This window comes from Glandiceps talaboti, chromosome 14, assembly GCF_964340395.1.
Source record: "Glandiceps talaboti chromosome 14, keGlaTala1.1, whole genome shotgun sequence".
Lineage (NCBI taxonomy): Eukaryota > Metazoa > Hemichordata > Enteropneusta > Spengelidae > Glandiceps > Glandiceps talaboti.
Window position 1 is genome coordinate 4,282,187 of NC_135562.1, and position 144,179 is coordinate 4,426,365.

The following is a 144,179-nucleotide window of genomic DNA, read 5'->3' on the forward strand; positions in this document are numbered from 1 at the left end:
AATGACGGATGGGTTGGAAAGTGCGTAAATTTTTTTTTTAATTTATACAAATATGTTGATCAAGACCTCACCAATGGCAACAGTCAAATGATGATGTATGTTACAAAGATAACAACAGGGATGAGTAAGCAAGTTGATAAAAATTCAAAAAATGTCGGCAAATATGCCTAGCAACAAGACCATGCCAATAGCAACAGTAAACTGATGGTTTACATTTCAAAGATAACAGGAATTAATATATAGGCAAGTGAATAAAGACTCAAAAATGTATCCATATATGCTTAGTAATAAAGCCATGCCCATGGCAACAGCCAAATGATGATGTATATTACAAAGAGAACAACAGGTATAAGTAGGCTAGTGAATAAACATTCAAAATTGTATGCAAGTATGTCTATCAACAAGACCACACCTATGGCAACACATGATTAATGTTGTGTATTGCACAGGTAACAACATTTATAAATAGACAAATGGACAAAGTTTAACATACAGAAAATGTATACAAATTTGTCCACCAACAAGACCATGCTCATAGTAACAGCAAAATGATGACGTATATTACAAAGAGAACAACAGGGATTAATTGACAAGTGGGTAGACGTGCCAAAAATGGACATACATATACCAAGGAGCAACACCACACCCATAACAACAGCCAAATGTCGATGTATTGCACAGATAAAAATAGGGCTAGGAAACTGGATGAACATAAAAAGTGAATGCACACACATATGCCTACCAACAAGACCATACCCATAGCAACAATAAAATGGTGATGTACATTGCAAAAACAACAATATGTATGGTTAGGCAAGTGATAAACTTTCAAAACTTGACATAATTGACCCAGCAATGGAAATACTGCCCATACCAACAGTGACATTATGGTGAATATAATCATTTCTTTAAATAACATAAAACTATGCAGTTGTGCTACAACGTCTTTGGCTTTAATTATGAATTTACTGCTCTAAAGATAACATTTCTCCTGTGCAATAATAAAATCAACAAATTTGAAGGATATTTCTACTGTAAATTTGGCTATATCTGATGATGGCTAAAATAATGCATCCAAATTAGTCGCTGGTTCACTTTCCACATCAAGTGTACGGATAGGATTATGTCCAGCATCTTCAACAGTTGATCTTCACAAACTTTATTAAAATCAATTATCTGTTGCTATGGTATAACAAAAAAATGTGTGGTACCGATTACGCTCAATTTTAGAACAGGTGGCACAGGTAGATTTTTTATTATATTTTTTTATATTTATATTTTTTTCATATGTGAGTGTCTAGTTCATCAGGTAGTTATGTTTTCCATTGTTTCCATACAGTCTCTGTGTTATTGGTTTCTTCTTATCAGGTGTGCAGCATTTCAGATTGGAAACACAGTTTTATATTGTCTTTAAAGTTAATGCCAGTTTCCATATCCACTACTTCTTGTGAGACTTCACACAATGTTCGTGACTTAACTGGGTTTTTTTCTCAAATACGTAAAACAAAATTAGGGTTGGCGTGAAAACTAGGTGGCATCATGTTCAGAAACTTCAACAGTTGATCTTTTACAAACTTTCACCATCCGACTATGTAAATCCATTAGCATTGTCTTGGTAATCTGACGAAACCTTTTGGATGTTGCAAAGTAAATAATGAAATTCCAGAAACTATTGGACATGGCTAACCACATACATGAGAAATGAAGGTAGGGGTTCATAGGAATATTGGTGCAAAAGGTGTATATATGGGCAATGGGAAGTGGCATCCATGCCGCATGAAACCCAAATGCTACAATCATGAATGTCTTGGCCGCTTTGCTTTCTTGTTCTATATGGAGTGAGCGCGATGTCGAGTTGTTCCTTCTTGATGCCGAATGTTCCGATTGACCTGTAGCAACTGATGGGTATATAGCTCGCTTATGTCTTTTAACAACCTTGATGATTTTACAATTTACACATATTACTGTGAGTGAAGTTGGCATTAAATCTATAATGACCAACACAATCATGTACGGTATCATTTCTTTTTGTATGAATATCTTATCGGGATTGTACATAAAAGTAATAGAACCATAATCAAGATGCTGTCTGCCGTGTATGATGACTACAGATGCGTACACTGTCCATACTACCCATTTCACTGCAATTATAACACAGCACCTTCTCTTCGACAGAAGTGTGTAGTACTTTAGTGGATATTGTATTGCTATATAACGTTCAATTTGCATTAGCAGGATCCCGCTCACTGAAATGGCTGTGAATGCGATTGAAAGTATCGCCTGGATTTCACCTATCACTCTTCCATAAGGCCATCTTTCAATAAAGCTTGGCAGAATTGATAAAGAACAAATAAATATTCCGATTCCAAGATCTGCAAAGGCCATGGACAACATGAAATATGTAGAATACTCTGGCAAATGTTTTAGCTTCGGAATTACACAGATATTGATAACATTGCTTACTATTATAAAAGTTGTTGTTGTTATTACTATGACGCTCAAAACTGGTGCTGTATGGTCTGACCAAAGGGTCTCATTGGCTAACCAGTTAAGATCACGTGGTGTGGTGTTCATCATTTCGATGGATTCTTCCATTGTGTAAAGATCACCTTGGTAATGGCACTATAATGAAATAAAATACGGGAGATGACGGGATTATAAAATTCATTAAGTTTAAACATATTGTCATGACCGCTGGGTGTCACGGATAAACCAGATGCTGATAGCTATTCATATTTTAGCCTTGATTGGTTTGAGTTCCATGCCGTAAGATGAACGACATTCGATGGCCAAGTTGTATAATACCAACTTTAAGTTATCAAACTTCATCAAATATAAATAAGGATAATAGTGGACAATTTATCTTCTTTGAACTGGGCTTATATTTCAATTGCAACTTTATTCAATCCAACTAATCTCATTAACTAATCTGATAAACTTTCTCTTGGAAACTTTCTTGTTAATGTAAAAATATAGCAGTTGGCTAAATGATTGTATTTTATTTAATTATATTTGTATGCTTTACCATGCTCGCTAAAGCATGATGTTACGCAATAAAGATTGTTACTGTTATTAACAATCGAACTAAATAAAATAGAAATATGGCGAAAATATTGATAAGCATTTAGGGAGTGTAATTTCGAAATGTTAAGAATTGTCTGTATTTCCAATTCATTTATTGATATTTAAATTAGAAAAGATATTGGCCATCAAATGTCACGGATTCAGTACTAACTAAGCGCATGAAATCATTGTATAGAATGTGTTAGCCTACTTTAAAGCTTAAACAATTAATGTATGACTTAGAGGTGCTTCCCTCTGGGCACATGAATGTAGTATTAGGGGCAATGTCACAATTGAAAATGAGGCTAGTTATATCTTATCGAGAGACTCGGAAAATCATTTTAACGAACCCTACATGCGCGACCCCCTGAAATAGAGTTCCAAAAAAATGGGGCAAATATAGCTTAGGGACCTTTAATTATCATGAGCATGGGGATGGGTGAGAAATTGTTAAACTTGTTTTTACCACAGGTCGTTAAAAACGAGAATGCAGTTGAAGAATTCTCGAGAAAATGAATGTCATACAAACGGAACTAAATATATGAACTAAAGATAAACAATCGAACATAACAGCGTTCTTTACATCTTGCAAACAGGACTTGAAATGAGAAAAGTAGTCATTTTTTAAAACCCAAAATAAAACATCGGTGCGACTTTTCTGATCATGAGCCAAATATACAATTCTACACATACAACCGTTTGTTCACAGTCCCTCTAAATAACCTTTCTGTGTTTCATAAACGTGAGAAATGCTGCAAAGATGAAATCGGCATCCCTAGGCCACGCGTTCGCGTCCATAGCTATCATTATGCCTTTGAGGAATTAATTGTTTGATAGGCTGGTCATATACGTAAATCAATAAATGGTGTGAAGTAGGTCCCTTACTGCAATTAAACTAATACACAGAACTATCATTATAATCAAAGGTGTGAGATTAGCGTAGATGTTAAAAGATAACTGTATTCATTAACACTATATTCTATAACTTGTAATTGCTAGGCGTGCCTTGTTCTTCAGAGTTGAATAACACCTTTGTGTTGAGCATGTTGATTGTGAACATATCAGCTCACATTGTATGTTACCGACGATCTTACATTTCAAATGGTTCAATTGTCCACCCACGTAATCAAGTGTATATAAAGGTTACAAATGAATACTAAATCAAAAATAAAAATAAAAAAGTTAAGAAAAACTAATTCTTCAAGATTATGATTGTATAAAATTTTGCAGTTATTTTGGTTTGGGCTATTTGAACTTACCTTATTATGTAGTCTGTCTTTTTCACCAACGACGAAGCAAAGCTGGTCTCTTCCTATGATTACACCCTTGACAGAAAGTACTTTTGTAGTGCAAGTGGCACGGATGAATCGAATATGTCCGACGTCAAAGAATACATGCGACTTGTGTATACCTCAATAATGTCACATTAATGATGTTAGTTTTTATGCTCTTTCCCACACTGCGCTCAAAACGCTTTACAATTATTACACCTGGCAAGGATCTAGGAAATGATCACAGTGAAATGAGAAGAGTGAATTTACTATTGTTTGCCAGGTAGAATCTGCACCATACCGTTGGAATAGCTCAAGCGAAGCAGGCACAATATCTTAATGTGTTGTCTAAACACAAAACCAGTCAATCGTATCGTAAGATGTGATCGGTGACCGCCAGGAGTCATGGAGTAGCTCAGCTCTTTTTTCAGTTTTATAACTAACGCTGTATTGCTACGGTACGTATTTTATATAGTGAAAAAACATACCCCCTGCATACGATGCCGGTTATGGACGAACAGACTACCCTAGCTGTATGTGATGTAATAATATGAAATGAATATGACACACACCCCCTGTACTATTGTTACGTTCTGTTATGCTAGAAATGATTAGTGTATAAACTTGATTGCTCACCACCTAATAAGTAAAGGGTTATATAATGAATAGTAACTCACACTGTGTTTACAATGAAAATGTGTTATACACAGAATAGAGGTGGACCACCGGTATATGATGACCGTCAATACTAATATGAGGAAGGAAGGATGAAAGGATTGCTTGTAATAAGGTTATATATATGTTTAAACATACCTTTTGAAGTTATGATTCGTAAACAATGTACGTTGTAACATTATTTGTTAAAATATAGTCCATTTTCCTAGACCAAGTAAAATTTAAGCTATTAAACCCGCACTGGCGCTAGTGTGCGCACACTAGTGGTGTAATGACATACGTACTGGTGATTACCTGAACTGGCGCTAGTGTGCGCACACTAGTGGTGTTATGACATACGTACTGGTGATTACCTGAACTGGCGCTAGTGTGCGCACACTAGTAGTGTTATGACATACGTACTGGTGATTACCTGCACTGGCGCTAGTGTGCGCACACTAGTAGTGTTATGACATACGTACTGGTGATTACCTGCACTGGCGCTAGTGTGCGCACACTAGTAGTGTTATGACATACGTACTGGTGATTACCTGCACTGGCGCTAGTGTGCGCACACTAGTAGTGTTATGACATACGTACTGGTGATTACCTGCACTGGCGCTGGTGTGCGCACACTAGTAGTGTTATGACATACGTACTGGTGATTACCTGCACTGGCGCTAGTGTGCGCACACTAGTGGTGTTAATGACATACGTACTGGTGATTATCTGCACTGGCGCTAGTTTGCGCACACTGGTGGTGTTATGACATACGTACCATAATTTCCACTTTTAGCGCATAAAAGTATTTCCGACAATGCGTCTATTTCGAGTGTAGAGATTGACGTGTACTGTAGTTAGACACGTTGTGTATTGTAGTGAGGTAGAATAGGGAAAATGTGTTGAATCACCTTGTATAGACCGAAAAACGTCTGAAGCACCCTGTATAGACCCAAAAACGTCTGAACAAACTATTCAAACTACTAGCTCAGTCAGGCTGTGTTTAACGTTTTTACACTATGACCTGTTAAGTAAAGTGTATCGGGCCCCATCTCTGTTTAGCGACAGTTGGTTACCTAACCGACGTCCTACTTGTGCATCATGTGAGTCAATTTTCTCTATATTTCAAATATTACCATCATTACTATAGTTTCTTCTTGCCATATAGATGTTGGCCACGGAAGGGTCCCCTCCAAGATCTATGGTCTGACTGTCTTAAAATTTCAATTTCCTGTCGTTATTACTGTCTTGTCAGATTTTATTTACTTTGAATTGATTAGTGCACAGCCAATTCTAAAGCAAACTTACAGGCTATTGCCATTATAACTATGGTAACACATAGCCCTGACCAGTGTAAACATCTACATCACTGTGAACACGCAAATAAAAAGTTCCGTCTTGGATACTTTCTTGTCTCATCCGACAGTGATGTTGATTTGTCTTCACAGTAAGATAAAATGCATTCCTTTTTGCACCCCATGTGCATGTATGTATATATGTATGTATATATGTATGTATGTATGTATGTATGTATGTATGTATGTATGTATGCATGCATGCCTACCTGCCTGCCTGCCTGCCTGGATGTATGTATGTATGTATGTATGTATGTATGTATGTATGTATGTATGTATGTTATATTAACACTTTGTAATCAATACCCGTCATCTTCAGTTCTAATAGGAATCGAACCTGAAGCCATGATATAGGATTAGTCTTTGAAGTCCATCATTTTAACGACTACCAGACATGGATCTTGTGATTACATGTGTTACATTAAGACTTTTTGGTTTTATAATCAATGCCCATCAAGGAAAAACATTTCTCGAATTCTAAAGGGACTCAACCTGAAACCACGACACAGGCTTAGGCTTTAAAGTCCAGAACTATAACTACTATTCCACGTGGATCTTGTGATAACATATGTTACATTATTTAACCCTTTATCTCTCTTGCCAAACTGAACTGCGGTCCAGTAGTGCTATAGGTATGTGGTGAAATGTGTGTGTGTGTGTGTGTGTGTGTGTGTGTGTGTATGTGTGTGTGTGTGTGTGTGTGTGTGTGTGTGTGTGTGTGAATGACTTAAAGTCAAAAACCACCTGGCCGAAAATGATCGCATCAAATCTGTGCATTTTGGGAAAAATTATGCGATTTTTGGTCAACAAAATTAAACTCCAAAACCACTGGACAGATTGGCCGGAAATTCTAAGAGTATGTAGAATAAGAATTGTACATGTATGCTTGCATATGTATGGCATCATTGGGGTTTTTTTTTTTGCAAAACTCAGTCGTTATTATGTACCACCTTCCTGTAATTACTCGAAGTCATCACGATTCAATAAGGGTGGGGCGCTCCGAAGGCCGCTATTACGGTTACCATGGTAGTAGTCAGTCAAAAGTCGTCTTTATGTAAACAGAAGAGAAAAACTATTTGAACATCTGCAACTGACAAAGGTGATAAATAAAATACAACCTCTTCTTTCTCATTGTTATACCCTCTATTTAACAAAATAATTCTTTTAAATTTTAGCAAAATGATGCAGTACACTAATTGGTCATCTTAGTGTCAGTAAATAAAGCTCTGGAACGTACTTCATATATTTATCAAATTTTAGATAGTTTTGACATTTGTATATTTAATTTGTTTAATATGTACACAAAGTTATCTAAAGGAAAAAGGGACAAATGGACATCTGCCGTTCTAGATAAGATCTGGTCATTTGTATAAGATACTCGTAGTCATCACTTTGTCATTGAAGGTAGTATAGCCTAGTAGGTAAGTACAACACTCGTAGTGAACACTTGACCATATTGTAGTTAGCATAGCCTAGGTAAGTACAATACTGGTAGTCATCACCTGGCCATATTGTAGTTAGCATAGCCTAGGTAAGTACAATACTCGTAGTCATCACCTGGCCATATTGTAGTTAACATAGACTAGGTAAGTACAATACTGGTAGTCATCACCTGGCCATATTGTAGTTAACATAGCCTAGGTAAGTACAATACTGGTAGTGAACACTTGACCATATTGTAGTTAACATAGCCTAGGTAAGTACAATACTGGTAGTCATCACCTGGCCATATTGTAGTTAACATAGCCTAGGTAAGTACAATACTGGTAGTCATCACCTGGCCATATTGTAGTTAACATAGCCTAGGTAAGTACAATACTGGTAGTGAACACTTGGCCATATTGTAGTTAACATAGCCTAAGTAAGTACAATACTGGTAGTCATCACCTGACCATATTGTAGTTAACATAGCCTTGGTAAGTATAATACTGGTAGTCATCACCTGGCCATATTATATTTAACATAGCCTAGGTAAGTATAATACTGGTAGTCATCACCTGGCCATATTGTAGTTAACATAGCCTAGGTAAGTATAATACTGGTAGTCATCACCTGGCCATATTGTAGTTAACATAGCCTAGGTAAGTACAATACTGGTAGTCATCACCTGGCCATATTGTATTTAACATAGCCTAGGTAAGTACAATACTGGTAGTGAACACTTGGCCATATTGTAGTTAACATAGCCTAGGTAAGTACAATACTGGTAGTCATCACCTGGCCATATTGTATTTAACATAGCCTTGGTAAGTACAATACTGGTAGTGAACACTTGGCCATATTGTAGTTAACATAGCCTAGGTAAGTACAATACTGGTAGTCATCACCTGGCCATATTGTATTTAACATAGCCTAGGTAAGTACAATACTGGTAGTGAACACTTGGCCATATTGTAGTTAACATAGCCTTGGTAAGTATAATACTGGTAGTCATCACCTGGCCATATTATATTTAACATAGCCTAGGTAAGTATAATACTGGTAGTCATCACCTGGCCATATTGTAGTTAACATAGCCTAGGTAAGTACAATACTGGTAGTCATCACCTGGCCATATTGTATTTAACATAGCCTTGGTAAGTACAATACTGGTAGTGAACACTTGGCCATATTGTAGTTAACATAGACTAGGTAAGTACAATACTCGTAGTCATCACCTGGCCATATTGTAGTTAACATAGCATAGGTAAGTACAATACTGGTAGTCATCACTTGGCCATATTGTAGTTAACATAGCATAGGTAAGTACAATACTCGTAGTCATCACCTGGCCATATTGTAGTTAACATAGACTAGGTAAGTACAATACTCGTAGTCATCACCTGGCCATATTGTAGTTAACATAGCCTAGTAGGTAAGTACAATACTGGTAGTCATGAGTCATCACTTGGCCATATTGTAGTTAACATAGCCTAGGCAAGTACAATACTGGTTGTCATCACTTGGCCATATTGTACTTAACATAGCCCACGCGTGCCAGTTGTAAAGTAATGGGCTTTCACTGTCACAAGTATTGAACAAAAATGGTAAAATAACAACCCATCAAGAAGATTGCGTGCATTTGTATTACATAACCTTATTTCAGGTAAATCATGGCTCATCAGACTCAAATCATATTGGGTCGTCTGAACCATTACCAGTGTCTCTTCTAAAGTCGCCAAAATAGTTTCCAAATGTCTTTTTCTTGTCATATTTACAGTGTAAAACGATGTTTTCTTCTTTTATTTTTCAGTTATCGAAAATGAATAAGTTGTTAGTACTAACACTGATCGTCCACTTGGTGACGTCATCACCCCTCTACAGAGGAAACCCGGATGCACGTGTACCCAACCAATACATCGTTGTCTTCAAGGTACTATATATTATTTAGTGTACGATATTTGAAATTTATTTGTCATTTTGGAAACTGCACTACAAAAAACACAAATATGTAATGTTTTTTTCTGTATAAATATATGTTGTCGTTAAACCATTTATTAAAATTTTTCCCGGTTACAAGTAATCTCTCATCTGATCTTACCCGTTCACAAGAAACAGTTTCATAATCATTCACCGAGGGTATCATTTCACACAAAGGAACAAAGTCACAGTGTGGGGCTTTTAAATATTCAAAAACAATTATAAAGAAAGGCCGGAGATATCATTCTTGCAAAACAGAGCTGGTATTTGTTCCGCGACACTGCGAAATGACGCCTTTTGGCGGTGCGTAGTGGACGGTGCCGTAAAAGAGGTTGTGGTTTACGACGATGGGAGATTTGATCAAATCTGTCTTTATGAATTTTTTTCAGGATGAAGTTGACGTTTCCAAACGCGACACAGTGATCTCTGACTTACAGAACAGTTATGACATTGAAGTCGTTGGTAAATATTCACATGTTTTCCGTGGATTTACTGCAACGATGACCGAAAAAGTCTTGAAAAAGGTATGTTCTGCCATAGTTAATACTTATTCCCTTTTTGACTTGCAAATGTTTCAATGTGTAATAGACAGACAGGCAGACGGACAGAGAGACAGAGAAGACAGACAGACAGACAGACAGATATGCATAGAGATTAGACAAGCAGACAGCACCCGTGCGGGGGTTTTTGGTTGTCGTTTTTGAAACGGACTTGACTGTGTTTTCGTCCTACCAAGGTATTGGAACTAGAAGATGTGAAGTATGTTACTGAGAATGGTATGGGTGGTGTCTTAGACGTTGCTAGTTGGGGAATCGACAGAGTTGACGCCAGACTAGGACTCGATAACAGCTACAACCCAAAATGTAAGTGACAACATTTAATACAATACTGTACTATGAAAATAAGGAAAGTCAAATTAACCATGCAATGTTGGGGGGGGGGGGGGTCTCCACCTCTATGATACAGAAAAGTGCATATGCTACATTTTAAAAGGTAGCAGGATTGAATGTATAAAGTTACTTGCATCATTGTGTCTAAGTGAAATGAACCAACGTGCCACCAGTGCAAAGATTCATCAGTGTTTGATATCGAAAATAATATGTTTGCAATTACTTCTGTCATTAACACTAAATGTAGCAAGAAATTGCGATCTTGCTATGTTTAAGTGTAGCATGTACAGTTTCCTTATTGGTGTTGTCTTGTTGTATCGAAAAGAGCCAGTGAAAGGTAACGTGTAACGTGCTATACACCGTATCCAAAATCAGATTACACAAGGATATATATTTGTTACAGTGTATCATTTTGAATTGTGTAATTAATTGTGAATTATGTAATAAAAATGTGTACAGATTTAAAATGTCATCGGTCGAAACAAGTTGTAATGTTGATTTTCATCAAATAGCTATTCTAGTGACCATGACATGTATTGTGGGTTTGTTTACCGAGTATCATCATCATTACATATCAGTTCTTGACCAAAATAGTTCTATCAAGCTGATACACAACTTTGTTAACAGTGAAGGATGAACGTGACTTATTTCATGTCAGAGTTTTGTAAAGATGTATGCTATGAGAACGTCGTCGTTTTCGCACTTTCGAAGGTTAAAAGTTACACAACCAAAAATTGTATTGTAAATTAAATTTGCACACGGGCAAACATGACGCCCGGCACGACACTCACTCACTCACTCGCTCACTCGCTCACCCACCCACCAACCCATTCACCCACCCGCAATTAACCATTCACCCACCAATAGTTCACCATTTGTATCTCATCTTTCTTTAGACAGTGGTGAAGGAGTGCATATCTATGTTCTTGATACTGGCATACGTATGACACATTATGATTTCGAAGATCGAGCTGACTATGGCTGGGATGCAGTGGACAAGGATTGGGATGTAAATTGCTATTTTACTCAAATACCCACACACTAGATAAAAGACAAACAGACTAAACATAAGAAAATAAAGGCTCACTACTTTCAAGTCAATATTATACCTTGTTATAAGGATTGGCTGATTTATCATGTTCCCCATACGTTACTTATCCCATTCCAATCCGAGATGCGTATGCATGTATTAGTAAAGGTAGTCTTTACCTCAGAAATAACAACATTAATCCTTTTGCTGTTGCTTTGTTCATGGAAACCCAAATCCATTTGGAATTATTTTCTTTAAATCAGGAGTCAAAAACTGCTTAAATATAGATCAAAAGTAATCTATTTTAGTATCCAAAATGACCGCCGAATACTGGGTTTACTCTATAATGGGCAAATAAACCATGAGGGTGAATTCCCCCCCCCCCCCTCCATTCCTTTTATTATTTCAAAAAGGACCGGAAACAAGTTTCCATACAGCTGAGATTTTGAAAATGTTGATTTTCAGAAATTGATTCTAGAGGCACATTTTACCTTTAGCATGTGATTATTCTCTAAATGTTCACATCATCCCCCTTTTCACAGTCTGATGATTGCCATGGCCATGGTACTCATTGTTCCGGTACAACGTCTGGCATTTTACATGGTGTGGCTAAGAAAGCAAACGTCTATGGATCCCGTGCCGTCAATTGCCTTGGATTTGGACCAGTGGACTGGGTAATTGAGGGTAAGAAGATCTTGTATTTGCGTTCATTTTTTTTTTTTGGGGGGGGGGTGTCATCATTTATTGTACTTCAGATTTCCTGACTGACATAATATGCATGATGCACATATAGTACCTGGGAAAGGAGATTCAAATCTCCATCTAGTGGGAAGCCTTTTGTACGAGTGTTTGCTTTGTGCTGTGAGAAGTAACATCCTACACTGTGTAACTAATTATTATATGAAGTCATTTCCTATTTGTGTGTCTTTTGTTATCTTAGCTATGGACGTGACCCTTGACACTGCTCTCAGACCAGCAGTTGTGTCAATGTCTTTGGGTTATCCAAGAAACGAAGCTATCGATGATGCTGTTGCTAGGTTACACAGTGGTGGCATTACAGTCGTAGCTGCTGCTGGAAATGATAATGATGACTCGTGCCTGCTTTCACCAGCAGGTGCTGCTGATGTGAGTATATAGACAGTGGTGACAAGCTAGGCGTGACGTTTTGCGCGCCAAATGATGACGAAAAATGACGAACAAATTACGAATAATATCACATCTATTTAGTCCTACAAGAAATGGTCGTTTTCATACCAAACGATTAAATTTGCGATGAATTTCTTGTGCGCGCGTACACGTAGAAAATGGCGCTCTCGTAAGAAATTGTCAGTCGTGATTTAGGAAATAAATAGGTGATTACAAACTAAAATTTAAATATGGCGTTTTTTTTCTCTCATTTAGTGTAGTACGCATATTAAAGTCTTCTCGTACTCCATTTTCACTCAAGGAAGCAGCTGTATTTCTAATTTTCGTTGTGTGGGGGCGCTTTTCACTGACGCCATATTGTTTTTTGCTTATTTCCTCCTTAGTTACCATTGCTAAACACAGGTGTGCACCCACTGGCAAAATAAATACCTTGGATGTTTATTCATTCTCGTCTACTGTACATGTGTCAATTTTAGACAACCTGTACCCATGACACTGACACTCATGGCATTTTTAATTTTAGACATATAACTGTACAAGAGCTATTCATGACACCGACACTCGTGGTTTGTTTGGGTTTTTTTTTTTTTTTTTTTTTTTTTTTTGGGGGGGGGGGGTTATTTGTTTCATTTAGACATATAATATGAGCTACTCATGAGACCGACACTCATGGTGTTTTATATTTTAAACATTGCATATGCGCAATTCATGATCGTAGTGTTTTCATTTTTTTTCTTTTTTAGACTTACACTGTAGGGGCCACTGATAGCGGCGACAATAGAGCTGGATTCTCTAGTTATGGTACCTGTGTTAATATTTTTGCACCCGGTGTCAGTATTGTCAGCGCTCACCATACTGCCGATGACGCTACTGCAACTATGAGTGGAACTTCCATGGCATGTCCTCATACAGCAGGTATATATATAATACTGTCATTAGCCCCGTCTACACGGCACTAAAAATCCTACCTGAGGTAGGATTCAGGATAGTTTGAAGTCCGTGTAGACGCAAACGCGTCCTGAACCTGTCCTGAAAGCGTCCTGACTTAGGACACCTTTGAGAGGTTTCCTGAAACCCTCCTGACTTCGTCCTATGACTGTCAGGAAGGAAGGTGCGACATCCGCGCTGTAACCTTCCTACGTGTAGACACAAATCTATCCTACCTCAGGTAGGACTTGGGACTGCCTCAGGTAGGACGACCTACGTGTAGATGGGGCTATTGTCTCAATTGTACACGTTTTAAATTTACCTCCATCTTATCAAAGTCTGAACTTACAAATTAAACACATTTTTTCTTTACTGGATGATGAGATCTTAATTTCAGATAAGATCTTATTAATTTCAGCTAACATCTTCGAAATAGTTTGCGTCAAGACAGCATTTATATCTTGTTTCATACAACATGGGTAGATAAAGGATGGTATTTTAAACATGTCAACTCATTACAAATGAAACAAATTGAAAATACAGGTAATTGTGGAGCTAGCACTCTTATCACTAAAGTCAGACTTCAATAACTACAGTGGTAAAAATTATGTGTTCCAATTACTTGTAATTGTTTTGGTGTGTGTGTGTGTGTGTGTGTGTGTGTGTGTGTGTGTGTGAACAAATTAATGAATGAACGAACGAACGAATGAATGAATGAGTGTGTGTGTATGTATGTATGTATGTATGTATGTATGTATGTATGTATGTATGTATGTATGTGATGTATGTATGTATGTATGTATGTATGTATGTACCAATATTTGATGGACAAGCAAGATAGAAGTGCTACGTGTTTGGTGCACACTGTTTCCACTGTTTCGATGAGATTAGCTGAAATAGGTTGTATGTAATGGGAGACATTATATCTCATTGTTGATATTGTGTTGATTTTAGGTGCTGCAGCTCTTGTTCTTGAAGACGGCCCAAGTAGGACCCCTGATGAAGTCAAAGCTAGGCTTGATGAGACTGCAACCCTGGGTGTTGTCAACGACCCACGACCAGGCTCACCCAACGCCTTCCTTTATGTTGAACCAGCCGCCGTATGAAAATTCATTAATTCTACATTCACAACCACATGTAAAATTTAAATAAAGAATTCTCTGAATATAAACCATAGTACAAGTACAAAAAAGTATGAAATTTTTTATGTCGGATAGAAATTCAACTGTGTCTGATGTTAAAGAATATATACAACTCATTGCAGGTTAGTGTTGGTTGATACAACCACACAGAAACCAATAAGAAACTTTACATGCTACACTTTAAGATAGTAAGATGGAATGAACTGAGAATCCTTCAAAAGTGAACGTATATAGTTTATACTAGAGAGAATGCATCAGTACATGTTAATCGTAAGCTAGTGGTGTGATCACGAGTCCTTTTTTCTGTAATGGGTTGAAATGTTTCATATCTGGATAATCCTGACACGTATCTATTATTGAATCATCAAGTACTCCAATAAAAGAAGTGTGAAGTATTCCTTGTACTCTTGTCGTTGTCTTCCATTTCCCAAGTGCACATGATGATTTGCAAAGATCCCCTTACCCCATCCCCATCAACGGCGATGTGCCTAATTACATGCAAACAAATTAGGATGAATGAATCCATGACTAAGCCGTGAGTGAGTGAGTGACTGAACGAGCGAGTGAGTGAGTGAGTGAGTGAGTGAGTGAGTGAGTGGGTGGGTGGGTGGGTGGGTGAGTGAGTGAGTGAGTGAGTGAGTGAGTGAGTGAGTGAGTGAGTGAGTGAGTGTGAGTGAGCGAGTGAGTGAGTGAGTGAGTAATAATTGATTAATGATTTAATGAATGAAAACAATGAACGAATGAATAAAAAAAATTAGTGAGGGAGTGACCGACCGACGGACCGAATGAATGAATGAATGAACGAATGAATGAATGAATAAATAAATAAATAAATGAATGAATGAATGAATGAATGAATGAATGAATGAATGAATGAATGAATGAATGAATGAATGAACAAATGAATGGATTAATCAATCAATTATTTAATTAATTGAAAAACCTGTACAAATAGGTTTTTTTTTTTATTATAAAGTAGTCATGTTGAACATGAATATGTCTGACATCGAGCCTGAAGAGGGTAGGTAATTAATAAGCGAATGTATAAATAAATGAATAAAGATACGTTCGGACTCGACAATTTTGCGTTGTATGAATAATTGGTGTAAAAATCAACCTTTCGCAAACCTTTATAATTCGTTTGATAAAGCTTGTAGAAACTAGCATATGGTGTAATGATAAGAACTATTTGACATCTGGCAGATAAATATCAATTTAAGTGCTTCACATCATTGTTTGTAGTATTTCATGACATTATCTTGTCTATACACCCATTTTGCCAATAGAGCCCTCTAAATTGTATGATGAGACCAATATGTCTGTTAAACGAGTCTTCTAAATATAGTCATCATTTGTCTCTCACGTGTCATCACGCTGACCTAGAATATATCGTCTTTTGCAAGGCCAGCGTTTCAATCCCACGTTCTGACATTAGACATCTTATCTGTGGAGCCATGAGTTTTATATCTGATGATACTTTTGATCTAAACCATTTATATTCTGTATCTCAGGAAGACAACTGTGTGTCACATCTAAATTTAAATCCTTAAAACAAATTGGTGTGTTTGAAAATATGAATGAAAAAAGGAATGTATGTATGTATGTATGTATGTATGTATGTATGTATGTAGGTAGGTAGGTAGGTAGGTAGGTAGGTAGGTGTGTGTGTGTGTGTGTATGTATGTATGTATGTATGTATGTATGTATGTATGTATGTATGTATGTAGGTAGGTAGGTAGGTGTGTGTGTGTGTTTGTATGTATGTATGTATGTATGTATGTAGGTAGGTAGGTAGGTAGGTAGGTAGGTAGGTATGTATGTATGTATGTATGTATGTATGTATGTATGTATGTATGTATGTATGTATGTATGTATGTGTGTGTATGTATATGCATGCAGCATGCATGTATGTATGTATGTATGTATGTATGTATGTATGTATGTATGTATGTATGTATGTATGTATGTATGTGTGTGTCAGTGTCTGTGTCTGTATTTACCTACATATGTGTTTGAAATGTATAATTTTATATGCAAGTACGTTTTGTGTGAGTGTAGGTTGAAATGTGTATGGTGTTTGTACATAATATAATATAATATAATATATATGTATGTATGTATGTATGTATGTATGTATGTATGTATGTATGTATGTATGTATGTATGTATGTATAAGTGTGTGCGAGTGTGTTTGATTAAACTATGCAAGACTCTCTGCCTATTGTCCATCTTTATCAATTGTAAAATTTAACACCTGTTTTTTTTCACAAATAATGATAGCCAATTCAAATAAATCATCAATAAATCATTTAATAAATATTAACACTGTAAGATATTGGTCTGTATGTACTGATATATATTATTTGCAAGTCATTTCACGACCAGTAAGGGGACAACGTACAACTTCAAGGTAAGTCATGGGTACGTGTGAACGTACTTATATGAGTGATTGTACATGTACCACAAATGTTAGTGTCTGTCTGTCTGTCTGTCTGTCCAGACAGACAGACAGACAGACAGACAGACAGACAGACAGACAGACAGACAGACAGACAGACAGACAGACAGACAGACAGACAGACAGACAGACAGACAGACAGACAGGCAGGCAGGCAGGCAGGCAGGCAGGCAGGCAGGCAGGCAGACAGACAGACAGACAGATAGACTCACATTTGTAGAAAAATCCACAAATGATATTTTATCTTAATTTATCCCTTAGATGATGAGACTTATTATATTCATGGCCGTGACTATCTTGTCGAGTGTGAATTTGGCATATTCGACAGCCCCCTTGCACTTGACACATCCAGATAAACGAATTCCAAACCAATACATAGTAGTGCTAAAGGTAAGCATAACATCCAGATAAACGAATTCCAAACAATACATAGTAGTGCTAAAGGTAAGCATAACATCCAGATAAACGAATTCCAAACCAATACATAGTAGTGCTAAAGGTAAGCATAACATCCAGATAAACGAATTCCAAACCAATACATAGTAGTGCTAAAGGTAAGCATAACATCCAGATAAACGAATTCCACACCAATACATAGTAGTGCTAAAGGTAAGCATAACATCCAGATAAACGAATTCCACACCAATACATAGTAGTTGCTTATCATAATATACATAACATGTCAGCTATCCTTCAATACATGGTCACAGAATGCCCCTTGTGCACCTAATTCTCTGAAAATCTAAGGTCTTACAATCTCTACGGCTTTCCTTGTCCTATTGAAAGAATTAGAGTAATTTGGGGTTCACCGTCTCCTTTACAAGGATGGACAATCATTTTAGGACTATAAATATAGTATTCGGCGGCCATATTGGATTTTAAAATGGCTTAATTTTAATCCTGTTCACATTTATTTCAGTAATGTGTACGGTGACCCCAGAGTTGTTTTATGATATTAACTGAGTTTCCTTGAAGAAAGTTACAGAAAAAATTTAACGTCTTGAGTCCCCCAAATTTACTCTGCAAGTCATAGAGATTTTCGATTTAGTTTGGCCTGCGGGAAATTGAGTTTGTCAGGCGAGATCGTCTGTGCTGGGAAGTATCGTCTGTGCTGGGATTTTTGGACAGAATATTCACTTGCATGTGTTTGAAAAATTGCAGATATTGATAAAATACAAATCGATATAAAATGCTCTCATAATATAATAATAATAAACATTCATATAGCGCCATATATCCACGACAGTGCTCATAGGCGCTTCACATTTGAAATAAATCAAAAGCTACTGCAATTACAAGTATGGCTGTAAAAAAAAAAAAAAAAAAAAAAAAAAAAACCGTCTTGAAAGTCATCAAAAATGCCACCCTATTGAGTACAATGAAACCGACGTCAATTCAATAACATATCAACATGTCACAAAAATAATCTTAGTGTGTACCAGTCTTAGTACATCGAGAAATGATAGCCAGAGTAGTATCACTACAGTGTAAAACCAACGTCCATTCAATACGTAAACTTATCTCAACATGTCACAATAGTTATAGTTTGTGTCTTAGCAAACTGAAACCTTGCTTGCCAGAGTAGCATCATTACACTGCAATGTCCAATAATTTATGTCAACATGTCACAACAATAGTCTGCTATTGTATAGTCTTGCTGCTAGACGTTCGGGCTTTCTTTCGATGCTATAACTATAAGCGAACGAAGTTCGCATGTGAGGGCATGCCCGAACTCGGATGTTCCATCCTCGATAGCGTTGTTCGGCTGTGTGTCGTATTTTATCGGAAGAACATCCGAGGGCTAGCTGATAGACTAGCTATTGTAGTGATATACGCATAAATTACATCATTGGATTGTTTATAAGTTATATCTTAGTGTGTGTCTATCTCAATAAACCGAGACCTGGACTGCCAGTCTAGTATACCGTGTCGTATAGCCACAAGTAAATTGTAGTTAATGATATGCAAGAGACACATGAATATATTTAGGCTCATATCAATAACACGTGCGCCACCACTTTTTGCAGTGACACATATTACCTGTCAACCAGCAAGTATATAGAAAGTTTCTTACATGTATTCATTTTCTATGTACAGGAGCAATATGGTGATTCACGAGACAAAATGATACAAGACCTTAATTCAGACTACGATGTGGAGTTAATTTCAACATTTTCTAACATCTTTTCTGGATTCACCATTTCAATGACAAACGTTCCATTAAAGAAGGTAATGAGAGTAGCTTGCATTAATATTGGCTTGTTTACATACATACATACATACATACATACATACATACATACATACATACATACATACATCTACAGTACAGTGTAGCACATTGCAGTTTACAGTACAGTATAGTACAATGCAGTGCAGTACAGTACAGTACAGTACAGTACAGTACAGTACAGTACAGTACAGTACAGTACAGTACAGTACAGTACTCTGCAGTACAGTATAATTAATTTACTGTATTTATAGGTACTGGAAATGAAAGAAGTAAAGTATGTAGAGGAAAATCAAATTGGCCAGATCACTGCAGTGAAAAGTTGGGGAATAGATCGAATTGACGCAAGGCTTGGTTTGGATGATATTTATAATCCTAAATGTAAGTCAATCAATTACTAACTTTAAAGTATTTCATCCACAACCCTTTTCTTATTCCCCGAGTATAATGTGACTTTTTTGTTGTATACGTAATATTTGATATATAATATATCGATTGGTTACTTCTTGACTGTTATCAATCCTGTTTTGTAGTCGTAAATATGATCAATCGATGAACAATCTGTAATCCGCATTATATTGTTCAATGGAGGCAAGTTAAACTGGAAAAAAATCGTTGTCTGACTCGACAAACATACTAGTATTACAAACTTAAAAAAATTTGCTACATTTCATCGTCTGGCCCAACAAATGTGCACAACGTTGTTACATATCTATTTCACATGTACACAGTAACACGTCGTTATAATAGGGATAAATGGTGATGATCTGTTGAGATGATGGTAGCCCATGTAGAGAAAATGTTATATTACAATGTTTTGTAAGATATTGATCATGCCAGATAATGAAAAACAAGCAGTGATACTGAGTCCGTGCAAGCGCTCCACCACGCCAGACGGTGAAACCAAGTGCTCATCAGTGTTCGGGGTTTTTTTTGGTTTTTTTTGAGTCTCGAGTCAACTGGTAAATATGTGCCAAATTTGTTCACGCGGTCACTGATTGTCACTCTGTACTGTATTTAATGGCTTTAGACAGTGGCGCTGGTGTGGATATATACGTTATTGACACTGGTATTCGCATTACTCACAACGACTTTGGTGGACGTGCTGCCTATGGTTGGGATGCTGTTGATAAGGACATGGAGGTAAGTAAAAGGTCGAGTCTAGCCTTTCTACGGCACTGATCTGTGTGGTGCGGATAGCTTTCATACTGAGGCTCTCTGTAGCTATCTGAGTCACAGATCAGCACCGTAGACAGAGGGCTCGGGCATCACCAAAATTTCCTATTTGGTAAAGAGTGCCAGCCTGAGGGCAGGCATTAAATTATGATATTGCCTGAGCGCATTTGTTATTAATTTGATTACACTGTCCACTCATCATTCGTCCAATCATTCACATAGCTACTCTTCATTCATCATTCGTCATCGAGAGAAAAGTTTCCCTTTGATGATGCATTCGAATTTCGAAATCCAATACGGAAATGGCATTATTTGTAGGAGCTCGAGTGTCCACACATGCGCCCAGATCTAATCTCAAATTCCAGCAAGCAACAAGCTTGTGTGTCTCACTGTAGATACTTTATCATCTGGAACACGCAACATGAAAACATGGATGCTCATAATAAATGCGCAGTGGTCGAAATAGTGCCGGGCATTAGTCTCTGCACGCGCGGGCAATAGAAGATCGTGTGATTCTATTCTGACCAATGACATCTTGTGTAAGAACATCGAGATGTTATAAATATTCATACAGTGTATACGGGTACTGAGCTTATCGGTCGTTATTATATGATGATCGGCTATCAGTGAACAGCTGTTGAATACTTAGTACATAAAGATGCCAATGCTAATATATGTTAATTTATAACTTAGTTGAATGCCGCCAAAATTTAGTGCATGACATTTTAAAACCTGTAACCAGAAGAGTGCTATTGTCTCTTGTACCGTTTGATTCCACGAGGTCAATAAAACTGTCAAAAGCATTGCAGATACATGTATATTGGTATTGTCGATGCCAACACGATACCATCAACAAAAACTAAGGATAGGGTGTTATCTTTGTCACGTTTGAAAAAAGAACAGCACAGGCATTGAGAAACAGCCGCGACAGACAGACAGACAGACAGACAGACAGACAGACAGACAGACAGACAGGCAGGCAGGCAGGCAGACAGGCAGACAGACAGACAGACAGACAGACAGACAGACAGACCCCATTTCATTTGCCCCATCCGGGTTGAGTTACGACTGGTGGGTACGTCCGTCCTGGAAAATAACGGTTCACGTATATTTGGGTTTCTTATGCTAGCATGTACGGCAGTAGTTAAATACGTAAACTTGGTCATTGTAGAAACAGTGACAACTTTTATAACATGTAACATCTTCATCGACTGAAAATGACTTAGTATAACATGTGTCAACTGCTTTGCATTGCATATGTTGTGTATATTGTTTTAGCTATTTAGATCATATTGATAGACTTTACCAAACTACTATTGTATCACTTGGAAATATCACTTGGACTATCTGTCTTTCTTTTCATGAGTTTCTTGGCAGGGTCATATTCAAGTTTTCAACAAATTCTTTGTTTCTGTTCACACATAGTCTGATGACTGCCATGGCCATGGAACCCACTGTTCGGGTTCAGCTGGGGGCACTGAATATGGAGTAGCAAAACAGGCTAACTTGATTGGTCCACGTGCTGTCAATTGTTTGGGTTTCGGACCTGTAGACTGGGTTCTAGAATGTAGGTTGAATTCCATCATTTAATCCACTCTTTCCATTTAGTATAAACCCTTGCTTTCAGCATACCCCCTTCCTTTACCCCTTTCCCCGTTTACTCTCCTCCCAATAGTGTCTTGATCGATTAACATTATAAACATCTACATTCAAATTAATTTCAATTTTATGAATGTTTTGGCAAATACATATACAATTTTCAGTAAGATTTCATAATAACACATGGTAAACATCGTTGCAAAATAGTGAGTTTGGTGTTAGATGCTGTAACAGAAGACTTTGTGCTGATCATCACTGACCCTAGCTACAAAAGTGTAACGTGGGGGTGGGGTGGGGGTGAGGGTTGGGGGCAGAACAACAACTTCAAAGGATACCAAACAGCAACTTCATAAATTCCCACTCCAAATATTGTAATTATCTTATTACTGTAAACTGTGTTTGATTGAAGTCTTCTTACGCGCATGTGGCCTGTATACGGTGCTGGTCTGTACATCCGATAGCTAGACTGGTCTATTGGAGGCACAGATCAGCACCGTCGGCAGGCTAATGCGCATGCTGCTCTAAAGTTAACCACAGCATGATATTTGTATTGATAACTAAAGGTATGGAATGGGTCTACAACGAGACCAGGACCGGACCACGAGCCGTGACATCAATGTCATTAGCATATAACAGAGATCAGGCAATTGATGATGCAGTAGATGTGCTCCACAATGGTGGTGTCCCCGTCATAGCTGGGGCCGCCAACGACGACGAAGATGCATGTGTAAAGTCACCAGCAGGGTCCCCACAGGTAAGTTCATAATATCCCAACATGCATCGCTTATACAGCAAATACGTTATCTGTTTTCTATGACGTCATGTGTTGCGCCAATATGTCTGTCCAAGTTAAAACTGTCTTGCTCGGCCTATTATAGGAAGATTACAATTTAATGAGTGTAAGTCTCTAAATTTGTGTAATTATTACACACAAAAAATGTTTCTAGTATGGAAAATCATTGAATATCACACAACAGAATCTGAACTAACTCTGTCTGTCTGTCTGTCTGTCTGTCTGTCTGTCTGTCTGTCTGTCTGTCTGTCTGTCTCTCTCTCTCTGTCTCTGTCTCTCTCTCTCTCTCTCTCTCTCTCTCTCTCTCTCTCTCTCTCTCTCTCTCTCTCTCTCTCTCTCTCTCTCTCTCTCTCTCTCTCTCTCTCTCTCTCTCTCTCTCTCTCTCTCTCTCAGACCTATACAATCGGTGGTACAGATAACACAGATACCAGGGCGTGGTTTTCTAACTGGGGTGTATGCGTTGATATATTTGCACCCGCTGTCGACATTGTCAGTGCTCACCATCTGTCCGATGATGCTGAAGCGACGATGAGTGGTACTTCTATGGCAACGCCTCATACAGCTGGTATGTATGTCTTATTACGAGGGATAACGACGGTTTACAGATCTCATGTCGTGCAATTTTCATGTTCGGTGTATAGATAAATTAACAAAATCCTTCTGAAACTACACGTAATTGAAATAAAGGGAATGATATATCAAAGTCGTGGTTCTGGAAATAGAAAATACAATTCACTTCATTTAAAAAACGAAAACCATGCCATGAATCAGTCAAACGACTAAAACGATAAATAATCAATCTTTCGGTATGTGGAGATAAGTTATAAATGAATGAATGAATGAATGAATGAATGAATGAATGAATGAATGAATGAATGAGTGAGTGAGTGAGTGAGTGAGTGAGTGAGTGAGTGAGTGAGTGAGTGAGTGAGTGAGTGAGTGAGTGAGTGAGTGAGTGAGTGAGTGAGTGAGTGAGTGAGTGAGTGAGTGAGTGAGTGAGTGAGTGAGTGAGTGAGTGAATGAATGAATGAATGTATGAATGTATGAATGAATGAATGAATGTATGAATGAATGATTGAGTGAGTGAGTGAGTGAGTGAATGAATGAATGAATGAATTAATGAATGAAAGATTGAGTGAGTGAATGAATGAATGAATGAATGAATGAGTGTGAATGCATGCATGCATGCATGCATGAATGAATGAATGAATGAATGAATTTATCTATATGTCAATCAATCAATCAATCAATCAATCAATTATTCATTCTTCAATCATTGTATTATTTTCATATTAATCTTCAACTTTGAGTTGATTTTTTTGACATTTTTGTTTTGACATTGATGACAGGGGCTGCTGCCTTACTGTTGGAAGAGAACCCACTCCTTACCCCAGATGAAGTACACGCCAAACTGACCGATGACTCCACAAAGGACGTAATTTCTGACATACCTTCAGACACTGTCAATTATTTCCTATATGTGGAACCCATAGTGTAGGATTAAGAGAGTTGTTGGCAAAAAGAAATGTACGCAGAAATTAACATTGATTTCTCTGTCATGTCTATTTCATCATAAATTGACATTCAGAAAAATGTTCACTTCATTGGATTATTAGAATAAACTGTGTTAATTAGCAGAGTCGATATAAAACGTAATAAAATCTGTGCAAACACATGTTGTCTTATACGTCATAATTTCGTTCTATCACGTGCTGCAGAAGAAACCTTTGAGGACTAGTGTAATAGGAAAGGGTAACCCCCCCTCTCCCCCCAATTTAGTTAGATTAACCGACAGCGATTAGTAGATTACAAGTCATCCGAATTAAAAAAAAGAATTTAGAGATGTAAATTCACTTTTTAAATCAGCAATAAGAACGGTTTCTTGTGAATCATAAATTTTCGAATCCGTATTTCGCTCTGTATGAATAAGTTGTTTATTTTTTTCTTAAACACTAAACCTGGAGTCACATTATTGTGTTACATCCACATATGAAAATTCCACGAACTGTTTCGGCACTATAAATTATCTATTCAACACTGGTTTCGCCACAAAACCTTTTTAAAAAAAAAATAAAACTGGCTCGCTAGTGTAAGATTAGATAATTTGTTCGTCATTTTACTGATGAAAGTAGCCTTAGGAATCTAGGATGTGGAACAGTGATGCAGAAATGTTTACCAAAAACTGGAAAATACGCAACAAGCTTTAAAGGTCGCAATTAGTCCAACTTGGAGTTGATATTTCCGAAGTCGAATCAGAGCCTGTGGCAAAGGTATTGTGGTGATGACGACAGTTTTGAGTATTTTTTGAACTCTTTTTTATTTGTAACGTATTACCCCCCAGCCGGCCACACATGTGTTATTCAGAGCAAACGCGTGTATTGAAAATTGCCCTTTACAACCTATGTCCTACCCCTGGCTATTTTGTAGGTCTTTGAGAGTAGAACGCATACATACCTCTTTCCACTTGCGCCATGTCTTAGGTACGTGCGCCAGAGTAATCAAAGGTTATTTATTCATATATTTACCAAAGTCAAGATAGCGTTTATCTCGATCGGGATAATTATAGGGATATATACCTGACTGGTGAATGTGAAACAATGCAAGTTGTCTTAAAGTTTTTTGCTAATAATAGAGAACTGGCGATACAGTATATTTTCAAATATGAAATTTATCTCAGCTTAACTGAAGTGTTCAATTGTGACTCAACAATCTTCCTGTTCGTTATATGTTATCCTAGTTGTGTGTGTGTGTGTGTTTGTTTGTTTGTTTGTTTGTTTGTTTGTTTGTTTGTTATAGTGGTCTGAGTATTTACCTCATTATATTAGATAAGAGGTATCACGATATGGATATGTGTCCGCGGATAAACTTCGACACGTGTCAGAGCATAGATCTCCCCTCCAAGATCCATGGTCGGAGTTGTAGAAGCGCATATATATATCCATAGCTAAGGCGTAAAAGTGAAGCTACCACTTCTGGAAGTAAAGTAATCGTTGAAGAAGTTGAACGACACATGGTCTGAGCACAGGGTACAGACAAATAATCAATTCTGTTCTCCCGGATTTCTGATATTACTTTCTCTATATTTCAATAACATATATCCACCTTTACTATTGTTTCCTCTCACTGTTTTTCCATATTTCCTACTTTATATCGCTGTCTTTTCAGAGTTTACCAGCTTTGCATGAATTAGTATATTGCTAACCCTACAACAAACTCACTGGCTATTTGCACAATTAACACATTACGCAGTGAGTGTAAACATCTACTAATCCGAGTAATGGAAGGATTTCGTAAACTCTGATAAGACCATGATAAAGTAGGAAATGTGGCAAACAGTGAGAGGAAACAATAACTATGGTGGAATTAAATAAAACTTTATTTGAAATATAGCGAAAGTAATATTAAAAATCCGGAAAATCTGGAGAACATAATTGTTTATTAGTCCTGTAACTTGTGGTCAGAGGTGTAATGTGCTCACAAACTTTGGTCCCTGGATACGCAAAAGATTAATCATTAACCCGGCTTAAGAATAAGACAAGAATTAAATCCTCTGCAAAATTTTAAGAGGATTACGTCACCTCTATTATCTTGTCTGGGATTACATATTGTCCAGTTTCTGACGCGGTGTCGATGTGGCAGCGTTCTGTGTAGTGGTCTGAGAAATAAGTGACAAAAATTCATCTCCAAAAATTGGCACAATGGAGTGCAGAATTTACGTTGCGGTTGCCAGTGTGCTTTTGTTGCAGATTTCTTCATCAGTGGGCCAACGGAGACGACCAAGTGTGGCAGAAGTGAAAGGTTGTGTCGAGTTGCAGGATTACTGTTACCGTACCGATGTGTGTGCGTATGTGTTTAATATCCCAGCCAATGCTGACGGCAGTTGTACCAGCCTCCAAGATACGGTAGCAAGTGTGTCTTACATTGAGGGGAATATAGAGTTACTACGGTTTCATATTGGTGATATTAACACACAAATCGCTATACAGAACGCTGATATGGACGAATGGCAACGTTTGATGCTGGACCAGGTGTACGAGAGAAAGCAACAAGACGAACGCATTTCTGGTGTTGAGGGCAAAATTGAACAAGATTTTACCGAAATACGCACTCATATGGAAATGTACAAGGAAGATCTACAAGCGTTGAACTCCTCTCTATATATCGACCAACAGTCTAAGGACACGTCTGTGAAAGGAGATGACCTTTTACAGTTGGTTTCTGAGGTAAATGCAATTAGAAACGAAATGGAAGAACAAAGAAAAGTCATCGAGGAACAGACAGAAAAAATAAAAGTACTGCAATCAGAAGTCGAAATCTTGAAAGTCAGCCAGGGTAAGATTTATGGAGAGAGAGAGAGAGAGAGAGAGAGAGAGAGAGAGAGAGAGAGAGAGAGAGAGAGAGAGAGAGAGAGAGAGAGAGAGAGAGAGAGAGAGAGAGAGAGAGAGAGAGAGAGAGAGAGAGAGAGAGAGAGAGAGAGAGACAGACAGACAGACAGACAGACAGACAGACAGACAGACAGACAGACAGACAGACAGACAGACAGACAGAGCGAGTGAGAGGGAGAGAGTGAGAGAGTGCGAGAAGGAGAGAAGGAGAGGGAGAGAGAGAGAGAGAGAGAGAGAGAGAGAGAGAGAGAGAGAGAGAGAGAGAGAGAGAGAGAGAGAGAGAGAGAGAGAGAGAGAGAGAGAGAGAGAGAGAATAAAGCATAAACAATCATCTGAAATTCACGATGGATATCATAGCAGCTGCTGATTCCGTATTTCCCGTTTCATACTATGTAATGCGATGTATGTCAAAATATTAACATTTCATTTTTATTCATTAATCAGGGTGTAACCTGGAGTACAACATTGATCGACCTGGTGGGGATATGCCGGACGTACCACCACAGATGACCTCTAACCCCGTTGAGTGTTGCATCAAATGTAAAGATACACCAAAATGTAGAGGATTTGCCTATCAGACTGACACTGGATTATGCTACCTTAAAAATATGAAACCTAAGAAGGAGAGAGGCAAACCGAACGCAGTTTCTGGAGTTGTGATCTAAGGTACATATATGGTTCTAATCGTTCATAAATTCCACAGGGGGGGGGGGGGCTCTAGACTGTAAGGTACACCGCGTTGTTCAGACTGTACAAATGTACCCAATTTCCCACATCAGCAACCAGATTTGGTTGCAGCCAATCAAAAATCACTATGTTGTAATAGGTATCAAACTGACCATGACGTTAGCCTTGCAATGCTGGTTTATAAGACCAGTCACCTAATCTACGTCAATAGTAAACACAAGTTTCCTTGCCGAAGTCTAGTATTTTATCAAGTACAAACAAGTATCACCATAACAACAATCGTTCTTAACATCAGAAGCTGAAACTATTCTGTCTATTTTATTTTTAATCTACACACTAGTAATGACCTCTGTTTGAACTTCTAATCACAAGTTCAAGGCGTGGCCTAAATCCCTTGGTCTAGCAGGCGTAATAGTCCCATAGAATAATGCAGACGATGAGTGCTAGCTGATAGCGTGGCACGAACGTCTGTATCTTACAAACTAAGGGGGCAGGGACTGGACTGAAAGATCAGCCGTTGTTGGTACTCTTCTCAAGCCTTTTAAATTTGACAAAAGGGTATGAGTGATAAGGAAGGTCCTGGCGACGTGTTTTATAGTGGTTCAGACTTTATTTGTCACGTTTATGAAATACCGAAAGAAACAAAGGAACACACGTACAACTCTATCCACATTGACACAAATTGTGGATGTGATTCAATACTAATACTCGTGGTCTATTGTATCCGTAAGTAGTAACGAAACATATTGATATCATAGTGCCATTTAGGATCAGATTTATGGGTGCGGACCCCCAAAAAGCAGTATGATGGATTTAATGTACCATATTATGTGTACTGCTGCACAAACACCGTTACCCACAGGTGATTCAAGGAATATGATATAGCGAGTAAGCTGTACGTTGTATCTGACAAAAGTTTCAAAAAAGTTCCACTTACAGCTTTATCCAACGAAAAGTACAATGCCTTTTCTCTGTTCCATAAATATGTCTCCTTGTATTGATCCTCATCGATATTCAATATAAATTTATAAAGTAAATATTTTGTAATTTAATTTTAAACTTAATTGCATAGATACGTGAAACTTGGTAGTAATGTTATCATTCATATCTGTCATGTTTGCCAATACGTGTATTGCTATTTTTTGATTGATTGATTGTTTGTTTGTTTGTTTGTATTTTCGTTTGGAACTATTTCTTCAAAAATCGTCGTATTGATTAACCATAGACAGTGGAGGGGAGTCTCCCCTCCACTGTCTATGGATTAACAAAGGCCAAGCTCTGCCTAATTATTATCGAGTTAGTCTTTTTATCTTCTTGTTATCTATCTATCTGACCCTGTGTTATCAGATTCAAAATATTGGCATTTGATCTTTTTAGTAAATCGCTCGGTATTTATCAATTAGCTTGACTTAGATTACATGTATTAACATGTTCGTTGCATCACAGGTCATACGGTCATTGAAAATATGAGGCCACAAAGCCTTTACGTCACGGTAACTTCAAGAGTGTTGGACCCAGTGTCCCGCTCAAGAAGTATTCTACAGCGTGTAGCAGGTTACTGTTCACAACCAGACAGAAACCAATAAGATATTTAAACTGTGCTCGCTGAACCACTTTAACATAGCTAAATCACCATGATCACGATTTATTTCTACACTTAGTCTCGGTTACCCAATTCCCCTTTGAGGACATAACTCCCCATGGGTTATGCCCTCAACGGCAAGAGGCTGGGTAACTGAGACTGCTCAATTTCTACACGGCATAAACCATACTGGAACTAGATGAAGACATGCAGGCTCCAATGTTTTGATGTCTGCATTCAATATCGCTATCTTAAAATACAGCATATTGTGCATTTTCTTATTGGTTTATGCATGGTTGTATTAACCAGTGAGTGAACAAGAACTTGCAACCCAGTGTGCCTGTATTTACTTTACTATGACTCTATGAGTGTGATTACAGTCTGAAACTAAAAATTGTATTTTCTACTTTTACTAACACCTGGTGCTATCACCTAACATGTAAATTATGCAAATATTCAGTTGCTCCAATCATAATCTTCTCTCTATTATCTTTCAGCCAATGACGAAGTATGGTTCAGTGTTACGTTGATGTTATTCCTCAGATATTACTTGGTTACCAACCCATAACATACTTAATGGTGGACGTTCTAGTCGTCAGCTCTCAGCGATAAAATAGTGCTTACTGCACACCAGTGACTCTTTATATTGTATTCCTGCATAGGACGTACCCTAGTACTATAATTGGTGCACGTTCTACACACATAGCGGATCCGGAGAGCACCACCATCGTCTGTATAGTATGGATGACGCTTCGCATCTCCTCTCCATATGGAATTTCCCATTGCAGTTGAATTTTTCTTATATTTTTAGTACAAATTCTTTGAACATAACACATACGTTTTCCTGTGAACTTTAGTAAAAAATATGGCTCATTCTGATGCACGCTAGAATGTGGTGTGGAGATTTTGGCCCACTCCTTTCCACACCATGCAGTAGGAATGGCGTGTACCCAAAATTCCAACATGACTACCTTCCATGCTAAATGCACCTTGGGGGCTATTTTCTCTGAAAATTAAAGTTATGTTCATCAGACTTTGCCATATGAAAGTGTGTTTCTGGTCCTTTTAAAATAATAAAAGAAATTCGGGGTCCACCATGGTTGCCTTTCAAATAAGCTCACACAAATCTATAATCGTTTAAGTTGACACAATATTTGGGAGCCATCTTATCGTCATAATCTAAATTAGTTGATTTTGTTATCATTTTCAAAGTTAACTTCCTATTCAATTGATATTAATTGGGAATGGGTCGGAGGTTCTTGAACGAAGTAACAGCGAAAAGTTATTTTTTTTTTATTTCTTGAGGCGCATACTTTCACAGTAGTTTTGGTGATGATTTATATAAACAAACACGTGTATCATGTGTTATATACATAACCCTTATTATATTCAAAAGAAATGTGCAAATATAAATACAATTTGTATGTTATCATAAACAGGTGTAGAATGTAAGCTACGTCGTTTCGTTCCACCCTCGTCGGCCTCCCCTCTCCCTTGAGAGAATTGACCGATGTGTGAGGGCGCCCTGTCTCAGTGTCACCTACTTTCCAGACTAAAGTAGGTCATTTTGATAATTGTTCAAACTCCCATGATTGTTCTATAATTTTGTAGGAAGAGCTCAGTTGTTGACACGTTCACTTGCAAAGATTTATTTCTTGCCTTGTTCAAATATAGTGTACAATAAAAAGATAATGAAAATTGACGATGATAGTTTATTTGTTTTGTCATATTCTTAATTTAGATAACTTACATCAGTGACAAACACTTAGAAATAAATTCACACATAATAGTTGAATTGGTTATACATACATACATACACACAAACGCACACACACACATACACACACACACACATACATGCACACACACATACACACATACATACATACATACATACATACATACATATGTTTAGTCATTATGGGCGGATGGTTAGAGTGGCTGGCTTGGAATCTGCAGGTTGCAGGTTCGAGCCCCATTGATGCTGTTTGTTTCTGAGTGGCTAAAGTCCTTGGGCAAGATTTGAACCATGACTGTGCCTCAGTCAACCCAGCTGTACAATTGGGGACCTGGTAGGATAGAGGTTGCAATGTGAATGCTTTAATCCTATGTGCTTATAAAGGCAGCAATGGATTGTATGCTCCCCAGGGAGTTGAGGAAGTATAAAGGGCCATTGTGCCAATATAGATCCAAGCCAGGGGTAATAATTGTAAAGTGCTTTGGGCAATTTACAGTATCAAAGATTCGGTGTTGAATGGGGCCAAAATCAATGAAAATTGGCAAACAGTTACTGCATCATCGCAAACCACAGCCTGTTTTACAGCAACGTTCTTAACGAGCCTCCCACAGGAAATGTAGTGGTAGAAATAATAACTCTGGTTTGCAAGAATGAGTTACTATTACTGGGGCTTTAAAACACACACCAAACTTAAATGATAAACAAAGAACACTGCAAATTCCAGAAATATTTCCATTTATTATGTGATGGCACACACTCTTTTCCCTGCCACAAATCGCAATGTTGAAGGTACCTTGACAATAGCACCTCCAGCATTAGCTAACTAAAAATGTATATCTTTTGTTCTTATGGCAGCACATTACATCAATAGACATTCGTATAGCATTGGGGAAAATTTTAGTCCACAGATGAGTTGATAAAATGACACTGACTTTATTTGAAATGCATGTCAATAGCGATTGTGATTCATGTAAGAAGAGGCAGAAAAGAATGCACAAAATGTAAGTATACTATTTCCGTGTTGCCATTGCGGCACAACTTCAGGTGACAATATTTCATTCCTTGTGTTTTGTTTTCAATTTTTTCTTGTCTTTCTGTTTGTCTTTGTGCTTTTTCTTCTTCTTAACTATAAAAAAAAGAAAAATAAACACACGATATTATTGCATGCGATATACCAGTGATAATTTGCACTGGTGTACACATACCATTGCATTTGCACTGCAGTACAATACTACAAAATATTTGTTGAATACAGTTAACATATGGCGTAACAAAATATTGCTCTTTCACTAGGGTGACCCTATTTTTTTCTTCTCTTTCTCATTACCCGACCGACGTAAATTTTCAGCTCCGACAGCAAAATAATATTTGTTTCCCCTGCCCTTAATATTTTGCAGAACAGCACCCTCTCTGGCAAGAATAAGCAAGTGTCAAGGTGGCAGTGATGACACTTGTTCATGAACAGTGCATCTCTTTCATGATGAAAGTTCTTCAAGTAGGGGGGCTGGGCTGAGGAAATGCCAATTGTGTAGAGAAGCTGGGAAACAGCCTGTTACCAGGAATCCAATAAGAAGGCACTTACCCATGTGATATATGCAAATATATGTAAATGAAAGCAAATACATGCACAATTCATTCAACTTACTCTGATGATCTTCCTGTGTTATCTTGTCTTCTGTATCTTCTGCTTTTCTTTTTTTGCTTCTCTTTTTATCTCTTTTGTCTGCTTTTTGCTTCTCTTTCGAACTTTTGTCAGATTTTTCTGATGATTCCACCTGCCTCTCTTTGTTGTCTGTGTTAACGCTTTCCTTCTTGGCTACCTGAGGTTCCTTTTTCTTGTGTTTTCTAGGCGCTATGGCTACACATGTAAGCCGAGCTGATGTGTTGACTTCTGTTAGTAGTACTGGGTCATTCCTTGCCTATAACATATCAATATTTACATTTAGTTAGTTACACTTCTCTTTGTTTCATCCCCATTTTAACACCATGTCTCTTACTTTCATCAACAGTACCCATTACATCAATATGTGTTCCACTACCCACAGAATGCACCTCAGCAATACTTTTTTAAAAAATTATTGATTCTAGGAAAAGTCCAACCTATTATCACATCAGATAAAACAAACAAATCTAGTCATCATACACATTTTTATAAACATTAAAATAATATAAAAATTTAGTTATTTTAGAATCCAATATGGCCACTGAATCCAATATGGCCACTGAATCCAATATGGCCACTGAATCTAATATGGCCACTGAATCCAATATGGCAACTGAATCCAATATGGCAACTGAATCCAATATGGCCACTGAACACCATTGTTAACTTTACAAGGAAACAAAAGACTGAAAATTTTTGGAAAACAACATGGTAAACTCCAATTTTTGTTTCCATTATTTCAAAAGGACCAAAAGGACAAGCTTTATTATGGACAGAATTGAAGAAGTTTGAATTTTAGGAACATAAGGCAATACCCGTGATTTCAAAACTGTGTGAAGCTCACTGCACTTTAGTGTCATATGCATCTCTCTCATATTTCTTCTAAGACTCTAGATAAGTTAGAGTTTTGTCTTATTTTGTTAATATTACTGACTTACCTTGTCTGTATTAACAGCCCATACTTTGATATAGCCATCACTTGATGCAGACACTAACAATTTGCTATTTGTGGCAGTACTTCTTGGATCAGAGACAGTCTTCAAAGATTTCACTCTGTTTAGTGATTATAAAATATGGTCATAGAGTTAGAACAAAGTTTAATTTTGTACCTGCATCCATTTGTAGTCTGAAATAACGGAATTGTATATTTTTATTATGCAGAGTCACGAAGGTTGAATGGATGAATGGGAATATTGCAGGTTCAAGCCTTGCCACTGCCATTTGTTTCAAGCAGGTCAACCTGTTAGCATTGATTTGTCTTGTCAACAATCCTTTAACAAAATGACAAATTCCATAGTTACAGCTGATACTACGATGTGACAGAAAGGTCAGCTGATTGTAGATGTTAGGTATTGAGAGGACATTGCTATTCTGATGAGGATTGTCGACCAAGACATGTCAAACAATGCTTAAAACTAGAACTACTTGTGAATTATAATTTGTGTGAGCCATTTGATCTACCAAGCTGATCAACATCTTTGGTCAAAAGCTACAGTTGATAAACATCTTACCTTTTACTGTGTGCTTCAAATTCACTGAGGCAGCTTTCTTTTTGAATACTAAATAACTTAATGCTTTCGCTGTCACCTGCAACAGCTACGATATCTTCCTACAGGTACAAACAGTTTCAAAGGGTAAATACAAACTGTATGTTAAGAAGCCCTCACGGCATATAAACAAGTATATAAACTTGATTTATGGTAAGACTCCCATCACAAATAGTTAAATATTAAACGGTACTAGTATCTTTGCTATGGGCTATTGCATCATGGGAGTCAGCAGAAATAATGTGTTCAAGTTGCACACTTTCATGATGTTCACTGTAAAACAACTCACATAAATATTCAATACTTTATGAATGTACATAAGATCACCTTGATGTTTCTCTGCAATCATGGGTTATTGTGGGTGATGTAAAATCATGAACTGACTCTCCAGAACCAATAGTTTATGAAAATGTCTCTATTTCCTGGAGTGGTGTTCCCCTTTAAGTGCCATAGTAAAACTGATAAGCTGGTTTCTGGGTTGCCTTCAGATTGGATATGTTAAATACACTCCCCATCAGGGGGACACAACTTAAATGAATGACCAATCACTGAGAATCATGTCACCAACTGACAGTGGCACTACAGTTCGTCCACATACATTCACACTCACAAATTTATACTTCTAGTCCCGACTTAAACGTTTTCTTGCATCAGGACTAACCTAGCCAGATTCTGGATGAATTTAAACTGTTTACACTCGTTTTTCTAGGTTGGGATAAGACCAAAGTTGACTCAAAGGTGGCAGTGTTTGCAGTGTGGATCCCCAATATATAAAATTATAGTTTGTTTTCTAATTGTAATGCTCGGCAGTACAGAACATTACAGTACAGTACAGTACAGTACAGTACAGTACAGTACAGTACAGTACAGTACAACACAGCACAGCACAGTACAGTACAGTACAGTACAGTACTATGCAGTACAGTACAGTACAGTACAGTACAGTACAGCACAGCACAATACAGCACAGCACAGTACAGTACAGTACAGCACAGTACAACACAGCACAGAACAGTACAGTACAGTCTCTTGCAGTATGTACAATGTAATGACATTGGAATTCTATCACACATGGTATTATCAAGCTAACAAAACCTCATCAAGAACAACACAACTTACCGTAATAAACACAAGTGCAAAGATTCTTATGCCTGTGTCAAAGGAATGTACAACTTTAGCACTCTCCAGGTCATAGACATCTACCTGTTTATCTGCTGCTACTATGTAACAATTCCCACTTGGTGAAAATTGGATTATTTCTCCAACTGTAAAAACAAGAAGAATCCGAATCTATGTCAACTGACACATTCACATTGTCACCATCAATGATAAGCTCCACATTACTGTTACAACCAAGTTGACATGCAACTTTCATTGAATGTATTGTCGATAACATCTGTTATTATTATTATTATTACAATTATTATTATTATTATTATACATGTAGTTATTTGTAATTCTCGGTACCAGTGATCCCTCTAAGTTTCTGAGACTGAGCAACTTAAGTTGAAGAAAAAAAAATGGAAAGGGTGACATGGCACAGGTTTCACCATCATTTCCACTAACCTTTCTTTATATTTGTAATATAAGCTGTTCTTCCAATTATAAGATTCCATGTTTTCAGTGTTTTATCTTTTCCGATTGACATCGCCAACTTTCCGGATGGGTGGATAGATAGAGATACCAAACCATCCCTGGAATAAGACGTGTAAACCATAGGAAATGAATGAAAGAACAAACAAATGAATGAATGAATAAGTATGTGTGTGTGTGTGTGTGTGCGTGTGTGTGTGTGTATGTATGTATACATGTATGTATGTATGTATGTATGTATGTGTGTGTGTGTGTGTGTGCGTGCGTGCGTGCGTGCGTGCGTGCGTGCGTATGTATGTATGTATGTATGTATGTATGTATGTATGGATGAATGGATCAACAAGCATGTGTGTGTGTGCATGCGTGCGTCTGTGTGTGTGCATGTGTGTGTGTGTGTGTGTGTGTGTGTGTGTGTGTGTGTGTGTGTTGGAAATGACAAGGAAGTCCGATTATGTGATAATGTCTATACTGAATATTTCAAAAACCCTCTTTGATTCTTACCTATGACCTTTCAAAGTCTTGAGACATTCCCATGAACCCGTCTTCCATAAACACAATGTTCCATCCTCACTACCACTGAGTAAATGTGTGTTGCTATAGAAACCAATACTACTCACTGATCCTGTTTATATAGAAAGGAGAAAATTTCATGTTGGTGATATCAATAAACTTACATGTACAATATACATGACTGTTGATATAACTACCATGGTGTCAAATACATTTTGTCAGTCATCTTGGTAGTTTACCCTGTAAATACATGCCATCAATGCCTAATAATTTTAAACCTGTAAATTTGCTAGTGACAATCACATGAATCAAAATTGTGGTACAAACTGTGGAAAGCTGAAGACCCATTACCCCCAAACCCCCACCCTATGTACCCCTCCCATACATGCACTTGTACAAGTACCCTGTGTGTCCTATACACATCATGGGGTTCTCGCATATCATTACATGTATTTCAATACATCAATGCATGGTGATGTGGGCATAGTATTGATTTTTGAACTGTACATATTATTGCATGATCCACAGTTGTATATTTTAAAAATAAAATTTTCTGTTTTGGATAAGTAATAATAACAGAACCACATGAAGACTAAGTTCCAGTGTGGGTTGTTGAGGTACATGTATTTGTTCTCATGCTTACAGTGTTTTCTGCTTCATTTTCCCTTGTTACAGTATCAAAAGTATGACTGCAGAGAAGACCACTAGCACTCGTGCACATACTCTGGTGATTATTACATATGTACCAGAGATTACTTACACTGGTGCGAACACATATTACACTGTAGTAGTATTTTTACTGCAGTGCAATACCGAAAATATTGTTGCATACCTGCATGCAAATGACATACAAATGAGGACGCGGTTGATCACTACACACAAAATCACATGATTGCTGTATGATTTTTATGGAAATTTGCCATTTCAGATAAACATATGTAATAATAACAGAACCCCATGCAACATGAGTTCCAGTGTGGGTACTTACGGGTATTTGCACACATGCTTGCAGTGCTTTCTGCTGCACTTTCATGAATGTAGCAAGTGAAAGTAACAGGCACAGAGAACACTGCAAGCACTCATGCCAATATCTTGAGTATGCCACACTTGCACTCACGTGTCATGGGGTTTAGCTATAATATCATCTTACCTTCATGTTGCATCAAGGCACCTATCTCTCTCTTCATCTTCAAATTATATAGCTGTATAGTTTCATCTGTACTGCCTGAAGCTAAATGTGTATCACTCACTGCTAAACACCTGATGCATCCTGTGTGGGAATGCTCTGTAAATCGAAGCTTAAATTCAAGTTTCTGAAACGAGAAAGAAAGACAAAATATATATCAGGGATTTGAGCCTTTCAGTTGCAAATAATATTGCTAACATTTGTTATTTCCTTTGATGGAACCAACTACATATACAGGATGACAAGGCCTGAGGAGAACCTCACATATGTGAGACGGAAATAGTAAGAAGAGGAAAATACAAATATATGTCTTATGAAGTTTAGATAAGGCTCAGATTGAGCACCTCTTTCAAATTTTACATAAATTTACAATTTTGACATTACTACTACTTCTAAACATGTGTTTTTTAAAACTTTGTGTAAAATCAGAATAAAATTAACAGTCATTCTGAAACTTGGCATCACATCCGTGTAACTTTGGGTTTTAAGACAACAGCACCATTTCTTGTAGTCTTGACAATGACAGTAATAAAACCCTTGTTTGACTGGTTATCATTGGAGGTTATTGGAATTTTCAGACTGAAAAACAATGCCAATGTCAGATACTATTTCAAAGGTCATTTTTTTAGCTGATTTTAGTTGTAATGCCACCTTTTCAAATGTTCTGAGGGGCTGAAAATTTAACTCTATACTATGGTTCTCCAATCCTAATATTGCCTACTACTGATTTAAACAGTCTCTTGTGAACAAACATTACGTTTACTTTGTGAGCTAAGAGAAGAAGTTTTTATTTCACATTTCTTGTTCAATTTCCAAAATAAACCTACTTTCAAACCAGCTCCCGGTGTTGTAACCATAGATGTGATATGATGAGCAAACAGACTAGCAGTTTGGTAACAGATTCAATATCTGCTTGTTTCCTGACATATGTTTGAGAATACAATATAACATTGACATATTTGGCTGATAATATATGAAAGGGGTAAAATGAAATGGGTTACTAGGATCATGCCAGTTTAAACACTGGATTTATATATATATATATATATATATATATATATATATATATATATATATATATATATATATATATATATATATATATATATATATATATATATATATATATATATATATATATATATATATATATATATATATATTACGCTCTGCCACTGCGGTATAGAGCACTGTCTTAGCAGATTGATACTCACCGAGTTATATATATATATATATATATATATATATATATAATATATATAATATATATACGGTATGTGTATATATATCCATATATCCATGTTGTGTGGGCTTACACGATTCTAGAAACCTGTGTTGTTTTACCTGATAATATATGAAAGGGGTAAAATGACACGGCTTTCTAAGATCACGCAAGTCCACACACTGCGGATTTATATATGTATGTGTGTGTGTGTACATTGAATATATGATATGTGTATATATCTGCCATGTGTGGACCTACACGATCCTAGAAACCTGTTATTTTACCCCTTTCATATATTATTGGCCAAATATGTCAATATTATCGATATTTTATTGTATTCTGAAACGTACCTCGCTCGAGGAAAGTGCATGTGGTCAACACATGGTGGCTATTCATTAAACAGCTAACTTTAACTTAAACCATGATGCTTAAACCTTTCATCTGTTGTAAAACTATTACTTTTCACACTGTTACTCGTACACTACAGAACCTGCTTTTAACTGGTGTATCTTTCCAAACTCGGAACCCGTTTATCATTTATTTATAACAAGAAATAGATGGACCATGGATGGAACGACGTCCATCAGCTGGGGCATTCACGAAGATCACATGAATATATTGGATTCTGGAAATCGTGAATAAGCTACATCTGAGGAACAACCACAATACAAGTCTCGATATCAAAGAATGGCCAATACTAAAGAAATGTGTTCATATGAACTTCAATATCTAAAACACACCTTGTTGTCTGATAGACGCAATTCATAACCAAGTAAAACCTGTTCATAACAGCCGGCCACAACATCGTACACCACATTGCCCTCCATGTTGTTTTAACTACACATAAAGTTCTGACGTCACAAGAGGTACACATATAACACCTTCATATAATTTTTTAAATGATCTTCAAAGTAACGTCATACAGCTTTCCTTATAATTTTGAAAAAAAGTGTTAACATGCATTTTACAAACTGCTTCCCTGTCGCAATAAGTTGCAATTTGCAAAATGTGTCTGTTAAAAACGAAATAATTTGGTAAAAAAGTGGCATTTACAGCCCCATATATTCTACCCACAACACATACACAAACATAGAACAGACTGTTTATCTAAACTATTACGAATAAAAAATGTTAATAAATTAAAAAGTATACAGTAGGTTTGAAAGAGTACATTTTTATAAATAATTTCTCTCATTTATGATATTTCCAATACACGTCTAAAAATAACGTGACACGTGACGTCAGGAGTTTTGTGGAGTCTCAACAGCGCGTATATCGCAGGGTACCAAAGACAGCGTCCACAATCACTGATTTTTCTGTCTATAATTTTCGTCAAAAAAACATACAACAATGACATCAACGACGCTTTGGATGGGCGATGTAAGTATGATATATCTTTATGGTGTACTGTCGGCTGTAACAGTGGAATATTATAAGTTGTGAGGCAAGGTATTTTCAGGAGTATTTTTGCTAAAATGGTTTACAAGCGTGTGACTGAACAAAAGGATAGATGGACGTGTTTCGACGCAAGCACGTTTTCGCGTCGCATGTCGCGTCATGTCTTTGCAGTCAACGTGGAAAACATTTATATATGGTTTTCCCTTGTTATTTAACCTACAATTATGATATATTTTTAGTCGTGTAGGAAATCGCAATCTATGATTTTTAGAACACCAAACAAGGGCAGTATATTTTTACGGTAAAGGTCGTTTTCCTAGCTCATTAGCATGTCACATGGCGTGGTGTCGCCATCATGGCGTTCAACCAAACTTCCTCAAACCGTGGGCAAAAAAAAAACCCGCGTCAATCTCGGAAATGGATATTATCCAAGCGTGTTTATCTGAGTGTGAAATTTTGAACATTAATTAATTAACCCAGTTTTGGCCTCTTTGCGTAGGAAAAAAAGAGCTCCCTCGTATAAAGTTGAAATAACCCGACATGATCGTGCTGGGCTTTCTTCCTCCTAGAGTCTTTTTTCCTGTGAATGGCCTTCAGACTCCGACTCGGGTTTAGTTTGAGTCTGAGGAGTCAACTCAACACTTCCTTGTATTGAAAAGAAATGAAATGCGAACCCTGTGCGACAAATGTTTTATATGCCTATGTAAAAGATGGCAAAATGTGGAACAGTGTACCAAATGTGTGTAATAAATTATACTGTATTTAGGTACTGGTAAAGGTAAGTTAATATGTTTATCTATTAGAAAGACATGTATTTGACCTTGGATAACGTTTGTCGCCACTAATGTGAACAAGATTTGCGATCATGATCAAATACAGGCAGGCAGTCCTTGGGTTTACATGTGTGTACCAGTCAGGTCTTGAATAAAAGAGCCTTATCTGCTAATTTATGCATGATTTGGAAGTGTCAATGTGACTTACACAGGTGTAACACAAGCAGTTCAACGTTTTGTAGCATTGAGCTTGGCAATTGTAGTCAAGTCATTTGATATACCAAAGACTTAGGTGATGAACATTTTTGGTCATAGTGTATGAATGATGTTGAAAAGCATTCATAGGCCATTGTGAGTACCATATTCTTGAAGTGAAAGATTTTAAAATGTCTTGTGTGAAAAGTAAGTTTTTGTGATGGAAGTACGTGAATGAAAGCAGATAATCTGAGTATCACAGTCACTATATTGCCAAGAACCAGTTTTCAGGGTATATAAGGCAAAGCAGAGAACATGGCATGTAATTTCTAGCTTTCCAGTTTATTATATGCGGCTAATGCAGAATGATAGGGACACTAGTTCATAAGAAAAAATGTAAAATTACACAATGCCTGGAGTAGCTTTTTTTGTTGTTATACATACACACGGTTTCATTTATCCATCAGCAGTATTTGTTGTTTAATGAACATCCTACATTTGTGCATTTTCTAGGTGGAGCCCTACTGGGATGAAAACTTTATCCGAAGTGCATTTACTTCAAATGGAGAAACCCCAACAGCAGTAAAAATGATGAAGAACAGAGCAAGCGGGTAAGAAAAGTTAAACATTCAATATAATCTATACATATAGCTTCACCAGTGCTTTTGCTAAAGTTTGGGAACCCCAGTAACAGAAAGAGGGAATAGCATATGGTAAAAAGGGCGTAGTTCTAATACATATGTACCATTATTTGGTGGGGAACCAGTAAAATGACAGGGAACTCGGGTAGATTTTACCTGCTTACTGCCCGTAACCAAAACACTGTTCACTCCAAAATTGTAAACAAAATTCACCTGTATAAAATTCCTTTTCAAGGGAGAGGTAGAAATAAAAGTGTTGCCATCATTTATAATTTCTAACAATCACAATATTTATGTCAATATTTTTTGTATTTTCTAACAGTGGGATATTTTTACTGCAACTGTACAAGTAAAGTAGGGTATTAGGTTTGGGTAGACATATTTTAGGAGAAATTTGAACTATTTACCAGTGTTATATGTGACTACTTGTTTGTGTAGCCAACTTAATGCATGTGTTTTGATGAGATGTTAGGTTCAGAGAGTCTGATGGCCATTTTTTTATTTTATTTATTTTCAAATATTTAACTAGGAAGACGTCCCTTTCATGCCACAGATTAATTTACATTTTCATTTTACTCATGTTAGTTGTCTTTTCATGATTAGTACTGACATATAAAATGCACATGTAGTTAGTATCCCATATGTATTTATCGAATGAAGGAATTCAATAATGTGGTCACATGGATGACGATTGGGTATGTATTTTGGATTTTTAATTTATGAAACAATTTTATCATGGCTTCCTACTTGAAATGTCAATGTGAAAGAACATTGGCCAAATGTGTGTTTGTAACTCAATGCAATATGTGACAAGTTTGTTATTGTATGTACAATATAAAAGACATTTTACATTGCATTTTTTTTGCAATTTATTGCGTTACAAACAAGGACTTGGCATACATGTGTATGTTGTTTCGTATTGATTTGTCAAGGACGAAGCACTGATAAAATTGTTATAGTTTTAAAAAAAAAATCCAAAATAAATTCCAAATCCTCATCCTCATAATATTTGTAAATATATATATTATATTACCATCTTAGACACGTGGCTTGTAGAAAAGAAAAAGGAATTTCCCCCCAACAGTGTCTTTTTGTTATTTCTTGATGTTGAATTTGCTTGAAAACTACAAACCCCAACAAATTTAATTTTTATCATGATTTCTATCAAGAAAAGGCCATTTAGACATACTCTGCTTTGTGTACACTGTGTTATTATTGTTATCAACTTCACTTGGATATGATTTTGGGTAATAAGATACACAACATACATGTATAGTACTATGTAACTCTCAAACTTTGAAATCTTGCAAAGAAGTCCCACTGCACTTGGTCCATGTTTGCCCATTTTGGTTGATTTCACATAATATACTTATGGGAAAACCTCGTGTGTTGGGATTTTACTGAAGCAGTTACATGGCAACAGAAACCTCTGCAAATAGTATTAGTAGAGTAAATGTCTTTAGCCCTGCCAAAAATGTAGGAAGAATGTTATTGATTATACCTCTTTGTTAATTGAGCACTTTTAATTGATAGTTTTATATACTTGCTTGGAAATAATATAAGTAATGATTTGTGTGGTCTATCACATGTCTACAGCATTGACCAATATACTGGACAGCCATTCAGTGACAGGTCAGTGTGTTCTCTTACTAACATATTTATGTCATCAGACTCACTAAATTTGATGTCTCATCAACAGATGCATGTTATCAAAATACTATTGCACAATTTGATATTGCTGTAATTGCATGAATATTTGAGCTAAGCTTGCATCAACAAAACTGTCCATACAGCTGGGCAATAGGATGCAAACGTACCAAAATTACAAGAAATATTGTGCTAGTGATGACTTTTGAACCATGTCCTGTTACAAAATGTTGATATATACATCATGTATGCTACTGTAGTCATTGTTTTGATTCAGCCCTTGTAGCTGTAACAATGTAATATTTTCCATTCATGATTGCCATGGCTTTCACTGGAGACCTTTCAATCCTGATTAGCTCTGCTGAATTATCTGTGCTTGTCATGGCACTATACAATTGCTTAAATGCCTGTGTTCAAAATATACAATTTTATAATTTCGAAACAAACAAATGTACAGGTCAAGCAGAGTTACCTTGAACTTTCATTCATGGACATGGCAGTTTTACACATGCTGCCACAACTTCAAAATACGAAAAATATAGCAATTGTAGAGATGCAGCACATAGTTACATAGATGTAGAAGCAGACAAGTAGTCAATGCTTATCTGTAGGATCTAGGAAAGTGAACAATCAAAGCTATAAAATGACCAAAAAAATTTCAGCAGAAGCCCATTTCTACTGCACTGTGGAAAAAAGGAAAGCTTATCACTTTTCAATGTGATTGGGTAAAAGATCCTGCTGTCTATGTAGTGCCTCTGTTATTGTTAGTCTAGAGTTGAAGTGTGCCTATCAACATGTATGTAAAAAATACCAAGTCCCATGAATGAAATGTCAAAGTAACTCCATTTATGTTGTAGTTAGTAGAATGCTAATAGTTGAATAACTAGTGGCATATGTGTTGTAGTAAGTACAACTGACAGAAGTTTGAAAGATCAAAAATATGAAGACGAAAATGGCCTTTGTTACAGCTACTGTAGCTTTTGATAAAGGCCTTGATTTGTATAGTGGTCAATCTTTTCACCCTATAGTATTGGCCACCCAATGACCTTGCAAAACAAAAGTGGCCGGGCTGTGTACCCATAAATGTTCATGACCGTATATGTGACCCCAGCTTGTACATCCAGCATGAATGACATCCGTGTAAGGATTTTCGTTATCTAAAATGTTGACTTGGCTTACCTTTGTACCAAAGACAGTACTGTGCGTGTTGATGATAATTACTAAGGAGATCAATTACAACATCAGGAATAGTTGAATGTAATATATGAGGTCATGTGACCAGTTAATACTGTCATTGAAATGTCTGTTTGCGCAGTTATAGTGGTTTTACATATAATTTTGAATGCATGCTTGTTGTATTTTTAGTATGCAAGTCCCAAAATTTGTTGTCTTCTCAGCATTATTACATTATTTTCAACTTGACAATATACGATGTGACCAATGATATAACTAGTCCCAATGTGGACTTCACATTTGTTACTTCTACTGAAATTATTTGATATTGAACTTGATAAAATAAACATAAGATTTATTTGCATCAATGAAAGGTCACAGTGTTATTTGATAAGGCATGTTTTGGGGTATAAAGAGCGATGATCTCTCTTATGATGATCTCTCTTATGATGCGACAAATTGTAGAGTCAAAATGATAGTTTTCTTGCGAGTCACAAACATAATAGGGGATATGTCACTTCAAATGTTGGTAGGTCACAAGGAAATGACAAATTAGCATAGAGAACAGAAAGGTCCATGGGTGCGGCTTGAAATTAGCATAGTCCATGGCACATACATGCAAATTACCAAACTTTGTATCTCGAATACAAGATTAGCAGTAGTCCAGGGCAGTTAGAATTCTAAATTTTGTATCTAGACTACCAAAGTTATAAGATGGTTGTCTGTAAGACCAGTAGAAATGTACAAACAGTTATAACTGAAATATTTCACTCAACTAATTTTAACTACACAGATGGTAAAGTGCGTTTCCATAGGGATAGTACTGTGTGTACAAGTTGGGGGAAGCTTGATCAAGTTTCATTTGTCTACATAGTATTTGGTAATGTTGTGTAGAATATATAGCGTAGAGCTGTTGCTGGTTCTAAGATGCATCAAAAGTCGTGTCTCATTTTGCAATACCATATGGGGGGGGGGGGCATGCAAGCACTAATCTGGGGTGATGGTCACCTGACTATACTCTGGGTTTACAAGTGAAATCCATCTGTGTCATTGATGGTATTTTAGTCTTTGTGCTATAAAAAATCACTCTTAATTAAAGAGGTCAGCATGTCTTTCCATCATTTTATGATGTAAATGTTATATCAAATGAAACAAAAACAAAATGAGTCTAAACATAACATAAGCGGCAGCATCTCTCGCAGACCATGTAATCAGAAAATCAACTCTTGCAACAAATTTATCAGTGTTTTTGCAAACGTTGGGAACTCTGACATGGGGGGGGGGGGGGGGGTAAACTTGCAGATACTGCCATATGTATGGGAACTCTGGTATATTTTACCTACACGTATTTCCCACCCGTAACAAAACCGTGGTCATAGTATATGTTTTGATGACATTATCAGATCAAATCCTTTGCCTATGTGCAGAAATAAGAAATGTTTTGATATATTCTTTACAGAGGCCAAGCCCGTTACTGTTTCGTTGATTTTGCAAACCCAGCTGCAGCAGAAAGAGTAATAATGAATTTGAATGGCAAACCAGTCCCAAACTCTTCACCGGTGAGTGTAGTCCAGTTTAACTCTTTCTACAATACCTGAATATATGTAATGGTTGTTTTATCACAGTTTTGTATTAATAATACTCCAAAATAACAAGATCATATGCCAAATAAAACAAGCTAATTCCAAAAATCGGCATAATATCCCAGTGCATTACTTCAAAGGTAAAACTCGTTGGAATGTTTGGTGTTCATGCTATGGAGTAGAATGGGAAATAAGCAATATGGATTTTATTTCTCTACATAAATTGAACCTATAATATTTTCTTTTTTTCTTCCAGCCAAGACTTTTTAAATTGAATTTTGCAGTGTATGGAATGCAAGCTCCTCCCAAGTAAGTAACTGTGTTGATATTGCAGTACTGTACATACTGTGTCACTAATATTGAACATTGAGAAAAGTGATCTTTGTGTTTTACAATGTATGTGATCAAGTGTGGGGGAGGGGGGGGGACTATAGCTACATTGGCTAAATATCTCATCATGCGCCATTGAATGGGGGGGGGGGCAAGGTTCTTAATAATTTTGACTATTAAAAAAAGTGATAGTCCATTCTTTGTATTACTGAGTTTGGGAGATGTTTAAAGGTACTTTTCAGTTCAAAATTTATTTATCTGTATATATGCATGTATAGCTGAGTTTACATGTACTCCTCAGAGTTGAAGTTTAAAGGACTGTTGTAACAATATATAGTTATACACTAGGGGTAATATTAATAATTGTACAGTGCTATGACCAAGAAATCCAATGTTGAAGGCACTTTATAAATTTGTACAATTGCGTGTGATATACAGAAACCTGAATTGTGCCTATCTGTTCCTAAGGTTTAAAAATATCACAAATCAGTGGAAAGATTTGTCTGTCAGAATGAGTTTCAGAAAAATAAATGATTCTGTTTTGTTTCATAGAGCTCCAGGAGCAGGTGGTGGAATTGGAGAGAGAGGAGGAGCGTAAGTTGTTAAGATTTTGTTCAATTTTACCAATTAATTTAAAACTTTACCAACACAGATGGTTAGATATGTATAAAGCTCTGACCTTTATTGGAAGGCTAGTTTTATTGTCTCAATTTATCATCCAAAAAATTTGAACACCAACATAGAAATGTCAGTGAAATTATGTCCGGGCTTGGTTTTAACTTCTATACTTGGTAGCGCGATTTAATGAAGTGAACTGTTTCAAGTACAGTTTTCTGTTAATTTTCATTAATCTACCTCATAAAATCAGTGTGTTCTCTAATGATAGCCAAGTTTTGTTGTATTTCAAAATGAGAAAAACTGGGATTTCTTGTGAGTCATCACATTGTAAGAGATAAGGGGAACACCAGATTTTGAACTTTTTTGCATATAATTATCTCGTAACTCTTAAGTTTCTCTCTCCTTCAGTGGTGGTCCAGGTGGATATATGGGCAAAAAAGAGTTTTCTCTGTTTATTGGAGAACTTACACCAGAAGTGGAAGACTATGCCTTGTACAATTTCTTCTCCCGTCGTTACCCTTCTATCAAGGGTGCTAAAGGTAGGTCTTGGTGTGGAGATGGCGTTTCTATAATATTTTGTGTTTTCACATTTCATTCTTGAACTTGCTTTGATTGCATATTTGCATCTTTTTCATTTGTAAATCAGCAGGGTTTAACATTTCTAGTAATGCACTCTCCTAGAGATCTCAAGCATGTGAAACGTAGTGAAGGAAGTATGAAAAAGACTTAGTTGACTTGTTTCTCTCAAGAAAGGTTGTCAAACATGAAGTCTAATGTCTTTATGAGACTACTGGCCTTTGTAACAGTATGTAGTAGCAAGATAATTATGGCCTTTCGATGCAAACTGTCTGAAAATGTCGGTTTTTGATTACTTCTTTCAAATCATCACTTCCAATATAATTGATTTCATTGTCGGTCTGCAAAGAGAAAAGTATCTCATTTGGAAATATTTGCAATGAATTATGAAATATGTTGTGAACTATATGGGAAGAATAGTCAAGGTGGTAAATGTGTAGTGGGGCACAGACAGATAAGATTGTTGGGTTGCCAGACAACAGATAGTTCAGCATTCAACTCAGTTTGGCATTGATTGTAGTGACAGATGGGTACATTTAGATATTCAGTTTTAAGATCTTCATTCAAAGTGATAATTAATCCTATCCTATGGCAATGGTGTAGAAGCTGGTTAAAAGTCAGAATGGTGACATTTTTGTTTCAAAGTTGGTTTGTGTTTATGGTATGTCAACATAGGTGTTGGTAGCATATCAATTGTGAATTGGAATGTTCATATGGAGTAGACAATCTGGAATTGTGTGGAGACATTACAACTTGGATTTTCTCTATGGCTGCAATTTAAAGGGACCATATGGATGAGGATTGGTATTTATTTGGATTTTTCATAAAACAATTTTAATGTAAAGATCAATGTCAAACAACATTGACAAAGTCTGTTTTTGTAACTCAAAACATTGCAAAAAGCTAAAAAATGTGTAATAAGTTTGTTATTGTACATACAATAACAAAGATTTTACACATTTATTAATCATTTGCAATTTATTGAGTTACAAACAAGGACTTGCATATATTGTTTCATATTGATTTTCAAGTAGAAAGCCATGATAAAATTGTTTTATATATAAAAAATAAATACCAAATCCTTTACAGGAAAGGAAACAGAAAACAACAAGTGAGGAATGATTAAAAATATTCAAATTCTCTTCAACGAGAAACTGTGATCTAGTTCATTATAAGAGAACTATCAATATCAAAATAGCTGAGGAAATTAAAATATATATTTGATTAATGAAATTTAAGTTATGAGGGTCGCTGTTGATTTGTTTTCTTTGGAATAACCATTTATTTCTCAAGGCAGTAAACTGTACAGAGGTAGGTACATAGCCAGTATTGTATTGTCGAGAAGCATTTATATCGAGGCCCTCTATTTTATAGAGTTCCCTCAGAATTTTGAACTTGTAAAACCACCACCATTATTCCAAGTTTAAATTACATTTATGAAAGCGTGACAAAATAATTCTGAATAAGTTTTCACGATTTTATATAGATACAGTAAGAACAAAGTAGGCAAGATCCCATTTTGTATTTCATTCTGCCTAGAATCATCTTTCCGCTGGTTATTATTAGTGATATTAAGACATCAATGATACAGTAATAGTTTGATGACGCTGTTTCATATATTTAATGACAACCAAACACTGACAGCACTTGACTCAGAAATTTTTTAAATACAACATGTATGTTCATATTGATTTCTCTGTTATGATGAAAAAAGTCGGTCAAAATTGTCCACCAGTTGTATCGAAATTACTATGGCAGTAACTATAATAATGTAAAGAAAATAAGTTGGATGTATCTAAAGAGCATATCTGTATGGGGACATGATAAAAATAATTATCTATATTATATTAAGTAACCAAATTTCTGCATCGGAGCAATTTAATTTAAGATAGGAATAAACATATTTTTTTTACAAATAATGATTCTTATAATCGCAAAAGTTGCTTCATCATCATCTTACTCTATATATTGAATTGAATCCCGTGCCATTTTCTCTACAGATAGAGCACATGCGATCACCATGAAACTACTGGGACAGCCTTATCCCAGAGATTTAGGCCCTCCTGCAGTGGGTTGATGGAGGTAAAACATACCAGAGAGAAAATTTTTCACTTGAGAGAGAATTTTTCATTGAGACATTTCCACTTTTTAAGATTTTCTCGAGAATTTGAGATGTAAATTTGTTTCTGAAGAGTATTTTCCAGAAATGTTTCTTTAAATTGACATTTATCACAGACTTTTACATTTATGGGCATTTTTTGGGAAGTTTCATTTTTGCTATTGTACAAGAGTTGACTTCCATCCATCATCAATCCCTTGCAGTCAGATCTTTAAACGTACACGAATAGAGTTATCGTTGGGAAAGGCAACCTTGCGCTCAGTCTTTCCTCGTCTCCTAGATTTCAGGTTGATAAAGATATGATTTTTCCTCCAATCTCAGCAGGCTAGACAGAAAAGGAGAAAGGCTTTTTGCTAATTGATCAATTTGGAAGCTTGTGGACTTTCTGATTTCATATTTGGCCTTCAACTAAGCTAAATACTTTAATTGCATATCTGCATCTATTTATTTTTTACTTTAAACTTTTAGTGAGATATTTATATTTTTTGGCTGAAAGAAACTTCGAAGAGAAACTAAGTTTATGATGGACCTTACATGCTGCTGAACTGTAATGAGATGTCACAGTTTTCTGAATTAATATGAGTGAACACAAGGCTCTATCTGCTTAGCAAAACATGTTCTACTATTCATTTAAAATTTAACTTTTCAACCTAAAGAAGGAAGACCAAACTACTGGAAATAGCAGGCACATCACATGGACCAAGAATGTAGCACTTTGTTGATTGACTTCAGTCATTTAGTTGTTTTCTGTGCTCTGTACACTTTTCTTGCATGCACTGACTTTATTTTGATTCTGTGAATATGCAATATTTGAGTTTTCAAAAAAAGATATCAATCCAGTATCTGTTCCAAGGTTTGGGAACCCTGATAACAATGGGTAGAAATCGGTTGAAAATTGCATAGATTTCCTTGTACCTCAAATTTAATGGGGTTCTCCTGTAAAAGTGCTTGGGGAGTGCTGGTCGATTTTGCTAATTGACAAAAATTCTACAAATCCCCAAGTATGCAGGGCATACTTCGTGTACCAGTTATAGTGTAACATTTGTGATCTGTGGATGTAAAAAAGCATGGGATTCTAGTTTAAAAATGAACTGGCAACCATATCAAAATATTGTTAGCATAATAGACATGTGTATAAGAGCAAGATGTAGGCCTAATTTACAAATTCCTTTCATGATCCACTTCTACAAATTAATCCAACCAGTTTTGTTGTACTTGAATATTGCATATTCACCTGTATTAACTTTGTCTGACCAATGTGACGTTGTAAATTTACTGTTTTCATGTGCCTTTCTCCATTTAAATCATTTTATTACAGGCTGGGATGGAACTTTTCAGTAATGGTTTCTTTTCTATCAACTTCAGGTCCACATGTAAACCATTCAAACAAAACCGAACACAGCGCCATAATTTGTGTAAATGTACAAATCATATCTGGGCACTACTATAAAAAATAATGTCAAACTACTAGTAAACTTGGCATTTACTTAATGGCACAGTTGGTAGTGTTTTGGTAGCAAGTTTGTGTAACTGCAACAATTAATACTTCATTTTCATTAAGTTCTTCATTTTTCATACATTAGTGTTGTCATGGTTTTTTCTTCCAGTCTTCCTTACCTTATGTACATTAACTGAGACTGTAGACTCTGATGCTTAATTTTGCTGTAGGGGAATTGTAAGCTTTTATAGGCATACATAACCAAGGTTACGACACTTTCACATCATGATGTAAACTTTTCAGTAAAATGCATCTCTTTTGATATGATACCTAATATGATGAACATATTTATAGAACATGTAATATCAATTAGTAATTCTGCCACTATATGATAAGCAAGTCATCGATATGCTCGCTGGAAAAATTACACCCTATGGTAGAATGATCCTTGGGACCAATTTTTCTGCAGTTCTTCTATTCTCTCCAAATTTGGTCATATTGAAGCTTGTACCTGGTCCTGAAATAATGAAAGAAAATTTGGGGTTTCCATCTTGTTTTCAAGGGGAACCCATAGAGTTGGCACCATAGTTGACAACCATATTAGATTCTAAAATGCATTTTGTATCATTTTTGACCTCTATTTAAACAAATTTGTATGTGTCCTTCACATTGTTTTCCTTGATTTGAACTGAGAATGTGTTTAAAGTAACGAAAAGTTTGAACAGTTTATTTTCAAGGGGTGTATTAATTATGCTAAGTCTTCTTATAAATCTTGTAATACACGAGATACTGTGGTCAAAATCTTGGTTGTGTATAAATGTTGTTTATTGACACGGCAACCATTGTTTTTACACATTCTAGCAAACTTGTATCACTTTAATTTTATTTATTATTTTTTCATGAGCATTGTCTTTTCAAAGTGCCTGTGAAACCTTATCACCCCACCTAGTTGCAGAGTTCTCCCCAGGATTTTACCCCACTTATGTCAAGATCAAGACTTTAGTCCAATAATGGAGCATACCTATTTTTATCTCCGGAGGAGGGTTACAGAAATACATAAGACCGAATAAAGGAGGTCACGTGAGCCAAAAGCACAAAACAGCTGAGAAATAAATATACATGATTTTATAAAGATTACAATGCAAAAACAAAAAATAAAAGCAAATACTGTTGCTAATCCTGAAACAATCTATTATGAATTTTGCAGTCATCACTACAATAGTTTTATCTATACTTGAGATAATTACGATGAACTTAGTCTCGTCATCCTTATCTATAAAATCCAGGTAAATAGTGGATACCATTTGAAAGAAAGTGTATCTTTGTTGACTGTACCTAAAATAATTGATCAAAAATTAATCTATAAGCATATACATATTAGTTATAGATTTGCAAAATTTTGCATTCCAAGCACTTCGATCAGCAGATCCTCAGCTCCTAGTTCACTTTTCCAGAATACCATTTCACAAAAAAATACAGTAATCCTATTAGAATTGGATAGAAATCCAAATGTAATTTTTCTTTCGTCTTTGAATGTTTAACTTGAGCAGAAATCAATGATTAGGAATCCAAACTAAAAATCACAACTTTTTTATGCACTTTCAGAATATTGTCCATTTCAGATATGATCTCGTAATTTCCCAATTATTCAAGCAATTCTATATTTGTTCAGGCGTGGGGGTCGAATAATAATGAATTCCCTTCACATCATTTTGAAAGAGAAAACTTCTTTGTGGATTTATTTTGCAAATTGTGCATTTTTATTTAAACTTTATTTAAAAAGTGTTAAAAATCACATTATTATGGTTAGCTAAATGCTGTCTTCTCCAGTCCTCTGATAGTATAACCACAAACTGCCGTGCTAAAAAATGAAAACGAGTGATACCTTTAACTTAGTGAAAATGACCTGTATGACATAAATTAGGAAGTATGATATTCATGTCTTGGAAATGTATTTGGCAGAATATTAGCCTCTCAGTTTGGAACATGCACAAATTGATGGGGATGGACTAAACAATGACCCACCCCACCCCATTTCTCCAATGTTATACTGGGGAGAACGCTGCAGTAGTATGTTTTACTTTGATCATTTTATTTCTTATCTTTTTATCAGGCTAACACACAAAATAGGGAAAGTTTTATACAGTGTGTCTAAGTACATGCCAAGTATTTCCAACTTTGGAAAGAGTGGACCTGAAGTTGATACATTCAGTGTTTTTGTCTGCCAAATCATGACTAATCCTTCGGCTCTTTCTTCTTCTACAGTTATCCTGGATGGTACTGGTATTTCCAGAGGTTTTGGCTTTGTGAGATTTAGTAGTGAAGAAGAGCACCAGACTGCACTGAGTGACATGCAGGGAGCCACTGGTTTGGGTGGACGTGCTCTACGAGTCAGTGTTGCCACCCCAAAGAAGTAAGTATGCATTTGAGATGAAAGAACTTTGACACTACTACTGTTAACCAGTTGCTAAACAGTTTGCAATTAAAAATGGTGTGTACAATAAGTCTTTCAGTTGACCTTCCTTCAAGTCTAGAAGTAGAGGTTCACTGGTATTGTCAGGGTTTCTAAACCCAAGTCTAGAAGTCGAGGTTAACTGGTATCAGGGTTTCTAAACCCAAGTCTAGAAGTAGAGGTTAACTGGTATCAGGGTTTCTAAACCCAAGTCTAGAAGTAGAGGTTAACTGGTATTGTCAGGGTTTCTAAACCCAAGTCTAGAAGTAGAGGTTAACTGGTATCGTCAGGGGTTTCTAAATCCAAGTCTAGAAGTAGAGGTTCACTGGTATTGTCAGGGGTTTCTAAACCCAAGTCTAGAAGTAGAGGTTCACTGGTATTGTCAGGGGTTTCTAAACCCAAGTCTAGAAGTAGAGGTTAACTGGTATCGTCAGGGTTTCTTAACCCAAGTCTAGAAGTAGAGGTTCACTGGTATTGTCAGGGGTTTCTAAACCCAAGTCTAGAAGTAGAGGTTAACTGGTATCAGGGTTTCTAAACCCAAGTCTAGAAGTCGAGGTTAACTGGTATCATCAGGGTTTCTAAACCCAAGTCTAGAAGTAGAGGTTAACTGGTATCAGGGTTTCTAAACCCAAGTCTAGAAGTAGGGGTTAACTGGCAGGGGTGAACAAATCATTTTGTGAACTGGTGGTCCCCGGACCAGTGCCTTAAAAAATCCAGTGGTCCTGCTGAAAGAATTAATGGTACAAGGTAAAATTTGTGCAGGTCCGCCCAAAAAAATTGCTAGTCCCGGACCCAGGACCAGTGGATTTGTTCACCCCTGACTGGTATCGTCAGTTTTTCTTAACCCAAGTCTAGAAGTAGAGGTTCACTGGTATTGTCAGGGGTTTCTAAACCCAAGTCTGAAGTAGGGGTTAATTGGGATTGTCAAGCGTTTCTAAATCCAAGTCAAGAAGTCGAGGTTAACTGGTATCGTCAGGATTTCTAAATCCAAGTCTAGAAGTAGAGGTTAACTGGTATTGTCAGGGTTTCTAAACCCAAGTCTAGAAGTATGGATTAATTGCATCAACGTTTCTAAAAGTCTAGAAGTAGGGGTTAGTAGGTAGTACTATTGCTGTATAACCCCCTCAACATCATGGATACAGAACTTCTATTTGTGTGTGGTGGGGGTGGTGGTCAGAGGGGTGTTAATACTTGTGTGTTTGTATATTCACCCCAAAATAGACAAGGGCCCTCACCACAAAGGGGACCTTGAGTTTGTATTTAGTATTTGTGGTATTTAATTGGTCATCATCAAATATTATATTCTTGTTACAGACCACGACCACAAGGACCAGGAGGTGAGGGAATGGACACCTGGAGCTCTGGAGTGGGTTCATGGCCCTCTGGTGGAGGTGGTGGTGGCGGCGGTGGTGGCAACACCTGGAATGCCGAAGGTGGAAGCACATGGAACTCTGGCGGCGGCGGTGGTGGCGGCAGTAGTGGTGGTGGAAGTTGGAATTCTGGTGGTGGAAGCCAGTGGAATTCTGGAAATCAGTGGGATGGAAGTTCCCAGGGATGGGGCGGTTCTCAAGGAGGCACTTGGGAATCTGGTGGCAGTACCTGGGGAGGTGCCGGACAACAGAATAGCTGGGGTGGAAGCAGTGCTGCTGCTACTGGTAGTGGTGGTGCACAACAAAGCAGCTGGGGTGGCGGTGGCGGTAGTCAGCAAGCTGGATGGGGAGCCAATCAAGATAGCTGGGGAAGCAATAGCCAGGGTAGCTGGGGAGGTGGCCAACAACAACAATACGGCCAGTACCAGGGCTACCAACAGCAAGGACAATATTAAACCAGTCAGAAAAAAAAAAGAATTCATTGAATGGTTAGTTTCGTAACACCCCAGTCTTAAAACTCCACCACTTCAATGTGTATGTAGAATACTCTTAATCAGTATCAAAGTCTTTTAAAACTATGCACTGCTGTGTTGCCATAGTAATAACCTAAACCCCACACCAATCAGGGCTGCTGTTCTGTCCTATCTTTGAATAGACTCAGGAAGTTGATCAACAAATTTAAAGCACATTAGATGTGAATTTCAAACTTTATTGGATTGGTTCATTTTAGTGGCACTAAAACAAGGTTTAGTTAACGCAGTATTTTGTATTAAACATAAACATTTGAGATAGCAGTCCTGAGGATTTGGGGAAATATTATCCTTTCCATGTACAAATGCTTTAGACAAAATATGAAAAAAAAAAATCTGTATACTTTTGCCTGTTGCATTCTTTTTATGCAAATTATCATGTTAACGTGAATGATCTTCTTGAGAGAGAAAGTGGTTCTATTTATTTTACATTTGAACAAATGTCTACTTTTAAAAGCTTTTTTGTGTAAAAGTTTCTTGTAATCGCTTACGTAATAGATATTAATCAGGTTCTTTAAGACAAACGTTGTACAAACAAACCGATAATTAGCAGATTATATAAAATTTCAGTATTGAAAGAAACCTTTAAAAAAAAACTCTAGATATTTTCTTAGGAGAAAAACATCATGCAGCAGTGCATAGTTTAAGAAACTGTAAATTTTGCATGGGTCAGCCACCTCGACCGTTTGTAGTTAGCGCATTTGTGGATTTCAAACAATTTTCCTATAACAGAATTTTGTATGTAGCTTTTTATGTGGTCAACAGCTTTGAACTGATGGCCAGGTTATTTGATCTGTACTTTTTGGGTTTAGTCTTTTCAGAGAGTGATTATTTTTGTGGCTTATTATACGTGTTCTGTAATTGTCATTTCAAATGCATTAAAAGTTCTAAGATATAGGTGATATTATTTTTTTTGCGTCAGCTTTTAAAGAAGTTTGAATGTGTTATGTGGACTATTTTGAGTGTGCATTGTGGCCCCCGACAGTCAATACTGAATATATTTTTGTTATTTTCACAGAAATGTTACATTTCTAGGTTTTCAGAAATACAAATTCAACTTTTCCCTTACAGAAATGTTACATTTCTAAGTTTTCAGAAATTCAAATTCAACTTTTCCCATACAGAAATGTTACATTTCTAAGTTTTCAGAAATACAAATTCAACTTTTCCCAGATTCTCGCAGAAATGTCATATTTCTAGATTTTCAGGAAATCATTAAGTTTTCAGGAAACATTTAAAACCTTGCCCCAGCGTGCAGAAATGTCACATTTCTTGGTTTTACAATTTTCAGAAGCGTTTTTTTTTTCCCCCTCAAATCTCCTCCGTATTTCTTTCAGGCGTGTCATGTTTCTAGACGTCCAATTTTTTTTTTTGTTCATATGTTTACAAAGACGACACAGAAATGTTACATTATATATTTTTGTGGAAAGATTGCTTTGATTTTATCCAACTTTTGATTATTCCATGTGCCATTTCAAAAGGTATGGACATTTTCATACATTGCTAAAACTGCTTTAGACAGACATCTTACAATTATTAGCCTCTGGAAGATCATATTCGTCTCACCTTATTGTACTTTACTTAAATTACTGTCAATGTTGTATCAGTCCACATACCGTCGTTCTCCTTTGTGTCTATAAAAATCTGCTCGCTCTATTTTTTTTTTGGTCCTGTTTAGTTTCTCTGTGATGTTCATTGAGGTAACTGAGTGTTTTTTCTACAGTGTTATTTTTAGATGCTGTCAGGTTTCAAACCAAGAGTTCTAAACCAACCTTGTGTTACCGTTATGATATTTTGATTGTTCTTGAAATTTAAGCTTGATACTTCCTTTTCAAAGGATTTAGTATTGTAAGCTCTGAAATAATGAGTCTTAAATACAAGATTACAAGTTAAAATTATGATCCATCTCAATTTTTTTTTCATTACAATATACCTTATACTGCCTTTGATTCATTTTTCAACATTCTGAATACATGATATTTCTCTTAATTCTCCACAGCTATTTTTCAAATTTTGTCAAAAATGTCAACATAAATGAGAAGAATTAACCAAATTTTGATATTACCAGGTATAGAAGTGTAGTTTTCTCAGGATTGTTAACAAATTATTTTAGCTTTCTAAAGAAAAAAAAGTGCATATTCTTTCATATCTACCTTTCCAGTTTTTGCCCCTGTTGGATGTTTGGGCATGTTGCGTCACCATAATTTGTTGACATCCTTCAGATTTCCATGTACATACTGAAACTTTAAAAAGAAAATTGGCGTTGCTTGTGTAACTTTCTCACTTTTGATAGGCAGCGGACACTGAATTGAAACTTTATAGATAAGCAAGTTTATCAGTTTTTCATAGGGGAATTTTTTTAAATGCAGTAAGTTTTTGAGGGACCAGAATTTGAGCGTTTCATTTATTTCCCGAAAGATGCAAAGGCTGGCCTTTTTTACCCTGTTTACCTTATATTGAGAGCTTATTGATTGATAACAATTTATTCATCTTGCAGTGATGTTTTTTTTTTGTTTTTTTGTCGTACTGTTTTGTACTTTCTGTAGTGTATAGATAATAATAAAACCATGGCTGTGGTTTTGATAGATAGAAATGTGTCTCCTTGTACTATAGTTAAATGCCAACACCAGACCGTGAATGAACGGAACCTCTTACAAACAAGTAAACAAATGACCAATAACACTTGGACAGAGCAGGTTGGAGCAAAAGAGGTTTGTATTACATTTCATGGTTTGATAAGAACAATTGTATGTAGTACTCTGATCTGAGCACAGTTCACATGGTACAGCAAAGTCCCACAACAAAACCCATAGTAACAGATGTGCATGCAGAAAGACTAAATATGGGTGAAGGTTAATTCTAAAACTGTTTCAGCAAGGCCAAGGGAGCTAATTTGGTTGTGAATGTGAACTATATTATTTAAAGTGGCCATACAGGTGTTCTTATCGAATGATGAAATGTAAAATAAGTCTCGGTACTTCTAACATGCTTTGCCAAGTGTTGTGAATCAGTTGATGTTTACTTTGTAGCAGGTTCTGTTCGTCTATGATCTGATGTTGTAGTTTCCATCTTTAAATTTATGGTGATGGCAGATAAATGTGCATGTGTACATGTTTTGTAATCAGTGTAAATTACCCCACCCATTCTATGTAGTGAATCACCAGTGTTCTCATGTGTTGTGACTTAATGGAAAGGTCATATCTGAGGTATCATGACTCCCTTTGTGTTGACAACTTGATGATATTCCATACACAACTTCTCTTTTTACACAAACACGCTCGTTCATTCAGACCAGGTCACACTGGTATACATGCATACACACACACACACACACACAAACACATACATACATACATACATATACATACATACATACATACATACATACATACATACATACATAATGATACATACATACATACATGCATACATACATACTAGTACATACATACATACATACATACATACACACACACACACACACACCTATCCTTTCCTACGTTTGCTTTTAGCCAAAAGCAGTACATTTTGTGACTTGGTTGCCTCTCACATTTTTCGACTCGTTTTAATACCCACGTGATAGTTTGAATAATAATATGACTTCGTTGGGCATGAATCCCAGTTGGCAGTCTCCCAAGTACATATTATTGGAACTTTGCCAGCATGACCTGGTTTTGTCATTGTAACCCCTGTGTTGAGTCTCCAGAAGAAAGGAGGTTACTATCTGGATTTATCGAGACATTTGAGGTACAACTGAACAGCTAGATATTCGTGTTCTCTGTCACTGAATGTTTGTGTAGATGGATGTCTATTGAGAAACATCTTTGGAATATCGCATCATCTCACCTCATCATGGCAGCCTAGGAACTTAAATCTTTCGAGATTTTGTTGGATCAATTTGCTCCTAAATTTTAAATTTTGGGTGCAAAATGCTCCTAGAATTTCAAACCTCGGAGCTGAGTAAAATAATATATATCACACTTTAATTCTAATCAACATTCAGTGTGACTTATACCATTGTTTATCTGTTCAATCAAAATAACCATCAATGGTACTGACTGACACTGACAGTCTTCATATTAATGACATAATGTAAATCAAAATCTTCATTATCATGAAAATATGACCTAGTCCCATAGCAACAGCTACAACTTGCGACACATACTTCCCTGTGTGTATGTGTGTGTGTTTGCAGGTAAGCTGCCCCCGTGTTGTTATCTAGCAACTGTGTATTTCCCGAGGCTTTCAGATTTGGGAAATAGTTGGTACACTACTAACAGCCCCCCATGTAACTTAATAAATGTTTACTTAGTACCCTTGTATATAGCCAGGCAATAAGTGAGTATACCAAATATAAATAAAATGCTAGGCCAGACAAAAGTAAAGTTGTTCAACGGGAACGAACTACCTATTTTGATAAGTTATTTCATTTTTTCTCCTTGATGGGCCCACATCCTCATGCAGCCAGTATAAAAGTCGTTTAGTAAAATGACTGCAGGACTGCGATGCGAGGTTTGTTTCAAAATTATTTTGAGGAGCATTTCTGATCGATGGTTTTCTAAATAGTAACAATGCATGTACATGAGTTAATGCGTCCAAAAATATGAGGTTTTTGATATTACCCCCACCCCCCATGCCATTTTTCGGGGAACACATTTGTGGGCGCGTCGTATGTTTTTTTCTACTAGACTTTCAACGTGATCGTGTGTGGCGCACTTTTGGTGACGTCATATAAAAATGGCTGCCTCCATGTAAAGTGAGCACGCGAACAACACGAACACACTACCAAGGGTTTATTTGTTTAAATATCATTTTATTGAGCCAGCATCAATATTCACCATGGGAAGCTTGTGGATGGGAGATGTAAGTAAAAGTGGGGCATCTTTTCTTTCTTTCCAAAATCGTCGGAATGATTTTTTCCACTAGAAGCGACAATGGTATATATTGGTAACAAAATATTGTGGCGTACTGAAAATGTAATATGTTCACGCCTGATGATATTATTACGTTGTTTAATTGTTCACAAGTACTACAGCTAGTTAACGGAACCATTTGGCGTGCAACAATCGTTTTTATGCAACAGGTGTGCAACATCGCAAATGCCCCTGGTTATGATTCACATCATACTATGATATGTTTGTAAATTTGTACCGCGCGGTACAACATGGACGTGGACCGATGTGTAGTGAGGACGGTGCCGTAAAAGGGGCTGTGGTTTACGATGATGGTACTGTACGTTGTATGTAGTTCGACCATAGACTTGTAAATTTTGTGATACGTTTTCTGTCAGTTTTTGTGATTTACTCTATCTATCATTATCTGTCTCAATGTGTGTCTGTTTAGTTGGAGATGTACATGAACGAGGCCTTCATCGCCAATGCCTTCTCAACATTGGGAGAAAATGTTTTACGTGTCAAGATGATCAAAAATAAATTCACAGGGTAAGATGGTTTTTTGTTGTATGGCTCAAATTAGACATAAAGAAACCAACAGTTGATGAAATACAAGAAGAAAAATTTATTCAATGAAATCCACTCAAATTCTGTACAGTAGATAAATTTGTCTGCTTTATAAGCATTGCCTGATAAAACGTTAATCACAAGAGGTTGTTGGGTACTCGGAGTATATTTATATGGTGCACTACAAATTTAATGCAAATACAGTTTTTGAATGTTTTGGCTTTATTGTAGCTGATAAACGGTTGTTGACGAAAGTTTTGTCAGTTACTGTATTGATTCACACTAAACAATTCTGCCATAAACTTTGACATAAGTAGTTACTCAGAATTTTCCACTGAAAGTAATTTCATTTACATGCTTATTCATTTTGATGCAGCTAAATAGGTCTGTCTTGAGTGAACATAATTAAAAGATTGGCTATCATTTGGTCCACCAAATAGTAATGGATAAAGGAACACCTTGTGTAGTTCTTAAGATCTTATACACTAGTTACGATTTATACCATCACTCACAGTCTGGTCAAAGTCATTACATTAGAAGTCCTGAGACAGCCATCCAAACAGTCACTAACATCATGTCTTTGTTAATCAATAACACAATTCTAACCAATAACACAGTCCCTCATAAAGTTAGTGTTTATATTGGGGCAGTTATGTAATGTCCAAATATGGTATATTTGTCAGCTCAGGATTCTACTTATACACTGTAAGTCACTATAGCAGCTGGGGTTCACTGATTGGATGGACAACTCTCTGTGCTGATTGAGGGACTTTGACCAGACAGTGGTTAGACCATGCCAGAGTTGGCATCCAGACGAAGGAACACCAAACATTTGGCAGGTCACAAGAATTGATTTATATCATAGACTCATCAGAGTGTCAAATTGTGCAGCATTATTATACAAGCAATAATGACAACTATTACATTTAACATTTCAAAATGTTCTTTTTCCTAGACAAGCACAAGGCTATTGTTTTGTTGATTTTGAAAATCAAGAAGCAGCAGAGAGAGTTTTGAGGAAATTTAATGGTAAACCAGTCCCAATGACGAACCCTGTAAGTTATAGTCCAGCGGCAATGTAGACTAGTGCTATCCATGGAATTGAATATCTTGGTGGTTATGGGATGATTTGATACAACATCTAGATCTAGACCGTAGCAATGTAGACTAGTGCGGCTCTATCTGTAGAATAGAATCTCTTGGTGGTTATGAGATGATTTGATACCATGGCTAGATCTAGACCAGTGGCAATATAGACTAGTGCAATCCACAGAATTGAATCTCTTGGTGGTTATGAGATGAGTTGATACCATGGCTAGATATACATTTATGATGTTTATTATGTAGTATGTGCCTCTGAAGTAAAATCTTAGACTTTTGCTTTGTACGGTGTGCTACTTTATTCAAGAAAACTTGAACCCATTCCCTGTTAGAAGTGTGAGAAGTATAATCAAGGGTCAGGGGTCATTGTGCATATTTTTTTGAACAGAGGTCAATATCATAAAAGCTGAAAAAATAAAATATTGTCCATTTCCTTGGAAATAAGGTAGTTAACTCCAAAATTATCCATGTCCTAAGCCATAACTCAGACATGCTTGAACAGATCTCAATCAAAGTTGGTATTAGGACAGTGTTGTATGACATACATGTGCATATTCATTGTTGTTGTGACATGATCCAATATGGCCGCCTAGCAGCCATTTTGTTTGCAAATTTTCCATGTCCAAAGCCATAACTCAGACATGCTTGAACAGATCTCATTCAAAGTTAGTATTAGGACAGTGTTCTATGACATACATGTGCATATCCATTTTTGTCTTGATATAATCTGAAATGGCGATTTTGTTGATGCAGTCATCATGTCCAAAGCCATAACTCAGACATGCTTGAACAGGTGCCCCCCCCCCCCCCCCTGTACCTGACCCATCCTATATTGTTGAATGGTTTATTCCATCATGTCATCTTGAAGAGTAGGCATGTCCCATGTCCAACGAGGAGACACAACATGTTATATTATAGGGTTCAGTGTCCTTGATCAGACAGATTTGTAGTCTGTAAGGTACCCCGTGATGGGGCGCCCTCACACATCGGTCAATATCCTGTGAGGGCAGAGTGACATGGTATGTCTTACAGGCTAACAGATTTGCAATACATGTACAAAAACTGTGTTGTTTTCTGAAAATATTCAATATTTGAGAGAAAATTACACTTGCATCTTATTATTTTACAGATGAAAAGATTTAAGTTGAACCGTGCTGCCTATGGACAAACCTATCAATCGTAAGTATTAAAACATTTTACACAATCTTTGTGAGTTTAGTGGAGTCAGGATGATTGAATGGTTAGAATGGCTGTCTTGGAATCTGTAGGCTGCAGGTTGTGGAGTCATGATGGTCAAATGCATTATAGTGGTTGGCTGCAGCTTCAAGTCCTGTCACTGTCGTTCGTTTGTTTCTGAATGGATAAAGTCCGTGTTAAAGTTGCATACATGTATAGTAATTATAAAGCTGAAATGTGTCTTTTTGTCTTAACTACAGAACGGAATATTCATTGTTTGTTGGTGATCTAACTCCAGAGGTGGAAGACATCTCATTACATGATTTCTTTGCAAAACGTTACAACACATGTAAAGCAGGAAAAGGTATGTATACAGAACACAGTAGTCTGTAAGGTACGCTGTGATGGGGCGCCCTCACACATCCATCAGGTGAGAGGAGGCAGACCAGCACAATGTATCTTACCATCTAAGAACTCAGGAAATTCATGAAAACCACATGTTATAAATGTAAACATTTTATGTATACAGGAAATATCTGCTTTAATATGTCATGGTATCGGTGTTAAATACATGAAATCTATAGTATAAACAAATCACGGTATGAATGCAGAGTGCAGAAAATACTTGCCATAATATGCACTACATAGTACATAGTACAAAGAAAATGGGTTTTTTCTTTGTTTAGTTGATGTAATTACAAGTGACGTACATGTAAGGAACCATGTCACTATACTCTTAAACAAGTTGTGACGAAACCCTTATGTCACAAGTATTGCCAACAGAGTGAAGAAAAATGAGAATAGATAATCTCTTGCCAACAGAGTGAAGAAATATGAGAATAGATATCTCTGATTTAAGAAAACTTAGGGAAAATAACTGAGATTTAGTATCTTTTACCTCATATTGTGATGGCATAGAACAGACGGATAAGAAATACCATTTCTGTTAAAGTGCACACAGCATGACTTCCATGTGTTTATGTCTTATTCCCCAGTATACTTTATCATTTACTCAAGGAAAATACGAGTGACCTAAGGGGCCTTGAGTGCAAGATGAGTAGTGATAAATCCCTGATGTCACAAGTGTACATTATTATACATGTGTAATGCTAATGCTTACAACTTGGCACTTAAATAAAACCATATTCCAGCATAATGTTAATGTCAATGCATGTCTTCTGTAACATTACATTTGTCTTCTGGCATTGTTAGAACAGTTGATTGCATAGTAGGGATTCCTGAACATTTTTTGGTACATACCATAAATTACATCATGTGATCGTTTATGAGTTATATCTTAATACCAGGTTTGAGTTCAGTTAATTACAAGCAGTGGTTAAGTGTGCTTCAGTAAGTACAATAATGTGAGTACCTTTTAAATATACAGTGAAAACTACACCTATAAACATATATAAACTCAGCTTGTGTCCCTTTAATGCGTTATGTTCTTTCTTGTAGTGGTGAAAGATTCAGCAGGTAACTCTAAATGTTATGGGTTCATACGATTCACCAGTGAAGATGACCAACAAAGAGCCCTGATGGAAATGAATAATGTCATTGGATTAGGAGGGAAGCCAATCCGTGTAGCAAGGGCCATACCAAAGAGGTAAGTATTGCCAAAACATTAATAATGTCATCAGATTAGGAGGGAAGCCAATCCGTGTAGCAAGGGCGATACCAAAGAGGTAAGTATTGCCAAAACATTAATAATGTCATCAGATTAGGAAGAAAGCCAATCCGTGTAGCAAGGGCCATACCAAAGAGGTAAGTAATTAATTATTAAAAGTTTTTCATGGCATATCTTAGCCTATATTATAGTGATTGTGTTAGATTACTCAGATTTGACCTAGTTGGCTGTACAAATGACCCTTAATTAAACATCTACATGGGATATGCTAATTTAATGATAATTTTTCCTCAGCTAAAAAAGCCTGACTAAAAATTTAAGGTTTTAATTACAGAGTTCACAGGTCAAGTGTAGAGAACGATTTCCAGGTCAACCATGCAGCTGGCTATTCAGGCTCGATGTGTCTTGTGAGTTGACAAAAAACATGTAATTATAGTATTAACAATATTTTTATTTTGAAGACCTCAACATTCAGACCAGCAGCAGTCATCACAGCCATATGACCCATACTACCAACAGTACCAACAGTATCAGAACTATTATGCTGGATGGGGTGGTTACCCACAGCAACCAGTACCAGCTGGTACATCACAACATGGACCACCACCACCGCCACCACCACCACCAGATTACTACAACTATGGACCAAGTGGACAGTATGATAACACACAATTTAATTATCAACACAACAGACCAGGAGCAGTAAGTAAAACGTTTTCTCTCACACATTATATCATGCATGAGCCATTTAGATAAAAAAAAATATGGAATATATACTCTGGTCATTCTCCGTCATGACAATCCATGTCTCTGACACGACAACGTGTGTCTACTGTGACCTAGGGGCCCTTGTCACTACTCGTCTAGCAACTCGTAGTGACAAGAGCCCCTTAGGTCACTCGTAATTTCCTTGGCTGAACGAAGAAAAATATTGGGGGATAACATCTAATTATTCAATCAAATATTTTGAATGAAATCTCAGATTCAGATTCAGATTCAAATTCAAATTCGGATTCAGATACTGTATTACCATCGTCGCAAACCATGACCATTTTATGGTACCGTTCTTAACGAGCCAGTCCCTAGAAGAAATAATAGCTCTGGTTTGCAGGAATGCTGTATTGCCATCAGTGTGCCCTCTAATGATAGCCAAATTTTGTTGTTGTAAGTCAAAATGAGAAAAGCTGGTATTTCTTGAGTCACCGCATAGTAAGAGATATGGGAATACCAAATTTTGGTGCATCACTAGAAATTGTGTGTGTCAGTGGTGTGTCAAATTGGCTTAGAGGGCACACTGATTGCGATATGCCACATTTTAGTGGGTTGACTCCAGCAGATGGACAAGCTAACAAAATAAGACTATGATTGCTGTATGTTGATATAAGCTATCACAATACATCTACAACAAATGAATATGAAAACAGCTATTAAATGTCTATAAAATGAACAGAATGTCCTACATTCTTTGATTTCAGTAGAATTCTGTCTTTATTGAAATGATTCCCAGCTAGTGTAAACTCAACATCCAAAGTTAAGAATTGTCCTTTAAATCTATATTTCACTCTCCATGTTAATAAAGTCTCACCTGTGTCTTTGTGTTTCTGTAGGGTTATGATGACAGTCACGATGCCACAGAAGGTATGTTAGTGTCTTTAGTTGCAAAAAATCTTAACAAAATTAGCAAAATAAGCACTGGGAAATGTTTGTAATATATCAATATATGGCAAAATATTCTAAATATTTTTGAAATTTATCAAGAATTTTTACTGTGTGTGTGTGTGTGTGACATATATACATACATACCTACATGCATATCTACACACACACACACACACACACACACACACACACACATACATACATACATACATACATACACACATACATACATACATACATACACACACACACACACACACACACTCACATACACATACATACATACATATACACTGACTATGTAGGTAAATATGGATGTACGTGCATATCTATGGTTTCAGTTGATGTTTACATAACTATGAGGAATGTAATGGAACACATATTTATATACCTATTGCTTTGGTTCCTGATTCCACAGATCCCAATCCACCACTTGACATAGATCAAATGAATTCAGAGTTTATGACAAGAAGTGAAGAATTGTATGAAGCCTTGGAAAACTCCAGATGGAATCCATTAGATAGCGTAACATCAGAAATACCAGGAATAAAGACGTGACATGTCCAGAACTTTAACACAGCATTTCAGTAACTCACATATTTTGTATTAGCTAACAGACACATGTGAAGTTCAAGTTGAGTCAATCAGTATGCATATAAACGTATACAAAAGATAAACAATTAAACTTTTTGGTTTAACGTCTGTCAGCATTGCTAAGTGTTCCATAGCGAGAGATTGGATAAAGACAAAAGCATAATCACTATTTGTGTTAGAGGGCGCTGTTTATACAAAAGTATTTCTAAGAATAAGATTTAGCTCACTTGAGATCAGTTTTGATATTCAACATCATCTACAGCTGACATAGTATAAAGTCTATCAAAGTTTATTTGACAAATTCATGTTGAGATATGATAGTGACATACTTATTTTTTGTTGAATGCACTATTGTATTTATTTATGATCATGACTGTGTGCCAGTAATCTCAAACTATGATAACAGTATTATGGGATAGTTGTATTTCAAACATAGTTATGATTCACTTTGTTTTTTGTATCTGTGAGATAATATCAATTTTATCACATAGATAGAATTAGTTCTTCACAAAGTGCATTTTTATCAGTTTCACTGATACAAAACAAAAAATGAAATGTATTTGATTAGATCATTGATTGTCAGGGATGTACTGACAAACTTGGTGTAAAAGACATTAGATTTAAGTAAATTTTAATGAAATGTTAAAGTTACGTTGTCCATCTTTCGACATGATTTTTATTGAATTAAATACTTCCGTAAACTTATCTCAGGTTGTTTTGATGTTGGTTTTTACTTTGAGATTGGAATTACAGCATAGACATGTTCGGAGTCTGTTATTACTATTCTTCATAGTGTGTCTCAAACTGTGTCGTAAAGAGGCCCGTGGTTTACAATGATGCATCATAGCACACTGTACCAGCTATTATTAGATATGTACCAGTGATTACTTGCACTGGTACATGTGTACCACTGGTGGTGGTATTTACACTGCAGTGCAATACTGAAAACTTTATTGTCCACCTACATGCAAATGATATGCAAATGAGGGTGCCATGTTTTATTACTTGAAAGCATGTGAATTCATAGTGTCATTTTAAAAGAAATTTGCTGTTTCTGATAAACATATTTAATAATAACAGAAGCCCATGACGTGCAAGTTCCAGTATGGATACACAGGGATATTTGCACTCATGCTTGTGGTGTTTTCTGCTGCATGTACAGACACAATACCACATCTAGGCAAAGTGTGCCAGGGCGTGAGGTGGAAAAATTATTGTATGAGTTCGACGTATGTGATCTCCATTGAATAACATAGGAAGAGATATTAAATAATATGGCAAAAGCCACTCCTAAGAATGGGTTGCAGTTTTTGTAAATAAAGCAAAACTAAGGTGCATACTATGGTCTGTTGACTCCCATTAGACAATGCACATCCATGGCAATGACTTCCCATTCCACTGAACAGTGAATGAAGAACTAGTTTCAATTTGTCATTACTCAGCAATCACATAATGTATCTATAAATGTTAATCATGAAATGACACTCCAGAACCCCCCCCCCCCCAGTAGTTCCCCACTTTAAGTTAGAAAACTTGACATGTTTATACCATGTGTACTTGAGTTACAGTGTGTGATGGATGGTAGTGACCTTGCATATGGCATACATTGAATCAAAGGTCAGTTGTACGTACACAGTGTGAATGGCTCACTTTGACACCGTAGACATCCCTGGTAGAAATCGTCAAGTCATAAACATGTGTCTTGTGTTTAGGTTCCACCCGTCAAAAACAGTAATGTATATACTTGTAGACAGACTTTGTGCCCAGCTTTGATTCAGTCTCGATCGATTATATTTCCCCAGTACTGTATGGACTTCAGAAAGTTTAAAACGCTAATAAAGTTAGATAACAAGAAGAGGGCGCACTAACACACATCTTCGATTGCTGAAGGGAGTCATTATGAATTTAGTTATTTATATAAAAAAATGAAATACGTGTAATGTTTGAAACATTGACCATTGGAACAAAGAGGCTCATTGTAATATGTTTACATACTCATTTGAATCATGCTGAAATAGGCCATAGGCTTGGGCCCCTAACTATTCTGGGTCTGTTTTTCGATTATGTATATCATGTTACTATATGGGTAGATGCTTTGAATTTGAGCCGAACACTCCCGTCTGAAAATATATTTTATTCCCTCTTCATCACCACGCGCACAGCTCCAAAACTCTTCCGTTTTGTCATTTCGAAGAGCATTTCACATAATCGTTCGATCATTTTTAACCATCATGACCTAAACACGACGTCGACGTGGGCGGGGTACGAAACTTTCACAGTCACGGTAATGTAGACTGTATTAGTAATCAGGAAATAGACCATAATGTCTTTGTTTTCAATATGCTACCCACATGGATTATGAGCTCGTTACATGGAGCACACTTCTAACCGCCGCCCACTCGACTTTCTTCGACGACGCCTATGTTATAGTAATTGCTTTCGTTGTTTTTGTTCGTCTCTCTACACTAAACCCACCTACGTTCTGCCCTTTATGACCTGCGGACATGTTTGTCAAGTGAGAAACAAACTTTCAATAGAGAACCCACCATATTCACATGATATTGAATGGTGGCTTCCCCACTGCGTTAAGGGAAATGTGGTAACAGATACATTGTTTTGTACTACATTGATTGGTGCATGTTTGGTGAAGTGTCATTTTGTTTTTAACCACCACTAATTTAGACTTACCACTTACATACTATAAAGCTTACTGTGAGTTGTGAGAGTACAGTATTACCACAATATACACGTATTATAAACACAAACCCAATTTCAATTTGTAATTTAGCTAATGAGGTCAAAACTATTCTTTTTGTGGTCTGGGGTTACATTGTACATGTACTATATTTCCCCGTTTCTCATTACCCGACCGATCCAAAATTCAGCTCCGACATTAAACTAAATAGAAACAAATTATTTTCGCCCGCATTTAATATTAACAGCGTTCTCTCTCTGGTGAGAATAAACAAGTGTACTAGACTGTCGACGTCATGTATAGTCATGGCAGTGATGACACTTGTTCAGGAACAGAGCATTTCTTTCACGATGGAAGTTATTCAAGTTGTGACTTAGAACATGCCTATTGTATAGAGATGCTGGGAAAGGGCTTGTTACCAGGAATCAAATAAAAAGAAGATAGAGAGGAGGAAAAGGAGATGCAGAGAAACATGAAGATTATTGTTTTACTATTTTTGCTTCTTCCTTTTTAAAAATCGACCGACCGACCCACAGTTGCTATAAAAAATAATGAGAAACATATACAAAAAAGGTCACCTTAATGGCCAGGGTTTAAACATTCTGGTTCTCACTTTAGTGTATTGCTATTAGTGAAACCATTAAGATTGCAAAGGATCGTTTTCTATAACTTTGTCAGACAACCGCATTTTAAACCCAAATTTGAACTGGGCCTTTAAACCGGCATCACATAAAAGTCAATTTTCACTTTAATATTGTTCTTTACAGCACAGACAAGAAAAATAACTGTTTTGCTTTGTTACTCTGTTTACAAGACATTAGTTTATCATGTGTGGTGAATAAGCAAAGAGAACTGCAATGTATACTGTTTTCTTATAAAAATCAATACTACCAGTGGAATTTGCCTTATCAGGAGATTTCATGTCTCGCGGCAGATCTCACTACATACTTCTTTTAACTTTAGGTAGCAACCGTTACTATGTACCAGTGATCACCTTGTCATGGTTGTGTACATAACATGTATAAAAGCCGATATATTGGATTGAACAGACGTCCGCTGCTTATAACCTCGAAAAGTTCACGAGTTAGTGTCAGCCAGTGTCACGTGACTCGCATTCTCGTAAGCTAGTGAGCATATTTCGATGTCATTTACTGATATACCAACTCTTGCTATCCATACTCCATACTGTTTAGATTTCACTGTGATTTCGTACAACTTTCATTTTATTTTATTTTTCTTTCTACAGTGGGCTGAAAAATACTGTCCGTGTACAACCGAAACGTTGGTTGCTTACAATAAATGCTGATTTTTTAGTAGATCCTGGACTTGTTTAATTGAATTAAATCATATTTTTTCTGCTGATGCTACGAAAAATGACACTCCCCACTTCCCCAGCCCAAATGACTACGATATAATAAGATGCTATAAGGGGGACTGAGATTTTAGGGCGACACGTGACTTACATACTTAACGACAACATACTAGTATCCGTCACCTAAAATATATATTTGGACGGGACAGTCATCGAAAGCTATCTAAAACAAATGGTAAACATACTAGTACTTTATCAGTTTTGACACATTCGGTGTCAGCTGGGTTGACGGATAAGCACTTGGTTAATAGGACCACAAACAACTTGTCTGTGATACGACACGGAGGTGTGTTGGTGGGAGTGCACTAAGAGACGGTCGCACAATGTCGTCGTACAAGCACATCGTTCATTTAGGTCAAAATCCCCTCCCTCGAAACGAACCTTCACAATTGCGACATCACATGTTTCATATAATGTAAACTATTATGAAAACTGTAGCGGTCGCACCACTATGATCGATGTAATAATGTAAAAACAAATTCTAAAACAAATACTATCAGAAACCATTACCATTAGTCGTAAACTTGATTTTTATCAACTTATCAACATCTTAGTAGTAAGTACAAAAGCTATTATCGTTGAAGAAGTGAACATGTTCCTATAAAATTTGGTTAGAAGTGCGAAAATGAAGTTCAGCAATCGCATTGACGCCAGACCCCCTTCCCCTAAACGAACGAAGTTCGCTTGTTGAGCTTGTGTAATATTGTGCGATCGTCCCTAATGGTTTCAAGTACATTTTCCCAAGGTTCCAAGGTCCAAAGCACTCTTCCACTAAAACTGTGAAAATAATTTTTCTTTTTTTTCAAGTTTTTCTCCCCTTTTTGTACACATCTCATATTAACCTTTAAGCTTAGTCTGAAATAACAAGGCTAATAACTTTCAGCGATATTTTGTCAATGCGTTGGTTAAAATTTAACATACCATTTAACATTTCAGTAGACGGGTTTATTTAGGTTCACCGAGACAACCAAACAATACGTGTTTGATGGTCTGAGATTTAGGGGATTCTAAAAAACTCAACACAAAACAAAACATATCGTCTTGGTTTAGCTTTCACTCCCTTTCCAGACATAAAGGTTTGTTTCTGATCCACCCACCTTCAACTACCCACTGTGATGGTACGCCCACCTTCACCTACCAATTCTCTACGTCACGAAAGCATGCATTTTTTTGCAACGGTTACTTTTATGTAAGAAGTAACATATACGCCAGAGGGGGGGGGAGAGAGAGAGAGAGAGAGAGAGAGAGAGAGAGAGAGAGAGAGAGAGAGAGAGAGAGAGAGAGAGAGAGAGAGAGAGAGAGAGAGAGAGAGAGAGAGAGAGAGAGAGAGAGAGAGAGAGAGGGACTGGGGAGAAACAGGCTCGCAGAGACAAAGGCAAGACTGGAAGACGCAAGGGAGGGAAATAGTGGGATTTGAAAGAGAATGAAAGAAAGGAAGAGTAAGTGTCCCTTTTAACACAAACAATTTGAAGAAATAATTGACGTTTGCAATACCATATGAAATGGACGTATTATATGTATTGCTGTAATATGATAAAGTACCACGACAGGCGTTCATGCCTCGTTATAACAGTTGTACACTATTTCAAGGACTGGTGGCATACACTGTGTAATAAGAGAACACAACATAAACACAAGCCACCACCATGAATGTCGAGACCAGTCAGCTGAAAGTCCTTGTCGAAATACGTCAGTCGGAAAATTGACAACCATTACTTGTGGTTTGGATTTCACCACATATTTTCGTCAAGGCGTTGCCCACAATTGCTGTAAAATGATATGACTTCTAATAGCTGTTTAAGAGCGTGTACATTTCATCAACTTCTACCTCTGTCATGTTTCAATCATCTTTATAGTTAGATATAAAATGACCTTTGACATAATTACACAATGCTATCAACTTGAAAAGTAATTGAAATGAATAAGCAAGCTTCTGATAATTTCGTGGCCAGTCACAACAATTGATATTGGTGTCGAAGCTAGCTACTCTCTGAATGTTATGAATGAAAAATAAGATCGGTCAAATTTCCCGATACTTTCATTTGCATCTCTAATGTCATAAAATTGAAAAATCCTTCCCAAGGTTAACCTACATACTTCACGCTCTTGAATTTCGACAAACGTCACAGTTCTAGACTTTTCAAAGTTTGAACGTAGAGTATAGCTCAGTGTTATATAAATTGAAACATCTTGACTAGCGATGGCAGATACATACATACATACATACATACATACATACATACATACATACATACATACATACACACACACACATACATACATACATACATACATGACATACATACACACACACACACATACATACATACATACATACATACATACATACATGCATGCATGCATGCACGCACACACACACACATACATACATACATACATACATACATACATACATACACACACACACACATACATACATACATACATACATACATACACACACACATACACATACATACATACATACATACATACATACATACATGCATGCATGCATACATACATACATACATACATACATGCATGCATGCATGCATGCATGCATGCATGCACGCACACACACACACACACATACATACATACATACATACATACATACATACATACATACATACATACATACATACAGATACACACATATTCGTAGCTACATAAGGACGCACGCACGAAGACAGACAGACAGACAGACAGACAGACAGACAGACAGACAGACAGACAGACAGATAGACAGACAGACTAGACAGACGTTTCACTTGCTAATTCTTTGGCAATGTGCCAACAGGTCGCCATCATATAACAATAATCATGATGTGTGCAGTTCATCAGGTGTTTCGGACGACGTCAGTTCGGTTGTACCGAGTTAGTATCCGAATCACAATTTCATCCCATCGTCTATATTTCTGCCAAAAAAACCGTTAGCTACATTTATAACAAAGAATGTCTTTGAATTAAACAAATTTTTTTTGAAAATATGATTTAATATTCATTTTATTTTGTTAATTTTTCCGATTATCATAGTGCAAATAAATTCTACTCAAATAATGCAATCGAATGTTTAAAAACGGAAAGCTGTAGAATATTGTTACAGTAATGTGTTGATGTTTGTAGGCCTATGTATCGCGAAATCGCTGGGAACACTTCCGAGTAGAGAAAAGTAAAATAAAAAAGAGAATAAAATTACAAAATTATGATAAATTGAATGATTTCTCGATATTGTGGACTAAGTCTAATCGCTACGGCAAGCACGTACAGATTCAAATTTGTTTTTTATGAACAACAATGTACAGCCTCGTTCGCAATATCGGCAGTGAATTATAGAATCAACAAATATTTCAGCATAATTTTGGAAAAGTTGAGAAACAAACATATTTTCCTTTCTCTGTTTTGTTTTGACAAATGTCAGAAGATCAACTTTGATAATACAAGTAACTACTGAGTTGGACATGCAATTTTATCGAAGCATCAGTTGCATCCGGGGTTTTCTTGTTGATGACGTCAGTGTGACCGAGCTAGCCAAACTAATAATTATTACTTTTTCATCGAGTTGGTGCTAATTTTGACTATAATAATGCAATCTTTCTCAAAATGTGAAAATAATTCTAATTAAAGGTGATTTAGAGACTTTGATTATCGACGAAAAATAAGTAACACTTTTCACCAGAATGTGGACAATAATATCTGGCCTTCCGATGTCATGTCTGACAAAAAACAAACAGAATGAAGTGAATTATGACTAATACTCGTAATTCAAATATGGTGGCTCTATAAATTAGCTGGTAAGCATAATTATAAATCGTCAAACTGTTGACAGGCGCTGATATCATCCCTTGTAGACAAAGCTAGAATGTTATCTTGTTGAAAGCAAATTCCCGCCAATTTTCATCTGGCATGTCACAGAAGTCCCCATGGCTCATTTCCAGTGCATCTACTGCGACTACCTAAAGTATTGGTTGCAATATGGCCGCGAGAGTAACCAGTGTCTAAAAGTGTCACAGTCGATGATCCGAGTATAGCAAAAACGTGCAAAATTACGTTGTCGTCTAAACTAAAGGCATTCTAGCTTAGCGATAGTTATGAGGTCGGTGAGAAATACCACAGTCATCGCTCATCATCGCACTGAAACAGTTTGAATTCTTGTGTGGTATTTTTAACTAGATAGCTTGTAAACCAAACATCGCGCTACGAGTCTCAGTTTGATGTAGTTTCAAAGTTATACCGTATATTTACTCTCTCGCCATCGGTTCCTGAGATGGGATTGATTTTAACTCCTGTGCTTCTTGAACCAACGCACAAAACGGACAGAAACAATGGCACAATAAATCTCCGAGAAAGCCGCCTTCGATGGAATGCGATTCCCGCACTTTTCCACGTATTTGTGCAGCACAGATGAAGTTGAGAATAGGTACGAAAAAAAGAATTCCATGCAGACAGCAACCTTCGCCGACAGCCTCTGCGTTCTTACCCGCTGTATAGCACGGAAATAAGTACGTTATTATGCATAAGCCACAATCGTTGAAACAACTGCAAAGTCCGTGGGTCCATTCACCAGCCATTTTGTCGAATTATCCAAAACTTTACCGAAATGGAGAAACTTGAATAGGTGCTAATGTTTCTGTTATCAGCTCGAAAACTGACTGGTGCCCGAACTATACGATCTTTACAACATATATTAAAGTGTCACGAATAAGGAGTGGCCTTATAATAATACCCTGCTCACTCACAAGGAAAAAAGTAGTTCCCCCGAAAGAGCCATAAAAGTGACATATAAATGCAAACACAACACTTTATCTATTTGTGTATATGGTGGCAAGCTGGTCTAATGTTGTAAGAAAATGTGAATTTAAGTAATATTGTGTTACATGTCCACTGGAAATATTACATCGCCTCATCAGGTTCTTACGTGTCATGTTACGTACAGTGTCAAAGGTCTGCAAATGTCTTGCATTTATCGTGTACCGAGCATATCATTCGTACACCAAGCAAAACACTTGAGTTATACGGAGTCTTAGACACAGACTAAACAACATCTTTCAACGATCATACTGTTTTAATCCCCCACCCCACCCCCACCCCCACCCTCGCTGATGTATACCATACGGTGAGGTAGCTTAGGGGGCATGTGCTCACAAAAGTAATTCGCTTTATTTTTTATTGTCCCACCAAAAAGATTTGTTCGTGAAAAATTATTAAACGGAATGGTGGGCTTTGTAGGAGAGAAGTGGTACCAAGTCATTGGGTAATGCTGCTACGAAGAAATTCAGGAATTTCATAATTATATGCATCCGCACCCACGTTTTTATTTATGAGATATAATTTTCACAACAATATCCCACACCTGGTCTGTCTGATTTATGTTTGAATCTACCCGTATCCGAGCATTTTGCAACAGACTCGAGGTCAAAGGTTAGTCACGACATCAATCACTTTTCACAGTCTTTTCCAATGACTTTTATTTCTTTTTCACAATAGTTTTTTTTTTCTCACATTCCTATCACCTTTTATTAAAAAACACAAAAAAATGTAGAAGATTTAGCTATTGGGTAATATATTGTTATGTCGAAATAATGCACTTTCCTTGTGTAGTTGTTTAATTATGGAGTTTGATATTGTCAACAAGTTTCCCGCCACAACCGATAAAATAACTCCTCTTTCGTTTTCTTTCGTTATTGACATCAATATTTTTCTAAGAGGGGTATAAAGCTCTCTACACAACATAATACAACAACATTTTGATATCATATTACCAATATTAATAACTTGGTCTCCCATTTGCTGTCATAATTTCGGCATCATAATCCGCCAGGTTCTTTCTTACAGTCGTAGATGGCGCCAGGGTATAAACTGAAGTACAAGCTAGCTGCAGGCCACAGATACATACAATTACGTATTATTTTGGTATTTTGTCAGGAGATGTGAAAAAAAGATGAACATTATCACGGGTTTTTGAAAACTTGATGAATCGCAAATTGTAATAACTACCATATTTCTTATATGTGACTGGTACTGTAAACACGTCGTTACGGTCATACACATGCGTAGTAGCCCCATCTGTCCTACGAAATCCTACTTTAGGTTCGATTTTACGAGAGTTTGTAACCCATTGAGACGTAAGCCTATCTTACCTCAGGTAGGGTTCGGGACTGTTTATGATAGGATGTCTAAGTGCCGATTTAGTTAATTTTTTTTTCGGTCCGAACCATTTTACCCAAGGATGTACATTTGCTCTGTTGGGACTCAATGACATACAGTATGTAATGGATGTGACTAGCATTAGCTAGACTTCATCATGGTGCACGTACGTGTAACCAAACACCGAACTTCTTAGTTTTGTAACCTGGGTGAAACAATGCACTTGATGTACGTGATGCGGCATCTGAGGCTGGGGTAAGAATTTACGGCGAGGGGGGGGGGGGGCTGGAGAGAAATGGGGAGGGGGATGAAAAAAGTGAGAATTCAAAGGGTCTACGAAAATTGAAAGGGGTCTCTCTCTCTCTCTCTCTCTCTCTCTCTCTCTCTCTGTGGAGACTTTTTTTTGAACATTCAAATATGTATGTACCATTCTGATCAAAATCTGATGTGTTGAATACGTATCGATTTCTTTATTTACTCTATTTCCTTTCGTACCGTTTACTTTCGTTTTGTTGTCCCGGCAGTGATCGCCACCGAAGGAAATAGGTAAATAAAGAAATCGAGCCGTATTCACCACATCAGATTTTAATCAGATTGCCAGAGCTACAGTCTATGAATGACCTTTCGTCTACTAGTAGTTGCTTCACCATCCACGAGTGTGTACGTGTTCACACATCCTAGACGACTCACTAATACTGACCGAAATGTCGATCTTCAAAGATGTCCATTGTTAGCTTGTCATCTCGTACTTCAGGCGTACACCAAATGACAGTACGTTTACATGTATTGAAGTAGACTCATAAATTTACTTTTCCAGCATATTTGGCAATGTAAAAAAATGAAGTATGTAATGAATGGGGGTCATACCTCTGTTGCTAAGTTAAACCATACACCTTCCAGAGGGTCTTTGGTTACACCAACCATCTGGTCGTCGTGACAAGTGTCGGCTAAAAATGTCATTCTTATTTGTTTATCAAGGCAGCGTAGTGGCAATGTATGTATGTATGTATGTATGTATGTATGTATGTATGTATGTATGTATGTATGTATGTATGTATGTATGTATGTAAACATGTATGTATGTATGTATGCATGTATGTATGTAAACATGTATGTATGTATGTATGTATGTATGTATGTATGTATGTATGTATGTATGTATGTATGTATGTATGTATGTATGTATGTATGTATGTATGTACATGTATGTATGTATGTATGTATGTATGTATGTATGTATGTATGTATGTATGTATGTATATTCTAAAAATTCTTAAACTAAAAAGTACAACCTACAAATCCTTGCAGCGTCCGAGTCGCGATTCTTGGGCTGACTGAACGTCCTCTTTAATTTCCCAATGATTGAGCGCCCCCAACGATCAACTTTGTCATTTCGGTTGAAAGGCATAGTTGTCCATAGACCCGAGAGAGAGAGAGAGAGAGAGAGAGAGAGAGAGAGAGAGAGAGAGAGAGAGAGAGAGAGAGAGAGAGAGAGAGAGAGAGAGAGAGAGAGAGAGAGAGAGAGAGAGAGAGAGAGAGAGAGAGAGAGAGAGAGAGAGAAACAGACAGACGGAGACTGATACAGACTGGGGAGAAACAGGCACACAGAGACAAAGGCAAGACTGGAAGCAATAATCTCCCCACTCGTTCAAAATTACACAGTAAAGTAATGTTTAGATCTTTGCAATGTGATTTACGTGTGCAAGTAGTTATATATAAAAAAACGTTTCGAAACTAATGCGTAAAAAAGACACGACAAACATATACAGTCATGTATTTTTGTGAATTATAAAGAATGTCTGAGAATCTTGAATATTATTTATTAATGTTATTTTCAACTTGTCACATAAACGATTACCCTACTTGTAGACTTGAGAGCGACCATCGCTTCTCTATTCCGCCATCCTAACATTTTTTTTTTTTTTTGAATTTTCGCTACCGTAGCAAAAATTAAAATGATTCAAAGTGTCAGTTCGGATAGCGGAAGAGTGCAGCAATAATCGTTCTCAAATGTACAGGTAGCTAGGCTAATTAAAGATTGAAATAAAGTGACAGTTATATATCAAGAATTATGCGGAAATAAGTTATTAGTTGAGATATAAATAAAATTTTAAAAGGACAATTTCATAGAAATTGATTCAAGTGTCTGTACTGTGGATCAACGTATATACACTGTGGTTGGCTATGGCCGTGCTTATCCTGATGACATGTAAAGCCGACCAGTCGATGGAAAGAAGTCCAATGCATTAATTATCTTCCCTGGTGTAATTTGCGAACACTCGATGGGAGAAGGGAGAGCCATCCGACCTATATCAACACCGGAGGGTTCTCCCTCCTTCAATAGCGTGGACGCAATAATCTTGGCCGACTGCATGGTCGATCGTGTCGGTACGAAGTCGAACGAATCGTTCTTTTGGAATTGCCCGCATGCATGCTATCCACCTGCCCTTGGCCTGCTCTAGTAGTTAAACGATTTCGTACATGTAAATGTCTAACCTTATAAAAAGAATATACGTCATCATTATAACTTACCCAGTTCACTATGCATCTACTAAAAGTCCTTGTGGCTGTGCTGGCCATTATTAGATTCCATTTTCTCTCTGACTGTAGGCTGTTCGCTTCGATGGAAAAACCGAAGTGACTAAGGCCAGGAAACCCACAACTTTATATAGAAGACACTCGGTGAATGTCACGATGTTACACAACCTTTTAGACAATAGTACCACGACACTCCCGTGTGGAGTGGAATTTTTATGAATGTTTGTATATGTAATTATATTTGCAATTACACTTAGTTACCAGCCGAAAAGGTCAGTGACCTCTATACCTTAGCTATCACCGATGCTACCTTACACATCAATCTGATTATTGAAAATCCGATGTAGATGTCGACTAATCGTTCATTGTTATTTTACCTTCGTTATTTTGCCTGAATTGACCTTCTTGGTACACGTTTACATTTTTTTAGACTGATCGCCTCCTCTCTGTAGCTCAGCACTTTTTGAAACAATAAATGAAGTTTAGGACTCACCAGCTCAGTTGTTTTCAAGAACAAACAAGTATTCTTTTGTTTTGCCATAGAATTAAATTAAAACAGAATTCAATATTTAGTGACCTTTTTCAGATTCTAAAGTGGTTAAAATATAGATATCATTTTGACAGCTATTTTTAAAATTTTGCTCTGCGACTCTTGATATTTTGGTTGACTTTGACTAATAAGAATAGATGTGAGTTTTCTTGACCAAAAACGGTAAAAAGTATAACAATTTTATTTCCGAGGCACAAGTTACGTTGAGACTTGGAAGATTTCATCATACTGATGAAATACTAGACCATGGCCTTTCTTCCGGACGCCGGCATTGATAACAGCAGATAACAGAAACATTTTGGAGTCGTGCACCTGCCGTGCATGTGGCAAGCATATCCCAACTATTAAAGCACGCGGTCTAATCATGAACATTGATACTTCACCCCGAATAAAGGTCATCAGAATGGCTGATACTACTCGTCGAGATGACGTGTACACGTAGATGATCATGATAAAATGGAGCCAAGTTCGGATAAGTACATGTAATGTGGCCATTTTAATATGATTACTGTTAATATTACATAGTATTACCATTGTAAGCAGTACGACAATTTGCGAAAAATCAAAGCCATCGAAATAAAAGAAATGCAAAACCACAAAACTATAGAATTTCAAAGTTCTCCCATCTCTAGATCCGCCGACGAATGATGCAATTTCAACCGACTTCCAGTAAAAGCGAAGTGTCTTGTATTTTTTAAAAACCGTTTAAGAAGCACAATTATATAGTTGCAAACAATATAAGTATGGTGACCAAAGCTGCAATAAATCTGATATTCGTTGAGACAGTCTAAAGGGAAAAAAATGGATTGTTAGCTTTTCAGGTCATTGACCCTGGAGATACAGCATTATATAATCTATGATACGCTAGGTGAATACTCGGTGTGGCGAGTCAAAAGTCCCACACAACTGTAGGCTAGACTAGCCTTGTCTCACCTCTGAAATCTGATGGGACGATGCTACATGAGATATGAGTAAATGTCTTCATCAAGGTGAAACACTGATAACATTTTGGATATAATACTGAAATGTTGGTATATTGTAAAGCGGGTGTTGGGCCCCCGGGTATGGGGAATCTGCTGACACTGTCAAAATATATCCAAAAACTGTAAAGTATTCTAAATTATTACCACGGTCGCTTGTGGGCTAATATTCTATTCAAGGATGGTCGTCATCGATCATCGCATCATTATTTAGCTTTTTTGGTCGTTTAAAGTCGTTTGTTTTCGATTTTGGTGTTCAGGGAGTTCAGGGAACTGAGGCGGCGATCACTCCCGAAACAAATCGACAACAAACGACCATACGTTACAAAGTACACCTCCACTGGTTTAGTTAGCGACCACGTTCTCATCCAGACCAAATGTTATTCAATTTTTTAAGGTATTTTCATGATGTTAGACTGTAAAATCGTCAGGTATTGTATGATTTTAATTTGACTATGGTGGGAAATAAGTAGCTTAGTGGCCAATCTCAATCGGTGCATAGATCCTACATTTAAGTACACGTGTAGGCTATATGCTTGGTGACCGAGAATGACCTTTGGTAACACCCAGGGCAACTCTATGGGTAATCGTACGGCCAGGGGGAGGCTCCGTGCAGCCCCCTAAACCCAAAATTCTCCCCATGTTACAAAAAGTGAGGCCCGTCCTTATAGTAAAACCCAACGTCTGGTATATGCTGACAAGTTCTCGAATTCGTTGATTGTAATAGTACAGTAGTAGGACGGAACCGTGTAACGTAGAGACAAATATGGTTACAATTACTGGACCACTTCAAGAAAATCTCTGTTATATAGTAAGTTTTGACATGAAAATAAACCCTTCTCATATCCCATGGACAGTAAAAATGACGCCTCTCGTGCGTGGGTTCTCCCCATACTGCCATATGACACCCCAGCCTAGAGTTGTTAGCGTTTGGATCAAGGCTGAAGATTGTAGCCTATCTGTACGTGCTCCCACCATATCACTTTGATAAATAATATATATGGATTTCCTTAGGATTGAAAACTACTCGCGCTTTTTAAATAAAATTACAAGAACTTAGATTTGTGCATTACGAGAATTTATTGATTTTTTTATTGAAGCATCGAATAATAAACACGACGTGTTGCATCATACTTCGTCTTCACTAAAATATTGAAGCTAACATCCACACAACAATTCAATATTCTATAATTACATAAGCATTGTACCTACGTCAATGATATCTGAAAACAAACCACATCGTTTACTTACTGATATATAATGTTGATGCTGAGTTGATATGTAGGCCGAATGGTTTGTCGTTGTGTATACTTTTGTCACTCGTGTTTGACCTATGGTTTACAGAACGCCATCTCTACTGTGAATCTGTCGGGCTAAGTGATGAGGAACTTCGTATGAAAAGACATAATTAAAGGAGACAAGGGAGGGAGAGAGAGAGGGAGAGAGAGAGAGAGAGAGAGAGAGAGAGAGAGAGAGAGAGAGAGAGAGAGAGAGAGAGAGAGAGAGAGACACAGAGAGACAGAGACAGACAGACAGAGACAGACAGACAGAGACAGACAGACAGACAGACAGACAGACACACAGACACACAGAGACACACAGAGAGATTATACGTATCGCGTATTATTGTTTTTCAGTAAAAGACACTGCAATACAATGCATGGTAAAGTAGAGAAATTTACACATACTTTTTAAGAACAACACTCAATAATATAACAAATGAACGCGCAAACTATTCCGACATGTTTTAGGACACACTAAGAACGAATGAAACGACAAAGCTTACAAAAACAATTTAAATAGCATCAGTTCTTTCTTTCTTTATTTACAGACGATAGATTAAACGATATAAGATATGGATGCCGACACTTGAGGCGCTTTTCTGTCATGACTCAACCTAGGAGGAAAGCCAGGCAAAGTAGATACTTGACGACTATAAATTTTGAAATTGAAACTGCCATAGACAAAAATCTCAAGTTTCAGAGAGATATAAACAATTTATATGGAAGTTCTATGTTCCCGATGTTAAACATTTTCAGAAAATGAAAACATTCCACAAGGTTTTGTAGTAATATTTCAATGTCGAGATATGTTATACTCAGTATATACAGACGGCAAAAACGTGTTTACAAAGGGACCCCTGAATACCATGCACCATGGAACATATTTACATCTTCAAAAATGCAAAACACACAAAAGAAGAAATATTTACAGCAAACTTGAAAGCCAACGAACTTGGAAAGAACTCGCACCACGGTAAATTATCTAGAATTATACGATTGTCATTTTCTCAAAAAGTAAATTTGAAAATAAAATTACAATTTTAATAATCGACTGATTTTAAAAACCAAACAATTCACAACACGATTTACAACGAATTGATGACTCTATCTCGAGTAAGATCATAAGTATGTGGTTGGATGCAATAATTCAGTTCTTTAGTAATTAACAATCCAATTGTGGGACGAAAGTCATGTCAGTTCCGACATTTTCAGTTTCATAAATTTATACAAAAACCAGTTGATTATATAAAGCGCTGACAACTGAAGGAAAGTCGTTACGTCACGTTCACGTGGAAGAAAATGAGGATTAAAGCTGATTCCAACGTTCCCATGGTTACTACTCATGTTGATTGTTGTTTCAGTCAAAACTAGACCGACACAGTGGGTTTGGTCGACAGTTGCACTTGTCACCGATGGTTGTATATATTACTGACAAATGTCGATGATTGACGTCTAGATCCAAAATGTCCACACGAGACGTATACTCCTTTCGAGATTCTGGTTGCTATTGCGACGAGATTTGTCCATCGTTCTAAAACATCTCTGTGTATGACGACTGTCCCTGTATACTCAGGTGCACGTGAAATGATGCTTGGTAAGTTACTAGGTGAAGATTGGCGTTCTACAACTTTTATATCAATTAATCATGTTTATGGCATAAAAGTCTTGCATGAAACTAGGAGTCCGAGAACACACTGTGCGAATAAAGCGTGCAGTGATGGGTACATGGGAGAGAGCTAAGGAGAAATCAGAGATAACGTACTACAGATGTACGGACGTCTTCAATCTCTTTGCACGATTTGCACGACAGGTTGGACGTGCTTCAACTGCCTTCCTTCCTGTACGATGGTACAACCAGTACAGAAGAGGATCGTTAGGACATCGGAACAGCAGCCGCCGTTGATATCAAACTTTGCCCGAACTTTACCTCGTGTTTTGAGGGCGCAGATTAAGTTTCCGACAGGTATAAAGAAACACAGACACGCCATACAGCAGCTGTCACCAACCTGTTCAGCGTTCTTGCCGAATACGTAACATGGTACGAAATATGTGAGAATACAGAGACCGCAGTCTCCGAAACATCCGAACAAACCGTAATCCCAATCTCGACCCATGTTTGAAGTTATGTAGAAAACGTGCTTCTATGAAAATACCAAAGACTTCGCTTTGTGTTCTCAGACTTCGGCTCCGAACTGGTCTTGTGTCTAGAAATGAACGGGCGTTTTATCGTCGATCGTACTTATACCTGTTTTTGTATGTTTGACGAGTTGTCATGACAATAGTATACCTTATTTATCAACTTCAATGCTCGTTTCTATGTATTCCGTTATAATAATCATTTGCAAACGGGTCCCTGATTGGTTGAAAATATAACAAATTTTACTCTCCACTGGTATTCACCGAACTGTGTCCGGATACATTGAATTGACTCCTCTTAAAATTGGAATGTACACAAACTGATTTGGCTGTTCAAATTTAGACGTTTACTTTCGATTTTAAAAACACTTTGCATTAAAGATTAGAAAGTAAATATAAATGAATGCAAACGACAATACGTGTTCTGTCTACTTACAAACAATATGATGCTTAGGATTACACATCGTTAACAACACAATGTACACATAGTGTCTCTATTTTGATGCAATCAACGTTGGAGACTTTCGATCTCATCTAAAACAGGTGTATTATAATATAGTGGAATAATAATAATCAGACATTAAATATCATGTATGTATGCAAATCCGTCTGTCTGTCTGTCTGTCTGTCTGTCTGTCTGTCTGTCTGTCTGTGCATGTATGTATGTATGTCTGTCTGTCTGTCTGTCTGTCTGTCTGTCTGTCTGTCTGTCTGTCTGTCTGTCTGTCTGTCTGTCTGTCTGTCTGTCTGTCTGTCTGTCTGTCTGTGTGTGTGTATGTATGTATGTATGTATGTATGTATGTATGTATGTATGTATGTATGTATGTATGTATGTATGTATGCATGCATGTATGTATGCATGTACATATGTACGTACGTACGTGCGTTTAGATAGGGCAGGCCGGTGAGGGCGGAGCGACACTCGTACGATCTTGCAGTCTACATCTCATGATCACCTTGCGTTGCACGCGTTGTCTAACCTCTCAAGTTGTTCGTCGCCTATCGTCTCCAGGTGCGTTTCTCGGTGTGTCTGTCGCTCGATATATGGCAAGTACAACCAAAGTTCAATGCCAGCGCATCAATGACTGACAGAAGTTTTGTTGTTTTTATGGCGGTAGCCATTTGCAGCTACCTTTTACTGTCTCTCATTATTGTTTACATAGTGTTCGCATGTCGACGTCTGTATCTTCGCCCTGAGACTGATCGTCCAGATGTCAGAATGGAGGTTAACAGCGCTAGCACAGCTTCTGATGAACGAGACAACATAGACGGGATAGTACTGGAGGATACAGAAGACGATAACGAAAATCAAATTGGGAGCGGTATACGGTTAGATCATTGGAAATATATACAATAAGTCAACAATAAGCCTGGTACACGGAAATAGTGGTGATTAATTCCTACCAAGATTTGCTAGGAATGTAAACTCAAAAGCCAACATACAACAACGTAGTGCCTAGATGATATAAACGGGTGGATGTTCACAGAGGTATAATTTATTAGAAGTTTATATTACAAGGGAAGGTAATTACTGGTACAGACAAGACGTGTACCAACTACAAACATAAATAAAGCACAAGCCAAGTGTTGGGGTCAAAGGTCAATTCTTTTATTAATTGACAAACTGCAAAGGTGTTGCTTGCAAACTGTTCAATAATGGCGCGAGCACATGGTATCCTCGTTCCAGGGATACAGCCTCGTTCCACCCCCCCTTTAAACGTCAATAAAACTAGTGTTATTGTCTACGTGGTTATACTGTATACGTCGAGGAAAACACAAGTGTTTGATCCTATCAGTAACTTTATTACACCACGATTAGTGACCTCGTTACACTCTTAAATCTCACTGAGGTTAAGGAGGTGAAGGTCCGATGTGATGTGATGTGATGTGATGTACAGTAGAGCGCACCAACAGTTTGCCAATAGATTGGACCGTCAGACTACTACACACGGCCCTGGTTGTGCACAGAACAAGACACTGGTCTAACGGAAGTACCATCTAGACTACGTGTATATTTGTGATCCAGACAATACTTGAACATCTACTCTGTGTTATTTGTGGTTTATATGTTTTATACTTTATTTGTCATTCTTCATTATAATCGTATACTATATTATTCACATTGACCAATGTTATTACAGACAGACAGACAGACAGAACAGACAGACAGACAGACAGACATATAGATAGATATATAGATAGATAGATAGATAGATAGATAGATACTAGACAGACAGACAGACAGACAGACAGACAGACAGATAGATAGATAGATAGATAGATAGATAGATAGATAGATAGATAGATAGATAGATAGATAGATAGATAGATAGATAGATAGATAGATAGATAGATAGATAGAGAACCTGCCCTGGTAGATATGTGTGTATTGGAGAGGTCTGAACTTGTACTGAAGATATCGTCTTGGAGCGTAATTGTTGGTCTCCCTTGTCTGCAGTTTAGCTTTAGTGTTGGTAGCCGTCTTGGTAGTTTATTAGTAATTTTGTACAAAACTTTTGTACTCAGGTTAGCACGTTTTCCAACTCATTTTTCAAAGTGACCTAACGAATCACATTATTGGCGACGAGGATAAAGCTTCTGGTTACATTGCATCTTCAGTGTGATTCAATGTGAGCTTTTCCTGCTGGTCAATCGCTGTCATGTGATTCAGTGTGAACTTTTCCTATTGGTCAACCGCTGTCCTGTTCGGCTAGGATTGCGATTATATTGTGGAATAAAATTTTCGGAGTGCTTCCAGGATCTCTTTCGATCAATTGTGGTGAAATTTTCTAGCTGGAAACGATCTTTTCAGCGTTTTTTCTAACTATTAAAATACGCTATGACGTTCACTGTACATTTTAGCAGCCATCTTGCCAGTGTCTTGCCAGAGTTTTCAAAGTGAAAATAACTATCATTGTAGTCTTGTTGGACGGTGAAAATGTTAGTTACATTAGCGGAAATAATGTTGTAGCGGGGTGAAAGTAGATAGAAGATGTGGTTAATTGTTTTGCAAATATCGGTGATTTTTAACTGCAAAAACTGCGTCATATTCAAGTCTCTCAGGCACTACTTTCTGTCTGCTATTTTCCAAACTACTACACAATCTATAATCTGTTGAAGTTCAAACAAAATCCATGGTCAGCAGCCTGTGAATGTTGGTAGAATCTTAAAGTTTAAGACATGTACATACTCTATTCCCATACTACAGGTGTGCCTAAAATTGCAGTCAATATCATGATTCAGAAACAGTTATCCTGTATATTTTTTAAATTTAAACTTTAACAGATTCTACCAACTGTCACTGGCTGCTGACCATGGATTTTGTTTGAACTTCAACAGATTATACCGTGTGTAGTAGTGTGCATGCTGTTACTGTTTATATCATTAACTAAATACAGAGCCCACACTGTGTAAGTGATGTTTGTGTGTTATCTTTAAGGTGTCTACCTCAACATGAAACCTTGTGACCGGGCTCATTGATTTTGATATCTCATTTAATAGCTTTGACTTGGTCTAGGGAAAAGCACTATAATTATTGTTAAAGAGTAGAGCTAATTTCGGACTATATGAGGGGAGGGGATCAACTTTTTAAAGAAAAGTAAACTGACTTGGGCTCTCCCCCTCGTATATTTACTGAAGGTATAACATCATTCCCCTGCAAAATATTCACAGTTATTCCAAATCAAAAGATAAATGCTCTCGTGCTTGAAAGTAAATGTTGACGACAATATTAATGTCTTTGGTGAGCAGAGTTCGGTATGCGCAAGTTCAAAGAAACATTTGGTGAGCAGAATTCGTCTTTAGTGAGCAGAGATCAGTACTAATTGCTTATGGTGAGCAGAGTTCGGAACTAATGCTGATGGTGAGCAGAGTTCGGCAAGTTCAAATATCCCTTTGCAGCTACGTATAGTGTGTCATGTGCTATGAATATTATATGATATCACCATCAGTTCACGTCAGTGTTGTTGATTATGGATTAAAACATTGGTTTGGTTGTCTAGTGAAGCTTTGTGTCGCTGTTGTACAGGTTAATGACGCAGACAAGTATTAAGAAAGTTTGTGCTAATGTGTAGGCCAAGCGCACAGAATATAAAACATTGTCCGTAGATTTCTGGCAAGCTTTGATTCTTTGGGTATGACTGGTAGGCTAATGTAACTACACAACTCAAATAGACGTAATACGACTTGTAGATAATAAACACATTTATGATGTCACCGTCATTATGTAAAATTAGTATAACCTATCCGATGATGTCCGCACCTTTGCCAGTTCTAAATGTTCCCTTCGTATTTGGCCACCAACTTTGTCACTTATATAATCCATTTCCGCATACCTATCTGTCTCCCACGTCATGTACAACGACGTCGACGTTCCCATGTCTGATTCTCCCTCTCCATCTTCACATTCGGAATTACGAGCTACCTCTGGTGTTACTGGTTGACTGCTTTGATTACAGCATATATTGCATAACATAATTCCCACTGCCATACAGATATACAATAAAATTGCAATTATTAACGGTAAAAACAGAAGCCATAATGACATCCTGGCAAAGTCTATGATATTTCCGTATCTGTAACCTTATGAAATTCTTATCTAGTTGAAATATAACAAGTGTGTTAATGTGTTAAAGTTCGGTCATTGACCATAGAATGTCCGCTGTGCGATCTATGGCTTAGTTAACTGTATTTTTATCACTCAAATGATGCACTCTGAACTCAAATGACACATTCTGAACTCAAATGATGTACTCTGAATTGTACGTTTTGCTTCAGAGACGATCGCACAATGTTACACAAGCTCAATAAACGAACTTCATTCTTTTTAGGGGGAGAGGGGGTCTGACGTCAATGCGATTGCTGAACTTCTCACAGGTCTCACAATTATGATTAAACAGGTTTCAGCCAAAAATACAATGTATGTCAATCTAAAATATTTCAACGAACGTTCAGTTCTGACTAATACTCTTTTAATTAACGTCAAACGAAAATTCCCAACGAAGTATGGATCTTGGTCAACTCCAAGTGATCTCTGCGTATATCCTCACACAAAATATCATTCGTATCGTCGTTTTCGGAGTACCTGTTTGTCTCCCACGTTTTATTCCATGCTTCATTTTCAGACTCGTCCTCATCAATGTATACTTCACGTGGCATTGAAGCTGCGTTTGTTTGTACAATTATCATCAGAAGGAGGAAATCAAACACGACAATTAAGCACAGGACTGTGGTCAACATGGAAGGTATCAACCAAATCAACGTCTGGCACTGGCACTGGTACGACTCCATATTTGAGGTATGTAATTCGCCCAAAACTGACCAAGTACGGGCAGAGTTACGAGCTCGTAAGTCTCAAGTATGAGTGACGTCGGAACTCGTAATTTCCATATACGGGTGACGTCATACTCTTGCAGTTGGCCTAATTTTCGATGAGTACGCAGAGGACTCACGCTTGTCGTATTCCGCGAGTACGTGGCGAATATCTGAATTGATCGGTCATCCGAGCTGACTACGTGTCCCACGAAAAAATTTGTTGTTCTGATATCAAAGTAATGTTTCGGTAAAAATTTGAAGTTTGATGAATGACGATCGACATGTGAATGAGCGCGGTTTGTCTTGGAGCTACAGTGTGCATAAAATCACTGTCCACCACTTGAATGACGTGAGCAAAAGACGACTGCATCGGGTGCATTGGAACGATCACACCTTCAATAACATCTCAATAAAGTTGTTCTCCTATTGACCGCCCCGTTGTCTTTTGTATGATTCATAAAAGATTTGAGATGATTGTGAAATGGTGAGAACGGCATGTCACACTCTGACTATAGTGGCGACTTTCAAACAACTTGCCGGCATGAGATGTAACGCAGTCATTGATGATTGACTGCGATACCGAAAAGATGATTGTCGGTCAGAAGTGAAAGGAGATTCGTTTCTTTTTCCAATAAAGATTTTCAAAGGTGTAAAACTTTTTCAGCTTCGGCCTACCTATAAATCTGCGATGTCTAGGAAGGAATCCTCATTCGATCGTGAACCTAAAGCCGAAAAAGATGTCCCGTGTGAACCAGTACCATTGCACGGCGAAGCGGCAGCTATGCTTTCTCCGTGTTTGTTATGGCTAGAGTAGCAGCCTGATTGTGAACCTACCCAGTTGTTATTGCTCCGTAGTTTACCCAGAAAAGCAGCAGACAGCCGTGCAATGAAACAGAAACCCCTGACTTCGTTTTTCTGAACTTTATTTTTTCTTCTCATTGAGTGGCTAAATTGCGGACACATCGTTTTATACACATTGATACAATTTGATTACATTTACAAGTCAGTGAACACTATTTATAGATGCAACCATGACAACAATACGTTCTTATCAGCTGTCCACCACGTCGTCGTCTTTCTTGTAAATACGTTTTTTGATTTATTCTACACATATTCAATTCAACAATCTTATATTCAACTCTGTATTTAGTTTTAGTATTAAATAAGTACAATTCATTAAAAAGGGTTTCTATGTAGTACGGTACGTTTCATTTGTCTGAGAGTGCATGTAACATATGTGTAAGTGTGATATGCAGCGTACGTGTACGTTCATTCTGTATGAGTGACGTCACTCGTACTTGAGACTTGCGAGCTCGTAACTCTGCCCGTACTTGGTCAGTTTTGGGCCAATTACTTACATGCATATTTAGTTAGATAGTGAATTTGCCCGCCGTTTTTCTCGTGTGACACTGATGACACTGTTTATCGACACGTTTTCTAGTCTCTAGATGTAAATCTGATTTCGGAGCCGTACAACTCTAGAGTATAGATCCGTCTAGCTCTGAGAGTATCTGTGTATGGTGGTCGAATGGTTAGAGGTGCCGGGTCAGAATCCCCAAGGTACGGGTTGAAGCCTCTCCACTGCCGTTTGCGTCTGAATAGCTAAAATCCTTGATTTGAACGACAGCGTGTCTCAGTCAACCCACTATTATACAAATGGGCACCTGGTAGGACGTTTAGAAGACAGGCTTTACATTATGAGCCTAAAAGACTGCAGGGATTGTATGTTCCCCTGGGAAGTGATGTAATACAGAAGAACGATACACGTATCAGCAGGTTGTGTCAGGTATGATAACAGTTATTTTGTGGAACTAGATGGTAATAAATATGTACCCTATGACTTCTACGCAGCATTAATGAGACACAATGCAAAGAGTAGTGTGATTGGACAATCAATGATAACTTGACCTGTTACACAGTGAGATTACAGGGGCAATTGTTGATCAAGTGGATTTATTTTAGTATGCATACATAGGAATCGACATTTGGGTTTGGTTTGCTGCATATACGTTGGGTAGAGATGATCTCACTCTTCAAAAAACTATGATGCTGCCAATGTTGGTGGATTTAATTATGTATTTCACTTTTCGAACTTGTAAAGAAAAGTGAGTCTACTAGGTGGTATCCGTGGCGTTGAATATCAAGATCTCATTTCATCTGAAGCCATAGATAGCCTCTAAGAGATTCAAACCCACGGATAGCCTCTAGAATGAAGTAAACCGGGAATACAACATACGTACTTCCAAACATACGAAATCGCCTCTCTACCCTCATGCTACATATATTCATTGGATGGGTTGAGGTATAGGTGGATAAGGTGAGGATGATTGGGGGGAGGGGAGTACCGGTGTTAAATGTATGTGACATTAGTCAAAGCAGATCGCCAATACGTAAATCAGGGGTGATCATCGATTATCCTGATTGGGATAAAACAAACGTCTTGGAATACATGTATAGACATGCATCATACTAGTACGTTGGAAATATAGGGACGCGTAATTTTGCCTGAATTGAGGATTTATACCAGCGACGGATACAACTGTCGAATAAATGTTGCTACAAATAAGCGTAATCTTCACTATGTATACTCGCTTGCTGTTTTCTCTTTACACGTGTAGCATCATTGGTTAAACTATTCTATGTAGCTATAGCCACCCATGCAACATTGCACGCAAGAGTATGTGTCCCTATGGTTGGAAACCAATGTGTAGATAGTGCCTCTGTCATTCTGGAAAATGTTCAGTGTATGCGAAAGTCGAAGACCAAAATAATATCATATTTTAACCCCCCCCCCGGGGGGGGGTACTCCCGCTTATTGGGTATACGTATATGTGCCATCCTTTGGGGTGGTTTTTTTTGCCCTTTGGTGTAAAATGGGTACTGTATTTTTTTTAGAGATAAGGAGTCTCCACTTTACACAATTCTCGATTTTGTTTGGTCTAAATTGGGGACCTGGAAGGAACCACATAATAAATTCTTGACTAGTTAGGAATTTCACTCGGATTTCCCCCCAGCTAATTCACTGGTTGACATTTTCATATCAGTGATTAATAATATGTCTTTTGGTCTAAAATGGGGTCTTCTAAAAAATTGAATGGTCTAAAATGGGGTATTGGTTTTTGGTCAAAATGGGTCTACAATGAGGTCTCTGGTTGGCAACATTGGCAAAATTGGTCGCATGCACACTCCTACCAGACCTGGCCAGTGGTAGCCCCTCATGATTTTAGCGGAATAACACCCCCTGTAATGTGATTATCGTGGACCATTCCTACACCACGCATCGTCGTAAATACCAGCCTCGTGGAAGAGATAACAGCTCTGGTTTACGTATTACACCACGCACTATATACATGTAGTTGTCCTAGTTTGGTATAGCAATGGAATCATTTGCTTCGCTCGGTTTTTATATAATTCTAATATCAACCGTTTTCGTGATTGCAGTCATTGTAACGTTTTGCCGAGGGCAGCAGCGGCAACAGCGGCAAGACCATGATAACGACACTTCTAGTATTAGTTCTAGTGATGATGTTGGTATATCGGTTGAATTGGACAACGTAGATCATATGTATGAAGATATACGAACTGATCATTGGTCAGTGGACAAAGATCAAACTTGTCATTGATTCAATTTAAAAAGAAGCGTAAACATTATATTAACGAAGATTTTGTGACAAGATTAGTAACTTTAGTAAGTATCTAAGTTATACTTTGCTTTCCGTAGAATTACATCGATTTTTGTCAGGTTACAACCAGTTTCAGTGACCTGTTACAAGTCCACGAGTAAGATGTCATCCACATGACTGATCATGTTATTCGATTAACTTCCTGCAACTCCCGAGCTATCAAACCGTGTATTTTTTAACAGTATAGTCATCATTGTTTTGTTGTGAACTGACCGGGGCAAATCGCAGAAAATGACTGCCAAATGTCACGAAACTTACCAGGTCCAATGGTCTACCGATTAGGGTTCTGATTTGGTCGACATTGGCGTTGTAACAGATCGCGGAAATGAATTATATAGCCTAACAAAGAAATCTATTTTATTTTTTTCATAATGGATTGAAGTTGTGTAGTCATATCATGATCATATACTGTATTAGGGCCAAGCCTCACTGCTGCTGTTTGTTTCTGAATGGCTAAATGCATTGGGCAAGATTTGAACCACGATTGTGCCCTAATACACTCAGCTGTATAATAAGGGGCCGGGTATGATAGAGGTTGCAATGTGAATGATATAATCCTATGCGCTTCAGAGGCTGCAATGGATTGTATGCTCCCCAGTGAGTTGATGTCACATTTATAAATAAAGCGACTTGAGCACAGTTTGGGAAAGCGCAGTAAAAAACATTAATATACGGTGAAAATGAATGAAAAATCTTCGCATGTTTTTCTTATAGTTAACAAACGCATGGCGTCGTGGTATGCCCAACTTGGTATGATCATATTCATTATACTTGCACACCCACCAATACAGTGAGTCATGAACTTCAGGATGCTGATCTACATGTATACGAATCTACGGTCAATTGGCAGAGAACTCCGAACACAGATGACGATTGTCATAGTGACATTCGTAGAGATCATTTGCAGTTTGTTGATAGCAATCAAATGTAAAACAACTTAAACTATAATACGCCTTACGCACAAATTTCCCTGAAAATCAAACTTCGTCAAATCTTTAAAAATTAAAAGTTTTTCCTGGGCTTTTTTTGAAATAATAAGAGATATGTACCAAGAGCTCGAGGGGTATCTTGGAGTTGGTGACGTCACCGATGGATATGTGGAATGCCTATGGTGAAATGGCGAATACAGAGATACATTGACACTGAGAACATTAGCGATGCTAAGAGTAGTGAAATACAGAGAGACCATTTATATATATATATATCACTGGATTATTATTGATAAGAATTTACAATATATTATATCGACATGCATGAAGAAAGTTTTACTGGTACTACCTATGACAATGACAATTTTCATGGTTTACTGTGAACAAACAAAATAAGATCGAGCGTTTGATGGCACACTTGCAAAATGTGTGAAATGGTCTTTAATACTGAAACACTAAGGGGCATGGTAATTGAGCAACATTGACAGACAGTCTAACTAATTTAGTTTGAATCAATGTCAGAGTTTATCAAAAGGAAAACCTCTTATTACACAAAATCACGTTCTGACTTCACTTTGGCACTGACAATAACCAGTGTTTTTGTTAAGGGTGGTAAGCAGGTAAAATCTACCCGAGTTCCACAGTCATTTTACCAGGGTTCCCTAACAGTGCTATTGTTAAGGGTGGTAAGTAGAGAAAATTTACCTCATGCAGTTTACCGATTGTTCCCTACCAGTGTTTTGTTAAGGGTGGTAAGTAGGTAAGATTTACCTGAGTTCCCCATGTATTTTACCAGGATTCCCCTCCCCACAATTGTGGTACATGGTATGGAAAGCGTTGCACTTTTACCACATTGCTATCCTCTGTTACAAGTTTACCACGGTTACCAGACCTTAGGGAAAACACTGAACAAATACAATGACAGTATAAAACATAGAAAGCCCTTTAAGAAAATGTATAGGTTTGATAGTGGTGAAAACCTGATTCACTGTTGACAAACAGTCATTTGAATACATGTTGACCTTAACCTTGACCTTGATCTTTTGTAAACCCCCCCCCCTTAAAAGACTTATAACTTGCTGACTGTTCCTGATCGTTTGGATCCACAAACATTTTGAATTGACACTTAATACCACTTGGGGTTTTTTTTTCGCTGTATTGATTTGAGATTTATAATATATTGTAGATAGTCAATAGATCTTTTGTTCTACTGACAGACCATTCTTCAATCTGTAACACATATGGAGTAATGTAAACAAGGATTGGTCGACATAGAATACACGGTATGTCACGTGACACAAATATGAAAAGATATCATAGTATCTTGTCATAATTTTTATGGTTTGAATTTATAGCACATACAGGTCACAGGGTCAAAGATACGAAAATATCATAGACTTTGCTGGGATGCCATCATGGGTTATGTTTTACCGTTAATAGGTGCAATTCTATTGTGCATGTATATCTTTGTTGCAGTGGCCCTTATAGTAAGCAATATATGCTGTAATCAAAGCAGTCAACCAGTAACATCAGAAGTAGCTCGTAATTCCGAATCTGAAGACGGAGAGGGGGAATCAGACATCGGAACGTCGTTGTACAGAACGTGGCATGGGAGACAGATAGGTATGCGGAAATGGACGATATAAGTGACAAAGTTGGTGGTCAAATACGAAGGGAACATTTGGAACTAGCAAAGGTGCGGACATCATCGGATAGGTTATACTAATTTTACATAATGACGGTGACATCATAAATGTGTTACATTATCTACAAGTCGTATTATGTCTATTTGTCCTACCCATTAACCTGTACAGCTGTTGGCCTGACCATCGAAATAATAGCACTCAAGAATAACGAACTGACCAAGTCTGTAGTTGCTCTGTCGTTATGACATGGCATATGAACATTAACGGATTTGTACAAATGATTTGTGGACAATATCAATGACTTCACGATCAGGGAGAAATTCGACGAGATCATCTTAAACTTAATGAACCACGATGAAATGAAGACACTTTATTAGGTAGCATGTGTCTTGGGTACCATTTTTTTGAAAATTGAAGTGCTTAAAATCAACGTTTTCATTGCATAGCTCTGGGCCAGGGGTAGACCAGCACTGTCGGCTACACGGGTAGTCTATAGACTATCTATGGCTTAGACTTTGAACATCTTCATCGGAACCAGGGATGTCTCCAGATTCCAGCTAAGTACCCATGGTCTCCAGACTACATTTTTGAATGACACGACGACGCACCACTGAATCGTTGTCAACTACTTGTATGTTATATTACACGTTACCCGTTCAGGGTGAAATGGCTGAAGTGTTGAAACGTAAAATTATAATTTGTAGGGAAGATATGATTTACGTGTGTGTATACGTATATAGTCTACACCTGTATAAACCCGTGGTTTGCACCCCGGTTTTGCATGAATGCTTCTTTCACTATTAATATAGTCTTTTCAATATTAACGTGTTGATTGGCGTGTCGCCAAAACATAGACGTTGGAGTTCTATGGCCAATACAAAGGAGTACAGACATTTTGACGGACATCATCGCTATACGTAGAGTCTATAATGTCATCCTTACTTTGGTTAATACCAGTCATATTTACCAGTGCGCTATTGCTATTCTCCGTTATTGCTGCAATGTGTGTAGTCATACTGAAATCAAACCAGCCATTACTGTTGACGACGAACAGTTGTCTGAGACCGACACCTCAACGAACACTATTTGTGAGACAAACATATATGCGGAAATTGATGACCTTACTGACCCCAACGTTGGAGAAATACGAAGGGAACATTTGGAGATGGCGAAGTTACCGGGAACACCATAGCATATAGTAGTCCATGGTTACTTATCTGCATTTTCCTTGGATCTCGGGTGTCTTCAAAGATACGAAAATATTATAGACTTTGCTAGATGTCATTATGGCTTGTGTTTTTACAGTTAATAATTGCAATTTTATTGTATATCTGTATGCCAGTGGTAATCATATTATGCAATATATGCTATAATCAAAGCAGTCAACCAGTAACACCAGAAGTAGTTCGTAGTTTCGAATGTGAAGATGGAGAGGGGGAATCAGACATCGGAACGTCGTTGTACAGAACGTGGGAGACAGATAGGTATGCGGAAATGTACGATATATTAAGTGACATGAAATGTGTCTTGAAATAAGACCTTGTTTCAGGATAAAATATCGGTGATATTTTGGTGACGTGTTCCATATGGTAAATTAATTCGAGTAATTATACATGCAACTGGCGGCGCCTGGGACCATTTTTGCATATGACTGTCTGTATGTTTGGAGGTGGAGAACTTGTGATGACTCACTGGCAAGTAATCACCAAAATATAAACATTCCCTATATCTGGGTGTTTCACATGCAAATGCCGCATATTTGAATAATCCTGAATGACACGCAATCCAAGCAGCTGTTAGCAAGGGAATTTGTCTCATTTGGAGAGGTTTTTTCATTCTATGAAACAAACATACTGATTTTCAACTAATTTGTGTATCAAGTTACCATCCTACGACATTCACAAACAATTTGTACATGATACAAGACCTGTGTGTTTCTCGGAGCACAGAAAAAATGCTGAAAAACAAGACCCAGAAGCTAGTGCTCTGTACAGCAGTTTGAATTTCCCGCATTTGCATAGATTAGCCATAATCCTCTTTATATAGGGCAGTTCTGTCTTTAAAGAAGATTTTAAATGATGAGACAATAATAACGATATTTTACGGATTATAATTTTCCAAAGTGTAGGATAACACAGTTTCTGTTACTGGGGTATATCGACTTTTAAACGTTGTCGTTGGTGGGGCTAATATCCCAGCAACTGTGACTGTTTGATCTCACCGTCTTTTGTGAAATTCATTGGTATTTTCATGTGGGTTATACTTAATTCCATGGTATTTTTTATCGATCGCGCCTAGTACCACACAGTGACACAACGTGCCGGTACATGGTACGAAGACTCGTTTATCGGCTATGAGCTATGGGATTAGTTCAATGCTTTTACAAAGGTAAACTCTAGTGTGATAAATAAATAGTATACACAGTTCAAAAGTCAAGTCGATCAGGTAGGTGTATATGATCACACGCATATATACGATCGGGATGATAGCATGCAATTTGTACATTAAATTTATTTACACTTGTGACCAGAATCACCATGTATTAATATTGATGTTGATAAACATCTTGTATTGTAACAGTAAAACAGGGAATAAAAAAGAAATATTTTCTACAGGCTGCCCGTAGCTCCTAGAGACTCGGTCTAAATTCCAAATATCATATACAAAACATTGGAACGACGATGTACAGGCCAGGTATGTGGTGGAAATGGATAATATAAGTGACATATTAGGTGGTGAAATACGAGGGGAACATTTGGAAGGGTTCAAACACCATCGTCTATATTACACATAGCTTGGCAATAAATCAAGCAATTTCGATGGTGATACCGCATTATGTATTTTAATTAGTTTATCCGGACGCATTTATTTGAATAAATTCGTGTCAGTAAATATTTTGCGTTTGTTCGTTTTATCTATGAGATGAAACAATTTATATTGAGAAATTCATGTTTTATTCTTTAAAAAAACCTTGGTTGTTTGGACGGACTATTATATTGTCCTAATCAAAGTGTCAGTCTTAAAGTAAGCAAATATAATTATGCTATCTACAAACAACAAGAGAAAGATAAATAACGGCACACAACGCCAATCTACTTCAACATGACGTTTATATGTGCTTTAAAGACAGACGGCCATAAAGGTCATTAACTATCTTATAAGCTTACGTGGTAGCCTGTAAGGGACACCGTGACGGGGCGCCCTCAACTACAGCAGGCCGGTGAGGGACGACAGTTAATTAATTAATATCAATGCATGCCAGTGAGGGCAACATCACAATTTGGTGGCTACGAAATTACAAGGGAGGTACTCTTTAGCGAAATGTTGATGATCGGCATCAGCCAAATAGCACTAAAATGACCCTACTCTCAGCAACACAAATATCAATCTCACTCATGTAATACCCAAGAACTGACATCTGTAACTACTCCAGAGATAAACCATAGACCCTAAACAAAGGATACACCGAGTGTGGGCGCCACCAGAAAATTACCGGACACTTGCATCACTGACCAGTAACGAAGATGACGTTGTGAATCCATTCAGCAAAGACGGTTATACTGAATTAAATCGAAGAGACATGTCGTCAAATACCATGATGCTGGTATATAGACTCTGAGGTCGGTACAGGGTATTTCATTCTTTGACATCGGAGATCCTGATTCAAGTATTCGAGTTTGTACAAAGATCAGAGGTCATGATTCAAGTGTTCGAGTTTGTACAAAGATCAGATATTATGATTCAAGTATTCGAGTATGTACAGAGATCGGAGATCACGATGTGCACGTATTCGAGTTTGTACAAAGATCAGGCTAGCGTGTGTACTTTCAGATAACAATGTAAGACAAAAACCAGTGGTACACGTGTCTAGTACTGAATTCTGTGAGCTAATTAAACTTTCTCTGTTAGAACCCCAGCGTGTTTTTGTGTGTGCATAATGTAGTTTGGAAAGTGTAAGGCTCCATACCCGTACACTGACATGATACAGTGTAAATAATGATAATGCATATTCTAAAATATATTTTCCCTTTTCAATTCATGTCTCATATAAAGTTGTAGTATTGAATCGAATTTTTGTTCCATACAAAACTTGACAAAGGCTGAATTGTGCAGACGAAAATTTCAGGTAAAATTTTCAAGTTTGTGTTTGTAACAAAAGTTCAATTCAATACCATGGTTTATTTTAATACACACATGAATATTCATCTGAAGAAATGTGAAGTTGTATTCATCATATTATCATATCTGTAGTATAAACACTCCATTAAAATGCAATTTGGGTGAATACATATTTCGGAGCGGAAACTGGATTATACAGAACCGTCTGTTAATTGTTTTACAGAGCAACGCAACGACGTCATTTGTAATTACATCAGCAACAGCTGTGTACCGTTACTGCTGTAGCACAGATGCCACCCGGTGTGAGCCTCTGAAGGAGTTATGGTAACATTAATTCTATGCAAACGACCATTTGCAAATTGCTAGCCTCAGCTCTCGTGACACACGTATAGTCACTTATAGAAGAAATGTTGGTGTTGGTCTAATGTCATCGTCAGTATGTTGCTTGAATTGAGTTATGTACTTTTTGCTGTAACTTCCGTTGTATGCGATTCACCAAACTTTGACAAGGTAAGTCTTTCCGTAAATAGAATGATATGATCGTTGTAGTTAACGTTTATAATACTATTCTTCTACTACGTTTCATTCTTGTCTAATTGTGTGAGAGTTTATATTTAAGAACATTTTTCTTCCACTTGTACTGATCATTTCTATATACAATACACTGGAATGTAACTAATTCATAAGAATTTAAGATAAAGTATTTAAGGTACAAATTTACGGTAGATGGATGCAATATTTTCACTGTGTATCAATGACATTTTCACCTGTTATTACGTCGGATGTGTTATTTTTATTTGCGAGTGCAAAACTGTTCTCGATTATGTGGGATTTTAACTTTCTGAAATATTTGTCATTGAACACTGGTTATGATATTGTATCAATATTATTTATTGTTATTATTGGACTAAATGCTCCATTAGAATTTCAGGAGTTGTAGAACTTTTCAAAGTCATACGATTTCAAACACAATGCCATTATATTCCATTTCTTCTATGAAGGTTTTCAACAATGAAGAATTACATCACGTGGCAAAACGAGAAACAGGTATTTATCCGTGTTCACATTTGCTGAACAACTTATCATTATGGTTTTTCTATTCACAATTATTTTCATATGAAGATTATCTGCTAATTGACAAAGGGACCTATAAGTCATCATTATATTGTTCTGTTAAACTTACTTTTAAGCCATATTTGAATATTCAGATACTCGCTTTGCATATATTTGCATTTTATTGAAATATCATCTGTGTTTGTAGTTGTTTCCAGTGGCCGTCTAAACTATCAAATGTACAACCAGGATGTGACATGGAGTGAAGCAAAAGATTTGTGCATTTCTCATGGAGGGGTTCTAACCAAGATAAGCGACCAAGAAATCCAAAGCAATGTAGCAGAACATATTCAGAGTAATGTTCAAGATAGTGAGTTGATTCTGAGACTATCATCAGTTTACTATTGTTTAGATATTACAGTAAATGTCAGACTTTAGCTTTTACCTCCTATTCTCTTGGGTGTGTTTGCCTTCTATTGTCTTGGGTGTTTTTTACCTCCCATTGTCTTGGATGTTTTTACCTCCTAATGTCTTGGGTGTTTTTACTTCCGTGTTTGCAAACGTTATCATGACTTTGCTTCAATATATTTATATGTGGCTCTACTAGTCTTGTTGGCGACTTGAGTATTCCTATTAGACTTCTTGTAAATGTGAATGTGAATGTGGATGTGAATATGAATGTGAATGTGAATTTTGAAGAAACCACTCTCATAATGATCGGTATTAGCGCTTGTTAAATGTATTCAATAAACTTTGCTATATTGATAGGGAATTTCTGGTTTGACGCAAGTGATGCAACTGAGGAAGGTTTGTGGCGGGATTCAGGTGGAGTTTTACTTAATTATACAAACTGGAACAATGGTGAACCAGACGATACATCCTCAAATAACAACTGTGCACTATTGCTGTGAGTATAAGGTGAAAGTTTTCAATAATTTTTCAAAAGGTGAAGACTGGGATGCTCTCCTCTACGCATGTACACAATCACAAACACACACATTTAAACAAGAAAAGGCAAATTAAAGTAACTGTACTAAGCTAACATGAACATGTAAGATAATTAAGGTATATCAAACACAGACAAGAACAAAAGAAAAACCGTAAAGATTAAAAAAAAAATCTTTAGTTACAAAAACATGAAAAGAAAAATGTTTTTCCACGAGGCATTCATCTTCTTTTTCTAAAGGTCGTCTGCATATAGCTGGAGTGACGTTAACTGTGACGAAAAGCACCCTTTCATTTGTCAGTTTGGTAAGTATTCTGGTGATAGCAAAGAGACGTAGCAAGTGATGAAGCATGCAAAGATCAACTGCTTTATGGTGTTGTGGTTATTTTAATTTTGATATCATGTTATCAAAATGATATGGGGAGGAGGTGGGCGTTGGAGATGGGGGGGGGGGGTTTACTGTATTTAAGAAAATAAACCCCAGATATCGTTTCAATATTTAAATGAAAATGCATGTAGATATTTCTCCGAAGGATATTGTTACAGTAGACATCTTTGTTAACATTTGCCCTAACTTGGCTTACAAGATAAATCAAGAGGATATTACAAAAGTTGAGATTAGAATTTACCTGAGTCAATATGTATCTCTACATTTACCTACGCTGCGACTAACACAAACGCTTAGAATATACGTTGAATATTTCGTTCACGACCTAAGAGGTCGAAACTGCACTCAAAACGGAAGAAATGACATCACTCTATCGAAAAGGTCGAAAACATTCCTTCGGGCCGATTTCTTCTATACCTCTTTCGGATAGAAATTTTGAAAAAAATGTTTCATAATCTCTTAAGATTATTCACTGATCAAAATATGATATTATATGACTATTAATAAGACTTCTGAAAACGATAAATTGCACTCGATTATGCCTTATCAATTTGGTTTGCCAGTCAGAATAGCCCTTGACAAAATGATTTTAAAAGAACAAAAAAAAAAACATTTTCCGATATTTTGTCTACTTCAGCTTCCTGGAATATGAAGTTTATACTGAAGGATACTTCCAGAGTCACTGTTAAACCAGACATTCCAGACATCACTGACGTCACGGTCGCATTTTGGATGAAAACAAATGTCAATAACCCCGGCTGTGTCTTTTCATATGCCATCGATGGATATTCCGTAACGGGGCGTACATTTGCTTTGTGCGATTACACGGATCTCCAGTTATTTATCGACGAATGGTGGACTTCACAGGCTGGCATCAATCTAAATGACGGCGAATGGCACTTTTTTGTCGCTACATGGTCTAATGCTGATGGAGGCACTCGTCTCTCCAAAGATAGCGATCTCCCTAGCGTAGCAACAGGTTTAAAAACAAACCATACGATACCAGGTGGTGGACTATTTTATCTCGGTCAGTTCCAGGATGGTTATAATACAGGCTTCAGTACTGAAAAAGCCTTTATTGGGGAGATAACATACTTCAATGTCTGGGATAAGGTACTCACCGAAGTGGAGATCACTGCCATGACAACCGAGTACCATGGTAACCATATAGGAAATATTGTTGTTTGGGTGATCGGTTCGTTCAGTGTAGTAGCAGACGTTGGTATTGAACAATCGGACTTGGCATGTAAGTACTAGTTTGTTTTTAGGTAAAGATTTAGTGCTTTCTATTCGATCATTCATTCGTTCATTCATTCTATATTAATTAATTAATTAATTAATTAATTAATTAATTCAGTTTTTCGTTTCTGCGTTGTTTCACTTGTTCTTTGATTCATCTATCCTTTCATTCATTCATTCATTCATCCATCCATCCATCCATTCATTCATTCATTCATTCGCTCGTTCGTTCGTTCGTTCATTCAGTCGTTCTATCTTAAGTTGGTTAACTCACCCCACCATTCACGATCTCATAATTCCGTTACTAATGATAATTACATGAAATATCATTGATACAAACATTTCTCTGACAAAGTCATATGTCCACGAGTGGTAGATCCCGTCCACTAGCAACTAAAAACAGATCTATCATTTGTTACGTCTATAATGTCTGATCTCGTCAAGAATTTATCACCCTCACCTTCAGTATAGTGTATTGCTAACTTACTTAAAGTTGGCCAAGAGTTGACCAGGCTTTGATATTTTAGTACTGTCAGAAGTGTGAACCTAAACATATCATATACTGCCCCTTTCATGCTAGTGTTCATGGACTATGTTTGATACAACCACACTGAACTCGTTTAGAAACTGCACATGCTACACTTTAAGATAGCAAAATTGAAATAAAGTTTTTTTTACGACATTTTGTCTGAATGACATAAACTAACGTGCCACTCTGTAGACAAAGATAACCTGTAGACATTCTGTATTTGATGTCAAATTCTGTATTTCATATCTGTATTTATTGTCTTTGTAGACATCATATACAGACATCACAGCATCGATACCTAGTTGCAGTACGTCTAAACAGGTTATATCATTGAATTCATTTCGACAAAATGTAGTAAGAAAAGGTTGTATCAGACAGATCCATAACGATGGCATGAAACGGGTTGTATATGTAATCAGATTATAACAATGTGATAAAAAGATCACTGTAAATACGGTAGTCGACCTCATTAATTGTGAGAATGTGCTAATTATTCGATTCAAGTTACAGAACGATAAATTTGCAGTTAAAATATAAAGCCCCAATATAACAGTTTAATGGTTGCTTTTATATCTTTGCTACCATGGTGATATATTTGTAATTGCAGGGTACAAACTATGTTCTAACAATCCTTGTTTAAATGGCGGTAATTGTACAGTAACATCTGATGGTTACGAGTGTTGCTGTCAATATGGCTACGGTGGCGAACATTGTGAAATGACCGTATCAACAACCCCTGAACCCACGTGTACAGGTAAGCTGAATTTCCGTTATTCGAAATTATAGGATTTACTCCCTGAGCACGTAACAGAAATAAAAAGTATTTGAATTCTTGGTCGACACCATGACTCCACAAGCATTAATATCGAAAAACTGCCATAAAAAAAACAATTTTATTTCTGCATGTTATGATCATTACATTACTGTTATAACAATTGGAAACGTAGCTTTAGATATTACTATTAAGTATCTGACGTCATAATAAATACTAAGATTGATACTGAACCTCCTGATGATACAATAGTCAGATATTGTACAATTTCCATTTTATAGGTATTGCCATGCGTTCACCTTTCGATGGAGTAAAGTTCGAATTCACGGGAAAGATGACTTCGTATGTCAAAATCCGCGGAGAAATACCACCCCTACATTCGTTTACAACATGTGTATGGGTGAAGCCAGCTGCTGTTAATCATGGTGATGTTTTTTCTTATGTCAATGAGCAAGATGAGAAAGAATTCGAGCTGAAAGATTACACAGGTCTGAATTTTCTCGTTCGAACTTCCAATATCGAAAATATTGGAACCATAAACAATGGTGTATGGACACACCTTTGCGTTACTTGGACTAACGGTGGTGGCGACTGTCATATTTTCAAAGACGGAAATGAGATCAAGAGTAAAACTGGAATAGAGAGTGGCACTACATTAGGAGGTGGGGGCGTTGTTCATATTGGTCTGAAACCTGACCCAGATTCAGTAAATGTCTGTATTGGTGAAATTGCTGATTTTGTGATGTGGAACAGAGTTATTGAAATCGAGGAAATTACAAATCTAGCTGGACGGTGTGGTGGCACAGCTGCTGCTGGGGTTATATGTGCCCTTCCATTGACATTGTACTCTGTCAACGATGTTGCTTTACGCAGAGAAGATATATGTGGTAGGAACATCTATTTCATTTGACGATTAGATGTAGAAATGTTAGTAAGATATTATACGTCGATATCTTTCCATTTAATTATAACTGGCTTACATGATAGATAGATAGATAGATAGATAGATAGATAGATAGATAGATAGATAGATAGATAGATAGATAGATAGATAGATAGATAGATAGATAGATAATGATATGAAGTGAAATGTATATTATAATTAAATTTCAAACAGTATAAAGGAATAAAAGAAATCATGTCCAATACGGACCTAGTTCCTGGGTCTATCATAAGTGATTAGTTTTTTCTTCTCCTTTGTATCAGGTCAACCATCTTGTTCGTCAGGATTAGATGAACTGGTCTTTAATTTCGACGGAACGGATTCATCGTATGTTTCTATTGATATGGAAGTTCCAGAATTGGGCAACATGACAATATGCCAATGGGTTCGTTTTCTTACGTCCGGGCCATCAGGTTTGTTTTGTTACCCTGATGTCAGCGTTAACAACACAAAAGGATTATGTTTGACAGTACAATCTGGTAGCAACGGCATTACCAACTTATTCATAAATGGCAGCAAAACGGGATTGACGATAGGTAACCTGTATGACAAAGATTGGCATCATATCTGCGTGTCTTGGGAATCGATCAATGGAACTTTAATAGCATATGACAAAGGAACCCAGAAGAGAAACACGAAGAAAATGGCTGGATATACCATTCCTGCTGGTGGAAAAATAATTCTTGGAAAAGAATACACCTTTAACGGTGAATTCAGTCGTTTCTTCAATGGGCAAATTTCGGGAACACATTTTTGGAATAATTTCCAAGGTAACAGAGCAATAAAGCATGGTATCAACTGCGATGGGTCTGAAATGGGAGATTACTTCCAAAGTCATGAAGCTAGTGGCTTCTATGGTTACGGCATTGACGTCACACCAGCCGATAGATGTGGTAAGTAATATTTGTCTTGTTGGTTCTTGAAATTAGAGAGACTGTTCACCAACTTCTCTGATTGAGTAATAGATTATGACTTTTTTTTCTTTCTGCCAATCAATTGCATTACAAAGATCTAAGATTCATCTACAGTACAGCAAGATTAATTAGTATATCACTTCGAGTTCAGAATATTTGGGCAATGCGATGACGAGTGAAGTAATATTCCCGAACTCTAAGGGGAGGTGTGGGGATAACAGTCTGTCTGTCTGTCTGTCTGTCTGTCTGTCTGTCTGTCTGTCTGTCTGTCTGTCTGTCTGTCTGTCTGTCTGTCTCTGTCGGTCTGTCTGTCTGTCTGTCTGTCTGTCTGTCTGTCTGTCTGTCTTCCTGCCTGCCTGCCTGCCTGTCTGTCTGTCTGTCTTTTTACCTCAGCCTATATTGCTCTCTACAGTTACATGTTTGTCTGTCTGTCTGTCTGTCTGTCTGTCTGTCTGTCTGTCTGTCTGTCTGTCTGTCTGTCTGTCTGTCTGTCTGTCTGTCCCGCTGACTTTGTTTGTGCAATCAAAACCTTAAAGAAACTTAAGCTTGATGTACTGAATCGTTTACATATACATTCAATAGTAAAATGGCTAGATCGCTTTTATTTAAATTAGGTCGCGATAATTCCCCCTTTATAAAATATATGTGTGAGAATGAGAATTAAAATTAAATGCTCAATGAACAGTTAATTGTTTCATTTGTAATCTTTGTATCCCATAAAGTTAAGACAACTGTGTGTTTTGTCTGAGAGTGAAAAGAACCATTGAAGGCTAATTGAATTTGAAAATTCATAATGGATAATTAACTAGTACGTTTTAGATTTAAAAGGTTAAACAATACTTTTTTCGGTGTGCCCAACTGCTGCTGATAAGAACTTTGCTTTCTTTTTTGATAGAAAATATGCTGCATTCCTGTACAAGTAACCCATGTCAGAATGGAGGAGTTTGCAAGGCATGGTGGGAAGCATACTACTGCACTTGCCAAAAGGGTTGGACTGGCATTCATTGTGAAATCAGTAAGTGAATGATTTAGATTTAGTTCACTCCTGTTCAGCTGAAATGTGTACCATTTATTACCAGATGCGGTATAGAATGATTTTCATTCAGTGAACAAATAAAATAGTAGCCACAACTATAATGACGCAGATGAATAGAATTAAAGTATTCATAACTGTCTTGGGTGAAAGTACAGTGTCTTAAAGATTTGGAGAAAGTAAGAAAGACAAACTAGACCTGTTAACCTTTTAGCAGAAGTTTACTGAAGATGTAACAGAAGACACCTCATACTCATGATAACCAAAGGAATGCCCCCTCGCAGGAAAATGCCTCTTAAAAGGCATTGTTTACAAAGCAACAGTCACCACTAACCAAGATCGCAAATCATGCATAGTGACACAGAATTCAAAAGGAAGAACCATAAGTCTTCATTTAAACTTGATCACAGGAAGAAAGACACTGCGCTCAGTAAATACATTTGGCACCTAAAAGACAGCAAAACCAATTACGATATGCACTGGTCAGTTCTCAAGAAGGCTTCCTCATACTCAAATGTTACCAAACGATGTCAACTATGTCTCTGGGAAAGATATTTTATCATAAACGCCGATAAATCAACCACCTTGAATAACAGATCTGAGCTAATTAGTAAATGCAGTAAATACTTAATAATACGTAACCTTTGTTTACATACAAGTTTGTGTACACACAGTCATCAATGAACATACCTAAGTACTGTACGTAAACTCAGACCACGTCAATAGTCTGAGACATAAAGCAGCATGTAAAGTCAACGACTGCAATATTACGTACGCCTGAAGATCCTTCTGGTGAAACGGTCTGTAGCGTAAATCCATAATGTAATATCATACTCGTCTTCTTTTATTTTATGTATATATATATATTTTGAAGTTTTTCTGGTAGTATAAGATGAATACCAAGGTAACAATTAAATACATTGCCAGGATTGGTTATTGTGTGAATATATTGCATGGATATAAAGGACAAACGTCAAGAAGAGATTTCTTCTCTTTCAAAGTAAACCTCATGATACTAGAATGTTTAGGATAACCCACATGTCTTTATAATGAGAACCCCTTGAACACGCCATCTTTTCCTCCAGACATCGATGACTGTGCAAAAGAACCATGCTATAATAATGGTACATGTGTCGACAAAATAGCAGCGTATAAATGCGAGTGCATGGCGGGATTTTCAGGACAAAGATGTGGCAATAGTAAGTATATCATATCATATATCTACATCTTGATATTAAAGCGGCATATAAACGTTTCACTCAAGTGAAGATATTTACATAAAACTTGTAATTCTAATATAATGTTAATGTTAATGTTGATGTATGCTTTTTTTTAACATTATAATTTGTTTTCGGGTATTGTTTGAATAGTCGACTGAGTAGTAGAGATTTCTTTAACTTTTATTAGTACGTATACTATATTACGTCATCGGATCGTTTATACGTACGTTAAATCCCAAGTTTGAGTTTAGTCAATTGCAAGTGATTAAGTATGCTTCAATAAGTCAAAGCATACTTTTAATATCCAGCAAATATCACATCCAAAAACATATGAACTCAGCTTGTTCCCCTGTAAGTATTCGTATGTAGAATATAAATAAGATTTTATGAAAGGTTTTCCGATATTTACGACAGCTTTATATAACGTGATTTGAGATTTTATCATACATTAATTAAAACCACATTTACAACCCGTAGTTCGAGCGTTTGATATACACAGAATGTGATTCGATTGTCAAAAAATACCTTGTAAATTTTAATGAATTATAATTGACGTTATATCTTAAACGACCGGTAGAGTAATAATTCAATTATAAATATTAAAACTTTGCACTGATATGACAATGTCAGTATTGAGTATGACTGCATATAACATATTTCTTTAAATTGTTGCTTTTATTGTCTCCACGTGTTTTCCTTATAAACTGCATTGCTTGTGTCTGTATCTCAGATATTAATGAATGTGCAAGTTCTCCGTGTATTAACGGCGTATGTGAAGACCAGGTCAATGGTTATAATTGTACGTGTACTCCAGGCTACGAGGGAATACTATGCGATACAGGTAATTATTTGCTATTATTCACAATATATTTCTTCGTTCAGCCAAGGAAAATACGAGTGACTGAAGTGGCCTTATCACTACGAGTCCTTAGACGAGTAGTGACAAACCCTTTAAAATAAGTATCGTGATTTTTCCGGTTGAATGAAGAAAGATATTGGGAATAATATAATTATACTTCCTCAAGCATAAGTCACGAAAAATGGAGAACAATAATATTCAAATTTGGGGCATCGCAGAACAATTGACGTAGACACGGATTGTCGTGACGTAGAACGACCAGGGGTATATAATCCATGGTTTCTATTTCGAAGACAGTATCTTGGCTTGTGCATAGTATAATATCTGTATTCATTTGGATATATAGGATATGAAAAGTATAATTTGAATCAATGTCGTGTACTATCTCATCAACTTTAATGCAGTGATATATATGGTGTCATTACTATGAAAGATGATATCACGAATGCAAATTATACACTGTGGAGACGACAAGGGTCAAAGGTCCTACCTTGAACTTTGACATGACCCTATGTTATAACAGTCTAGTCAAATTTGAAATGAATTAAACAACCGGGATTCTATATAGCCACTTGTGTTTTCTTGTTCTCGTCAAAGGCTTCAGTCATTCAATGATCATTTACAAAATTTGTTTTAACACCTGGATATATTTCTGCAAGTACAGCTTCAACTCATAATTATGTATGAAAAAGAAAATGGTGGGTTTGCCTCCTAAAATGTCTTGGCCCTTTGTCTGGAGAACCATCGCTAGACACCAGAACCCCAGCATCTAAGCCCCTAATTCCATTCTTATTTTCCCCTACTAGGCTTTGTGGATTATTTCTTTTAGATAAAACTGAGTGATATATTCAAACTTTTTACAGTATTATATATTCACAGTACTGTTTATATTTCATCGACATTTCAGATGTAAATGAGTGTAGCAGTAATCCATGTGGTAACGGTACATGCCAACAAGATGTGGTGAATGAATTCAGCTGTACATGTCATGCAGGATACACTGGAACACTTTGTCTTATTGGTCAGTGCATATAGTACTAGAAAAATCATCTTAAGTGTTGTGGAAACTAGTTTTTGATTTATGATACACCCGTAGAATCTGTCACTAAATACCTCATTATCGGGGTAATTTTGAACACATGGTTTCATCATTAATTGCCAATTTATCACTTTCGACTCATTTTCATATTGTAATGTATTTTTTATGAAAGTGTTTCACATTTTATTACAATACACATATTTCTGGATGATACTTTATTAAGCGTTTATAATCATCATATGTAATATATTGAGCCACTGATATTTTATACTGGTTTTGTAAATGTTATGATATAACTTATAACTGAGAGACCACCTCTAGAATATGACGTTTAGTTTGGGACACAGTATAGTACGATGTAGGTACGTTACAGATCGAAACGTGTTACATTTACATTTCAAATGTATTCGAAGGTGATGAGTCGTAGGATGAATAATGCATGTTCATAGTGAATAAATTAGACACATTTACAAGGTAATTTTTTGTTTTATTTATTTTGTTATTGAAATAAAATATCATTTCAGACATAAATGAGTGTGGAAGTGACCCCTGTCAGAATAATGCCACTTGTAATGACAATGTCAACTCCTACGTATGTGACTGTGTTCCTGGATTTCAAGGTCTCAATTGTGAAACTGGTAGGTAATCCATGCAAGTCTGAAGCTTGACAACGAACATAGTATTTACTGTTTATTTCTAAGGTTGGACTGTTTATAAATCTTGACCCAGTAGCCTCAGATTCAATGAGTAATAATCACCATACACGATGAACTAACGTTTCTGTGTATAGAAAATTCAGCAAACAAGAACAAACCATAAGTTACAAAGTTAAACTCATCTCTTGCGATTCTTATCTACTACACAGACATCAACGAATGTGAAGGTAACCCCTGCCAAAATAATGCAACATGTGAAAATGCTATCAACAAATTCATTTGTCATTGTCTACCAGGATTTAGTGGGGACCAATGTGAAATATGTAAGTATTAGTATAGGACCGTTATTATATGAGAATGAGTACTCAGATCAAAATGTGTGGTAGCGATAGAGATATCTTAGAAGCACAAACCCCTTCAATGTTTGTGATTGTTCTTTCTAATTGTTCTAAAGGCCCAATCAGCATACAAAAATGGATTTAAACGACGCTGATTATGCTAGATGACTTTGACCGTGTAACACCTTCACAGAGCTCATAGAGCGCCTATGAAACTGCCATTTTAGATAGTATTACAGATTGTTTATCTACTTATGTTGAACTACAGTATTATGAATATACAGACAAGAAATCTGCCACTGTAATTTTGAAAAAAAGTTATATTTTTTTCGTACTATATGTGAGAAAAATATTGGCTGAATAACACGGTGGGAATTATCGAAACACTGACCTGGGATTGAATAATAGTCCAGTCGTCGATGACTGTTAAATCTTCATGGTTGCTCTCTCTAATTGTCTTAACAGTCGTCGATGAATGTGAAAGTGAACCCTGTCTTAACAATGCTACCTGCAACGATGCCATCAACGAGTACAGCTGTGACTGTGTTTTAGGATTTACAGGGACCTACTGTGAAACAAGTAATTTATTTATTTATGAATATTACTATTTGTACACACCCTATCATTGTGTGACAATATCATGACTAGAAATATTCATTTATGATTATGAGGTTTGTGTTTTGCAAAAAAACATATAATCATTCCTCATCCAAGAATTTGTAAAAGTTGGTTAAGATTATATGTACCATTTAAGCGGTTAGCTAATAATTCTAATTTTGTCTTAAGTGTGATTTCGGATCTCAGAAAAGGCCTACCTCTAATCTGAAAGATAGTAGAAAGTATAATTGAGAATTGTATTTAAAAGATATTTGTTTTTGTTATTTAATTTTAATTTTAAAAGTAATACATTTCTCAAAAGCCCAGATGACATTTTATGTCACCAAAATTGGTCTTGGTGCAGACAGACAATGCAATGCTGAAAACATTATTTAACTTTAAATCAGGGTCATAAAGGCCTAGTATCTTAAATATATATGCTTTGGGTCATTTTCACAAAATGGCATGTTTGTAGTTAGGCCCTTATATGGTGTTAACTTCTTCGCTTATGGTAAAGGTAGTCAGGTAGAGACAATATCGTGCTTTAGGTGATATGTATCGGCAGATTAATGATTTTCCATGTACTTCTGTGTTAAACCTAAACTTTTATTCCACTAAATCTGAATCACTCATAAGATGGGTAAATGTATCTAATGTTATATCAACTTTTACATATTATAATTTGCATCATGCCCGTTGAAACATATTTAATCCAGTTGTCATCTATCATAAATTTCAGATATCGCAGAGTGTGCTAGCAATCCGTGTCGACATGGTGGTACATGCTATGACCGTGTCAATTCATTTTTCTGTGATTGCATTCCTGGATATGAAGGCATCTTCTGTGAAACTGGTAGATGAATATCACGTTTACGTTTGAAGAAACACTGACACATACACATACACACGCAGGCAGACAGACGTCAGACAGAGAGAGAGAGAGAGAGAGAGAGAGAGAGAGAGAGAGAGAGAGAGAGAGAGAGAGAGAGAGAGAGAGAGAGAGAGAGAGAGAGAGAGACACACACACACAGTCAGACATACATACAGACAGACAGACAGACAGACACAAACACACACACACACACACACACACACGTGCACACCTACACTTTAAGACGTTAAAAATGAATTGACAGATTAAATAATCATCCATTTTAAAATCTTATTTTCACTATTGGGTTTTGAAAGAGGTCTCGAAAAAATCAAAGACATTCTTTTTGCATACTATTCTTAAATATGTGTTGTTAAAGTCTTCGTGTACTTCAAAGAAGTGTGGTAAATATTACTAAGTCAGATAAATGTTTATTTTAACGTGTCTTTCAGTTGGCGATCCCTCTGTCATATTAGATTATTATCTATCAGTGGGCGTCGGCAATATATTGATCAATGGAGATATATCTGACGGCGTTACGTTGGTGCATGATTTAGCTTTCATCTGTAACACGGCTGAATACCAAGTATGTAATTTATGTTGTCAAGAAAGAAAGAATTATTAATATGTGGAATACATTTTCATTTATGCATCGTTAAACATGACATAGACTGAAGTGTAACTGTAATTGATGATAAATACAAAGTACAGAGACTGAGTCTAAAATAACCATTGTTATATGGGTTGTACAGAGCCAGAAGATTAACGTTTATGAACCCTGAAATGCGATATTCATATAACATAGCTGTGATACAGTAAGGATTAATGTTGAATGAATTGATTAACTTAATTAATGTTAGTTTCCTAAGAGTAAGAAGTTTCGTATATTTTATCTTACCAGGCTGCAACTGACCCTGGGGTCCGAATGGAGGTAAGTGAATGACATGTAATGTTTGATAGTCTGTATTTGCAGGTATTTGTCTAGTTGATGTTTCAAGGTTTACAATCATATACACGAAGGAATTATGATAAGAATAGGAAAATATCACTAAAGTTTGTTAAGATACTGTTCATCAAGACCACACTAGGCACACAACCGTGTAGTAGCAGTGTACAAAATACATCCAGCACAACAAATTCAGTGGGCTCTTCCCGGTGGCTAATGTGTTTTGTGTTATTTTTAATCGCAATTTTAAAAGAAATTGAGTACTTTATGTTTAATATAGTTAAACTAACCCAACCTCTAATGATATTTATACCTGGTTTTGTTTCAGATCAGGGAGGTTTTGGTGGTAGCCATGGATACCATGTCGTCATCCGCGGGATCCGGCGAAGACGTCAACGGTCTCTCGGGAGCATTTAACGCAATTACGAAAGAACCGAGTGAAATAAGTTCTACTGGACAGGTCGTTTTTTTTTATCATTACTAACGCTACCTCAAAAAATGACTTTAAATAGAATTTAGCTAACGTTTAGGATTTTTTCAATTTTGAATAGAAGCACATTTAAATCAGGACAAAGCGCAAATGAATATAGATTTATAAAGCGTTTAATTCCACAACACTGTCCTTTGCAACTTTGTTCTTTTACCCTGGATAGTTAGATCACATCATGTTCTCTGTTAAACAACCGTGTCATCAGTTCCGTTTTGGAACAATCCAGGCTTGAGGCCTCGGACGAATGTCAGTTAATTAGTAAAGAGTTCCATAGTTTGGGGGCAACATATGAGAATGCATTACCTCCAGTGATAACTTGCAATTATTTGTCATTTTTTATTTAAGTGGCCATATGGATGAGGATTGGGGTATTTATTTTAGATTTCTAATTTATAAAACTATTTCATACTTAAGAAATCAACGTGACACAAAATAGACCCAGTCTGTGTTTGTAACTCAATACCTTACCAAAAAGCTAAAATATGCGTAAACAGTTTGTTATTGTACGTACAAATGTATTAATCTTATTGTTTTATCAACACAGACTTGCATACTAGTATGTTGTTTCACATTGATATTTCAAGTAGGAAGCCATTGTTTCATGAATTAAAATCCAAAATAAATACCAATCCTCATCCATATGGTCACTTCAAAAGCAGGTACTTGTTTAAAGAACGTTGAGTGCAACTGGGTGTATGTATATGGCTGAAGGAGATCACAAATATACCCAACAATGTTGTTTGCTTTAAAACTGTAGTGGAAAACATCTATAATATATTATGATATCCGTATGGATTGTTTACAGTTGAAAGCGGCAGATGGCATGTTATCACTTTCGTCTACATTGAAGAGTTTACCAAATGAAACGATGAGTGGCACACTGAATTCAGCAACAGGTAATTTAATTGTATTCTCGTTAACAAGGGTACTGACTTCTTGGTCTAAAGCTTGAACGTGGTATTTATAAATCAGCAATGAAGTTATTGAATTCAGTCAGTATTGTGTATTACTAGGCAGCTTACCAGTCCATTCTCAACATCCCCACTTAATTTTAGTCATTGTGTATGATTACGTTGGCGATTGCATCCAGGAGATGAACATGTTTGCCACATATACCTCCGATCATATTGTAGTGTAAAATGGCTTCCTGTACACAATAGAAGCGATTTTTCAATAGCATCTATGAATGAATCTGTCCTGCTTGCAACCAGCTACTGTAAAACCATATATACCAATACTAACAGCAATGAAATAAATTCGCTTCATAATATAAGATTACAAAGTTTCTTGTGCTTTTTAACAGAAATTCTATCATGTGGTAGTAATGTCCTGTCTGTATCTATGTATGACGTCAAGCCAGTAGCTAAACCAAAACGGAAAGTATCTCTTGGTGATGAAAAATCAAAGGTACGTATATTAATTTTATCAAGTTATATATGTTATATATAAAATGGTTTATTTTCTTGACAATAACATATGATCATGTGTAAACAATGACAGAGAACTTAGAGTGTAGTTCTTATGTTATGCCATAGCTTCTATACGCTTCCTCATTTGCTTTCAGTGCCCATATCGTATCCAGTCAGGCTACCTAAAATCAAGTCAGGTTAATAATAGGCGAAATTCAACGTATCGCTAAGACTGCGTAAGCCAATACAATTTCAATGTGTTTTTTTATTCCACTGGTAGAATTCTGCTGTTACCAAAACTATCGCCGCAACACTCAATGCAGCTTCCGATGCAGTTTTGAATAAAACAAGCAATGATGGCGAACCCGTTTCTATAGCGTCGGATGCATTTGATCTCCAGTTACAAAAATCGAATCCTGCTGATATGCCATCAACGTTGGGAGGTAATGGTGCTGGTAGTTTTCAGTTACCTAAAGGTGAACTATTTGGGGATTCGACTGATCCGGTTTCAACACAGGTGAGGTTTTGTGCTAAGCTAAAAACATCAAAGGTGAAAGAGTGGTAGCTTACAATAGATATACATGTACATGGATTAGCGCCAAAAGGGTCTGTATTGACACAGGCCCCTGTGACCCACCCAAAGTCAAATCTAAATAATTGTTTTCCCTATAATTTGACTTTTTTGGTGATTTCGGGGAAGAAACAACAAACTCTCAGAAAACGTCATCTGGGCGTTTGATATTATGTAAAGAAAACTACGCCCTATCACAGCTTTCAGACAGATGATTGTAAATATACCTATATAAATGTCCATATAAATCATTTTTTCATGACCTTAATACCTTAATGCCATGACGTTTAATGTGAATATCATGACGTTTAACGTGAATATCATGATGTTTAACGTGAATATCATGACGTTTAACGTAATCAATGTGACGTTTATCGCCTAGCATTGTTACCACATTTATTCATTCTAATAGTTGACGTCATTTAAAGGAAATCCTTTAAAGTGGGCCGGTGGTTCATCTACAATCACTGGTGACGTCATGTCATTATCCCTGAAGAAAGATGACGGGAACGAACTCGAAGGTATGTTGTAAGCTCAGTATAAACACCCTGTTGGCAGCGATTAGTCTAAACTACACCGTGTCAGAGCTCCTTCACCATCCCTAGCCTGCCATTCCCAGAGAAGGCCAATGAGGTGGGAATGACACGACGTGTCTTTAAATTCTAGCAATGGCTAGACTTCAGAGGTATATAGAAAGACGTCCAATCAAGGAGAGCTATGGAGTTCACAAACTTATTTTGATACTGTTGGAATGTAATACTGTTGGAATGTAATTATTGTTTTCTCTTCTGGCAGTGTCTGGTTTGAATGATGGAGTCGTTATAGTTATACCAAACACAGAGACTGATCTCCCAGATCCTTACTTTGTGTCTGTGGTGGAGGAAAATGGTACCGAGATCTTTTCGTGGGATTTAATAGTGAGTGTACAATTGCGTAATTTGCGTCACAAATAAACGTACTTTTAAAGTTTTATTCCGATTATTGTGGCCATCAGTTCCATAGCTAGTGAACGCTAGTCTTTTATATGACAGCAACATTTATACAATGTGTAGACACTCACGTTATATATATATATATATATATATAGTTTTGGTAGTACTGGAACTCTTTCTTGGGTGTAACTCGGAGTTTCACGCATATTGCGATCATCAGACAGTGTCTGATGATCGCAATATGCGTGAAACTCCGAGTTACACCCAAGAAAGAGTTCCAGTACTACCAAAACTATTACGCTCTGCCACTGCGGTATAGAGCACTGTCTTAGCAGATTGATACTCACCGAGTTATATATATATATATATATATATATATATATATATATATATATATATATATATATATATATATATATATATATATATACATACAAATGAAAGAAGACGAGTCTGATATTACATAGTGGAATTACACTACGGACCGTTTCACCCGAAGGATCGTCAGGTGTAATAGTGTGGTTTAATAGTATTGGTTAGTTATACATCCTGCTTTAAGTACATAACTTATGTGTATTCACTGACGGCTGTGTGTACACAAAAAGATTGACAACAAAGGTTACGTATTATTAAGTAAGAACTTGTTAGCGTGCCGGCATTTACTGATTAATTCAGTTCTGCTGTTCAAGTTCGTTGATTTGTCGGCAGTTATAATAAAATATTTTTCCCAGAGGCATAGTTGACATCGTTTGGTAACGTTAGAGTATGAGGAAGCCTGCTTGAGAACTGACCAGTGTACGTCGTAATTAATGTTGTTGTCTTTTAGGTGCCAAATGTATTTACTGAGTGCAGTGTCTTTCTTCTTGTGATCAAGTTTAAATGAAGACTTGTGGTTGTTAAACCTGCTTTTGAATTCTGTGTCACTAACGCCTATGTATGATTTGTGATCTTGGTTAGTGGTGACTGTTGCTTTGTAAACAACGCTTTTCATGAGGCATTTTCCTGCGAGAGGGCACTCCTTTGGTTTTCTGCAGTTACAGGTATTTTGTTGTGTTTGCTTGGCTTTTGAAAGTATGGCTTTATTATGACCGCTGATTAATTTACCCATGTTGTCCATGCAACTATAGCTCACTTTAGTATTATTACGGTTGAAGATTTTATGCAGTACACTGGATATGGGGAAATGCTTGTCGATGAGGTTGAGAAATTTTCTACCGATGTTTGTTGAAACGTGTTTACTGTAAGGTGGGTTAAACCAAGTTATATTACGGCTGCGATTCCGCTTGCGTTGAGTGTGTCTTGTTTGGTCAAATTTGAGGGTGTGATTATATCCTGCTTCATTGAGTGCATCTTGGTAGGATGATGTAGTGGCGTCGAATAGTTGTTCATCACTGGAAATGTTGGATAGTCGTTGGTTTACCGAGCTGGGTATGGTCTTAATTATGGTTTTAGGATGGTTTGATTTCCTGTTGACGTAGTGGGTGGTGTTATTTGGTTTTGTGTACGGTCGGTATGACTCGTCACGCAAGTTGAAAGTGACATCAAGGAAGTTGACAATTTTGATACCTTGGTCGGTGGTGATTCTAAGGCCGAGTTTCTTAAATTCTGAAGTTAGCTGCTTGGCTACTTTGTTGGCTTTCGATGGTGAATGGTTACGGAGTACAGCTAGGCCATCATCCCTATACAGGATTATACAGGGATGATGGCCTAGCTGTACTCCGTAACCATTCACCATCGAAAGCCAACAAAGTAGCCAAGCAGCTAACTTCAGAATTTAAGAAACTCGGCCTTAGAATCACCACCGACCAAGGTATCAAAATTGTCAACTTCCTTGATGTCACTTTCAACTTGCGTGACGAGTCATACCGACCGTACACAAAACCAAATAACACCACCCACTACGTCAACAGGAAATCAAACCATCCTAAAACCATAATTAAGACCATACCCAGCTCGGTAAACCAACGACTATCCAACATTTCCAGTGATGAACAACTATTCGACGCCACTACATCATCCTACCAAGATGCACTCAATGAAGCAGGATATAATCACACCCTCAAATTTGACCAAACAAGACACACTCAACGCAAGCGGAATCGCAGCCGTAATATAACTTGGTTTAACCCACCTTACAGTAAACACGTTTCAACAAACATCGGTAGAAAATTTCTCAACCTCATCGACAAGCATTTCCCCATATCCAGTGTACTGCATAAAATCTTCAACCGTAATAATACTAAAGTGAGCTATAGTTGCATGGACAACATGGGTAAATTAATCAGCGGTCATAATAAAGCCATACTTTCAAAAGCCAAGCAAACACAACAAAATACCTGTAACTGCAGAAAACCAAAGGAGTGCCCTCTCGCAGGAAAATGCCTCATGAAAAGCGTTGTTTACAAAGCAACAGTCACCACTAACCAAGATCACAAATCATACATAGGCGTTAGTGACACAGAATTCAAAAGCAGGTTTAACAACCACAAGTCTTCATTTAAACTTGATCACAAGAAGAAAGACACTGCACTCAGTAAATACATTTGGCACCTAAAAGACAACAACATTAATTACGACGTACACTGGTCAGTTCTCAAGCAGGCTTCCTCATACTCTAACGTTACCAAACGATGTCAACTATGCCTCTGGGAAAAATATTTTATTATAACTGCCGACAAATCAACGAACTTGAACAGCAGAACTGAATTAATCAGTAAATGCCGGCACGCTAACAAGTTCTTACTTAATAATACGTAACCTTTGTTGTCAATCTTTTTGTGTACACACAGCCGTCAGTGAATACACATAAGTTATGTACTTAAAGCAGGATGTATAACTAACCAATACTATTAAACCACACTATTACACCTGACGATCCTTCGGGTGAAACGGTCCGTAGTGTAATTCCACTATGTAATATCAGACTCGTCTTCTTTCATTTGTATGTATGATAGCTCTCCAAGGTGATTGAGCACTCTACTTGGCGAAAGAAGAATGAAATTATATGTATATATATATATATATATATATATATATATGTACAATTGAGGTTAAGGCTACATTATTTAGAACTTTTTGTTCGAATATGTACTGCTCACAGCTGTGGTCATTGTACAACAAGAAATGCATTAACAACCTTAGAGTTGGTTATAACAATGCGTTTCGCATTCTGATGGGTTACTCACGTGACTGCAGTGCCAGTTGTATGTTTGTGCAGCACACAGTCCCCACTTTTGCGGCTCTAAGACGTAAATTGATGTACAACTTTTTTAAACGTATCGAAAACAGTCAAAATAGTTTAATTGCAGCAGTGCTAAATTCCGATACAATCCTCTATTCGGGGATTCATAAACTGTATAGAGAGTTGTTGTATTTTTAAATGCTTTTATTTGTCCATGTGTGTATTTGTCAGATTGTCTTTTTAAAGTCTTGCTTGTTTTAAATTGCCGGTTTTTAAAGTATAGTTTTTATCTATGGGATGTTTTTGAGCGTGTTTGCGTTCTTTTTCTTTCCCGAAATAAAGTTTAATAATAATAATAATAATAATAATAATAATATATATATATATATATATATATATATATATATATATATATATATATATATATATATATATATATATATATTGTTTGGTATACCTTTCCCGTTCGTTGATACCGATATCCGAAGACAGGGTGGTTTGATTTCATTGGAAACACTATGATATTCTCATTTGAAGATGGAAGAAATGTCATAATTTCTGTATTTGTTTTAAGTTTCAGAGTTTGTTTGTTTGTTTGTGTTTGTGTTTGTGTTTGTTTGTTTGTTTGTGTGTGTGTGTGTGTGTGTGTGTGTGTGTGTGTGTGTGTGTGTGTGTGTGCAACTTCAAATATATACTTGTCCGTTCCATTGTATGCACGCCTTAATACCAAGTTTCTGTCAAATTACGACTATATAACTACAATGAAAAATATATGTTATGGTATTGTCTTTCACAGGTTGCAGACGTCAACACATCAATTCGCATCGATATTGTTTCACTTCTTGACGATGGAGATCAAAATTATACCTTCACCATTTATAATGTCAGCATATCTCATGAAAACCTGACCTTAAACATCACATTGGAACCTGTACCGATTTCAAATTTCACTTTCTTTGTACCTGATGAAGACGTGACGATTCCAGGTGTATACGTGGTGTCCATTAATGAGGTTGGTCCAGGTAATAAACACGTGGATGTTTATTGAAATGAGGTACTCTCTGGTTTGTTAGAATGGTACAAACTTGGTATAAGCCAATACTGATCAACAAATATTTACTTGCTAAGTCTAATTGTTGTAGTCTTGTATATGAACTTAAAACTTATCATGTGGGAAATACATTATAAATAATAATAAATAAGATAAATAATTAGTATGGGCCATATCTTATGGCATGACCATCGGATGAAAACAAAACCTTCGCGTTGCCTAGATCTTATTTGAAACGACATTTATCTAATAATACAATTTCATTTGTCAGTCGGTTATTCTCAACCACATACAAAGTTGAGCGTTGAATACACTCTATTTTAATCACTGACCCCAATAAGTTAGACTTACATTTTCGACAACATCTTACATAAATAGCATAAAACTACTTTGCTCTTCGGAATTAAATTTATACATTATTCTTTGGTTAACATCATGCTATGTGTGTATTACTTCCTATATTCCTCTAAAGTAATTGTCTCTGCTTTAGATTTCGTTAACTTCACTGTTGAGATGTCTACATTTACATGTCGTTACATGGATGAAGAAAATGATGAATGGACATCAAAAGGATGTAAGGTATGTAATAACGGTATAGTCTAAGTCTATAGAAATCTGTGATCCTTCTCGGCAATTGAAGTTTTCTCGCTAATTGACCAAGTTAGCAGACTTCTTAAATGTTTATAATGATAATATTTATGAGATATGAGTATTATAAAACGATTCCTGTTACGTCTTTCTACTTTTAGAAACAGTGTGGAATAACATAGACCAACTTTGTGTTTGTAACTCAGTTTGATTACTAGAGTTTACTTGTGGTCCAATGGCATTACGTGTGGTTACCCAGTCTCTTCACAAATCTCTCCATATACATAAAATTGCAAACTTTTTACATACTGCTTTAGTCTTTATATGCAATAACTTGCAAGCAGGGACAGATAAATAGCGATTTCTCATCCATATTGAAATCTTTTATAAGTTTGCCATTAGACAAAACTTTAACTTGATGTTACCGTTGGACTGGTTTTAGGTGTTGCCCGTGTCTGACATGACAGCAGTACATTGTCGATGTACACATCTTAGTACGTTTGGTAGTGGATTTAAGATGATTCCACCGAACCCCATCGATTTCAGTACAGTCTTTGCTAAGTTTAAAGATTTGGATGAAAATGCCAGTGTTTTCTCCACCGTTATAACCATGTTTGGACTTTATTTGGTTGTTGTCATCTGGGCAAGACATGCTGATAAGAAAGATGAGAATGAGGTGAGCTGACTGGTTGGTTTATCTCAGCAAAAATATCCCTGGTTTATTGATTGATTCATGGATTATTCAAAATATGCATATATTTATCAGAGGAGATTATCAATCAATCAATTCAATGGTTAATTGAACAGTTGGTTATAATTGATCATTAAATTCATAAATGGATTGCTTGATTGATTGCTTGATTGCGTGCTTGCTTGCTTCCTTCCAATAGTCATTGATAGTAAGGCTGTGATTTGAATTCTTCAGAGTGCAATAAACGCGTCAGCTTTGAAAACATCGAATATATATTCCGAGTTTGATATAAATTAGTAATAGACATGCTGTCTTCCTATAACATTTTTCGTGTTTTGGCATGTATTTCACTATGTGTTGACAAATGACGGCTTTGTGATTGCTATGTAAAATTTTATCTGTCTGTCTGTCTGTCTGTCTGTCTGTCTGTCTGTCTGTCTGCATGTATGTATGTATGTATGTATGTATGTATGTATGTATGTATGTATGTATGTATGTATGTATGTCTGTCTGTCTGTCTGTCTGTCTGGCTGTCTGTCTGTCTGTCTGTCGTTTATAAAACATAATTATATAATGATACCTTACAAATTACGTACCCAATGCTTTCTCGATTTGCATGTTCAAAACTTTTGAATGTTTAACCCATTATTTGCCTATAGGGTCTGATGCCATTGGTAGATAATAATGAATACGACGAGTACTTATATAAAGTAATGGTACACACTGACGTCAGACGTGAAGCACAGACTAAATCGAACGTCTTCATTAATGTGATTGGTGACAAGCATAGAGCTGAGAACAGGCAACTGAAATATGCTGATATGAAGGTACTGAAAATATGACTTATATTTTTGTTCTGATCACATGAATCTCTAAATAACGGCTGTATCTATATACTTATGATTACATCACACATATATTTTGCCAGAGTTTCCGTAGAGGTGGTGTCGTCAAATTCGTCATGGCTGTACCAGAGAGCCTTGGTACTATTCAAGGTATTAAAATCTGGCATGATAACAGCGGAAAGGACAAGAGCGCCTCCTGGTGTCTAGCAAAGATATTGATTGAAGATATTCAAAGTAATAAGAAGTAAGTATATAGCAATAATTCATGCGTGTCTCATTTCAAACATTCCTTAAAGAAATTCTTAGTGTTTGCAAAGAGTCTGTACAATGTCAGACAACTGTTGTATAACAGAGTAGCAACAAAAAGGTCAATTTGTTTTCCACGATGTGTCACAAAGTCATTTATAGGTATTTGTTAATGTTAACTACAATACCAAATGCTAATAATAGAGTGCACATAACTCTGGTTATGGAGGTTTGATATAGTTATGATCCCCAATAAAGCAAAACAAATTCACATCACAAAGGACGGGGTTGCCAAGCACATAGAATCATCGTACCATGCTCATTTACATTCAAATGGATCAAGTGTTACTATCTGCAATAAAGCTATTCTTATCGGGGAAGGTAACACGTAAAATACTCTAGAGGGTCCATAAATAAAATTTCCCTCTAAATGGAAACTATTTTTTTTTGTATATTTCATCCCCTAGTTACTTCTTCACATGCAATCGATGGCTGGCGGTTGACAAAGATGATAACAAGATAGAACGCTTTCTTAAAGCTTCTCCCAATGAAAAAATTGGCAGCGCTAAGGGGGCTTTTGTAAGTAAAGCTAATCAAGATCTCCTTGATGGCCATATCTGGTTTTCTGTTGTTGGACGTCCAGCAAGTAGTCATTTCACGAGGGTTCAACGAGCTTCGTGCTGTTTGTCACTGATATTTACTTCAATGATTGCTAACGCCATGTGGTACAAGACCGAAGAGACAAACGAGGATGATTTTGTAATTCGTATAGGTAGGTAAGCTTTTAAAATAAAGTTAGACTATATGAGATGAGAGGAGAGAGCCCAGACAAGACAAGACAAGGCAAGGCAAGACAAAACAAGATAAGATTGTGAAGGAAATTCAATGATTTTAAAGGACCATCTTTCATCGAAATTATATCAATGGTCATTAGTATCACGAACGCTCTGATAATTCTTAGGCCATTCAATGTTATGTATTATGCAATGGTGCACATTGCATAAACATATTTTACGAAATTACCATTATACAAGGAAAGTCATATTTAAAATAGAACATTGTTTGATTACTATGCTGATGTATGTGTAATCTGTTTGCAATCTTCTGTTCTTTACTGATCACGTTTTCAACATCTTTCCTGTAGGCCCAATATCTATCAGCTGGCATCAGATGTACGTAGGTATTATGAGTAGCATGGTAGTATTTCCTGTTAACCTGATCATAGTACAACTATTTCGTAAAAGTCGACCGACGAATGTCAAGTTTGACTTCAAACGTAAGAAGAAGAAAAAGAAGAAGAAAGTAAAGAAAAACAAAGTTAAACGTAAACTGATTCAGAATAAGAAATCCGATGGTATTGATACTCTTAGTCACATGTCCACAATAATTGCAGGTACAGAGCCAGAATGGGACCCTGTTGGTGGCGCCTTACACACTAATAAATTGGCAGAGGACAACGCAAACTACCTTCGATTAGCCGGAACTATAAAGACAATAAGCAGCAAAGAGAATCAATTTAACTTTGATAAAGCTCTCGGTCCCTCGATGTGGAGTAAGGATGACCTGTCTTTAAAGAAGAAAGGAAACGGAATGACTATTAGGGAACCTCCTACATTAGCGATCAACGGAAATCACATGGAACCACCATCTGGACAGGATACATCAGCCGCTGACTTGCGTGCACTCTTAGAGTCACCTGACTCAGCTGTGTCCGACACCTCGGACAAGAAAGAAGAAAAGGAAAAGAAACCGAAAGAAGAGTTTTGGCTGCCTCATTGGTGTCTTTACATTGCTTGGGTTCTAGTTTTTCTGTCTTCAGTTGGTTCAGCCTTCTTCACCATCTTGTATAGTCTTGAGTGGGGTCATGAGAAGGCAACAGAATGGTTGATATCACTACTGGTATCTTTTCTACAGGATGTCATATTGATGCAGCCTATAAAGGTAATGAAGTCACAGCAATCATGTTGTAGTTGGTAGAGTTTGTATCAGTTATCCATATTTCAAGACCTGAACACCATAACATTGCTAGAATAATATAGTACATGAGTGTATTTGCCTTTGTGTTTTATGGAATGTTTAACACAACATAAAGAATTTTGCATGGTCTTATTGTACCACATCATACCCATCAAATCCTTCATAGGCTGATGCCATTTACAATCACATTAAACATAGTCCTGTTATCTTGTTTTAATCTTATACCACTTTTGCCACTTTTCGATTGTGATAAGCCCTAACTCGATAAGCTATATATATATATATATATATATATATATATATATATATATATATATATATATATATATATATATATATATTCATGGACAGGGAATCATCTTTACATTGTATGCTGTGTTATTTCAGGTGATTATTCTAGCCGTGGTGATCACGATCATTATGAAACAAATAAGAAAAAGGAAGGGTGAAGTAGATGATGATGATCAGTATCTAAGAGATACAGAAAATGAAGGTTGGTAATTTTGTCTTACATAATGTTGACGTAAGTGGTTATGTGTAAAAACTTTCCACGACTTTGGTGTCAGAATACAAGTAGACCGAATCCGAACCAACCTATATTTAAAGTATATACTTCTAGACTCACAATATAATGTCGTATAAGATTAGATATAGCAAGAAGGCTCACTCACCTTGCATACAGACTTATACATGCTTTTCACCTGCCAAACCGAAACTGAATTCGTATATTATCCTGTGATATTTATAGACATCAGAAGATTAACATTACTTGTAAGATGTTAAGAACCTCTTCAAGTACGCAGGTTGTAACCAGATATTTGACGTTAGAAATAATTTGTCTACATTTCGTGTAAATTGATTTTCAGATGGATTTAACGTGAACAACAAGGACCTACTAAAGGCCAAGGAACTACGTGAACGTGAGGACACAATGTGGTCATTCTTCAGGGAGATTGCAGTCTACATGTTTTTCGTCATAATAATTTTATCTATAGCATATGGACAGAGAGATCTGACAGCTTCATACATGCACAAATCAGTAAAGGATATATTTGTGATGAACAGCCAATACTCATCGGTAAGAAAAATGTCAACCAGTACGTGATAATTGTTCAATATCAAGTCTAGCCCTGGCTTCCTCTTTGTCAAACACACTCACAATAACAATTCAATAGCTTTATTGTACGTACACAAATGCGGACATTTGTCTTTGGGCTCAAAAAATACAATTTGCATAATACATAAATTTCATTTAATTACTTTAAATGACAGTACAAACACTTCAATATACGATCTAACAGCAGAACAACGGTATAGTGGGAAACTGGAAGATCACATTGTGTAAGGATTTGCAGAAACAATTCACTAAATGTAAAGTTAAAAACAGCCCAGGTAGATTCGCTTAATCAGAAGAAACTGACCTAAAGGTATTCACGTATTCATTAAAAGATACTTCACTACATAGATGTTTGAATTAAAAGATATGTATGTTTATTGCGGTGTTCATTAATTGTAACAAGATGAGACCGGTTATATATTTTTTTAATTATTTTCCTTCCATTGGTATTTTCAGCTGTCGTCAGGTTTTGGCGATTTCTATATCTGGGTGAATGAAATCCTTCTACCAGGATTATACCCAACTGAAGCGTACAACGGAGACGACCTTGGAAACATTAATAAAGATCTGAAAATGTTCATTGATGATGGTTACTTTGCCTATAGAATTGGTTCACCGAGATTTCGACAACTTAGGGTTCCCACGGGTGAGTATCATTTAGTTGCTTAGAGATGTCATTTTACTTTGGCTTGAGCATAAGATGGTTGATCAGATTGAATAGTATCAAAGAAAGCCTCGTTTAATTTTCTGTACAGCCATTTGATTCTGATTTCCTTTGTACGCCAAATTACACACATTGATTGTTTGTTTTTAGTCTGCCTTCCCAAATCGAGGAAATTTTATTTCTCTTGCATTCATAGTTTACCATTGGAAACAGGTGAACTTTCATCTGACAAAGTGTCGACTCAAAAATAAAATGAATTATGTTCTATATTTTTCGGCAGGTGGTTTGGTGTATATAAGTATCATCATATTATTTTAGAACACATCAAGGTGATGGGATTTTCTTCGAATTACAATCTCTTGAACACTTTTTTTTCAGATTCGTGTTCACCTCCACCAGAAACTGCATTCTTGTTTAGCGAATGTAATGGCGATTATAATCTGCTGACCCAAGACGAAACAAACTACGGTGAAGGATGGAGTGATGACTACGATCCCAACAAAACGTCCATTGGTTTCAGGGATGACGTCTGGATATACCATAACATGACGGATTTGGAAGGCGTACCACTGTATGGAGTAGAAACCCTGTACAGTGGCGGGGGATATGTAGCCGTGTTAGGTATGATATCAGGCACCGTGTCAGACTCTGTTTTACTGAGGGCATTTAATAATTTAGTGAAACCTGCCTCCTATGAAGATAGGGTATACTAAGAACGAAACATATTAATATGATGTTCTTACTAATTTGCAGATACATTCCTGTGGAGGGCCAAATGGAAGGTGGACTATCTACAGGATACCCGTTGGTTAGATGACCGCACTAGAGCCGTGTTTGTAGAATTCACACTTTACAATGCCCATGTAAACTTATTTAGGTATGTAGTGGTTGTGCTATGAATCTTCGTGTATGGTACTAAATTCCCACAATGACAGATAGATTTACAAATTGCTTATTGTGTATAGAAACATACTGAGTTAGCAGAAATGTGATTTTAATTTAATAAATGCAATACAGTAACTTCTGTGCTTGATGAGTTTGAAGAATCACTTAACTTTTGAAATTTTGGCATTTGCTTTACGCCAAGGAAAATTTTGAGGGATCTATACAAGCTAAGAACGTTAGGAAAGATAGGGTTCAATCTACATATAGTAATCCATACAGAAAATTTATGACTGAGTGGAAAATGTCACAAAATTCACGTGCATGAAACTAATAAAGGAAACGTTGTAGGAAATTTATAAAAACTTAGAAAATCAAGTCCATGCGGTGCAACAAAATATATCCTACATACGTTGAATGGCTGCATAAATTAATTTATATATTTTCTACCAGCATGTTCACATTGTTGTTAGAATACCCGAGTACAGGAGGTGCCTTAGTCAAGACCAAGATAGATGTATTGAGGATTTACAACTATGTGGGTAGTATGACAGTGTTTGTTGCCATCTGTGAAGTTCTCTTCATTATCATGCTTATATACTACCTGATAAAAGCACTTATTGATATCAAGAATCAAAAGAAGAAGTACTTCAAGCAATTCTGGAATTGGATAGAGGTCAGTAGCATTCAAGTAACATTAAGTCAATTAATCAAAAGGTTGCGGAAGTTATAGTAAGCAACTCACAATCATTTCACGTTTCTAAAGACTCTTTTGCAAAGATTGAAGTAACTTAATGGCGAGTGTGTATTTATGACATAACGATACTTTAGTAAAGAACAAGTGACAGTAATTGTAATAACATTGTTTTCATACAGCCAACAGCGAATGGCTTAGTAGATAGATGTTAACAATCAAAATAAAGGTTTGCAAACGCTTTCCCTCCGTTAAAGCCAAAGGTACAAATCTTTACACTAGTGATTGTAATAGGTATGGTTATCACAAAGCATGATGAGGTTGCCACTTTCCTAATTTAAGTTTTCTTGATTGAAATGTAAATATGCATGGAATGTATAAAAGTAATGCTTCTTATTTATTATTAATTAGGTAAGCAAGATTGGACTGTGCATGGCTGGTATATCTATGAGAGGATACAAGGCATTATTCTTTGACATTGCATTGGAAGAATTGTCAGCTGAAGACGGTGAGTAGATTGCATATTATGCGTATGTATGTATGTATGTATGTACGTACGTACGTACGTACGTACGTGTGTGTGTGTGTGTGTATGTATGTATGTATGTATGTATGTATGTGTGTGTGTATGTATGTATGTATGTATGTATGTATGTATGTATGTATGTATGTATGTATGTATGCGCGCGCGTGTGTGTGTATAAATGTAACATATTTCTGCGTATTTCCATAAATTCCAACCAATGTGCTCCTATATCACCAAAGTTTCGTTTTCAATTTGCAGGAGCGACTACATTCATCAACCTACAACAAATGGCTGTATATGATGAAACCTATGGATACGTCATCGCTGCTGTGGTTTTTATGGGCACTTTACAGTTTATAAATCTAATGCGATTTAATGCCCGGATGAACGTCTTAACGAAGACACTCAAAGGAGCTGGTAGAGCATTAGCCAACTATTCAGTTATTTTCTACATCGTGTTCTTCGCATATGGGCAATTACTCTTCTTAACCGTTGGTAAAGAATTGGAACAATACCATACTTTCTTTGGTACAATCAAAAGCCTTTATCTTATGTTTCTTGGTAGTTTCGATTATAAAAGTCTCGAGGCCGCTGATGCAGTCATTGGTCCGTTTGTTTTTTTCACCCTGACTCTCTTTGTGTACATGATCTTGGCTACATTGTTTGTTACTGTCATCGTGTGGGCCTACGAGTGGGCAAACGAACAGAACAGCGATGAGACTAATGATATAGTAGACTTTATGTGGTGGAAAATAATGTCAATGGCAGGAATGCATGAAAGGGCCAAGCAGTATGATCCCTGGATAGAACGAGAGGAAGAGGGAGATCAAGAAGATGAAGAGGGAGAGGGGGAGAAAGAAGAGGAGGTATTAATTGAGGATGAAAAGAAAGAAGGTATGTGTCGAATAATTAGTTCACAATTTTAGTTGATTTTGCCTACATTACGTTAATCAGTCAACGTGAAAGTCTGTATGTCTGTCCATCCATCCACCAACCTGCCCATCGATTTATCTGTCTGTCTGTCTGTCTGTCTGTCTGTCAGTTTGCCTATTTGCTTGTCGTTAGTAGTTCAGGTTTTCTTCCTTTTCCTTCCATGTGAACTGTTCAAAGGACTTCTTTGTATAAAAACTTGGATTTCAAACTGTTGCATCACACTTATTTGCACAATAGCTCTAGACATATTTATGATTTCAAAATATCCAAAGAGTGTGTCGAAGGATGATGTCAAATCATCACCAACTCTACAAAGTTTACAGATAGCTGTAAGAAACAGCAATAACTCCTGAAAAGTGTGCCGATATATAACAATATTCAAATATCCGATTCACAGATGACGCAGAGAGCATATCTCCTAGACCAGTGTCAGAAATGTCTAAAAGACCAAAACCGAAGCTACGGAGTCGTAGGCGTCGAAGGAAACCTCAACGTTTTGTCGTGTTCAAACCATCTAAGAATAAAAGTGACAGTCAGCAGTATGGGTATGGGAACTTGGAAGCATTACATGGACGTCTGGATTACATATTTGATAAACTCAATGACTTTAATTCGTCACGTGATGTGAAAATGAAGAATAGGAGTTTGACAATTGCAATGAGACAGTTTTCAAATATTCACTAGGATATTACAAATTAGACCAGGTACACGTCGTTTCAAATTACCGTTCACCGGTTTTATTTAATACAAATATACAGAAACCAATAAGACACTGCATATTCTAATAACATAGCCAGATCACAATTTCTTGCTGCATTTTGTCTGTTATGAAATAAACCATTTAGACATACTGCAATTAGGCAGACACGCGGGTACCGATGTTTTGAAGTCTGCATTTGATATCTACATAGTGGCACATTAGGTCATTTCCTGTAGACAAAATGTAGCAAGAAACTGTGTTCATTCTTACTATCTTAAAGTGTAGTATGAGCAGTTTATTTGTTTATGTGTGGTTGTATCAAACAGAGCAGGTGAATGGTAACGTGAAACGGGCTGTAATTAAGAATACATAAGTCATAAATGATAGAATTCATTGACATTAGATTTAGTTAGTATAATTAATCAATCACAAAACCCCGTTCGATGTTACACCATAGACGTTGGAGAGAGAGAGAGGGTCAGAGTTGGGGCACTCTATGGTTGCATCAACTGGCGTTGTTTCTACTTAAATGGCATGTGTTGGTGAAAGGTGAAAATGTGGTAATGTTAAATTGGGATTCCTGTCTTGAAGCGCTGTTACAATTTTCAGAAATAGAGTAAATTTAAGTGTATGTAATGTTTGATTATTATGACACATTGCTATACAAAGTTAATTACAGTTTAAGAAATGTTTAGTCCTGCGCAGTACTTAAAAAATGTTTATTGCGAAATTTTTTAAAATTAGTGTATAGAGTGTTCATTATTCAACAAGTTCAAAGTTTGCATCTTAAAATACCTAGCGTGAAAATTTACATTTACAAATGCATTTACTATTGTTTAGTTGAATATGCAACACTTCGTTTATTATGATTGAAATCTAGTAATATATTTGACTATGAACAGACAACCAGCTGACAATTCTAGGAATATTTATCATCTCAGCTTTACTTTTCAAGTTCAGAGATGTTCACATTGAATGACATTAATATATCGATGTGTTAAAATCCTCTCGTTAATGTGTTAATTAGCTCAATCATACTATTTCTATTTTAGTTATTCCAAAACGTAAACAGCGGTGTTATTCTCAGAGAGTTATTTACAACAATTATATAACATCTGTAGACATAAACAAGATGTTAAATGCGTTAAAAAGTGTAAAATTCATGTTTAAAAAATACGTAATTCAGTGAAATTTATGTATCATGCGATTTTGTTGTATATAAGTTAATAGTAAGGAGAGCAATAGTTTTTTTTTTTTATCTTGGGTCCTTCTTTTTACCGACAAAACATCCTATATTAGGACAATGAAATATACGAATCATAATGAATATTTTCAATTAACTCTTGTTTTCTGTACTGCTTATCATAGTGTTCTCCCTACTAGAACACTGGTAACACCATTCTTACCATCAAAGCCGGCATGCTTGGCAGGTTTCTACCACTCTTCAAAAGTATTCTACCATCCTTGAGCTTTAGTAATCTTTTGAATGATAATATTATAATAATACTTTCACGTAAAGAGAAATGGCTGATCCTAATGTCTGTTTTAAACATGACAGAGTAGGTTTCAATGTTGATGACATTCATAGTGTATGCAAATTTGATATTGATATGTAAATTGCTATGCAAATTAGCCACCAGCCTTGCCATCTATCCTGGGGAGAACACAGTACAATCATGCATTTTCTGTATTGTAAATTTTCATGATTCATACCTTTCATTGTACAAGTGATGTTGCATTTGAATTTAATACATTTACAAGATTGTAAATAGAAATAACAAGTTAAACTCACGTCATGTATCTCTGTATGGACTAATACATTTTCTATAAAGATCATTTTCATTTCAAAGAATACACAATTAATATATGCCATGAGTAAAAAAATTTTCCCGATTTCTTTTCATTTCAAAACATTGAACATTCACCTTTTCAAAAGTTTAATACCTTGTTGCTCTTGACAACTGGCCATCCTGACTTAGTTTTAATGTAAATGTGAGTGTATACAAGCAAATGTACATCTATACTAGACAATCTGGCAATGGTTAGGTCAGGTCTAAAGCTACATTTTCATAGACATCAAGTCTGTGTCTCACAGGGGACAGGAGGCACATATATGTGTTGATCTGCACAATTTTCTTACTCTATCTGCTTTTATGTTCAATAAAAATATGACTGTTGTAGAAAACCATTTTATTATTGCCTTGTGTTCAGCATTCTCGCACACCTGCGCAAATTTTTCTGTTGATGTAACATAAAATCTTGGTGGGTATGTGCCATGATGAGGCCTGTGGTTTATGATATGTCTTTAGCTGTTATCAGCTAATGCCCAGTCCTAAGAGTACGTACACATGGTGTGATCACCATACATCTTTCCATTCTGTAAACATTCCTGACCTAGAGTATGGCATGTACACATTCTTACAGGAATGGGGAGGGGAGAAAATAGTTGTACATCTCACACAACAGTTACCTGACAAATCAAGCAACATGTGCATGTTATTTTTGTACAAAAAAATTGCAACACACCTGTTTTTCTTCTTTTTTTACAGATATTACTTGGAAGTTTATTTTATTATCAAGAAATTATCACACTTGCAAATGATGAAAAAAGAACTTAAATACAAAGAATAAATTGATTCTGGAAATGTACTCTAACATTTTCAATTCAAAATTACAAATATCTAAACCAAGGAACTCAAGAATGCAACTACACAAAGTTGAACTTCATTGGTTAAATTAGAACATCTCAAAAATATCAGCCAATCAAAACATGTCTTGTACATTGAAATGGATAAACCTTCTGGGATTTGTCGAGTTACCTGTTTGAAATCAAAATGTACATGTGATTGACAGACTACTGAGGTATTGGCCATACAAATGATAATTTAAAGTTTGACCAGGGACTAAATAAAAATACTCTGAGGTCACTGCGGTGTACTATTTATAAAGAAATATTTTGACAAATAACCCCTGACCCTGAAGTTCACCCAGGGTCTTTGAAAAAACCTCAAACCATGTAACCTACTCACACTTGAAGCAATTCATTTCACACATACAATACTGAACACAAACCCTGAAAAGCTGCGAAACATAAGTTTGAAATTCGGGGGCTGGTGATAAAATAGTCATTATTTAAGAGCACATGTGGTTCAAAGATGAGCTTCAGTTAATTAGAAGATGCTTATATCATAGTCTGTAAGATGCATTGTGTCCCTCACGTCACAAGCCTGCTACAAAGGGGGCTGACCGATGTGTGAGGGCTCGCCATCGTGGCTTACCTTACAGACTACTTATACCAGGGCATGGGGCTAATTCACAGATAAATGCTCTATACAATCCCTTCAATCAAATGATTAATTAAATAATTATTACTGCAAAAAAGGTAACTTGAAAAACTACCCAAATGACAAAGAAGTAGCAAAACCCCCATTTTTCAAAATTATAACACACAAAAGAAAATATGTATAGAAAAATACAATAATAAAGCTTCCATACCACCTGGTATCTTCTTTGATTTGTATTTGGAAGTATTAATAACTCAAAATATGTAACTGTTAACTGCTTAACACACGTAAGAAGAGAACCAAGCTGAAACATCTATCTACAATTAAAACACAATCAAAAATATCCTACTTTAAATAAATAACAAATAATCCAGTAGGAAAAATGATATTTTGTATTTTGAAAAAATATCAATACTTTTGATTGTTGCAAACATGGCATTAATGGCCCACGATGCATTCCTAGGTTCTTGCATTAGTGCTGTCTTATCATTACAGCGTTAATTAATTATTCTTTTGTACAGGACCAGTTTTTTCTACAGCTTGGCCAAATAACTGTTATCGGGTCCTTGTGTTCATCTTAATCTGACATTGGCATTTACAAGTAATACAACCTGGTTACCATATCTCCCAACAATCTTTCTTCTGGTGTCAACAACTGTATTTTTATGAAACACACACTGAAAAAAGCAAACAGTTGACTAACATAAACCCTGTCTTATGTCTTACTTCTTCATCTTCTTTAAAGTTTGGAATAAGAAAATAGTGGAGAATACGACAATGAAGTAATTTTAATAAATTAAATATTCCAGAAACTTGCAAACCATGACACTATATCGAGATATTTCACTTTCTCAAAATAAGATTCACAAAATTCATTTACAGTTTTATACTCAAAGTTTTGTTTTCTCAAAATGGCAAACATGAAATTCATATTTTACTGAAAAAAAAGGTTCAAATCATCATTTCATAATTACAGGTAATAGTTAACACATTTGGACTTATAATCAAATAATGAACTTGGTTTGTTTCACATTATCTCAAAATGTTACTTGTACATAATAAGAACCCGTCGTCATGGTACAAGAATGTATTATTACTTAGTAATTATACTATGTTTACCATACTGATGAACATGTTTTTTAATGACAGCTGTATTTTAAGCATCAAATACTGTAATATACCCATTTCAAAAATGTTGCTTATGCAAACGTCAAATTTACAACATGTTAAAAAAAAATTGGGCTAATACCAAAGTGAAACTGACTAACTGTAAAGAAAATTGGCAGAAAGCAAAAATAAAGCTGGCAAAATGCCAGAATAAAGTTGGCAAAGTTGCAGAAGAGTGTAAACAATGCGCAGTTAGAATCTTTTAGTGGGATTTTTTCAAACTTGAATGATGTGAACGAGAATTTCAGTTTTCTCTTCCACAAAAAACATTTTTGCAATTCTAACAAAACAGATACCACTGATAAATTTAAGTCAAAGTGCGCAGCTGCAAAATGTTTATAAAAAGTCAGTCAACATCATAGATGAACACATGTAATGGCTAAAAGCCATTCCTATTTTAGAAATAGCAAAACTTTATAAATGTAAAATTGCTTACATTAATGTAAAAATATTTGTCACACTGCAGTGATCCTATTTATTTATCACCTTTAAACCTCCAGCAACAAGTCATAAAACTTAACACTCCAAAAAAGTTTTTAAAATATTAAATTATTTGCATTTTTCTCATGCTGGAGGTGTTTTCTGGGTTGCATTTGCTTAAGGGTTCATTTACATCTGCATATTTCTACTAAACCTGAGTTTTTTCACCTAGTCAAATCTCTGAATTAGTTTCTTGTAGCCTTATTGGACATATTCTGTAGTTTTCTTGGACATTAGTTAATATGGGAAGTGGGTTCTGTTAATATTACATCTGCTAAAAAGCTGAATAAATAAAGGCATGTTACATATACTGTTTTTGCAGCACTATGAAGATAGAGGGACAGCGTATGAAAAAAGTTAAAAATACTATTGACACCTACAGCTTTCTGTCCAGAAAAGCAGAAGATTGGATGTAATGATGGAAAGCTTTCATAGAAGTCACCCCCCCTCTCTCTCTCTCTCTCTCTCTCTCTCTCTCTCTCGCTCTATCTCTCAATGCTTGATATCTGTGTCACCAATAATGAAATGGGAACTTAGACCCCGAAGGTAAAAGTGAAGGTCAAATATAAAGATACTGGCAGAAAGGTCATAACTGATAATATATAGGAAGAGTTCAAGTTTACAATATCACATCTCACTTTTATGACATTGAAAACCCTTCTTTTTTTTTCTTATATGAAAATTTAAAGAGACACATCTTTCTCAAGTCTACCTGTCGCATGCTCATTGTAAATCGAGAAATTTGACGTTTACAACTTTAATTTTCTCTTCTTGCAATAGTAGGAATGGTGTAAACTGTTTTATTTCAGTTTCAGGTACAATGTGACTAATATTAGAGTTTTCAGTAATACTTACATTTTACAAAAAAGCTCACTATGTCATGAACGGCAAGATGCAAGTGTTGATGAGAATGACAACACAAACATATACGTTATCATATTTGCTCTCATACTAGGAACCCTGAAGACAATGTTATGATGTACATCATCTGCACTTACTGTTACTCCTATATTTGAATTTCTGCTTCGTAAAATGGTACATACACACGTATATTTGGTCCTGCGTTGTGATTATATATTGAGTAATCCCCTGATGTTGTTAACAGCATACTTTATTTAAAAAAATGTTTCAGTCTATTAATTTGCTTCTCTGCTAAACATTTGATACAAAGTTACAAAATGTGGATGACCTAAGGTGTAACAATGTAGCAATCCCTGATTGATCAAAGTGAATAAAACTCCCTGATTGGTAGATTCTGACAATGACAACATTTGTGTATAAGCCAATAAGTAAACAGGTAGGTGAATACTGGGATGGTTGGAACTTTGTTACAAGACTTGAAACATTCACTAGCAGATATATTGCCATGTTTGAAAGGAGGTAGGCAAAAGTTTTCAACATGTTGGTTGATTTTAGGTCATACATGTACTTTGAGCTTTGATATAGTAGAGATTTTAACACTATTGTGCTATCCCACTAAATTTTACAATTTGATACTATACTCCCCATGATACAAGTAGGTAATACGGCAAAATGATTCTAATGACAGCCATATCTTCATTGAAAAACAGGACTTGGCATTTAAAATCTTGCAAACTACTTCCAAATCTTGTTTCATACAATACTCAACTATTCTGGTCATGGTTCTCACAGTATAATAACAGCCAGTAAACAGCACTCCTAGTGGCCAAACCAGGAAATCTTTTATCGGTGATAACCAGAATATGCTGTATTGCTCACAGCAATTGCTTTACACAGATGAACTCAAAAATACTGAATGACACACTCTGTAATCAGGTTGCATCATGGTGACACATTTTTTTGCATTAACTGTATCACAGAAAATATACTGAACAAGAGGAATCACATATGTGTGTATGTGTAATGTTAAGTCCTATTATACGAAGAAACATTCACTACTTAGGCTGTGGCGTGCATCTAGAAGGTTTTGTGTACATCTTATACTCTTGGAAAGAAAGACATAAAAGGTGAAAGTATTGTGGAAATCAATGAACAACTTCACACTAAAATTTACTTTGAAATTCAAATATGAATGGCCTGTTTATATACGGAAAAATATCTCCTCCGTAAATCCAAAGATATCTGTTATGACTTACAAAAATAATAATTGAAAACAGTCACAGCAGAAATTTGGGGAATTAACCTGTGTTTGGACAGTCAGTCCTCGAAGTCAATATGAACCTGCATGGGTTTCTATGCATTACAAATGTTTTACATACCAAACTCTAAACACGTCAGAAGTAAATGAACACAGTTGACTTGTTACCGTAAAACCTACCTCTTTGCTCAACCACATTTGTGTCTTGGAATGAATGTATTAAGGGCTTCTTCTAAAATTCTAAAAATGAAGCCTCTACTCCTGCTGTTAATTATAATCAGATAGGTTGCCAAGGTGACTGTACATACAATAGGTTGCTATGGTGACTGTACATGCCTGTTTTGAACACATCTTCTCAAACAAAATTCATTGAAAAGATTTCTTCTGTACAATAGATGGGGTTGGCATTTGCGAGCCATGTGGTCTGAAAATGTTTCTCATAATACTGCCTTGACGAACTTTACAATATTCACTTTCAAAGTTGGCTGAAAGCTGTGACTTTGGTGAACATCTCCTGTAAAGAAACATAAATAAAGACATGTATTAAACTTTTGCTGGTGAAATATACTTGATAAAACCTCCACCTCTCAGCTGGATCGTCTCCACACAATGATAAACATTGCGAATCTGGTAATCCAGTCTTCAATTTACTAAGATGGGTGCAAGCTAAATCTACTGTTCTTCAATGTGGTATATTACACAATTGGGTGATAGCGTAAACATCGGAAGTACAATGTACTAAAACAGTACATTTCATGTTTAGGAACTCGGTCAATAAATCTTTGGATGCCTCCCTACTGAGACTATACCAACATCCATACAATAGCTTATCACTGTTGTGTCAAGTTGTTGTGACAATAATTTTAGTTTATGTCTATCTTAGTAAACCGAAGACTCTATTACCAGTCTGAGAGTAATATGTACAATGCTAAGGAATAGAGTAAAGACTTGGTAAAGTAGAAGTCCAAAAAAAGTGTTCATTAGGTTGGTGCAAACTTTTTGGACTGACCATCTTCTTAACAATACCATGTTTCCATTATAAATATAGAATACTTTATAGATGGAGAACATGCCAATATACCTATATTTAACAGCAGTGTATCCTCAAAACTAATCCTATGCACACGTGACGCATGGCAATATCTTGAGAGACCCTTCAATTTGGTGTTCCCTTAATTAATACTAGTCAGGAATAACTGCAAATCAAGACAATTATCTCAATAGGAATAATAATATACACGATTAAACTATGGTGGAAACTTACCTCAATAAGTGTTGTCTTGTCATAGTCTTTCCGATGGGTATATATACATTGACACAGCACACTGTGAAGTTTTTCTAAGTTCTCTATGTTAAAATTACATGTCACCTTAACTGTATAGTCCAGAAAATCCTAGTAAGAGATATAAAGCATTGTAACAACTCATTTGAAGATCAGTTATAAAGGCTTGGTTCGGGAGAGGACTAAAATTTAGGTGTCTGTCATATCTATAGAAAATTTGGTCCTAAACAAAGTGATAATCTCAATCCAATCTGTATGGTTCACTGATGAGATAACACTAATGTGAGAACCTAGGACTGAATCATGTGCCTTTACGACAGTTTAACACTCATGAAGACTAATATTAAGATGTTCATATACTGAAGTACAGCAATAGTAACTTATGAATAGAACATATTTCAACTAGTAGAATCCGCTAAAACACACCGGTATGTTTGCTTGACTGAAGTGAGCTAAGGAAAGATTTCAAGCAAGGACAAAATTAGGTAAAAACAATCTGATACAGAACGGGGTGTTGTGTTATACAGGATCACCTTTCTTTAAGCTTTGTACACGAGTCTGACTCAGCTTTATGGGGACTGTTCTTATCAATAACATACAGGTACCTTCGTACCCTTAAAAATAGTTAATATAATATATATATTTATAATCACCTTTAGTTTGTCATGATCTACTACAAGAGGTGGGGTTGGTTCTTGTAATATTTCTATGGCTTTTTGTCCTTGTAGTGTTGCAGATCTTGCCCTCGTCATACGTATCATTGGTGCACTTTCTGTACAACAATCATATAAACATATCAAATTTGCTCATTAACATGAAAAGTATACATGATACATAATACAATAGATGGAACCTACAATAGAACATTGTTAAACTCCCACCATTTGATTCCTTTGTTCAATCTGCAGTCTGGAAGATTTCCAGTGACACATGTACAAAAAAAAATTGTATGTCCGAGTCTCAGTGAAGTCAGTACACATTACACCACATGCAAGCCAAGTTGAATGTACATTGTATTCTAAGAAAATATATGGAATGTATGTCTGAGTCGCTGTGAAGTCAGTACACATTACACCACATGCAAGCCAAGTTGAATGCACATTGTATTCTAAAAAAATATATGGAATTTACACCCTGGAATTTACAAAACAATTTGTGTCTATAATTCTATAATTCTGCAGTGTTCAGAATATGTATAACAATATTACTCGTACTTTTCCCAATTTTTTTATAAATTACGTTACGTACATAATTCCCAACTATTTTTCGTTCAATCAGCTGGAAAATTCTTATGAACTAAAGGCTTTGTCACAGCTTGTCTTTGACTTAAACGTAATATGGCCCTTTTGGTCACTCATATTTTCCTTTACTAAGCAACAAAAAAGTCTTGGGACATAATATCTAATAATCATACAAAACAATCAGTAGCAGTAAGTGTCAAATTCCATAAGGACAAAAAAAAAAAGACTCATCGTTTTACCTTCTTCCATCACTTCTGCCTCACTGCCAGTATTTTTCTCCTTTTCTTGTCCATCCTTATCTTCAATTTCTGTAGTCTGGTCTGTTTCTTTTGTGAGATTCGGGATCTCCTTGTTTGTCTATTGGGTAAAACATATGTTTTGTATGATTGCGGTTGGGAGTGAAGGATGGGTTAATAAGACATGGGCAAACACAACCCTTCCAACAACAATGTTGGACTTGAGACCCTTAAAAGCAAGTATACATGCAAACATGTCCCAGTAGTACTTTCCTTCCCCCACCCCATATCACACTCCAGTGTGTTATCTTACTTCTACGCCAATCTGATGCACCAACTGACACAGAGTAATTGTTTGTGACATATTAAAATTTGGTATTTCACTATCCTTTTAAAGGTGATGAATCCATAGAAAATCCAGTTTTTTAATCAAAAGTGTGTCTTTTATTGAGGACATACTAGCAAATATGATTTGGTATATTTACTATTCTACATATACCTGTAAATGCAAATCCACTCTCAATGGGTAAGCTGGTAAAATCTACCATGGTTCCCCAGTCATATACCCAGGTTCCCAAACAAAATTATGTTAGAGTGTATGGGAAACTATGTAGCTTTTACCCCATTCTTCCTCTCTGTTACCGGGGTTCCCCAACCTTAGTAAAAATACTGCATTCTACTAGAGGTACATGTAGGTGTTGGTAGACTAAGTGAGAGGTACATGTAGGTGCTGGTAAGCCTAAGAAGACTTAGTCTATTAGAAGTATGAAACTTAAATTGTATTTGTGAACAGGGATGATGATAACAGATACTGTACAACTGTACATGTATCAAGTGCAAACATAAAGTAAAAACCCTCCCGAAACAGATTTTACTAACTATTAGCTTATACAACTATTTCAGACAGTCCCTTACAACAAACTCAAATTGTCACTTCTTGTCAATTTTTCAAAATACACAATGTACTTTAAACCCGGACATTTTCTTATAGACTTATTTTCACCTTTATCACTGGAAAACAAAATTGCAAAAATAAAGTCTCCAAATGCTTTCTTGTACATGAACATAACATACAAGTCTGGTAATCAGTAAAAATGAGACTTTGAGAACTAAATGAAGACTGTAAAATGGCAAAATTTTCGAGTGGTGAAAATATCTTTGTCTGCTATGTATGCAACTCTTCATATACTCACTTCAACTGGATCACACTCTTGTAACTGCTGTTCTCCATTATCAATCGGTGTTGAACACATGATTTCCTCTTTATCCTTATCGACATTGTTTTGTGCATCAACACACTTATTGCTGTCACTTGTGCTAAGCTTTCTAGTCTGTCTTACACCACAGTCACTGGCATTCTCTTTATCATGTACCTCATCTTGCTTTTCTGATTTTTCATCAACTTCAGAAGAATGTAATCTCTGTCGA

General features: G+C 36.5%; 10 protein-coding genes across 11 annotated transcripts in view; 8 read left to right on the forward strand and 2 right to left on the reverse strand.

Moving 5' to 3' along the window:
* Window positions 1-9,584: 9,584 nt before the first annotated feature.
* On the forward strand, window positions 9,585-14,841 carry LOC144446064 (aqualysin-1-like). Its single transcript, XM_078135758.1, has 8 exons — window positions 9,585-9,695; window positions 10,132-10,266; window positions 10,479-10,605; window positions 11,529-11,641; window positions 12,205-12,346; window positions 12,603-12,787; window positions 13,552-13,723; window positions 14,690-14,841. The coding sequence occupies exons 1-8, from the start codon at window positions 9,585-9,587 to the stop codon at window positions 14,839-14,841; spliced, it is 1,137 nt and encodes a 378-aa protein (XP_077991884.1).
* A 2,776-nt stretch (window positions 14,842-17,617) lies between these two features.
* LOC144445840 (alkaline serine exoprotease A-like) lies at window positions 17,618-24,631 on the forward strand. The gene is made up of 8 exons (XM_078135482.1): window positions 17,618-17,725; window positions 19,433-19,564; window positions 19,820-19,946; window positions 20,596-20,708; window positions 22,167-22,308; window positions 22,904-23,094; window positions 23,527-23,698; window positions 24,483-24,631. Exons 1-8 carry the CDS (start codon window positions 17,618-17,620, stop codon window positions 24,629-24,631), a joined length of 1,134 nt encoding a protein of 377 aa, XP_077991608.1.
* A 7,621-nt stretch (window positions 24,632-32,252) lies between these two features.
* Window positions 32,253-40,076, reverse strand: LOC144445897 (p21-activated protein kinase-interacting protein 1-like). The gene is made up of 9 exons (XM_078135538.1): window positions 39,990-40,076; window positions 37,989-38,151; window positions 36,830-36,950; window positions 36,302-36,429; window positions 35,855-36,000; window positions 34,700-34,797; window positions 34,127-34,241; window positions 33,171-33,444; window positions 32,253-32,651 (listed from the first exon to the last, which is right to left on the reverse strand). The coding sequence occupies exons 1-9, from the start codon at window positions 40,074-40,076 to the stop codon at window positions 32,581-32,583; spliced, it is 1,203 nt and encodes a 400-aa protein (XP_077991664.1). The 3' UTR covers window positions 32,253-32,580.
* Window positions 40,077-40,496: 420 nt separating this feature from the next.
* On the forward strand, window positions 40,497-58,685 carry LOC144445519 (uncharacterized). Of its 2 annotated transcripts, XM_078135106.1 has the most exons (9): window positions 40,497-40,629; window positions 42,129-42,226; window positions 43,853-43,888; window positions 46,536-46,635; window positions 46,916-46,968; window positions 47,542-47,583; window positions 48,016-48,146; window positions 54,006-54,153; window positions 55,507-58,685. In XM_078135106.1, exons 1-9 carry the CDS (start codon window positions 40,600-40,602, stop codon window positions 56,015-56,017), a joined length of 1,149 nt encoding a protein of 382 aa, XP_077991232.1. In that variant the 5' UTR covers window positions 40,497-40,599; the 3' UTR covers window positions 56,018-58,685. The 2 variants fall into 2 exon arrangements, with proteins under 2 accessions (XP_077991232.1, XP_077991233.1); XM_078135107.1 differs by lacking the exon at window positions 43,853-43,888.
* Window positions 58,686-60,832: 2,147 nt separating this feature from the next.
* LOC144445715 (tRNA selenocysteine 1-associated protein 1-like) lies at window positions 60,833-68,135 on the forward strand. Its single transcript, XM_078135358.1, has 9 exons — window positions 60,833-60,955; window positions 61,436-61,533; window positions 62,507-62,606; window positions 63,782-63,831; window positions 64,089-64,192; window positions 65,287-65,434; window positions 65,917-66,157; window positions 67,063-67,093; window positions 67,533-68,135. Exons 1-9 carry the CDS (start codon window positions 60,932-60,934, stop codon window positions 67,670-67,672), a joined length of 936 nt encoding a protein of 311 aa, XP_077991484.1. The 5' UTR covers window positions 60,833-60,931; the 3' UTR covers window positions 67,673-68,135.
* Window positions 68,136-101,485: 33,350 nt separating this feature from the next.
* On the forward strand, window positions 101,486-108,909 carry LOC144445841 (uncharacterized). The gene is made up of 10 exons (XM_078135483.1): window positions 101,486-101,612; window positions 102,104-102,149; window positions 102,364-102,525; window positions 102,924-103,062; window positions 103,342-103,406; window positions 104,127-104,735; window positions 105,865-106,011; window positions 106,311-106,916; window positions 107,236-107,865; window positions 108,782-108,909. Exons 1-10 carry the CDS (start codon window positions 101,541-101,543, stop codon window positions 108,907-108,909), a joined length of 2,604 nt encoding a protein of 867 aa, XP_077991609.1. The 5' UTR covers window positions 101,486-101,540.
* A 1,117-nt stretch (window positions 108,910-110,026) lies between these two features.
* LOC144446047 (uncharacterized) lies at window positions 110,027-116,011 on the forward strand. The gene is made up of 10 exons (XM_078135729.1): window positions 110,027-110,118; window positions 110,870-110,980; window positions 111,906-112,019; window positions 112,562-112,675; window positions 112,903-113,016; window positions 113,497-113,610; window positions 114,368-114,481; window positions 114,952-115,085; window positions 115,401-115,430; window positions 115,774-116,011. Exons 1-10 carry the CDS (start codon window positions 110,085-110,087, stop codon window positions 115,927-115,929), a joined length of 1,035 nt encoding a protein of 344 aa, XP_077991855.1. The 5' UTR covers window positions 110,027-110,084; the 3' UTR covers window positions 115,930-116,011.
* Window positions 116,012-116,725: 714 nt separating this feature from the next.
* LOC144445842 (polycystin-1-like protein 2) lies at window positions 116,726-131,299 on the forward strand. The gene is made up of 19 exons (XM_078135484.1): window positions 116,726-116,831; window positions 117,239-117,342; window positions 117,625-117,861; window positions 118,328-118,436; window positions 118,711-118,832; window positions 122,825-123,050; window positions 123,570-123,658; window positions 124,110-124,343; window positions 125,018-125,185; window positions 125,287-125,447; window positions 125,917-126,221; window positions 126,594-127,390; window positions 127,814-127,919; window positions 128,293-128,504; window positions 129,000-129,189; window positions 129,586-129,828; window positions 129,961-130,084; window positions 130,543-130,765; window positions 131,195-131,299. The coding sequence occupies exons 1-19, from the start codon at window positions 116,726-116,728 to the stop codon at window positions 131,297-131,299; spliced, it is 3,861 nt and encodes a 1,286-aa protein (XP_077991610.1).
* Window positions 131,300-131,939: 640 nt separating this feature from the next.
* LOC144445677 (uncharacterized) lies at window positions 131,940-133,741 on the forward strand. The gene is made up of 2 exons (XM_078135314.1): window positions 131,940-132,203; window positions 132,640-133,741. Exons 1-2 carry the CDS (start codon window positions 131,954-131,956, stop codon window positions 132,924-132,926), a joined length of 537 nt encoding a protein of 178 aa, XP_077991440.1. The 5' UTR covers window positions 131,940-131,953; the 3' UTR covers window positions 132,927-133,741.
* A 6,637-nt stretch (window positions 133,742-140,378) lies between these two features.
* LOC144445845 (ATPase family AAA domain-containing protein 2-like) overlaps window positions 140,379-144,179 on the reverse strand; it is a 19,204-nt gene continuing 15,403 nt past the window's right edge. The window contains exons 20-24 of the mRNA XM_078135487.1: window positions 143,945-144,179; window positions 142,755-142,872; window positions 141,928-142,046; window positions 141,257-141,385; window positions 140,379-140,506 (exon numbers count right to left, since the gene is read on the reverse strand). The exon at window positions 143,945-144,179 is cut by the window's right edge and continues 943 nt beyond it. Coding sequence (XP_077991613.1) covers window positions 140,468-140,506; window positions 141,257-141,385; window positions 141,928-142,046; window positions 142,755-142,872; window positions 143,945-144,179 — 640 coding nt within the window. The 3' untranslated portion in view covers window positions 140,379-140,467. The remainder of the gene's footprint in view (window positions 140,507-141,256; window positions 141,386-141,927; window positions 142,047-142,754; window positions 142,873-143,944) is intronic.

Bases quoted from the DNA above. Each gene is read 5' to 3' on its own strand.
- LOC144445840 (XM_078135482.1), top strand. From the start codon at position 17,618: ATGGCCGTGACTATCTTGTCGAGTGTGAATTTGGCATATTCGACAGCC. The intron at 17,726-19,432 runs GTAAGCATAACA...TTCTATGTACAG, and splicing joins AATACATAGTAGTGCTAAAG to GAGCAATATGGTGATTCACG. The intron at 19,565-19,819 runs GTAATGAGAGTA...CTGTATTTATAG, and splicing joins CAAACGTTCCATTAAAGAAG to GTACTGGAAATGAAAGAAGT.
- LOC144445842 (XM_078135484.1), top strand. From the start codon at position 116,726: ATGGATTGTTTACAGTTGAAAGCGGCAGATGGCATGTTATCACTTTCG. The intron at 123,659-124,109 runs GTATGTAATAAC...GACTGGTTTTAG, and splicing joins GGACATCAAAAGGATGTAAG to GTGTTGCCCGTGTCTGACAT. The intron at 124,344-125,017 runs GTGAGCTGACTG...ATTTGCCTATAG, and splicing joins ATAAGAAAGATGAGAATGAG to GGTCTGATGCCATTGGTAGA.
- LOC144445897 (XM_078135538.1), bottom strand. From the start codon at position 40,076: ATGGAGGGCAATGTGGTGTACGATGTTGTGGCCGGCTGTTATGAACAG. The intron at 36,001-36,301 runs GTTAGTGGAAAT...TTGTTTTTACAG, and splicing joins TATTACAAATATAAAGAAAG to TTGGAGAAATAATCCAATTT. The intron at 34,242-34,699 runs GTAAGATGTTTA...ATCACTAAACAG, and splicing joins TTTGAAGCACACAGTAAAAG to AGTGAAATCTTTGAAGACTG.
- LOC144446064 (XM_078135758.1), top strand. From the start codon at position 9,585: ATGAATAAGTTGTTAGTACTAACACTGATCGTCCACTTGGTGACGTCA. The intron at 10,606-11,528 runs GTAAGTGACAAC...ATCTTTCTTTAG, and splicing joins TAACAGCTACAACCCAAAAT to ACAGTGGTGAAGGAGTGCAT. The intron at 12,347-12,602 runs GTAAGAAGATCT...TTGTTATCTTAG, and splicing joins AGTGGACTGGGTAATTGAGG to CTATGGACGTGACCCTTGAC.
- LOC144445715 (XM_078135358.1), top strand. From the start codon at position 60,932: ATGGGAAGCTTGTGGATGGGAGAT. The intron at 63,832-64,088 runs GTAAGTATTAAA...TCTTAACTACAG, and splicing joins TATGGACAAACCTATCAATC to AACGGAATATTCATTGTTTG. The intron at 65,435-65,916 runs GTAAGTATTGCC...TTTATTTTGAAG, and splicing joins GCAAGGGCCATACCAAAGAG to ACCTCAACATTCAGACCAGC.
- LOC144445677 (XM_078135314.1), top strand. From the start codon at position 131,954: ATGATCTTGGCTACATTGTTTGTTACTGTCATCGTGTGGGCCTACGAG. The intron at 132,204-132,639 runs GTATGTGTCGAA...TCCGATTCACAG, and splicing joins TGAGGATGAAAAGAAAGAAG to ATGACGCAGAGAGCATATCT.
- LOC144445841 (XM_078135483.1), top strand. From the start codon at position 101,541: ATGTTGCTTGAATTGAGTTATGTACTTTTTGCTGTAACTTCCGTTGTA. The intron at 103,407-104,126 runs GTAAGTATTCTG...TGTCTACTTCAG, and splicing joins CCCTTTCATTTGTCAGTTTG to CTTCCTGGAATATGAAGTTT. The intron at 106,012-106,310 runs GTAAGCTGAATT...TCCATTTTATAG, and splicing joins CCCTGAACCCACGTGTACAG to GTATTGCCATGCGTTCACCT.
- LOC144445519 (XM_078135106.1), top strand. From the start codon at position 40,600: ATGACATCAACGACGCTTTGGATGGGCGAT. The intron at 46,636-46,915 runs GTGAGTGTAGTC...TTTTTCTTCCAG, and splicing joins CAGTCCCAAACTCTTCACCG to CCAAGACTTTTTAAATTGAA. The intron at 47,584-48,015 runs GTAAGTTGTTAA...TCTCTCCTTCAG, and splicing joins ATTGGAGAGAGAGGAGGAGC to TGGTGGTCCAGGTGGATATA.
- LOC144446047 (XM_078135729.1), top strand. From the start codon at position 110,085: ATGGCGGGATTTTCAGGACAAAGATGTGGCAATA. The intron at 110,119-110,869 runs GTAAGTATATCA...TCTGTATCTCAG, and splicing joins AGGACAAAGATGTGGCAATA to ATATTAATGAATGTGCAAGT. The intron at 114,482-114,951 runs GTAGATGAATAT...CGTGTCTTTCAG, and splicing joins AGGCATCTTCTGTGAAACTG to TTGGCGATCCCTCTGTCATA.